General features: G+C 49.7%; 2 protein-coding genes, 1 long non-coding RNA gene and 1 pseudogene across 7 annotated transcripts; 2 read left to right on the top strand and 2 right to left on the bottom strand.

Annotated features, from left to right (window-relative positions):
* Window positions 1-1,563: 1,563 nt before the first annotated feature.
* LOC126498224 (uncharacterized) lies at window positions 1,564-20,767 on the top strand. 4 transcript variants are annotated; one of them, XR_007590794.1, is made up of 5 exons: window positions 1,564-3,892; window positions 4,666-4,774; window positions 5,142-5,347; window positions 6,668-9,770; window positions 16,284-20,767. It is a non-coding gene; the product is annotated as an uncharacterized lncRNA (long non-coding RNA). The 4 variants fall into 4 exon arrangements; XR_007590792.1 differs by lacking the exon at window positions 1,564-3,892 and having other exon boundaries at window positions 4,500-4,774; window positions 6,668-8,883; window positions 9,372-9,770; XR_007590791.1 differs by lacking the exon at window positions 1,564-3,892 and having other exon boundaries at window positions 4,500-4,774.
* A 4,191-nt stretch (window positions 20,768-24,958) lies between these two features.
* CUNH13orf46 (chromosome unknown C13orf46 homolog) lies at window positions 24,959-34,890 on the bottom strand. 2 transcript variants are annotated; one of them, XM_050136604.1, is made up of 9 exons: window positions 34,701-34,890; window positions 32,652-32,703; window positions 31,629-31,788; window positions 31,492-31,539; window positions 30,500-30,550; window positions 29,235-29,302; window positions 27,343-27,421; window positions 25,681-25,748; window positions 24,959-25,089 (listed from the first exon to the last, which is right to left on the bottom strand). In XM_050136604.1, exons 1-9 carry the CDS (start codon window positions 34,888-34,890, stop codon window positions 25,023-25,025), a joined length of 783 nt encoding a protein of 260 aa, XP_049992561.1. In that variant the 3' UTR covers window positions 24,959-25,022. The 2 variants fall into 2 exon arrangements, with proteins under 2 accessions (XP_049992561.1, XP_049992562.1); XM_050136605.1 differs by lacking the exons at window positions 24,959-25,089; window positions 25,681-25,748 and adding an exon at window positions 25,805-25,870.
* Window positions 34,891-38,210: 3,320 nt separating this feature from the next.
* On the bottom strand, window positions 38,211-138,950 carry Rasa3 (RAS p21 protein activator 3). Its single transcript, XM_050136576.1, has 24 exons — window positions 138,744-138,950; window positions 91,731-91,848; window positions 77,948-78,051; window positions 70,516-70,610; window positions 63,681-63,757; window positions 61,288-61,368; window positions 60,851-60,923; window positions 57,542-57,618; window positions 55,944-56,048; window positions 54,652-54,808; window positions 53,976-54,124; window positions 52,756-52,870; window positions 51,521-51,595; window positions 50,740-50,863; window positions 49,495-49,601; window positions 48,149-48,226; window positions 47,303-47,380; window positions 46,565-46,638; window positions 45,121-45,227; window positions 44,310-44,392; window positions 43,869-44,077; window positions 42,590-42,693; window positions 41,168-41,351; window positions 38,211-39,753 (listed from the first exon to the last, which is right to left on the bottom strand). The coding sequence occupies exons 1-24, from the start codon at window positions 138,796-138,798 to the stop codon at window positions 39,678-39,680; spliced, it is 2,505 nt and encodes an 834-aa protein (XP_049992533.1). The 5' UTR covers window positions 138,799-138,950; the 3' UTR covers window positions 38,211-39,677.
* Window positions 96,098-96,926, top strand: LOC126498217 (60S ribosomal protein L7a-like; annotated as a pseudogene).
* Window positions 138,951-143,206: the final 4,256 nt, after the last annotated feature.

Raw genomic sequence — 143,206 nt, 5'->3', positions numbered from 1 at the left:
CCGTGATGGACTATTTTCCCTTTGGAGTGTAAGCCAAAATCAGCACCTTCTCTTCCAAGGCGCTTTCATCTGGGTATTCTATCACAGCTACAGAAAGGGAAACTGATACAGGTGCTGAACAACTCGGAATTAGTTCCCCAGAGATGGAGCATTTTAGGGATATGTGACAGTTTGTCCTCCATCTATAACAGCCCAATGGATATTTCAAGGCAAGCCAGCCGACTTGACTGTTCTTCAGACCAGCATCAACCCCGCTGGACAACAGTTCCCTCCTCCCAACTCGGCTGCTCACTCAACCCACTATGCCTAAAGGGTCCCTGACTCCGACTCTCTCCCAGGCTGGAGTCCCTTAGGCAACCAGTGCACCCTAGGCACTCGAGAACTCTGAGTGACCCTGGCCAAACTCAAACTGGAGCAGAGTGGCGTCAGTGGGGCACAGGGTGGTAAGGCTGTTGAGTGTTCAGCTAGCCTGCTAGCTAAGCAACCTTAGGAGTGGAGTCTCACTCTGTTGCTGGGTACTTAGATCACACATATATTGATAAAGAGAGCTTGTTCTATTTCAAAATAGAACTGAAAGATAGAAATATGTCAAAACTTAGGGCACATAGGATGGCCAATGAGCCCTCTTGCTCTGGAGTCTGTTTGTGATCTCTTGACCAATGAGTGTCAGAGAATTCTAGCAGGCCAATGAGATGATTACTCAGTGGATAAAGTCTGCCTCCAATCATGACAATGTGAGTTTGATACCTCACACCTGTATGGTAGAAGGAAAAATACTCTTTCAAGTGGTTTGGAATAAAAATAATAAAAATGAATATTATTAATAAAATAATAAATAAAAAATAATTCTAGCTGCAAAAGACATTATTCTTCTCATATAGCTATTTCAAATAAGAATGTTAAAACAGTGATGAACTGTTCCTAAGGCCTCAGCATATGTGACCAAGTATGGCCTTTCTTCTCTTCCCAGCTGTGATATGACAACCTTCTAGAATCTCATAGAAACCCCACTTCTGGTGAAAGTCCCGCCTCAGCCCATTTCTGCAACCCATGCGGTCCACTGCATTAGTCATCAGACTGCTCTCCTACTCACGGTAACCACCCTACGATCTCATTTACCAAAAGGCAAGAAGAAGGGGCTCTCAGCAATCCTCTGAGAAAGCCATCAAGATCTTCTATACGGGCCCATGAGATGTGGAACAGGCTTGACACCCATCCTGGTCACCAGAGTTCAGTGGTCATGGCAGACAGAGAGAAGCAAGTCCTGAAAGGAAGCCTCTGACTCACATGAACACAGAGACACACACACACACACACACCACACACACACATACACACTCATACTAAATCATATGGCTACTGCTTACTGCTGAGCCTTAAGCATGGCTTTCTTAGGATGCTCACACACACACACACACACACACACACACCACAACACACATAATTAAAATTAAGAATAAATCTTTATTTTTTTATTTATTTATCTTTTTTCAGGACAGGGTTTCTCTGTGTCGCCCTGGCTGTCCTGGAACTCACTTTGTAGACCAGGCTGCAGATCCGCCTACCTGTTCTTCCCAAGTACTGGGATTAAAGGTGTGCTCCACCATGGTTTGACTATTTATTTATTTATTTTTCAAAACAGGGTCTCACCATGTAGCTCTGACTGTCCTGGAACTCACTCTGTAGACCAGGCTGGCCTTGAACTCACAGAGATGTGCCTACATCTGCTTCCTGAGTGTTGGGATTAAAGGCATGTGCCACCATTATGCCCACTTAAATAAATCTTTAAAAACAAAAGAAAAAAGTGCCAGCTTCATCTGACTAGAGGGTACTGAAAGGTGCTGCCAATGTCAGGGTGGACTGTGTCTCAGTATCCAGACTCACTAACACTGAACAACAATAATACTGGAGAAACTCAATCCAGGAGACAAAGATGCTTCAGTCAAATCTCTAAAACATCTGTGTGACACTGGGCATGGCGGTGTATACCTGTGATCTTGGCATTCGGGAGGCAGAGGCAGAAGGATTACAGAATGAGTTCCATGCTGGTCAGGACATACAGCTTATTAGAGATCAGTCTCAAATTTAACACACACACCACACACACACACACACCAAATGCATACCACACATACACAAAACACATATACTATACATCACTTACATACACACATAACATTCCACACACACAGAACACACTACACATACATGCAATACACACCACACACATTGCACATACACACCTTATATACACACCACACACATACTATACACACACAAACACATACACACATACACACACACAACACATACATAAGCACACATGCATGCACACACACACTCATAAACACATGCATGCACACGTGCACATGTACATGCACACACACACACACCACTACTAAACAAAAACTTGCACGCATCCAATCATAATGATATTGAGACAACAGGAGAAATGATTTTTAAAAAATAGGTTACAGATACTGAGAGTGTCTTCTTCCCTAAGTCAAGACAGAATGGTGTTTATAAGGGACGCAATCAGAACGGAACTCAGAGCCCTGAACATAGGCCCTTTGCGGTGTGTCCCATGTGTGGCTTTCTCCTCCGTTCTCCTCAACGTTTCCCACATGTCACCCTCTTGTGTGCTGCTGCAGGATTTTTACAGGACAGATCGTCTAGCCCAACGGTCCTCAGCTTCCCTAATGTTCCAATCCTTTAATTCAGTTCCTTGTGTTGCAGTGACCCCCCAACCACAAAATTATTTCCATTGCTACTTCATAACTGCATTTTTTTGTAATGTAAAATTTGTGTTTTCTGATGATCTTAGGCAACCCTTGTAAAAGGGTCTTTTAACCCGTACTGGGGTCACGACCTACAGGCTGAGAACCACGGATCTAATTGTATTTAGCCTTGTGATTAACGTCTCTGTAGCAGACTCGGGTCTTGGCACTTCATTGCACTTGGCGTCACCGTGAAGGAAGGGATCTGTGTCACTGTTTTCCTGCAGATCACCAAGGTGAATCGGAAACTGCTAGGGAATTCCCTTGTGCCAGTCAAAGCATCTTACTATGAGCTACAGGAACGCGGCCTCCCCAGACGACATGCCACATAGAGATGACAAGGGGGCCACTGTTGGCCACTGTAGGAAGGAAATGTTAAAGCCTTTTGAAAACAGGCAGATGTTTTTGGATTCTTGCTAAAACACATGAAGGAATGTGAATGTGAATAGGGGAGGCGAAACTGAAATCTGGATTTAAGTAGGAAAAAAAAAAGCAAGAATAACAAATACATCAACAGTGACCAAGGTGAGCACCTGGAAACTCTACAGTTTTGGTGTCGTTTGGATGTTGGGGTTCAAACCAAGCCTGGAAAACACCGAGTGAGCACTCCACCCCTGAGCCAGCCCCTGTGCATTTTAACAGGAACCCTTACTACCCTATCCAGGGCACTCCCAGGTGGCTGTGTTTGACGTGGTTAGCCTGCTTCTGTTTTCCTCTACACCCCACCAGAGGCCATAAAGACCTAAGCTTCCCTTGACTACCTCTGACTAAGCTAGGGCACAGTGGGAGCCCGCGTGTCCATCCCAGTCTGCCGGTTCTCAATGCAACCTCTGTGAGAGCGACTTGGTCGCCTTAAGCTGGCAAAAGGCCTCCCAGCGCAGTAAAACTAAAGGCACACAGGGAAACGGCAAGGATGGAAGAGAAACAAAGATTCCACAGGCTTGGTCACTTGTCTCACCGCGAAAGCATCTACAGTCTGCTCCAGGGTAAGCAGAGGCAGATTAAACCTGCAGTCCCAAGTGCTGGGTTTCGGAACGCATACAGAATTTATACTCTTGCCAAGCAGAGGCAGCCATGCAATGAGGAAAGAATTCAGAGAGAGCCTCCCAAGAATGGTGAGTCAGCCTGCATACCTACTATTACAGACTACGTGATAATGAGGCTGGGGGATTCCTGCGTTATCATGGCTAGGTCCCTGCTACAGTCCAGTTAACACTTATTTAACTAAACATTCAGCGCACACAAACTCTCAAGCCTGCGGGTATGGCTCTCCATCCTCTCCATCCGTCACACGGTTTCCTCCTGTCCTCAGACCACCACCTGCCAGTCTCTTGCCTCTGCTTTTGGTATCAATATTAGCTACTTTAAAAAAGAGAAATAATGCGGCCAAAAATCTGAGTGTGGGGGTCTAAGTGCTTTGGATGGGCTGGACTCTAGGGCCAGGGTGCCTGAGGCAGGCTGGGGCCTGGGGTCTGAGCCTTTGGATGGGCCAGGCGCTGGGAGTTTTGCCTGCTAACCCCGGGGCTCTCTGTTCCCTCAGTGGTTCCCTGTGGGTTCTCTGCCTGATCCCTTCTACCTCCCAGCCACCCCGAGAGTCACAATGCCTAACAGAGATCTTTTCACACACTCTTTATGTGCCCTGCCCCTACTAATCTTAAAGTCTAAAATAATGTTGAAACGCACCGAGCAAATCCAGCCAGGGAGTATTTCCAGGCAGAAGGGCTGTCATCACACAGGGCTTTACGGCTTTTCTCGGGATGTTCTGCCAGGAGAGGTGGATGAAGCTGGCACGTCAGGCACACTTAAGCCAGTTTCCCACCAGCTTACAGGAGCAAAAACCAGTTTCATTATGACATGAAGTCACAAAACCTTATCCATTTGTTTTTAGTATCAGCAGCAGCAACAACAACTCCCAGCTTTCTTCTCCGAGCCTTTCCTTTTGATGTGTGACTGGATCATGGTGTTGTCCAATGTTGACCTGCTCTAGCAATCTTAAGGTAAACATGGATTGGACTCGTGAACTGTTCTTCTACGATGGGGCTGACTGCTGCTTGCTATTATTCTGTGTAGAAATGTCTTCTTACATTTTAAAAGACAGATCTCAGTATGTACGTGGTACTGGTCTTGAACTTACATTTTAAAAGACAGATCTCAGTATGTACGTGGTACTGGTCTTGAACTTAGATTTTAAAAGACAGATCTCAGTATGTACGTGGTATTGGTCGTGAACTTACATTTTAAAAGACAGATCTCAGTATGTACATGGTACTGGTCTTGAACTTTTAAAAAATATCCTTTGTATTTGTTTTTTAATTTATTTATTATGCATATAATTTTCTGCCTACATGTATGCCTTCACACCAGAAGAGGGCGCCAGATCTCATTAAAGATGGTTGTGAACCACCAGTGTGGCTACTGAGAATGGAACTCATGACCTCTGGAAGAGCAGCCAGTGCTCTTAACCTCTGAGCTATCACTCCATCCCCTGGCCTTGAACTTTCAATGCTCCTGCCTCAGCCTTCAGAAACCCACCATTTTGCAGTCCTGGAGACCACATAAGCAAAATCAAGGTGTGTCCTCTTTGTGGGCTGGTGTTGTAAATGTGTTTGTTTGTTTGTTTGTTTGTTTGAGACAGGGTCACTATGTTTAGCTTTGGATCCTGTCCTGGAACTTGCTCTGTAGACCAGGCTGGTTTTGAACTCACAGAGATCCACCTGCCTGTGGGAGCTATACCCTCACGACTTCATTTAAACCTACCATTGGAAGGCCCCCGGCTCTAAATACCATGGAAACAAGACTTTGGACTCTGTCTGTGAGTGGGGATGGGTGAAGCTCAGCCACAGCGGCAGGATCCAAAAAGTTCTCATTGGTTCATTCACTCGACTGTTGGTTCTGGGGCAATTTTAAGTCATGGCTTCTTACAGTTAGACTGTGAGTCTTGCTCACAGTGCTCCGTTTTTTGTCATACAGCAGGCTTCAGTGAGCACATCAGGCTTCAGTGAGCAGCGTGTGTAGCCGTTGAATACCACTGCAGAGGCATGGGGAGCACAGCAAGCTTCAGTGAGCACCACGTGCGGGTGCTGAGCACCACTGCAGAGGCACAGGGAGTACAGCAGGCTTCAGTGAGCACTGCGTGAGGGCACTGAGCAGTGAGCAGAGCAGGCAGCATTTCCTGCACTCATAGAACCTTGATTGCTGTTTATGGCCTGCGATGCCCAGACCACACAGAGAACGTCACTGTGACCTACCCTGTGTCACCCCTGGCTCTGCCTGTGTGGAGAGATCTGGAGTATAAATCTCTTCCTCAGGGGGAAAAAGAATTCTTAAGCTGGGCTTTGGGATTTCCTTAAGGCTCTTACAGGATTGGGATGTAATTTCAGTCCTCATCCTCTATCCAGGCCTCCGTGTGTTATCTGACTTGCTCTGACCGTCAGTCACTGGCTCTCTGCAAGTAGTTATTAGCTTTGAGAAACAAAGGTGCCCTTTCACGAATGCATATGACTTGCCATCCAGGGGAAGATTGCTCTGCAGGCTGCTGGGGTCCCCTTCTTAGGTCCTATGGGATTACACTCTTGCTCTTGTACACTGTGAAGATTTGTCACTCATGTTAGTTTAATAAAATGTTGATTGGCCGATAGCCAGGCAGGAGGTATAGGTGGGGCAACCAGACCAGGAGAATTCTGGGAAGAGGAAAGGCAGAGATGCAGTCACCAGTCAGACACAGAGGAAGCAAGATGAGAATGCCTTACTGAGAAGAGGTACCAAGCCACGTGGCTAAACATAGATAAGAATTATGGGCCAATTTAAGTTGTAAAAGGTAGTTAGTAATAAGCCTGAACAACAGGCCAAACAGTTTATAATTAATATAAGCTTCTGTGTGTTTATTTCAGACTGAATGGCTGTGGGACCAGGCGGGACAGAAATTCTCATCTGCACTAAATCCTTCACCTGTAAAATCTGCCCTGCCATCTTTGATTCCCCCCAAGGCCCTTCACTCTAAGGGGAGCCCCTGATTCAGTACATTGTTAAAATCCCCATGCCGTTCAAACACATATATGGCAAAGCCAGTCCTGGGCTTCATGTGGAACTGTAAGGGATGCCAAATTATCAAGCAATAGTATAAAAATCAAAATTAAACAATGCTCTCATTCATTAAACATGCCTTAGTCCAGGCAATTTAGAGACAAGGGGAATTTATCACACAGTTCTAGACACGAAAGCCAATGACAGCATCAACAGATTGGGAGTCTGGTGAGAAAATTTCCTCCTAATGCTACCTGCTGTGTGTCTTCAAGCAGAAGAACAGAGGGGCTCCCTGGGAATTAGCAAAGTCTTCATGACCTAGTCACATGTCAGTGTCCCGCCTCCACATCACCGTGAGTGTTAGCTTTCAATGTATGAATTCAGGGAGACAGAGGCAACAGAATCTGCCGCCCAGAAAAGGAACCCGTGGTCTCGGGGTTTTGCACGGTCTCCCCTGCTCTCTTTCCCTCACCTCGCTTTTCCAGGCCACCCAGGAGCGCTGCATTAATTAAACACGGGCATCTTTTATTTGGTCTAATTGGTCTGATGGGAATTATTTGCATCGGCAGGGAAGCTCGTCTTGAGAAATATTCCTAACACCGGCGAAGACAGAAGTCGAGTCCACAGAAATAAGAAACAGTCTGAGTGGCCAGGGAAGGGAATGGAGGGTGCTTACTTAGGGGAACGTGCCTTTCTGGATTGACGACAATGTTTAGAAACTCAGGAGTGGATGTGGTGGTGCAAACCCGAGATGCCCTCTAAGAAGGCTAGGTTACGACTGTCCCCTCAGTAAGAGTATCAGCAGAAGAGGGGACAATGAGTGACAGCGGCAGATGAAAGCCACCGAGACAGTCCCTGGGCGCCACCGAGACGGTCCCTGGGCGCCACCGAGACAGACGGTCCCTGGGCGCCACCGAGACAGACGGTCCCTGGGCGCCACCGAGACGGTCCCTGGGCTCTCACATCTGCTATGTCTGCTGCAGGTGATCTTGCCACTGCCCACAGTATGGGAGATCTCACCTTCCCACTTATCCCAAGGCCTCTGCAGAGTTCCAGGCATCCTCCCCTACACCTCTAGCCTTCATGTTTGTCACTAGCGACTGTGTGGGGCTTACAAAACGCTGCCTAAAACAAACAACAAAACAAATAACAAAACACAGCTCCCCTTTCTGGCTGAGGAAAAGTACCTCCCCGGTGGGGCTTACTCAGTAAGAAAATATCAGTTCCTAGAGGGGACCCTTGGGGTTCTTGCCCTGAGGCTGGGGACTGTGAAGGAGGTCTAGCCTGAGTCCTCTGTGGCGCTAGACATCCATAGGCATGGCTACTTGGCTGTTCCGCCGTTCCAGGCTCACAAATACCTCATTCCCTTCGTGCCCTCCTCCTGGCCTGCCGAGGCTCATGGGTCTTCTGTGGAGATGCCTAGCCCTCATTTCATGGTCGATGCTTCACTGCAGAGACCTGTTTTCCCCAGTCTGCCCAGTGTTCACCATCACTGGGTGGGCAGCTTGTGCTATACCCATGCACATCAACGTCCTTGCTTCAGTAAGAGCTGAGCCGTTAGTAATCATGACTCAGGTTTATTACATCTCAATCTGCCAGAATTCCCAGCCTGGCCAAGTACAGATCGCCTCACCAGCAGCTTAGGAACCATCTGCCTCCCAGTGCAGACTCAGTGGGTCTTGGCTGCACCGTACCACACCGTCCATCCCCAGCTCTGTTGAGACCCCGACCCTTCCTAAGAAGCCTCAAGCGCACATGCCCAGATCCCTGAGAAGGGCTGCCTGTCCGTGTGAGTTGTGTGAACTCAGACCATTTCTGCTGCTGGAGGAACGTGGTGCGGGCTCTGAGGCAGCCCGCAGAGCTAAGGAGATTCCTGGAAGAGAAACTTCGTGTTCCTCCAGATTTAGAGACATTAACGCCAAGTGTAGCCAGGGTATTTAAAAGAAAAGTGGAATTTCTGTTTTTCTTTGGAAGTGACAGTTATTTATCTTGTCAGCTCCAGAACACGTGAGGCACAGGGCTTTGGCCTGACCACCGCTGAGCCCGAGATTCTGTTGTCTGGGAAGACAGCCGCATTCCTGAGGTGTGAGACCGTCGAGAGTCTGTTTTTATGGGTTCTGTGGAGACACTGCGGCCAGGAACAATGTTCTTGTGGGTACTGCCTGGTCTGCCAGAGGAGTGGGCTGGCCCGGCTTGTGCTGGGACCTCGGCCTTGCACAGGGGAAAAGCTTCAGCCATGGCCTCCTCAGCTCATAGACTAGCTGGAGCCTCCCTGGGCCCTGGATGTGAGCCAGTTCAGGGATGGACAGGGGGAGGAAGTATAGCCCAGGAGTCAGGCAGAGGGAAACTGTACCTGAGAGGAGGCAGCGCCTCAGACAGTGTCTGCACTGCCAGAGAGCCACACTCCTGGGTGACTTCACCAAGGCTGGTAGAAGCGATCCCATGGCAGGCTAGAAGCCTCTCCACCCTCAGTTTCCCCTCGTGGAAATGAAAAGTACATCTGTCTCACGTGCAAAGACACAACTGTGTTCTGGGCAAGGGAGCATCATTCTCTCCTCTGTTCTCTTGCAGGTGAATGTGTCTCCCTTTCCAAGGGTTTCACACCCTCGGTGCCCACGGAAGACCTGTTCTCCATTTTGTCGACACCGGTTGTGTTGACACTAAGTGCTTTGTTCCGGTCACTGTGCCCCTCTGTCCATCCCAGTGTGGGGCTTCCTGTGTTCTTGGTAAGGCAGAAACTCAGAACTGAGGCTTTAGAGGCCAGGACTTAAGCCAAGGCCAGAGGGTGCCAAGCCCTAACTGTCCTCGCCAGAATCCACAGGATCCAACTACCAGGCTCTCGGCCAGAAGAGGAATTACATCTGCCACAGACTTGAGGAGAAGCTCCTGTCCTGCACATGAAGACCCTGCAGCCACCCTTTGTCCCACTTCCATCACCTCCAGAACCTCCAGAAGCCGAGAGTAAAGGAAGTAAGGACCTTTAGACCTTGAGGGTCTGAGTTGTTGGGGTTTGGGGGATGTGCTGTTCTCATCTGGACACTGTACCCCAGGGATGTCCAACTCCCACAGATGACTAGGGATTGCCATGGCCAGCCATTCATGTCCTGGTGCAAGCTACCTGGTCCCCACTGTCCCAGGATGGCTAGTTCTGGATGGAGTCCCTGCCACATGCTCGTGAGTAGCTTCCTGAGCCAGGGGTATAAGGGAGGCAACAGTGAGATTGCCACTGTTTGCTGAAGTGCTCTGGCCTGGTTGTGTCCTGCCCTTGCTTCTCAACCTGTAGGCAGGGAGTGGACTCCTTGGGGGCTGGGGGGGAATTGTACACTGCAGGTCATTGGGATCTACTGTATGAGTATGGGGTGAGTACCTCACTAGTGCAGGTGTGCACTGCCACCCAGGATGACTCTAAATGATGACTGCACCCCAATAGTCCTTGTACCCAAGCCCCAATGACACTGCCAAGGCATGGACCCCTGACGTCACTAGCGTTTTTAGCATTCCGATCTCTCTTTGGGTAGCTGAGTGCCATGCTACTCAATCCTCCTTCTCCTTACCCCCTGGATTGTTGGATCTCTAATAGGAAACCATAATTGGTTTTGAGACAGACCTGGGGCCATCCTGGATGTCCCCCCCACTCACTGGGGTCAGGGTGATTGGTCATGCTGTGGTCATGTGTTCTTGCTGTCATGTTGGACCCCAGTGGAGTCCTGGGCTCAGAGGAGATGTTTTGGTTTTAGGTCTGTTTATCTGCCACCCATGTTGGGCTTCAGCCACCAAGGCCGCCATGTGATACTGCCTCTTGGCCCAATGAGGCATGGGGCAAGGGCAGCAAAGTTCCTGGGGAATCTGGAGCCCAGCCCAGGCTCTGGAGCAGAGGTCATCAGCCCCTGCTTCCGCTCCATGGTCCATTCTGAAATGTGTCACTGGCCACGAGTTGGCTAGCTGCCAGACCTCTGCCAGACTGCATAAGGTGGGAAAGTCCACCCCTCAGATCAGGCAGATGAGCAAAGGGAGCTCTTTCTAAGCCGTTTCCTTTGAATTTCCAGCATGATATCCAGGCAGACCTAGACGCCAGGTGTCCTCTGGGCTATCTCAGAGGCAAACTTGACTCCTGGCTTACTTGGATCCCTAAGCCTGTTCTAGACGGTGAGATAAGTAAAACCACGGCATTCTCTCTGTCTGACTTCTTTGCTTGAATCTGGAAGGTTCCCAATGGATGGAGGTAACACTTGCATTCCCTTTTCCCAGTTTGTCAACTCTTGAAATAGCTTGTTAGACAGGATGTGCCTTTAACCCAGGGAGAGGATGATGAGGTCGAAGGAAGACGTGATGGAGTGGGTATCTGCCTCACTGGGAAACCCTCCTGCTGTGGTGCATGGGACTGGTATAGACTTTTAAAGGTACAGCCACTTATTTCCATCCTTCCCACGGGCAACACAAGATAATATGTGAGTTAGCAAGCTTAGCACTACAGCTTAGGGTCCTCGCTAGTCCTAAGGTTTAAACACAGCTGACCGGTAGGTACCACAGCGCTTCAGAGACTGATGGCCTCTGGTGATGATTCTCTGCAGCTTGCTGACCTCAACTCACTCCACTGGAATGTAAATTTCATGCACTGTAGGGTCATTGCTATCTCTGTCCATGTATTTTTAGCACCCAGGGGGCCATCTGCATCTGAGATGTATCTAAGGGTCTTGTCAGTCTTATGCACGGATGCAGAGCCACAGTCAAGATCACGAATTCACCAGTCACTCCAAATCTTTCTCCCTCCCTACTCTTCTCCCTAGATAACATGTCTTCTTAGTATTGTGTTTTTCAGGCTTTGCAATCTGATGTAAGTGGCGAAACACTTTTTCTGCCCATTCTTTGCTTATGCAGCACAGTTATGTTGAGTTTTTCCCAGTCCTGGTCAATAGTGTTTTGTGAATCTCTTAGATTTGTTCACCTCCTATCATTTTGAAGGGCATCTGGGTTGCTTCTGGATTGAGCAATCACAGACAGATTAAGCTCTTACAAACATCTGTATCCCAATCGTTGCATAAGCACCCAGAAAAAGAATGTGTGGGCTGGGGAAGAGTACCTATCTACCTTGTTCCAGAATTGGCAAGCCATTCTCTGTTGGTCTATTATTGCTTTATGTACCGGCCAACAGTCTCTGAAATTATTTGTCCCATGTTCACGGTCAGCCCTCAGGGTGGCCATTCTGATGGGTTGTAGGCCTGCCTTAAGCTTAATTGTCATTCGTATAGACCCTATACCTCCTGGGCTCCTCTGCAGCCTTCGGAGCCACTGGCTTATTCTCCATGGCCATAATTGATCATTTCAGGAATGTTATGTGATACAGTGTGTGCCTGGGTTTGCCTCAGCATGATTCCAAGGTTCCAAGTCATGGCCTAGGTCAGGAGTGATTCTCTCCCCACCTGTGTGGCCAATTCCAGGAGTTATAAAATAAATCTCTGGAAATATGCAACCAAAGCCTTATTGCCCGAGGACCAACGCCTGGGCTATGATTGCTGGGTCCTAAGTATGTGCATATGTATTTATGTGTAGTGGCCAGAGAGAATGGAACAGCCCCGAATAGAGGAAAACATCTTGCACTGTTTCTTTAAAAGCCATGGTTAGAAACAAACAGGTCAGATCCATTTGGTAGATGATTTCCCTTGCGCCTCTCTTTGCCCCCACTTTCTATCCTTCTAGCCATGACTGGTTTTGATAAGTTCTTCCCAAGTTGTCTAGGCTGGCCTCTGACTCATGCCTGACTTCTGAGGAGCCAAAATTACAGAGATATCATCAGGGTTGCTTTCCTGGTAAATTAACTTTTATCAGAGTGCAAAATTAATTCAATTGGAAAAAAGTCTTTCCAACAGTCATTAGATTCAGACTTACTTTTAAAACCCTGGCCTTTATCTAACACAACATAACAAATACAACTCTAAATGGTTTACAAAATACAAATTATAAATTACAAAACGGAAAAATTCTAAACCTCAAATTCTAAAACCTTGGCCTCCTATTTGTTCAGATTTATGCTGTTGCTCATATGGGAACACACAGGAAGGGTTGGCATGCCCGGAAAGAGATGTGTGATGCCATTGCCACCAGCAGAACCATCTGATGAAGCAAGATGCATGGGACCAAGCTTGGGATGTGGGACAGGTGCCTCATACACAGCTTGCTTTGGAAAACTAGCTATATCCTAAGCATAACTGCTTTTCAATCCAACACTATGTACTACACCACAGGAACAAAACCCCACTGAAACCAGGATGTACACATGAGGCTCTGCCTGTGACAGTTAATATCATGAACTCCAAATGGCCACCATTTGGTCATCTGTGCACAAAGAGTCGTGTATGGTGCAACAGAACGCCAGACAATGTAAAGAAACTAGAACTGTGTGCACCATCACGAAAGAACTCAGAATCTCTGTGCTGCATACCAGAAGCCAGAGGATGGAGAGGCCATGGCTAAGGCTCTTACCGTGCACGATTCCCAACCTACAAGTCCTCATTGAGACCTAGGATAGAAGCCAGCCTCTGGGGAGGGGGAGGGAGAGGGGTCATAGACAGAAAGAATGCATTAAGGTATGGTTATGGCAAGAAGGCTTCTGTGTAGGACAGACCTCTGTGCAAGGCTCATGGACCAGAAGAGGCTACCATGAAGACATTAAAAGAAGTAATCACACCAAGAAGTCAACAAAAGAAAGTTCCACACCGAGAGAGGCCAGTCCACCCCAGTCAGGGTGATAAGGAGGCTCTACCACCTGACTGCAAGAAAACCAGCTGTGGAACCATCTCTGAGTCCGTTCTGCATCCTTGGTCCTCAAAGGCCTGCTGACCCCCCACTCACAGCAAACTGTTGCTTGCTGGAAGTAGTTTATCCCCGACTGGAGTCACAGAGCAGAGCCCTGGTATCTTTAAACTACATCTGCTACAGTTTTGTCTCTTGACGCTAGTGTCTGAGCACCTGAAGCCGCGCGATCGTGCCCCGCAGACATATGCACAGTTTATAGTACTTGATTCTCATTCGATCACGCCGCATAAAAATCCCAACATTTTAAAAGTCACAATCACTGCTCCCAGAATTAGTCCATCTATTTTCAACCCAGTCCTGTCTGTTTCTCTGTCCCTTATAGGTCATCTGGGGAGGTCAATGTCCCTTCTGGTTTGTCAAGGCTGGGGCCAGGCCTGTGGCCTGTCCTCCAAAATCCCTCCTGCCAGTGGGGTTAATTTGGTGTTAAGTCCCTCCCTCCCCTCTCCCTCTTGCTCCCCTACTCAGTACCCGGGGCAGGCCTGGAACTCACTATGTAGTCTGCACTGCCCACAAGCTTGTAGCCATCCCCTTCTTCCAGCCGTCAGCGTTGAGATTACAGGTGTGCTCCATCAAGCCTGGCGATGCTGAGGAATGTGTGCTTTGCTTTGGCCTCCCGAGAGCGTCTGGCCCCAGTGTGAGCGCGCACTTGGAGTGAACGCTGCCTTTCCTGTAGCTCGGGCTCTTTTGAGCTGTTGCTCACTTTGGATCACTCTGATGACTGGGCTTTGTCTTCTGATTTATTCTGAGCCACTGAGGTTCTGTTGGACTACTTGGGCATTATACTGTGTACGTGACTGGCACTGTCTATTTGGAAGATTTTTTTTTTTGAGCAAATTTGGAGTTATGTAGGACTGTTTGGCTATCTACCATGGTAAGGGAAGTTAAATTGTGTTGGTTTGGGAGTGTTCTGTTGAACCATAGGGGTTCAGCTGAACCTTTGAGACATGAAAACAAGGTTTTTTAGGGAATCTCTGCCATGACTTGTGTGACCATGGACATCATGAAGCCTGTCCAGCCTTGGTGTATTCAGGAAGGTTCCAGAATGGCTACAACGGGTTCGAGAGACAAAGAGGACAGGGCGCTGCAGAGCACTGAGCCATCACAGGGTGGAGTGTCTTCTTCATGACGTCCTTTCCCCAGTTTACAGCTGCTGAGTTCTCTGGCCTTTCCGGATATGATTTTAGCATGCCTGTGTGATCTTACAGCCCCGGCTCACCCTAAAGAATTTATAGGGAGGGCTGGAGAGATGGCTCAGTGGTTAAAAGCACTGATTCTTCCAGAGGTTCTGAGTTCAATTCCCAGCAACCACATAGTGGCTCACAGTCATCTATAGTTAGATCTGGTGCCCTCTGCTGGCCTGAAGGCATACATGCAGGCAGAATACTGTATACATAATACATCTAAAAAAAAGTTTCTAGGGCAGTATGCTTTCTACTCCCAGGAAAGTCATTTACCAGTTTATGCTCTCTGGGTAAGGCCAGGCAGGTGGTTCCACTCACATGTCTGCCCAAGTACACACCAGCTTCCGCCCTCAACAAGCTGCTTGTAAAATGGAGTCTCTTGAGGCAAGGCACAGTATGGAAAAAAACAGTGTTTTATATCATATAAAGTAACTTTGGGCAAGGCACATCTCAGCAGAAAGGATGACTCTCTGGTGGCAGCCAGAGGTGAAATTGCTTCCCACAAGGAAATTTCCCAGCATTGACAGCTGGTCGGGCCACTTTGAAGGAGATTGGAGCCCAGACGAAGACGGGTCAACGATGGGCTTCTGCTCTCTGCCCTCTACTTAAGGCTAAACCTCGCGTCAGAGCTCTGGAGATGAACTTGAGGCCACTAGGCATCTTCATTCCTCTTTCTAATGTAGTCACAGTGACTAGATCCCCCTCTTTGGTTGTTACTATTACTTGTTTAAACTGCTATGTTGAGGATGGGTGGCTGGATCTAACTTGTCTGAGTTGCTGGGACCCAGGCCGTGTCCCTAACACTCTGATGATACCGGTTGATCATCACTGGGGACACCTTGGATTTCTGATGTCCCCAACTCCAAGAAGCTATACCCTCTTCTATCTCCAGGAAGGTCCTCTTTTTGGTTTTTGATGTAACAGGACTCCATGATCAACTGGCTCATGCTTCAGCCTTACCTTGACTCCCCCAAGGACCTAGTTAGTAGCTTAAAGAAGAGGAGACCAGCTCTGAAAAGCCACTTTTAGGGCTGAATACACCAGGCAGAGAGGCCTTTGGCCCTGGCTATTGTTTTTTTTTAATTTTTTTTATTTTTTTTATATTTTATGAGCAACGTGGCTGTGGGCAGCCTAACCAAAAATGCTTGGCCTCTCTACCTCCTGCTGCGAGAGGCTAGCCTGGGGATGGGGGGGAGAGGCTGCACGAGGCTTGGCCGTGCTTGGTCCGAGTGAGTCTGCCAGCCTCTTGGCCCGTGCTCTCAGAGCATTTCAAATCGTCCCCTCTAAGGACCCGCAAGGCCAAAACCCCCCTCCTGTCCCTCCCCACGCCAAAGCCATGCAGGATCCTGCTGGCAACAGGACTCCAGGCTTCCTTGCCTCCATGGCAACGACTGTTTGAGTAAACTGTGTCCAAGCCCTCCAGCTGGCAGGATGAGAGCGTTCTGGAAGCCCATTAATGTTTACATACTCTTGTTCCTTCTGCTCCTAGTCACCAGTCTGCGGCACCCACAGAGCAGAGGGGCTCCTGCAGCCTGTATGGGAAGGGAGCGGCCACCGAGAGCCTGCTAAAAAACAACTTTTATGACCGGCGTGATGCCTCACACCTGCGATCTTAGTGTGGCGTCCAAAGGCACAAGCTAGGGGATCCACAGTTCAGAGCTGGCCTAGGCTGTATAGGCCTAGACTCCATCTCAAAACACGCACACATCCCACATGCATTCCCTCCCCCCCCACCCCAAACCATACATCACACCCCCTCACATTCCCCAACTACCCACTACAAGATACACATCACACCATATACCATACCACACATACCACACCATACACCACACACACATACACCACACAAACACACATGCACACCACACCACACACTACACCAATCAATTTGCCACACACACCCCATACATCATTACCACATTCTCTCTCTCTCTCTCTCTCACACACACACACCACATATACACAACACACTACACACACCCCCATAATCCACCATACACACCACACACACCACACCCATACATACACCCCCATACACCACAAACACTTCTATAAATAAGTCCTCTGACATATGTGGATGTGGATACCAGAAACACTTTGTTTGCTACTCAGTTTTGTGAGGTGTTTCCGACTGCTTCAAGCCCCGGCTGCGCTGACATCCTACCATAACTGAGTTCGTGCTTGAAATGTAAGCCAGAAAAAAGAACCCTTCTCTCTCCACACTTTTCCCAGATTATCCTGTTACAGCAACAAGAAAAGAACCACGACACTAGAACAATTGCACCCCCCCAAGCTTGTGGACTTATTTTTATCCATTAAAATATGACATATGGAAAGACACACACACACGTATCCCTTTATTTCTGGCATAGTACATTTGTCTGTCTCTGGAAGCCACATCTCTGTTGGGGGTGGCAAGCTACCATAGTTCCTCACTGCTTCCTATCTCCATGCCGGGCACACACAAGCCAATGGTTTTTCTCCCCTTGGTCTGCCCTTTGGTCCCCTTACAAACTTGCGAGGGAAGGGAACGATCCCTATAGCTGGCATGTTCCACGAACTCAGGTTAAAAAGCCTGAAGACAGGGCAGGGTAATGACAAGGAGAACCCTGTGTCCACTGTCTGGGGGCCTGCAGGACCCAACCCTTCACCAAGAGAATGAAGGAATGGCGTTGAGATCAGGCTGGGCTCTGCCCCGAGTTAATCCATATCATATAGAATAGTTTTTTTTTTTTTTTCAGGCTGCGCCTTGTCTGTATCTTAGTTAGGGTTATTATTGCTATGACGAAACACTATGACCAAAAACAAGTTGGGGAGAAAAGGGTTTATTTGGCTTACACTTCCACAACATGGTTCATCATCGAAAGAAGTCAGAGCAGGAACTCAAAAAGGACGAGAACCAAGAGGCAGGAGCTGATGCAGAGGCCATGGAGGGGAGCTGCTTACTGGCTCGCTCCCCATAGCCTGCTCAGTTTGTTTTCTTTTCTTTTTTTTTTTTTTTTTTCCGAGACAGGGTTTCTCTGTGGTTTTGGAGCCTGTCCTGGAACTAGCTCTTGTAGACCAGGCTGGTCTCGAATTCACAGAGATCCGCCTGCCTCTGCCTCCCAAGTGCTGGGATTAAAGGCGTGCGCCACCACCGCCCGGCTTCAGTTTGTTTTCTTATAGAACCCAGGACCACCAGCCCACGGGTGGTACCACCCACAATGGCCTGGGCCCTCCCCAGTAATTATTATTTAATGTCAGCTCTTATGTAGGCATTTTCTCAATTGAGCTTCCCTCCTTTCCAAGGACACTAACTCGTGTCAAGCTGACATAATACCAGCCATCACTATGGACTCCCTGTCAGCGCGACACACAAACATATCACTATTAAGCCTCGAACCTCCTTTCCCATTCATCCACCCCCAAGATCTTACACTAACGTGAACATCACAATATAAAACATTCCAAATTTTAAAAGTCGCACAGTCATTAAAAATGCAAACACTTAAAAACTCAGTGTTTCCCCAACTCCAGCAAGCAGTACCTGGGACCCACGGGCCATTCCTGCCCTTACAACAGGTAGGCTGACTACAGATCTTCCCTCTCCTTCTGCTTCTCCAAATCCAATCCCCCAGTCTCATCCCCAGCTCCATAGCAGACTTTTTAAAGGAGCCTCACTTTACCCTCTGCCTCCATTCCAAAGATCCTGGTGGAACTCTGGTGAATTTGTTTTCCTCCCTCCTGTGAGCCCCCTCAAAACCCCAGCCTATCCCTAAGAAGAGCTGAGAATACCCAGAAACTGGAGCCCCAGTAGCCACACCTATCAGGGCCACAGAAAATTTCTACCAGGCAGTATACAGCTACCACACTCTCCTAAGAACCAGGAAGGAAACAGAAAAAAGGAAAAAAAAAAAAAAACAAGGAACAAGAGTCCACCTAATGAAGACAAAACTAGGTATCAGCACCCTGAAGTATAATCCTCCCAGGCCCAGGTGCTTAGACACTAGCAAAAATAAATAAATAAATACACAACCATTAACAGCCAGGACAGTATGACTCCACCAGAGACCAGCAACTCGACCACAGCAGGCTCTCAGTATTCCCCCAGAGATGAAGCATGAGAAAAAGACCTTAAAACAGCCATTATAAATATGATAGAGGTCCTGAAAGAGGAAATGAATACATTCCTTAAATCCATGACAGCACAGACAGTGGAAGGAAATGAATAAAGCTGTTCAAGACCTGAAAATGGAAACAGAATCAATAAAGAAAACTCAAGCTGAGGGAAGTCTGAAAATGAATAATTCAGGAATTCAGACAGGAACTAGAGAGGTGATGGTCATCAAGAGATGGAAGAGAATCCCAGGCACGGAAGGCAGAGAGAAGAAATAGATACCTAGGTAGGGGAAAACATTAAATCTGAAAACTCCTGACATGAAACATCTGGGAAATCTGGCATACTATGAAAGACCAAATCTAAAAATAATAGGAATAGAGGAAGGAGGAAGAAACCCAGGTCAAAGGCACAAAAAATATTTTCAACAAAATCATAGAAGAAAATTTCCCTAGCCTAAAGAAGGAGATACCTGTCCAGGTACAAAAGCATACAGAGTACCAGATAAACTGGACCAGTAAATCAAAACATTAAACATACCAAAGGAAGAAAGAATATTAAAGGCTTCCAAGAAAAATGATCCAGTACCATACAAAGGCAGACCTATTAGAATTACAACTGACTTCTCAATGGAAACTCTAAAAGCCAGAAGGGCCTAGACAGATGTGCTCAAACTCTAAGCGACCACAGATGCAGGCCCAGACTACTGTACCCAACAAAACCATAGATGGAGAAAAACAAGTTATTCCATGATAAAGTCAAATTCTAACGATATCTATCCACAAATCCAACCCTACAGAAGGTGCTAAAAGGAAAAAAATCAATATAAAGAGGTTGTTCAAACCCAAAAAAACCCGTAAGGAATAATTCCAGACCAGCAAAATCAAAAGAAATGAAACACACACACACACACACACACACACCACCACCACCACCACCACCAACAAAATACTAGGAAGCAACAATCATTTGGTCATTAATATCTCTTAAGAGCAATGGTCTCAATTCCCCAATAAAAAGACACAGACTAACAGAATGGATGAGAAAACAGGATCCTTCTCCTGCATCCAAGAATCATACCTCAATATCAAGTTAAAAAAAAAATTACCTCAACAAAAGGGGATAGAAAAAGATATTCCAGGCAAATGAATCTAAGAAACAAGCTGGTATAGCCATTTTAATATCTAACAAAATAGACTTCAAACCAAAACTAATCAGAAGAGAAGCAGAAGGACACTGTACAGTCAAATAAAAAATATCCACCGAGACGACATTTCAATTCTTAACATCTATACCCAGGAAACACTCCTGCTGCTTAAATTCCATTCCTCATTCACCGAGAGTGGGAAACTTCAGCACACACTCTCACCAATATACAGGTCATTCAGACAAAAACTAGACAGAAATACTGAACCTAAAAGACATTATAAACCAAATGGACCTAAAAATTATCTACACAGACGTCACTCAAACACAAAAGAATATATATACCCTCTTCTCAGCACCTCATGGAACTTTCTCCAAAACCAATCACATACTTCGACACAAAGCAAGTCTCAATAGACAAAAGATAATTGAAAGAACACCGTGCAGTCTATCAGACCACTATGGATTAAAGCTGTATAGCAACAACGGAAACAACAGAAAGATTGCAAACTCGTGGAAAATGAACAACTCCCTACTTAATGAAAAAAATGGGTCAAGACAAATAAGTTAAGCATACCCAAACTTATGTGGCACAATAAAGGCGGTTCTAAGAGGCAAGTTCATTAACAAGACCCAGAGGGAAGAACCAGTGCACAGACACAAACAAAAACCAAACCCCAACAGCGTAAATAAGTCAATGTCCAAAAATCTTGGATTTACTCACGATCTTCTGGGCTCCTCCAAGGGGCTTGGGTCACTTCTCCAGCTCCACCCTCTGCAGCACACAGCTGTCTTCTAGGCTCCAGCTGGCTCCACTCTACCGATGCTGTCCTTGGTGGTCTCCAAAATGCTAGTGTCTTCTGCAGCTGGGCTGCACTTTCATCAATAACCTCTCCTGGGCTCATGACACCAAGTCTCAACTTCTCTCCACAACCCTTCAGTCCTGTGCCTCTGACTGCTCCGGAGGCAGCACCTTCTCCGGTGACATATTCTGACCTCTCACAGAGCCACGCCTCAGCAGACTTTCATGACCCCTTCATTACTTCAAAACCAGCATCACCTGGGTGACTCTAACACTACCAAGTTTGGTTGTCAGCACAAAGTAAAACACCTAGCCACAAACCCAGCCCTATAAAAAGTACCAGAAGGAAAACTTCAGCTCAAGGAAGTTCAACACAGAATTCTACAAGATTTTCAAAGAACTAATACCAATAGTCCTTAAATTGTTCCACACAATAGAAACAGAAGGAACATTGCTGAACTCTTTTTACAAGGTTACATTTATTCTGATACCTAAACCACATTTAGTGTGTTTTGCATAATCTGTAGATTGAGAATATTTGTAGTTAAGATTGGAATAAGGACTGAAAAGATGGTCCATCCGTTAGAAACAGGATCTTTGCAGAGAAGCTGAGTTATGTTGCCTGTGAATGTGTCAGATGGCTCTCAAGAGCCAGTAACTCCCCTGGGGGACCTGATACGACTTTGGGGGCCTCGGCATTCACACACGCAAACCCTTACACAGACACACAATTTATAAATTAAAATAAGTTGGAATAAAATAACTTGTTTTGCCATGGATTAGTTATTAAAGGAAAACTGATTCAAAGCAAATCGTTTGTAATTGTTAGTCAGTAAAATCTGACCGCGGGGACACAAACACATCTGTCAGCGTGTTAGAATCCCAGACCAGATGCTGCCCAAGTTATGCCCGCCTGTGGCCCTCTCTCCATCCTCACAGCTGACCCTGGGATCCCCACTGCTGCAGGGAGAGACAGACACCCAAGGGTCTGTCTGCAGTTTGTAACCACACATCTCCTGTGTCCAGTCTCCAGAGATGGCAAGCACCGTTCTTTCCAAGGAAGTTTACAGTTTTTCAGACTTCACGGTACACCAGAAAGTTCGCTGTGCCCACACATCCTACACCCATCCTCCCTGACGTACTCAGGGAGTCCCACTCACGAGTCAGGGACAACCTAGTTTTAGGTTTGTGCCAGAAAACTTCCCCCGTTTCCTATGATACCGGCAAGAAGGGACCCTGGCCACAGTGACTCTGCTCGGAGTTCCTGCTGTGTTATCTGCCTATGGTAAATGTTCCTGAGAGCCCTTCTAGTCTATACGTCCATGGAGTTAATTCTTACAAACTTCTTGCCCAAAAGAACATTCTGTCAGTGTCCCCCTCGAGTCCCCAACCCGAGACCTTTCCTTGCGTACCTGATGTAGCAGGTTCATGACAAATGTTGAGTCTAGGGGAATCTCTTTCCTCCCTGGAGGACAGTGCCACCTAGAGTCTCATCTGCTGGGTCCCATGTCTGCTCCGTGCATGCTTAGTGCAGGCTCTTCAGCCAGCAGGAGCCCGTGGGCCAGGGAACGACCTGGTTCCTCTTGACCCCCAAGGGATACCCCTGCGTAATCACCTTGCTCATTGCGTCCATCATGTCAGTGGGTGCTGGCCTATGACACTAATTACATCCTGGACTGCAGGACACTTCACCAAGGTGCTTCCCAGTCAGAGGCGCCTGTAGCCCTGACGTCAGGGATGTCAGAGCTGTAGGTCGGTGGTAGGGGGTTGCTTTTTTCAAGGTCAGCTGTGAGAGACACCCCTCCATATCTGGAATGGAAATTACTTTCTCCCAATTACTTGGGAGACCACGAGCCATGCAAAGCTGATGCTGAGTCAGGCTAACGGGAGAGCCCGCAAGGTCGTGCCCCTCCGGCCTGGCAGGACACTGCCGAGCGGTGAATTCTGGGGCTCTGGCTTCCTCCAACTCCTGTCCTTTCCAGGTCTATCCAGCATGCCAGATCCCCTGCCGGTTCCTGGAATCTGCAACTGTTCCCACCTCAGGCAGCAAACTTGGCAGCAAACTCAGGAGGATGTCACTGGGTTCCTTGCCAGCCAGTCCTCAGAGGACCTGAGTGGGAGGCGGCTTAGGCAGGCTCATAGATAGGGAAGTCTCAGCATGCCTGGGCCTGCCCCACAACCTGGTTCTGCAGAGCTGCTGATTGGGGACTTTCCCTGTGGTTCCAGTTCCTGAGGCTCCTCTTTCTTTTTCCCAGCGACAGATGCAGGACTGCAGGGACTTCACTCCTAAGCGGCCTAGATGCCAGGGGTGGGGTGGGAAACTGGAAGGTGGAAGGCTTAGTTTACTGAGTTGGACTGACCAAGGACGCGGAACTGTCTTGTGTTGGGGGAGTTGATTTCAGCCTTGAGCACTCAGGGCTTCTTATTCACGCTATCCTGCCCTTGGGCTATGCTGAGCCTGAGCTCTTTTGCTCTCAGTCTAGGTGAGGCTGCAGACAAGAATCTGATGGCTGTGGTGTTACTCCTAGAAAATGAATGGAGGAGGAGATGGGAACTCTTTGGGGAACAGAGCTCTTAGATCAGAAGGGGCCCTACTTGGGTGGACTAGGGTCCTTCGGGAGACAAGGATCCTTGGCCATGGGATAGATGCCCTTGGAGAATGAAGTCTTTCCCGTCATGGCCACTGAAAGTAGGGGTAGGTCCTTCCACAGGGCTGGATGGGTGATGAGCGGGGCCAGAGCAGATGAGAGGCCAGCAGCTTGGGGCAAGGGATGGAGCAAGCCTGTGGGTAGCCCATGGGGATGTGTGCTCCACCCCAGTGCTGCTCAGTTTCTGGACTCTGCCTCAGCTTCTTGGCTGCTCCCTGGACCTCAGTTTCCTCATCTGTACAGCAAGGGTCATCCTTTGAGATGCCGTAAGGTGTGTCAGAACCAAACAAGATGGCTGAAACCAGGGTCTCCTTCACCGAGACAGACTTCAGCCTTCCTCACCCTTCCAGAATGTTTGCTCACCCCTGGGGAGGGTCCTAAGCCGCAGGTCACTTTTGCCAGCTGTGTTCACAGTGCGGGAGCTCTGAAAATGTGCCCCAAAGCTAAGCTTACGCGGGAAAGATGCCAAGAATATTGTCAGAATTCAGACCACACTGGGGCTCACACTCCCCACTCAGAAGCTGTCAGTGAATCTCTAACCCCCTGACAAACTCTCCAGGTGTCCTGACCCCAGGAGAATGGCAGGCGCCAAGGAAGCTCACAGGTCGCGGTACTCCAGGTCATCAAACGGACTATAATCATCACATCCCCTTGCATCCATGAACTTCTGCTCTCCCCTGGCAATGCAAGGCCCATCCTCCACTGCCCCAGGCTCTCAGTGGGGAATAAGAGGCAGCCTGACAACACAGAGCCTCCCCATGCCACGGGCTTGGTTGCCTATTAGCGATGCTGCATGCCTACCTAAGTATGACATTTGGGCCTGAGCTCCTTTCAAAGCACTCAACCATGCTCTGGTCCCGTCTGCACATGTGCCAATAGCTCTTCTAACCAACTTATTGCAAAGGACGACGTGTCTCAATGTCCCGAGAACTCTTTCAGATATGCGCCTGAATTCCCTTTGGACCCCACAGACCATCCCTGAATCACTACTTCCTCCAGTCCTCCCCATCCCAGCTGGGGCTCTACGTTCTACATATACTGGGCTGCTCCCAATTATGACTCCAATAGGATCCTGCTCTGGGAAGGAGGCCGAAGACGCCTTACCCTGTCCGCATGCCTCCTAGTGACCATGACAACCCCAGAAGCACACTATGGGATCAGGCCTCTGCCACACACACACACACACACACACACACACACACACACACACGTCTTCAATGATTACCACGTCCTTGGTGAGTCCAGGTACTCAGGGCCTCAGATGCACAAGTTTGAGGAATTGTTTCTGCTTTGTTTTGTGTGGTGGAGGGGGAGACACATGAGAAGGTGATTGGGGAGTTCACATGCTCAAGCACCTTAGAGAACCAGGCTTCCAGGTAAAGGGACTAAGGAAGGCTGTGGCCCAGGGCCTGGGGATGCAGGGAGGGTCAGATCAGAGGTAACCTTGGCCCCTCTCCTCTCCAGCTGCAGCCTGGGTACGCCATTGTAACTCCAGCGAAGCCTTCACATCGTGATGTTTCCTTTAGTGAGCAATTAGCTGGAACTTAAGTTCTGGGTGAGCGATGAGGCGGCCAGCCCGTTGAATAGTTGGTTCCTAGGACTGCAAGCGAAGTGGGGTGGAAAACTCGAGTCACCAGGGGGCGCCATCAGACAGGCTAAAGTCCTGGTCCCGGTGTTGGCACAAATAAGCCTAGAGGCCTCAGCGGTGTGGGTGGAGAACAGAGGGGGAACTGAGGGGAGGTTGGCTGGTTGCGGCAGCAACACGCCCTGCTCAGAGCAGCTGCAATCACAAGTCCACACAGCAGACAGGGCCCCCAACACTGGTGCTCTACCTGCCCCCCAACTCCATGTGTCTCCTGTCCTCATGGCTTTAATAACTAGACTAATATTTACCAAAAGACCCTTTTGTGGCTCAAATTAGAAGTATCAAGAGATACTGTTCTGCCCAGCTACAGGCAGGACCCCTAGGGGCATGGACTTGGTCCATATGATGCCCTGTCTCGGTATTGAGTAGCACCTGAAAACGGTCACCAGTGACATGCCTGTTATATACTGTAGAGAGGAAACCTCAGGTGCAGCGTGACCCCAGCGTGCACCACAGTCTGTCCCTGACCTGAGTAAGGCTCACGTGCCCTCCCTCTGCGGGGACCATCTGCCGGAAGGTAACGAGTTCACTCACTTTCCACCTTACCTGTGATTGGTGTTGGGTTGAAGGAGGGTCCCTGCTTTGGGTCTCCGTTGGCTGCTGTCACTCTGGCCCTGCCCATGGAGGGAGGATCATGAAGCTGTTCCAGGCCTGGGCTGTCTGTCTTCCCTTAGTCCCCAGAGAGCTCTACTAGTGGCTGAGTCAGAGGGGTCCTGTCCTGAGGTGACTGGTGGTTCTAATAAAGCCAAGGCGGTGTCAGTGCCTGGCTGGGAAGATGAGGCCCAAAGAGGATGGGATCCTTGGGGGTCTGAATCACTGGGGAGGGGGGGCTCCTGGTAACTTCCAGGTGGTGGGAGGTGGAACCCTAGAGGCTAGGCTGCCAACTTTCCCTGAATTTCAGCATCACTTGGATCTGAGGAGCTAGTGGCTATGCTGGACCGTAACGGTAGGTGTCCTTCAACAGCCTCTGGCCACCTGAAGCAGCAACAAGAAAGACCCTGTGGATGAGTGGTTCGGTGTCTTTGTCAACCATGGACACAGGGACAGAATGCAGGCACCTCTTAGCCAGGCCTGTTTCATTGTCCCAGTGAAACTGGCTGCTGCCGGCTGCTGCCCAAGCAGAACTGACCTCCTGCCCCAACGCTGAGCCCTCAGCGCACAGGTGACCACCCCCTTCTCATCCTGCCAGGACCTCTTCTCTGAAGGGACAAGTGATGCTTTGAAGCCATACGGCTCAGAGTCCAAAAACAGACTGGTACAGAGGCAGGTAAGGGAGACTCGGGTCTCAGGCATGTAGGAATACTCAGAACCAAGGCTCAAAGTAGTTCTTGAGCCTTTCAAAATGGGATTTCATCCATCTCTGGACCTAGCAGATGCGGGTTCTAGTGTCAGGTTGGGACGACAGCTGGCCTGGCCGGGGCGTGACAGCCCCTGACTCAACTTGCCTGGGCTGGGGTTTTTTTTTTTTTCCTCGAGCATTAGACAGCTTCTCTGCTGTCCTTGCACATTTAACATGTATCTCTGGGGATAACAAAGCTCAGGATATTGGATAGGTGAGAATATTGAGTTCCTACACCTGGTGAAGGACCATCTCTCTCCTGGTCTGGAAGCACATGGCCACGGTCAGACCTAAAGATAGGAGTTCTCTGTGTGGATCACATGGAAATACTGGGGTTCTTGTTTCTCCAGTTTACCAGGGCCTGTGCCCAGCAACAAGCACAGAGGAGACCCAGGCTCCTGGGCATCCCTGACCTTAGCCTACAGGGACCTTGGCACCCACTGTGCCTTCCCCTGAGCACCATGTTCCATCATGAGTTTGGGCCCACAGGTGCCTCTAGATGTTTCCAGGACCTGCAGGATAGAGGACGACCCTAGGACTAGGGCATGCCAGCATCGTCTGCCATTACTGGCAGGTGCCTATGGAAGAAGAACATGATCCACAAACATCCTCTTGTCTCTGGTGGCCAGGGCGTACACCTGGGTGGTGTGCATGCCCCCTCCCCGAGCATTCTCAGGTTTAAGTGGACTGGGGGGGGTCTTAAGCGGACTAGGGGGTCTCTGCACCACTGTTCTTTCTCTCAGCTGTGGCTAACCTTGCAAGATGGAAATAGAACCCCAGGGAACTTGTCAGAGGGGCCCTGGAGTGAGCACACCACCCCTGGGCTCCTAGCTGCTCAGACCCTTCCCTGCCCTCCAGGTCTTGACTACCTTTTCCAGAGTGTTGATAGTGTCCCTTGCCTTCTTCTTTGTGGAATATGGGATGCAGCACACCCAGCTGATCCTTGTCCTGGATGCCAAGAACATGAGAGAGTAAGAAGGCCCTCTCTGCCCTGTCACACACCAACCTCCTGGACGGCAGCCCCCACCCCACACTCTCAAACCCCACTGTTCCCACTATGCAAGGCCCAGGGCAGCAGGACACACCCCTCACCCCCAGCAAGCTACATCTCAATTCCAAAGCTCGCCACTTATTTCTGTCCTTCGGGAACCCAGGTCTCTTATTCTCTGTCTAGAGGGACTCTTAAAAGACATCCTCCAGGTAGCTAGGTGGAGGTGGAGAGAGGTAACCTCCATGTATGTTCCGGTCATAGGAGGCAGTGGTTCCCACTATTATGGTGAAGGTAATCACCCAGCTCATAGTCAAAGCTGCCCAACTGGGCGGCAAAATGTTGTTGGTGCATAGTTGGCCCATCTTACTGAGGGATCCTGGGCATAAAATTGGAAATTAAAGAGGTGAGAGGTGCAGATGGGTGTCACGGCTCCTGTCCTGACCAGGTTATGTACAGAACCCTCATCCCTACCAAGTGACTGCCAGCACTCAGGGTTACTCTGACACCTACCCTACCTAGGATAGTGAGCATTAGAGATTGCAAACCAGACCCAGACAACGGACTTAACTGTCTCTCAAGCCAAAGTGTAAAGTCAACCCTTTGTCTGTGGTTAAATTCATCCAAGAAAGAGTGAGGGGAAAATCCCTTGGAGAAGACTTGCCTCTGTCAAGTCTGGGCTGGGGAGTGTGACATACATGGACTATACACAGGGAGTGTGACATGGACATCATGATAATCTTGGTAACACTTGATATGATCACCTGTCGTGGCCTGGTCATGTGGAGGTCAGTCAGGGAGACTTCCCAGTGAGGATGACCAGATGTCACTGATTCCTTTCCCAGGCCAGAAGGTTGAAACAAAGGTGGCAATCACCGTGACCATATTTCCCCCAACTGCCCACCAGATAGAGGGCTAAGTGGAATGTGATCAAGGAGCAGAGCCTATGGGTGACTTATGGCCCAGAGGCAACCATTACCCCATATGAACCCAGCTTCGGCCCGAGTGTGACATCAAAGATTATGCAGCCCAGTAGGATTAGGGGTGATTCTAAAACTCCCCTCTTCTATGTTATTCTGTTCCTCATGATGTGAGTTCCTTTATGACCACATGCCCATTTAACAAATGTAATAGAGAAATTTTACCTTGAAAACCCAGGTAAATAAGCCAAAATCATAACGAAGACATTAATTCTGAGGGGGTGGGAATTTGAGTAACTTGTGATCTCTTCATTTCTCTGTATTGTTAGAAATGAAGTAAAATTAGATCTATGGGCCAGAGGCAAGTGCTTGCCTGGATCCCAATGCCCTTCTTCGTGGCTGATGCCTCTTGACCTCAGGAAGCTGTGAAGCTTTGCCGGTCTATCCAGGGGCATAAGTCTCAGGATCAGTGTGCAAAACCCTGTACGCCTAAACCCAGCTATGAGAGGCTATCTCTCCCCGATGGCATCCATGGCCTTCCTAACTCTCTACAGTTAATTGCTACACCTTTACCTTCTGCTTTGGTCATTTTGCTGGCTGATAAGATGAGGAGATGTGGTTTGGTGGTGGAGTGAGATATGGCTCCTGGTAAATTTGTTCCCAAGCTCTGAGAAAGTTTACCATATTGTCACTTGTTCCTTAGCCCCTCTGGTCCCCATAATCAACCGACTTATGCATGGCTTAGGGGATGGAGGGAAGGCAGAAGGCACAGAGCTGTCACCATCGGAGTCTGTGGTAGGAATGTCACCCTGATAAACAGCGCCGTCTAAGTTATCCCTGAAGCAATACTCACTCATCCTCTGACAAGTCCCCTGTGTCCATCGGGGGCCTCTTCTCTTCCCTCAAGGCACAGGTGATTATCTATGGGAGGAGGCAGAACAATCTGTGGGACCCTCCCAAGGAACAGATAGGGACAGAGAAAGCCATTCCACTATGGTTCCGAATGTCCTCCTTCCAGACAGTTCTCTGTTGAGTGGGGATGCCCAACAGAGGACTCCAGCTCCTGTGAGCCTCCCTGACTCCTGGGCTACAGGTGGAGAGAATTGGCTCCTTGGTCTACTTCTGCTATTGGATGACCTTTCTGGAGTCCTTAGAACTCAGGGCCCCATGAGCGGCTTCATAGGGACACAGTGTGATTCAGAAGCTAAAGGTATAGACAGGTGTAATCTGGAAAGTAGCCAACCTTCAGGTACTCCTTAAATTTGTCAACTGAGAACTTCAGAAGTCACCCAAAAAGACATCTGCTAATTACAGCAGGGAACTGGAGGGAGACTCCAAATAACTATGTTGATGAGCCACTGAGAAAATCTCATTTTATGGATAATGATGATGGTGATGTAACAATGATGTCGATCATAACCATGACGGTGATTATGTGATGGGGATATTGATAATGATGGTCGTGATACTAGCGCTGATGATGGTGGTGATGGTGATGATGACCATGTCGGTGCGGTCAACAGAGGTGGTGATGGTGACAAGGATGTCAAGGGTGAAAATATGATGGTGATAGCGGTAGTAACAGCAATGGTTGTCGGAATAGTGATAATGTTGATGGTTGTGATGGCAGTGATACCCGTAGTGACGGTGGTGGTGGTACTGTTGGCAATGGGGATGATAACAGTGTGATGATAATTGGCAATACCTCATACCAAGGCCACAGCCTGGAGAGGTGGGTATATGCTTTTCCCATGGTGGAACAACTCAAGCACAAGAGGTTCATGAGCATGTTGAGCAGTTACTGATAAAGCCATGTATCTCTTGTTCTCTCTGCCTCTTTCTGAGATTCCCTTAGAAGCTCTGGGTACCCAAAAACCCACGTTGGTGCTAAAGGAGGGAGGGAGGGAGGGAGAGAGAGAGAGAGAGAGAACACAGGTGTTTTTCTTCTACTCCCAGTCAGTCCTCATCAGTAGCACCAAGGATATTCCCTAGAACTTCTGGCCTTGGGTCTCGGCCTCACCCTTCATGTGTCTGTTATGCTTCCTCCCCTGCCCCCAATGGTATGGGTGCTCTCCTAGTGGGGAGTTTGGGTTTCTGGTCTGGAGGGTGTTACTGTACCTCCTCCTCAGTATGGTCTCCAAGGTCGATCTCCACAAACACAGATGGTTTCTACGGAGGAAACAATAATTTAGGAGAGATCTTGGAAGGAGCTGCAAGGTTCTGCCTTGTAGATCTGTAGGTCTGGATGGTCCCACCAGACGCTGGTGATGACAGAGGGCCCCTGTGAAGCTTGGAGGACCACGGCAGCACAGAGAGCAGGGGCCAGAAGGCAAGCTCTGGGCGGATGAGGAGCAGCGTGACCTTCTCACCCGTTTCTACTCAGTGGAAACAGGTTCTTGAGATTCTGAGAGTTTCTACATCCTTCAAGTGACAAGGCCACTGTGGAGTCCTGGGGATCCCTCCCCAGCCCTGATCTACAGGAACACATGGCTCACCTCCATACACTTACCTAGAGTCATGCTTCACCGAGACAAGATCTATTCTCTAAGGTGGGCTAGCTCACAATATGCCAACTCAGCCTCTGTTTGACACTTCGGCTGGCCCAGAAACTTGTCAAGGACTATCTGCTGTGAAGTCCTGGTTAAAAAGGTGTCCCACTGTCCCTGTTCCCCATAACATGGTCTGGGAAGGAGGATAAAGCTACCTTCCTTCATGATGGCCACCGTGAAATTCATAATTAAGTATGGTACTTGCACAGAGGATGTATCTCAGAGACCAAGGTCAGGGGTGCCTTTGGTCAGCACCCCTGGGTGAGATGCTCTGGGCGGGGTATTATTATTCTGGGTGAAGTTCAATCGGAAGGGGAAATCTCAAGATCCACACCTTTAGTGATTTCATTGTTTGGCAAGCTAGGGCAGGATGCTGTAGGTTCAGGCAAAGAGGCTCAGAGCTTTCTCCCTGAACCAATTTCTAGCCCAGTCAGATAGAAGAGCACCTGCTCAGATGGTTTTAAGGATTCCAAGTCTATGGTGTGCGCAGAGCCCACCAGGAGTTGCATATGGACAGATTTGCTCATCATAATGCCTGTGGCTCGAGTAAGAAGTGCTTGCCTGCTTTTCTAGAAGGTTATTCAGCTTCATGGACTCTGGCTCCTGCCCCTACAAGTCAAAGAAGACACCAACAGGTGAGTACAGGGGAGGCCGTGCAGGAGGCCAGAGTGCACAGAGCGGCCCGAGGCCAGCCTGACCTCGGCCACTGAGGTGCGTCTTCCTTTGCGGGCACCATCCTTTTCTGAGGTGCTGGTCTCCGAGTCGCTCTTCTCTGGCTCCGACTTCCCATACTTTTGGTCCAGCGTTCTGGGCTCATCCTGGTTCCTTTTCTTCCTGTTTTCCTCTAGGCTCACCTGACTGGAGATAAGTTGGTAGGTTAGGCATCAAAAAATGCCGTTTGGAATAAGTGTTACGACAGGAATCAGTTGCTGTCTCTCTGGCTGCTCCCCTAATGCTTGGAGTGAGGTAAGCCTGTGTGCCCTTTTGGAGACAACTCATCTTGTCTGGAGACACCAGCTCCACTCCCTACAGGCTTATGGGGCATGATGGTACCTAGTTCTGCCAACCAATGGAGCCTCCAGCACTTTAGTCGCCAGCATCCCTCCCCCCTCACTGTTTTCTGGTCTAGCACCTTCCACCGGTGCTGGCTCATGGGAAGTCCTCTGTAAACAGGCAGCCTGACCTGTGCCTGGTCCACGGCAAACAGACTTTGGGATCTGAGAAAAGCCCTTGGGTTCAATGACTTTGAAGCCCCATGGAAGGCAGGATGGTAGGCAGTGCAGAGGGATGGCTGCGTGTTAGGTGACCAGATAGCTGTTCTGACCATTGGGAGTCTGATTATACAGCCTCCCCGTTCAGCAAGGACACCTTAATGGACCCAACTGACATGAGACAGGGTGGAGTTTCCTTTCTGGAAGAGGCACATGGAGATACTTGTTGAGACACTTCCCCCAAGTTGGCTGGATGCCAGAACAGGACCAGGCAGAAGGACTGCCTAGGAAGTGAGCAGGGCTGCCTGCACTTCTGAGACACACAATGGTGGGTTCTGGTTTTATGGGTCCCTTAGATAAAGAAGGTCCCCAACCATCCCAACCAATGCGCCCTAAAAAGAGTCACCCCCCTGAAAGGAGTCTTCCCAAGTCCCGACCCAGAGGGAGGGCTCCATCCCGCTCCCCACTACCCCAACCCTCCCATTTCAGAAGAGAGTGCCTTCCACTTACCAGGAGGTATCATCTGTGTCACTTCTTGGATCTTTACCTTGGTCCTCAGAGTCTGAGGAGCAAGGGAAGTTGGTTAGCTTCCCACGGTATGATGGCTCCCGCACCCAGGCCTTCCCACAGTTCACCAACCCACTGGTTCACTGTCCTGCCTAGCACTCCTCAGGGCAGGCTCCAGGCCAGCTTGAGCGTGAACAGCCATGGCTAAAGAGAATTGTTTCCACATCTGCCTCTTTGACCATCCTCACAGTGCACTTGCATTTTTTCCCTAGTCCAGCACCTTCCATGCCTGGGCTGGAGCTTTGAGCCTGCTTCATGCATAGTTGTGAAAGCCCAATCCTTACTCTGTTCTTCCGTGACCCAGACTTGGCATCCATGGCTTCCTGCAATACACTCACAGGTCCCCAAATCTTCCTCATCCCAACACTGATTACGGGAGTGGCAGAACAGGAGTCAAGGATGGCGACTTGCTCTAGACGGGATGGCTTGTCTGGAAATATCCTGGCCACTGATGCCTCCTAGCTCTGAGGGCCATCATTGGGGTGATCTTAGCTATCCTCTATCCCATGGGACAGGAGGTACCTTGAATGTGTTCAAGATTGAGGAGACCCTAACAAGTAGCCATGAAACATGAATTCCCAGCTTCAGGCAATGGCTGCAGGGAACCGTGCCAAGGGATCCTGGGAGCACTACGTGGTCTGTGAGCTTCCCCCAACACGGCATACTTCTTCCGCATGGAACTTCCTCCCCTCAGCTTCCAGGGATCTGGCAGCTCATCTAACAGGAAGAGCCATGAACAGATGACTCCATTGAGGCCCCATTCTGTCCAATTCCCCCAGTGTTGCCGTTGGGGCCAGACCTCAGCATGGATGGCTGGTACAATCTGATCCTCACAGTGGCTTTGGGATTCAGACAGAAGCCCCAAAATGTTAAAGAGTTTTGGTAAAAACCAAGCCCAGAGACTGGGCTGAGAGATGCCCTGTTTTGGATGGTGTCCTAACAGAACTGGCAAGCCCTTTCCTTGGGTTTAGCGTCCAGGCTAGTTGATGCCAGTGCAGGAGACACTTCCTCACCAGCCTGTCCTCTTCTCTTTCCATCCACTCCAGTCCTCCATCCCAGCGCTGCCCTTCATAGAGATGCTAGGTGCGTCTAAGCTGCCCCCTTCCTATAAGGGAACCTGTCCCCTCCTGTGCTCAGCACATCTGGCCTTGGCCTGTGCCATGTGACCCCTCTCTCAGGAGACCTCATGCCTGTCCCTCTGTTGTCTGCAGTGGGGGACTCAGACTTGTGGGCATCTGTGGTTAGAAGCTGCCTGCCCAACAGAGAGAAACAGGAGACTGAGGCCTTTTTGCTCTCTCCGTGTGTGTGTGTGTGTGTGTGTGTGTGTGTGTGTGTGTGTGTGCCACATACCTTTGCATGACAGCTCAAACCAATGGGTCAGAATGACGAGAGGAGGAGAGCTCTCTAGAAGGGTTCCTGGTGACTTAAACACTTCCAGAAGGATTTAAAAATGGACTGGCAGGCCTGGAGAAATGCTGTTAAAGGCACTGGCTGCTCTTCTATAGGCCCAGGGTTTGGTTCCCAGCACTCACATGGGGCTCATAACTCTAATTCCAATCCTAGGGGACCCAAAGCTCTCTTCTGTTCTCCACAGCACTGCATGTACACAGTGCACAGGCATATATGCTGGCAAAGTACCCGCACATACAAAGATCTCTGTCAGCCCCACCTGAGCACACGTGGATACATGTCAGCCCCACCTGAGCACATGGGGATACATGCACCTATGATTTGGAAGATGCTATTAGGAGAACCTTCTAGTCCTGATCCTGCCTGTGAAGTGGACTTAGCAAGGAGCAGTCATGAGAAAGGTAGGGTTTCCATCGCTTGGTGCAGTTGTGCGCTTAGAAGCCAGTGACTTCTCCTTACAGGAATATGCCTTGCACATTGGTGTGCAAACTGTCTGTGTTCATTTGTACACAAACTGCTTTCTTGACGTTGGGCCAGGTCCGGCCTGCCCTCCCAGCCCACCAAGAGAGAGCCACCCCCTACCTAGCTCCTTGCGTAGTAGCTTCCTGATGCAGACTGGTGGATCCCCCTTCTGGTGCAAGCCACCCACACTCCTGCTCCTCTGGAGTTCAGCCCCCTCGCTGGCCACTTTGAGGTATCCGGGGGCTATTCCTGAGGGCAGGGCCCCAGGGCCAGGCCTGTGCCTCCTGTGAGTGGCAGGATCCTTTTCCATCCTGACCCAGAGGGGAGGAGGAAGCCACCAGCGCAGCCTCAGACCGAAGGCATCTCTGCCAGCCTCTCTCCCTGTCTCTCCTCCAGCAAAGTGGCCCAGAGCATGCTTAGTCCCCGTTGCTATGGCACTGCTGTGACATCACAAGTCAGAGCTGAATGCTGAGGGCCACCCCAGAAGTCTCTGCAGGCTCCAGGTTTTTTTGTTTTTGAGTGATTTCGTGTTGGCCACTTTCCTGTACTTCATGCCTCACATGTGTGCTCCTGGGAAACCAGAGCTTTGTGAATGTATGCCAAAGGGTTGTATCTGTTAATCACAGGTTGTTAGGTCAGACGTAGAAGGTAGGCAAGGAATGGCTATTAAAGTGTCTAAAAAAAGCCCAAGATAAACATTTGAACCTCGCCACAACCATTGGGCTTCTTATTAGTTAACGAGCTTTATAGATGTCCGATGTAAGGTGTCATTCTTTCTAGGAACTTTGACTCACGTGAGTGACCTTAATTCAGTTGCCTAACTTTCCAAGACCCCCCTTCTCAAACAGTCAGGCCTAAGGTCCCTGGTGTTAGGTCCTCAGCACCAGGGAGGGGGGCTGGCACATCTAGATCTAACGTAGACCAACAGATGATCCCTGGTTCACCGTTCAAGTACAGAGTCATCTAGAGCTATGGTGCTGGGAGGAGGGGCATTCTGACTCTCCAGGGCTTTTGATTGGGCCTTCTGAGATTAAACTGACTCAAGGTATATTTAGCAGGAAAAAAAGTATATGAATTTATTTTCCTGGCCGGGATCCTACACTGGTTAGTCTTTGTCAGCTTGACACACAAACACATCAGCATTAAGCAATAAGCCTTTCTTTATGGTTTGTACCCAAGATATTAATATTAATATCACAATAGAAAACACATTTTAGCTTTTAAACAGACCACGGTCTTCTAACCATTCCAATAATTTAAAAGTTTAAGTTCTCTTTGAAAATCCAAAGTCTCTTAACTGTGGGCTCGTGTATTTTCTTACTCCATGAAGGACGAACCAGGGAAGCTACAATTGAAGCCAAGCAAAACCAAAATTAAACAGCTTTGTGTCTGATATCTAGGACCCGTATAGGATCTTCTATGCCCCAAAGGACTGGCAAATCCCTCTCTCCCATGCAGTCTGCTGCTCAGCAGCTTTCTTCCATGGGTTGCTCCTGATTGAGTCTCTCCACTGCCTTCCCAATGATTGGCTCTGCCCTGCCTTCCCAATGATTGGCTCTGCTCTACCTCCCCCATGATTTGTTCTGCTCTGCCTTCCCAATGATTGGCTCTTCCCAGCCTTCCCCAATGATTGGTTCTGCCCCACCTCCCCAATGATTGGCTCTACTCCTACCTCCCCCATGATTGGTTCTGCCCCACCTCCCCAATGATTGGCTCTACTCCTACCTCCTCAATGATTGGTTCTGCCCCACCTCCCCAATGATTGGCTCTACTCCTACCTCCCCCATGATTGGTTCTGCCCTGCCTTCCCAATGATTGGCTGTGATCAGGATGTAAGTTGCTCTTGGTTGTGGTATTTATCACAGTAATAGGAAGCAAACTACGACAACTTCATAAATAATGTAGCCGGAAATAGAATACTTGGTTTTCTGCTATCTGGATGGAAGAGGCGTGGTAAAGGGCATTGTGTGGGGTCAGGGAAGGAGACCGCAAGGGCTAGGTCAATGAGGTCTTCATAGAGAGTCCCTCATTCTACCTCAGGGAAGACAAAGCTACCCTCTTCTTGCTACAGGGAAGATGTTCACTGAGGTTTCTATCTGCAGCCACTGGCTTCTCAAGTGACCTCAAAATCATCCTTCAGAGCATACAGCTCCCGACAGCCAGCATGGTGCATGCAGGCATGTCTCCCCACATAGGCATCCCTCCCTCTCTCACATCCCAGAATCTCACATATGGGAGGCTGCAGGTCACCTGGTCCAGTGACCATTGTGGAGACCTAGCATCCAAGGGGTTGGTGGCAATCCTACCCCACTCCAGATGTTCTCCGATGGATGGAGCTCAAGATGGAAGCATGGAGGTAGTTTATGGAGATGCTTTCTCCAGTGACTAACAGACCTTCTGAAAGAAAAGCACAGACATGGCAGAGGTCTCCATCAGAGAGAGCTGTGAAGGGGGCTTTGAGCCCAAGTACTCTGGTGTTTCATTGTATCTCCTCCCCACAGGGACTGGTCTATCCCTAGCTTCCTCGTTTATCCCTGGGTTGAACTTTAACCTGACATAATAAAGTGTGAACCCCACCCCCACCCCAACGAGCTGAATCTTAACTAGGCATGCTGGAGTGTAAGCTGGGCCTGAGAGAGGCATGCCCCAGGGTAAACTGAGTCTAGTCATGTTTCAGTGTGAGCTGAGTTCTAGTTAGGCATGCTGTAGTTAGAGCTGAGCCCTGGCTAGGTATGCCCAAGTGTGAACTGCACCCTAGCTAGGCACGTTCCAGTATGAGCTGGAATGTGAGGTAAGTCCTCTGTCTTGGTATGGTCCAATTCTTTAAGGACACTTTGCTTCCGGTTGATCCAGGCTGACAAATGCGTGTGGCCAGGCCAGCAGACACTCCCCACTCCGTTCCTAGGAGATCATAGGCAGACAAGAGGCCAAAGAGCAGGGCCACCGTCCTTGCTCCACTGCACACTCTCCTGGGGCCAGAGGACGCTGATCAGCGACCCACGCCAGTCTCACCTTGTCCTGGGAAGCCTTTGGCCCGAGTTCTTGGCCCCAGGAAGCCCCCAGAGGGCTGTCTAACTTGGTGCTCTCAAAGTCAGACCCTAGACTTTTCTTATAATGGTTCAGACTCCCAATGGAATTAAAGAAAGTCAAATGTAGAGGAGAGGGATGAGAATCAGTGGTGTCGATTGTTCAGGCGAGGGGCCTGCATGCTGGGCCTCCTCACTCTCTAGGGCTCCAGGAGAGGCAGCTAGGCCTGAGTAGCCATGTAGCCCCCATGTAGCCTGCTTGTCTGCTGTACACACTTCTTCTATGACCTCAGGGCACCAACCATATCCTAGAGACAAGGGAGGAATCTGTCTCCTCCTTCCCTAGATGTCTTCAACTCCACAGGATCTCCCGGCGGTGCCTAATGCCATAGGGCGCCAAAAAGCCAGGCCCTCAGAGAGTCCTACGTGGACACATGTCAGAGACAACACACGCTATCAGAAATGCCACCTGTCACCACAGGAACCATCTGTCTGGTCTGACAATGATGCATTCTACCTCTATCTGCCACCCTCCCTGTAGGGGCCCTCCTGTACACTGTCTCCTTCATGTGAGCCCCTCCGGAAGTCCAAACCACTCCTCAGAAAGAATAAAACATCTGTTTTAATCGACCGATAAAATACATTGCAAATCGTTAGTATCTTATAAACAGAAACATTAAGTTACAAATCCATGTTAAAAACAAGGTCAGTGCAGCCTAACTGCTGTGTCCAAAGTCATTTTTCTTTAATCCTCCATTTCTGTGACAACCAAGGCTGTTACCATGTTTTCTAGATGAAGAGTGAACTTCCCAACATGAGCTCAGAGAAACTGGCGCCTGGGTGCGTGGTTGTGTCCTTCGGCAACATCCGCCCACAGAGTGCCTCTCTCTCAGCCTGTGGAGATGCTGTGTGGGGGATGAGGCCCCAGCAGCACTGTGGGGCCAAGCTGATGCAGTCTGCCTTGTCTGCTTCGGGACCCCCCCCCCTCCCCAGAATCCAAAGTGTCTCTAGACATTGCCGTGTGTAGCCTGCTCGGTTCACAGAGACATAGGCACGTGACATACCATGTTTGGCCTTTATTGCTGATGATGCAGCCCGCAGCCCAGGTCTCCGTCCCTGAGGACCCTTTGGCTTTTGTGAGAAACAAACACCGTTCCCTTTGGAGTTCCCTGGGCCACACCCTTTAATGCATATGGGTGTTGCTGTTTCACACTGCCTTATATCAAAATGCTATTTAAAAACAGTCCTTTAAAAACATTAAGAAAAACAGCTTGAAAATGCACATTTTAAAAATCTTTCCCAAACCTTCACCAAGGCAGCCTATGGATTTCTAGTTTCGTCCAGCATCCAGACGTGTGGTGAGGGCTGGTGGCCACCCAGCAAAGACTGGGCTCACAGTCCTCCCTCTCTACGTCCCCAAAGATCAAAGGCTTCTTGTACCATCCTGTCCATCCCAGCCATAAAACGACCTTTTAGCCAGGAGTGAACCAACACAAGCTGAGGAGAAAGGCTGCCTGCCTGCTGGCCGCCACGAAAATACTGATTCTAGCATCCCAAACAGGGATTAAGTAGAACAAGGATTAAGGAGGGTTTCTGGAGCTAGGGTCAGACTGCTACATGTATGCAGAGCCACGGAGTTCAGCAGGTGAAGAAGAAGGGTGAGTGTACACTGCAGAAGGTAAACATGGCCATGAATGAACCAGCCACGCCTCTGTGAAGAGGGATTGGGCCATGTGGGAACAGGTTTAGACAAAGTCCACACTTCCCTAATATTTAACAGATCCCTGGATCCCCATAAAACCAAAGTAGTAAAAAGACAAAGGATCACACATTCCAGAACGGCTCAGACCACCTGTGCTGGCAGCCAAGGAAAGTGCACAGCCCAGGCAACAGTTCCTGCCGGGAAGGAGCATGCGTGGCTCCCAGTGGCACCACCGGCACTGTAGGACCTGTGTGAACTGGTGAACGTGGTTCCTCTCCATGTACGTGTTCTGTCTTCTTTTGTCTGCTATTAACGGTTGTGGGTTTTCCCGGTGCGGCTCAACAGCACGTTCAGGGACATGCTGGGACTTTAAATGGAATGGGTGGAGGTCTCAGAGTGCTGCCTGATGTAGTTCTGGAAGCTCTTGTCTCCGATAGGGTGTTCCCTGGAGAGGGGGCAGAGAGAGAGAGTGAGGCTGTGTTGCTGACAACCTCTGTACATGTAGTAGTCCTTATGTTTGTCACCTTGACACACGCATGTCATGAAAAACACGGAAAGTGTGGATACACAAAGACAGAGCTGACCCCCCCAAAGAAGCATTTGCCATGACACTGGTTTCTGCTCTGCATGGCTTATTCCCCATGTTGTCTATGTGTAGATGTCATGTGTGCTTGTGTAGAGCACATTTAGAAATACATACTATACACACATACACATGGGCTGTGCATTCTAACCATGTGTGGCAGATGCACACAGATGTATGTACTTGTTAGTGCAGACATATGGGGGCTGTGTATACACGTGTGTACCACACGGAGTATGCAATACTTGAAACGTGCACATGTATATGGTGCATGTTCTGGGATGGTGTGGTCCTGTCTTCTCGTGCTGGTAAATGCTCTATGCTGGGACAGGGCCTGGAGCATGGTGGGTCCTTGGTCACTGTTGCCCCATGGTGAGCCCACACCTCACCTCCCTTCATGAGAAATGGAGTCATGCCTCTCTCGCTGTTCTCAGCCTACGAGCTTCGGACTATGAGGTCGACACACGTGTTTAATACGAACACAGGAATGTTACCAGAAGGTAAAAGTGGGCACCACCACAGGTGTCCAAAGGGATCTGGTAGGATGATGGGACTGGATGGGGGTCAGTAGAGGTTTGTCTGAGATCAGAGCCTGCAGATGCTAACACTGAATCCTGCGAGGACCTGGGGAGTCAGGACATTGGTCAAACCATCTCCAAGGGTCCCAGTGCGGTGGGATTGGGCCGTTATTGTCCCTGGGCATCATTGTATCTTTCCCTGGAGGCCGGGCAGTGATGCAGAGAGGGCATGCAAATCACCCACCCATTAGGGGCTATGCCATGGTCACTTCCAGAGAAGTCCCTGAGCAGTGCTTGGATAGAGGTAGGGCCCCACAACCTGCAGAAGACAGTTCAGGAGCTGTCCTAGCCTTTGTGGTCCTGAACTTCATCTTCTCCAACTCTCCAGCTACAGAGGCTGACCCACCGGGGCCACATGACCCGAGTTGGGCAGGTTGAATGTCTCTGTCTGGCTTGAGTCCTCCACCTCTCTACCCCTCCCACATCAACCAGAGACAAGAATGTGGTTAATGACCCTGTACCCAGAGCCATCAGTGGCCTGGGAGGACAGCCAAGGGTATGTGTGATGGCAGGAACTCAAGTTGGGAGGCTAATGGGATGGGACCGCCTCCCTGCACACCAGGGGACAGAGCTGGGTACAGCACGCGAGGCTAAGCCCAGGCCACCGAATCCCATGGAGCCCCAGGCCTCTCCACATGAGGTGGGTGAGGGTCCAGATCTCTCCATCAACCTCGACTCTGAAGCTCCCCAGCACTCACTGGCTCCCGTATCTCGTCTTCTTGAACTTGTCCCTCCTGTACTGTGCATGCTCCTGTTCAAGGGTCCCCACCCCAGCGATGACCTGCTTCAGTGTCTTGTAGGTCTCCTGGGGGTCATCGATGATGAACGTCGAGTATTCCTCCTGCTCAGGGCCGTCGTACACTGACTTGCTGCCACAGGCCTCTGCCACAGGGTGTTGGGGGGGACAGCAAAGTGTCAGTATGGGATGTGGCCCCCAGGTCCTCTTTTCCTAGCTCCATCTTTGGATGTTGACACAGTCCCACCCTCAAAAAGCTTAAAAAAAAAACAGAAATAGGAGCTACTCATAGGACCAAGCACTACCCAGCCTGGAGGATCTCTGGGTGGGCTACATAGCCAAGGTTTCTCCAGTTGACTTTGTGAGACCTCACATCCCAAGCCACAGTACTGTCTCCAACTGACTTCATAGGAAGAAGGAAGGCTGCATGACATCTTGGGTCCTACAGAATCAAACCAGCGAGCTCCTGGCTATTGCTATACATGTTTCTCAAGATGAGGAAAGAGGGCCCGGAAGGTACCGGAGAGGAGCAGGGCTACCCTTCCACACCCGAGACATCAGCCCCCAAGCCAGTCATCGCCCTCAGGATTCCCGGCTGCATTGAACTGATTCTGAACCAGGAGAGAAGATAAAACTGGTATAAATTGGTATGAGCAAGAGCAAATCAAGTGAGGAGACAGAATCGGTAGTGATGGTTATCTTTGTCAACTGGACACAACCAGATGCCACCAGGGAAGAGAGTGTCAATAAGGGTGTCAATTATCCAGACTAGATGTGACTCTGTGTGTGTGTGTGTGTGTGTGTGTGTGTGTGTGTGTGTGTGTGTCTTGGGTATGGTAACTGAGGTGGGAAGACCTGTCTACTATGGGGACACCAACCCCTGAGTGGTGAATTTTGAACTGTATGAGAAAGCTAGCTCAGCACTGGTGTGAATACATTAATTCACCGCTCTCTCAATCAGCTGTTTACCCCTTTGTCCATCTGTCTGCTAGGCATGTGGCATACTCACATGTGCCCACACAAGTAATTGTGTGTGCATCCACATGCGTACATGTATATATAACCCATGTATACATGCGTGTGCATACTACATACCTCTCTGGAAAGCACGGACAAATGAAATACTCAGTATAGAAGTATTAAGAAAGGCCAAAGAATCTCGAAGTTTACAGTCTGCATCTTAAATTCTATCTGAAAAGATCAGAACATCCCACGGGCAGGCTACTCTCCTGCTAATTGCTCTTTAACCCTCACCAAGCTCCCTGTCCAGTATAACAGACACCCACGGACACCAAGGAACCCCAGAGGCCCTGGAGTAGCATTTCTGTGGTCACTTATCCCGATTCACAACTCCCCCTGGTTGGTGCCCAGGGTCCACACTCACCCTGCATCTTTTCCAGCTTGCCCATGTACAGGCTGAAGAGAGAGTAGATGCGCTCTGTCTCACGGTCCCCATCGATGTCCAGCTGGATGTTTGCCGGGAGCCCGCTGTCCAAACACAGCAAGCACAAAACTGTGAGTGCGTTTTCTTAAACACTGCTTCGTATGAGAGAGAGAGAAAAACTTGGACTCGGTAGCAATATGAGAAAAGACCATGTGAGAAAAATCTTCTTGGGGCACACAGGTAGGAATGACCCAGAAGAACCCCACACATGAGCCTGTGAGTCCTCTTGCCCTTGAAGATTGTGGGGCTCTGGCTCCTGAACCAACCTAAAAAAGGAGGAAACTCTGATCTCCTCCCAGAAGGGTTCTAGAGATACGGGGAGACACACACACACACACACACACACACACACACACGCACGCACACGCACACATGCACGCACACCTGAGAGCCCTGACAAGGGGCCCTCCTGAGCCTCAGGGACACACACACATGCACACGCACACAAACACACACACCTGAGAGCCCCGACAAGGGGCCCTCCTGAGCCTCAGGGACACACACACACACACCTGAGAGCCCTGACAAGGGGCCCTCCTGAGCCCCAGGCTCCACACTAATGGCGCTGGGGAAAATGACATCAGTTTAATGGAGGGTTCAACCACAGCCTGAAGGGTGAGTGACCCTGAACATTTCAGGACTTGTCGCACAAGGCTATTTTCGCTTATTTTACATGGACCAGCTACTTAAGAGTTAAACACGGGGCACTACAATCTTCACTGGACTAGGATGCCTCCAGGACTATCCCTGCTGATAGAGCCTTGACAATTGCAGGAGGCCAAGCTGGCCACAGGGCCAGGAAGGCAATGGCCTGCCTCAGTTTCCAAGAAGGGGATGCAAGCAATGATCCAAATAGAGAAACCAGGGTGAGGTATCCGTGAGCTAAGAATGTGCTGAGGGATACGCACGCCATTCACGCTTTTTGTAGAAGACACAAAGCATCCTGGGGTCTCTGCTTAGGACCCTCCACATGGGCCTGCCATGCATGAAGATATCTCTGCCCTGAGCAGGAGACAGAGAAGAACCTTAAAGGATTGCACCTCCCACCAGCCTAGGCAGAGCCTTTCAGAGGACCACACCAAGGGCTCCCTCAAGAGCAGCTCTGTGTGCGTGGTTTCTGATTCGCTACATTTTAGTCCCCATTCAGTGTCTTAGCTTCTACAGTGCAGGGTCCGGCAGCTGTGCCTAGTCGGATGGGGTCGCAGAGCCAGGGACCTACCCGGTGCAGGGAGTACAGCCAGCAGCCGTGTCTGAGGAGGCCCTACAGCAAAGCCAGTGGCCGTTCAGGTAGGCGGATGGATGGTACGTGGTGAGGCGCTTCTGGTTACACTGGCTCACTTTGGTGAGGATGTCGATCCAGTCCTTGGCCTCCACACAGTTGTTGGCCTGGATGTATAGCGCGCGCTCTGGCTGGATGACCTGGAACATCTGAGCGTGGAGAAGGGGATCAGAGGCTGTTAGTCCAGCAGGAGCCAGGTCATTCGCCTACCTTCTAGTTGGTTCGACCACTAGAAGGTAGAGGAGGTGGGATGATGGGGGCCTGGGTAGCAGAGTCCCCACTTGGATAGGCAGGGTAATGGTGGGGGGCGCATCACCAACAGCAGAGGCAGACAGGGAGAGGATGGGCAGCCTGTCGGGCTGGAACTGGCTCAGCACTCACATTCTTCATACGAAAGGACTCCTCCTCCAGCCTCTCCACAGCCAAGATTTTCTCAATGGGGATGCTACAGAGGGGCTGATCACCTGCAACAAGGAAGGTGGGAGAGTTGTGTTCAGTTGCACAGCGTGCCCCCAGGTGGGAGGCTCCCCTTGGCCCAGGGACTGCAAAGCCATGGCAGAGGGCTTTGGCTGTCTTTTCCCAAAGGCTGGACAAATAGGAAGAGCCCGGATGTGGGGTTGGGGTGGACCTGGGGTCCTCAGAGCACAGTATCTACGCAAAGGAAGGACCTTGGGCCTGTTCTCACTTGTTAGGTCCCCAGGAACATGGCCTACCCCATCTCCAGCACTACAGCATTCTAAGCCAGTTTAGATCTAGGGCAGGGCAGGACTGCTCAGCTCTGTCCCCATGACAGGAACCCAGCACTGTGAGGTGCTAGCCCGATGAGGCACGGAGAACCTGGCTGAGTAGGTCTTCCCTAAGGAAAGCTGGCTACTGCCAAACTCATGGCCCCCTGGTCCCTCACTACATAGGAACAGGAGCAAGAAAGACACAAAAAGGGATGCCGGGGGCAGCGACGCTACAGACAGTTGAGGAAGTCAAAGTGCAGGTGAAGGGTCTTCTGTACCCCCACTCAGCTCTGTACCCCTTGGTTCTGTGGGGAGCAATTCCTGAGAACAGAGTCACCTTCGTTGAGGCTTCTCTTAGGTGTCACCTGCTCCTCCTGCTCCTGTGGCTGTCAGCCTGTACTGGGAACTGGGGGAGCCTCTCTGCCAGGCTGGGCCCCAAGTGAAGGAGTAGGGAAACTCATTACCTTTGCTTTTCTGGTAGGTGAACTCGTGGTTCGTCAGGCGAAACCACCTCTTCTTGAAATTCTTCATTCCAAATCGTTTCCTTCCTTGGGCCCGCTTAATCATAAATCTGTCACAGAGGGCACGTGGCACTCAATGAAGGTTCTCGAGTCAGGCCTGAGCTACCTCCGGACACGAAATCACACATGATATTCCTCTACTCTCATAAGTCACGGGTGGGCAGTGGTACTGAAACCCTGTTGTTTTGAGTTCTTGGGCTAAGGTTGAGGTTGAAGGGCACACACTCTTGTTTTATCGAACAGTTCTGCCTCTTACTAGTACTTTCCTAGAAAACCCAATTTTCTTTGACTTGTAAATACATGGAATTTGTATAAAATTTATGTACACAGCATCCCTTGTCAGGTTGGACTTTACCATACAGAGGAGCACACGTGTACAGCACTATGGGAAAGTATCTGTGGGTCCCTTGGAAAAGGATTCATAAATCTTCTTGCTCAATTCTTGACCCAAGTACATGCATAAGTGATTTTCTCTAACTGCTACCAGTTTTTCCCCATGGGGGGCAGTAGTCATTGCTGGAGGCTACAGTCAGGGTCACTGGCCTCACATAAGCAGGGCTGACTTAAGCCAGCAAATATACTTAAGTGTGCAAAGTCAACCTCACGGTTCTGTGTGTTGGCAGGTAACATACACGTGAGGGGTGTTTTGGCTACAATGGAAGTGCCTCTAAAGTGTGTGGGCCTCTGTGGACACAATTACTTCCACCAATGGTTGCGCTTGATGAGATAGGACAGCGTGAGAAGAAACAGGCCAGTCTCCAGGGTGACACTGTAGCTACGCATACAGAGCTGCGAGGGGTCTGAGGACACGATCCAGAAGACGAACAGGTAGTGCTTCAGGATGGGTAAAAGCCCAAAACCTCGGCATGAGAGAGCTAGTGAAATCCTAGCAGTGTGCTGGCAGAGACCAAGAGGTTGCTCCACTCTGCCATGGTTTCGCTACTCTGAAAGTTTGTTTCCATCAACGTAAGTTTTGCCAGTCCTGTACATACTGGGCCAAGTTAAGGATCATGAGACAAAACCTGTTGCTTCTGAGGTTGTGAATTAAATACATATCACATGGTGCCGTGTGTATTGCTGAACATGTGTTTAAGGTAGGAAGTGATTTAAACAAAGACAGCAGATGCACTTAGGGCAGCCTGGTGATAACCTGTAGATGGCTCAAGCTTGAGCCAAAGGGACATCGGCTAGTTAAACATGGTCTCCACGAGGAACTGGGAACTGACATGCAGAACAGGGCTCATGGGAACTAGGCATGCCTGTCAAAGTTCACGCAAGCGAGAGCAGGAGGCATTCCCTCGGGCAGGTCTACAGGATGGGAGAAGGGTGGGGGCGGAGAAAGAGGCCAACTATACCACAGTCTCCCCACCAGGACCCAGTTCCTTACCCTTCTTTAAGCAGGATGGGCTGCTCTATGCTCTTGGGGTCCCTTCTCCCCGAGGATGAGATCAAATCCAGGAACTGAAGTGAATGGAAATGGGACCATCAGAAGGGACACATGGGGACAGAATCTGATCTGCCAGAACCCTCAGAAGCCAGTGAGAGATCTGGGGTGTGAGTTCTGAGAGAGCTGGAGGGTCTGCTCTGTCTCCACTAGACAAGCCCAGTCCATCCTACCAGACCTTGTCCATTTGCCGTGACCTTGTCAGGGCTCTTGCCAGGAGCCAGGTACCTGCTAGGGATTCTCCCTGAGCTGTAGGCCCAAGTCAGGTTCTAGTGGTACATCCTGAGGTACATGGGAAGGAGGGAGGCGGGTTCTAGTGGTACATCCTGAGGTGCATGGGAGGGAGGGAGACGGGTTCTAGTGGTACATCCTGAGGTACACAGGAGGGAGGCGGGTTCTAGTGGTACATCCTGAGGTACACAGGAGGAAGGCGGGTTCTAGTGGTACATCCTGAGGTACACGGGAGGAAGGCGGGTTCTAGTGATACATCCTGAGGTACACGGGAGGGAGGTGGGTTCTAGTGGTACATCCTGAGGTACACGGGAGGGAGATGGGTTCTAGTGGTACATCCTGAGGTACACGGGAGGGCGGGCAGGCCAACCTCAATTTAGAGAGGACATAGGTCCTGGCAAAGGCCATGGAGAGAGTGGGGAGCTGTGCCTTGGAGGACGCAACACTTACGTTTTTTACAGCATCCGCGTACTTCTGCTCATTGAAGAACTCATAGAATGTCGCCATGTACGACTCCTTAAAACTGGCCTGAAATGAAACAGGTTGTCTGTTGACAGCCACCAGCACCAATGCCCATGGCCAAAGACCACAAAGCTGCAGCACACAGCGGCAAGCCTCGGGTGTCACAGGTGAGGTGATTCCAGGCAAGCATACAGCCCCACCTAGAGGCTGCCCCACCCAGAGGTGTCTGCAGGAAGCTGGGATTCTGAGGTACTACCCATAGAGGTTGCTGGGAGTCTACGTTGAAGCCCCTGGCTCAAAGCTCTTATCAACCCTGGGAATCGGGGTTACTGGCTATAAACTAGCTAGAGATGTGGTCACGGCAGCCTGGGTCTAGCAGCATGGATCAAAGCAACAGTCTGTAGTCTGTAGGAACAGGCATGGGGCAAGTCAGACACCTCAGCACCAACCCCTGGTCTGGGACATTTGATGATGAAGGGGAATTGCAGACTTATGGCCAAAGGGACAAGAGGGGCTTGGCCTCTTCTGTCCAGGATGTAGGGGTCCTGGGGCAAAGCTGAGGAGGCTCTGCTATCTTGTCCACTTAAGGAGTCAGATGGGGCTGATTTGCTCACCACTATGGTCAGTGAATCTCCCCCCACAGTGACTGGTGAGGGTAGAGGCTGTAGGAAGTGCTGGGATTGGAACGCTGGGAGCTGGGAGATAGAGACACTGGCTTTGATTCTATCTGCTGTTCTAACAGCTGTGATGAACACACCCTCCCCATACGCTGCTGAAGAGGAGGAAAGCCAGCAGCCCACTGTTCATAAACAGATGAAATGAGCATAGACTTACAGACTTGGACTTGGACAAGCTGCCCAGAGTCTGGATCGTCTTTGAGATAAGTGTCAGGGTTCTAGACGTCTGTGGATCCTGAAGGGACAGGACAAAAGAAACGTAGGTTTTATTAGTTCTGTAGAAGAGCAACTGTCAATCCCAGAAAAGGCTGAGACAAATGACAGACTCGGCCTTCCTAACGCTGCAGCCTTAATAACAGAGTCTCATTCGTGGTGACCCCAACCACAAAACTATTTTCGTTGATACTTCAGAACTATCACTTTGTTACTGTTATGAATCATAATGAAAATATCTGTGTTCTCTGGTGGTTTTTGGGTACTCCTGTAAGAAGGTCAGTTGACCCCCAAAGGGGTCATGACCTACAGGTTGAGAACCACTAGCCTAAAACCTAGCATAGAATGGGAATATATGCATCAGTAAAGATTCAGGAAGATCTGCATTGCTCAGGCCTGGACCTTGCCGCACACCAGGAGCCCATTTCATCAAGTCCCCAGGTTCCTGGCATTGCTGGCTGAGATGAACCACACGGCTGAGGGCTCTCCGCCTTAGATGCAAAGAATCCTCTCACTGTCACACTTGTTGAGGCTTCGCAACCCTGGCTAGGAAGGCCTGCAGCTTTGACATGACGTGGAAGGTTGAGAACCCCTAGCGTGGGGCTGCTCTCCTGCACCTTACCTCTACGAGGAATACATACGTTACTCCAGGAGAAGGCTATGCCCACCAGACGGGGCTTGGCCATAGCGTATGCACCGTGAGTAGATGAAACAAATGCTTGTATATCTTAGGTGGTGGGAAGAACACTAGCAGAGAGTATCCGGCAAGACCCTGGCCAGACCACGCATTATTATTGAAAACAGTATTAACTGGCGGTTGGTGAGATCGTTCAGCTGGTAAAGTGCTTGTTATACAAGCATGGGTTTGATCCTTAGCACCTACATTCAAAGCGGAACATGATGGCATGCACCTATGATCCAAGCATTGAAGATGTGGAGACAGACAGATCCCTGGAGCCAGGCACTCTAGCCTAAACAGCAAGCTCCAGGTCCCAGTGAGAGACCCTCTCTCAGAGAATAAGATGGCTGTGCATGAAGAAAGATACCCACGTTCGACCCGTGTGTACCCCCCCAACACATACCTAGACATACACAAATACTAAAGAAGATAAAATAGTATCAATTCTTCCATCAGAGTGGATAAAACTGCTCAACCCACCCTCTCTTCCACTTGCATAAGCCTAGCTGGTTAAGGAAAACTTGCTATTTAAGGGGGACTGGCTGGTTAAGGTGGACTGCCTAGTTGCGGAGGACTGGCTGGCTGTCTGGTTTGCAGGACAGCTTACTTACCGTGTGGTGGGGTGTCAGCTGGAAGAGGTTTGGGGACAGGATGGCAGGAGCGAAGAACCTCAGGAAGATGAAGCTGCTTACAGCTGTGTACCTCACATCCAGGTCATCTGTAAGCAGACAGGGGACACTTGCAGTCTGGGACAGAAGCAATGGCATCTGGGTTCTGATCTTGCCCGGCAATTCTCAAGGGCCTTGTTGATGAGCTAGACCAGGCTTTACGACTCTATTTCTGTCTGGTTCTGTTCATGTCTTTCTTCTGCATTGTCTGGTCTCTTTCTTCGGTCTACATATCTGTATGTCTCTGCTGCTCCTTGGTCTGCCCCAATAGTATTGTCGTATTTCTACATATGTCTTCCTGTTTTTAGATCTCTCTGCCTCTGTCTCTCTGTCTACCTATCTCTTTCTCTCATATGTCACCTGAGGATCACAGATGTAACGTCATTCACCAGGGCCTCCTGAGGACTCATTATTGGGGGCTCTACTCCCAACTGGATTGAGACAATAACTTTATTTTGTTATCAGAAACTCCCTCCCTAGCACCCTGCGGCCTGCAGTCCGAGAGCTCTGGGGTCGGAGCTGCCTGGGGTCTGCATGACTCATGCCGACTCTGGTTTCCCAGAGGTTGGTCCCAAGAGCAAGGCGCTCTGTCCTGAGATGCAGTCTGTGTGGAACAGCGATGGGACTCACACGCTTGGGATCTGCTTGGAGAGGTAAGTGTGGGGCCTGGAGGGGTGGGGGTGGGGTAGGGGTTTGGGATAGGAGAGGCCAATAGCACTGGGGTATGAGTTGGAGGAGGTAGGGGGCAGCCTGAGTGGTTTGGTCCAGTCTGCACAGGACAGGTGTTGGGCTCAAGGCCTATGGGGTCCCATTAGTCTGGGGACTATCACAGTGTGAAGGGAGGCTGCCATGCAGATATGGGTTCTGCAGGGTGAAGCATGCAGTTGGCGGGGGGCTGTAAGGAGGGCATCTCTGCTTCTCCAGGAGTCAGTGTGAGGAAGGACCAGGTCTGCAGGAGTGGGTCCTGGATCTCCTGACACTTGGGGTTCTTGGTAGGGAAAGGCCCCCCAAGGGGCTGGTCGTCTTGGTAATGCAGTGACTCAGAATTCATGACCCAAAGAAGAAACCATCTGAAGGCAGCTCTGGGAGGCCATGTTCACACTCTATGGGGTTCTTTCCCAGAGACTGGAGAATTATGAGCCAAGACGGCTGAGTCCTCTCACCTCAGCTCAGGCCCCGGTGGCTCACCTTGGAAGCGCTTGGCAGCTGCCTCCCGCAAGGAAAAGAAGATGTCACACATGACGGTGGGACAGCTCACTCCGGACTTCGTGATGACGGTGAAGATGCGATCCACGTACTGCCGCAGGCTCTCCTTCAAGAGTTGGGAAATTAGACCCAGAGTCTCCCTGAGGCCAAGACAGCACCAGAGACACGCCCAGGGACAGGGGAGCCCAGACCTCCGTGATGCTCACAAACACACTCCCTGTAAAGATCCGTGTTGAGTGGCTACAGAATTCAACCCCTTGGGTCCTCTTGCTCAGCATCACAGAATGTAGACTGAACTTCACTAGGATCTGAGGAACCCGTGTTTCTGTTTAAAGGTATGACCCTAACGAAGCCTGCTCTGTGTGAAGGCGTAAGAAGACACTAGCATGTGTGAGCCCTTCGAACAGCCTGACATGTTTCATTCACATGGAGAGGTTTATGGTCCTGAGCTGAGAACCGGTGGAGTTCATGGGTCAGGTTGTGGGCTCACAGGTCAGGTCTGGGTCCTCAGGAGACAGTGGGAGCCGAGGGAGCCTCTAAGGGGCAGGTGAGTGGAGTGGGGTGGATTAGGGGGTAACAGGCACAATGCTGACAGTGCATATGTGGGCGCAATACTGCACTCCGGGTCAAGAGCCTGAGAAGTGGTTTGGGGTCCATTCATTCCCACCCTATTTGGGACCTTCAAACAGTGTCTACATGGCCATGAGCAGAAAACCCCAACAGAAGACTAGTGTCTTGTCCCAGAACAAAGCGGGTACCTTACCATGTTGTTCTCAAGGTTTTCGCCGTCCTTCAGCTTCACAGGGTCAATTTCACAGGACTTGTGGCTCTGGCAGATCTGGAAGAGCATTAGATGGTGCTACACAAGGTGGGAAGGAAGGCCTGAAAGGCTTCCTGGGGAAGATGGCCTCCTGGAGGCAGCTCCCACAACCGACACTGGACAGCTACGGGCACAGAGTAGAATCTCAAGGCTTGGGTGCACTGCAGCTGCCTTAAGGATCAGCTTTGACCCCATGCAGTCCCAGAGAATCCCACAGAGTCCCATGAGACCCCAAGGTACTCCACACAGTAGACTACTGCCCCTACTACACAGGGTGCTTGGAGAAATCAATGAAGCAAGGACACACAGCCCTCTGTCCTCGCCAGGCCATGGGCATTTCCCCAAAACTGCACTGCTTGATTTACTCATGAAGAGTCGCCTCCAAGCTCCAAGAACATTTGTCCTCTCGAGTATTCCCATGACTCTGCTCATAGATAAACCAGTACTCTAGTTTAAATTTTCATACAAAGAACCTGCTTTTCACAACCTGTCTTACAAGTACAGTCATGGTAGTGGTGGAGCTAGCAGAAGGAGTAGTTTGAATACAAAAGGCAGCTGAACCGTAGGCAGGGACAGTCTAGTCCTTAGACAATGCAGACCACAGCTGTAGTAGGGACTAAGGGATCCAGGATGTGGGAAGAAATGCCTGGGGGAAATGAGGTTTCTCGTGCATGTCCTTCTGCCTTTAACAGTGAGGAGATTCTATCTATCTATCTATCTATCTATCTATCTATCTATCTATCTATCTATTTGTCTATCTATCATCTATCTATCATCCATCATTTATCAACCAATCAATCAATCAATCATCCATCATCCATCAATCTATCATCTATCACCTATCAATCACTCTACCAATCTATCAGTCAATCTATCTATCTATCTATCATCTATCTATCTATCTATCATCATCATCCATCATCCATCATCCATTATCTATCTATCTATCTATCTATCTATCTATCTATCTATCTATCATCCATCACCTATCAATCTACCTACCTACCTACCTACCTACCTACCTACCATCCATCCATCTGAAAGCAAAGAGGATTCTGGAATATATACAAAATGTCCATTATAAAAACCACTAAAATGAGGTCTCTGTGGATGGCTGGGCAGTCCTGTCTCTCAAAGGAGCCCTGATAACCAAGCCGAAGTGGCCAGGGCCATCTCACCTCCTCAATGGTGGGCTTCAGGGTCACATGGAGGTAGTGCATGCCCGCCAGCTTCATCGTCTCATCTATGCACTTAGATGTCAGTGAGTTTCCTCGGAAGATGGTATTGGGGTCCCTGGAAAACAGCATTGGGATGATGTCTGCCTTGTTTAGGTACTAAGGGAGCCTGGTCACCAGGTGGGGACATGAATGCTGGCAGACCTGTTTCCAGATATCTCATGAGGAACTCAATACCCTTATCTCAACAAGTGCTGTGGGATAATGGTTTTGTACCCTGTAAAGATTTTCCACTTGTACTAGTTTAATAAAATGCTGATTGACAAGTATCCAGGCAGGAAGTGTAGGCGGTGTGACCAAACTAGGAGAATTTTGGGAAGAGGAAAGAAGTCAGTCTGCAGTGGTCACCCAGACTCAGAGGAAGCAAGATGAGAATACCTCGTTGATAAAGGTACTAAACCATCTGGCTAACACAGACAGGAATTATGGGTTAACGTAACATGTAAGAGTTAGTTAATAAGAAAGCCTGAGCTAATAGGCCAACCAGTTTATAATTAATGTAAGCTTCTGTGTATTTGTTTGGGACTGAATTGCTGTGGGCAGGACAGAAACCACTGTTAACAAACAAGTTTTTAACTATTGATGTGAAGGGCTGGATGAATCCTGCCTCTACCCCTCTATGGGGGTGCTTTTGGCAAATCTTGGGCTTTTTACGCACAAAGCCAGGTATCAACTGACTTCCAATCACCATGCCACCTTCCTCTGGTTCATTTTTCATCAAGAGCATCTTGAGACGAGGCTTGCAGTTTCAGCAGGGAGCAGACCCCACCTTATGACTCAATAATGGGACCCTCCAAGGAGACCTGGGCTCATCAGAGTGGACAGAGACGGTCCTTCAAGCCCTGGGGCCCAGTGTACCCCCCCCCCCGATCTCCCCAGAGATAAGGAATAAGGAAATCTGTGAAAGGGGGAGGGGCAGACTCTTGAAGACCCTGGCACCCTCCCTCCCCACCAACATTGTGCACAGATATGGGTTAGGATGGCTACCCACTGGGTACCCAGGGGCCCAGCTTCCCTTCGAGGATATTGGTAGGTGGGGAGAGCAGCAAGGTCAAGTGGAACGTACAAAAAACGGGGGGTGGATCTTTGTATGGGGTACAGGGAAAATAGCAGGAGGTGGGAAGCGGGCTGAGCATGCAGGGACCGGGCATGGGGGCACTTACTGGGTCCTCTTCACCTCTGCACTGGCAATGGCACTGATGAAGGGCACCACCCTGCCGTAGTGCAGCAGGAGCCGTACCAGCGGGATGGCTGCCTCTTGCTTATCTCTGCACACCTCACCCAGGATGTGCGCTGCTGAGGCCGAGACAGGCTGGGCAGAGGGAGGTGGGAGCAGTGAGCTCGTGAGCAGCACCCACCCTCTGCAGGCCGTGCCCCACCCACAGGACCGTCACCCTATGTTCACATGTGTGATAGCACAGGGAGGCCACTGCAGAGAGCCACCCACCCACTCGGTGGCTTCCTTCTCATCTGCTAAATATCCCACTTTGCAGAGAATCCCACACCTGATGAAAACCCGTGTGAAAACCTCTCGTGGGACCGTGCTGACTATATTCTCCGAGTGTGGCCTAAGCGCCCTCCCACCAAAGCCCCAAATCCAGTAGCACTGGGGTTGGAAAAGAGGGCAGTCTGAGTGGGCCAGGCTCCTGAAGCTGTAACTGCAGAGAGTGAGATGTCACTTGTACAGAGAAAGGGTACGGGTGTCCCCAGGTACTGGAAGCAGGGTGGCAAAGGCCCACTGGTAATGCTTTGAACTAGCTGCGCCTGACAGGTGGGTACCCAGGGCTGGTCTGTGGAGCTGGACTTGGGCCTTCACCAGTAAGAGCGGCTGACACACACCTCCACATCTGCAGACTTCAGTAACAGGTCACGCAGGGGGCTGTAGTACTCAGAGGAGAAGACGTGGTCTTCTGTGTAAACTACATTTAACCTCAGCGACCCCAAGTCATCGGGCTTCAGGCTCTTACTTCCGTTGTCTCGGGGCTGGAGGAAGAACCTAGGAAGGAAGGACATGGACCGGCAGGTAAAGGCAGGGTCTTCCCAGACAATTTCCAAGGCAGCCCAGCGTCCTGCCACTGTAGACAGTCTGTGCTGTCACAGGTGGGTCTCGGGTGGAAAGACAGGCTCCACGGCTGCTCCCCTGGCTGTCTCAGAGCATGGCCCCTGGACGCTTCCTGTAGGGAGCCACAGACTTACAGGCAAAGGGGAAGCTGAAGCAGGAGGAATGAGGAATGGGCGAGAAGCGAGAGATGAGCTGCTGGGAGAAGACAGACAGGAGGCCAGGAGTCTTTGCCTGTCTGTCTGAGGATAGGCCCCACACCACGGCAGTGCTCAGACAAAATGGGGACCATTTTAATACAAGTGTGTGGTTTTTACAAGAGCGAGTTGGGTTGTGCTTGTGACCAGCGTTCACAAAAGTGTTTTCTGAAACCCTTTTTCTCTCTGTTGGCCCACACTGACCATTCTTCTCCACCCAGCCTTGTCATCTGCCAAGGTGGAACCCTGTATCCCAGAACCTGGCCATGGAGCTAGCAGGGGGACCTACGTGGGCACCCCTTTATTGAATTAGAAGTCAATTTCCTGGTGATAGGAATCTACTTTAGCACCCTCAGAGTAACACCTGGCATGGGACACTGGACAGCAGAATACTGAGAGCAGGACCTTGGACAACGGGACACTGACAAAAGGACACTGGACAGCGGGACACTGGACTCCATGCTCTTCGTGTCTTTAAGGAACCAACACGGAATAAAATGAAGATACAGCCCTGCTCAAGCCACAGTGTGGTATAGCCACAGCACTAAAGCCAAGAAGAGCAGGAAGGCCACCCAGGGCCCAGCCAGCCACTAGACTGTGCCAACACGTTCTCCCAGATGCCCAAAGCTGCTCTTAGCGAGAAAACTTGCTTTTAACTGGACCCTTCTTTGTTATTAGGTTCCCAGCACCGCTGCCCTATGGTCCCCTCCCTCCACCTGCTCTGTGTTACCTACTGTAAGACCAGAAGCCCAGGCAGCGAGCTGGCGAAGTGAGAGCAGGTAGTGAGTGGTAGAGAAAGGTCGGCTTAGCACAGTGGCTCGGCAGTTGGAAGCCATGCTGTACCCCCAGTGCCGTACCTTGAGATGCACACCTACCAGGCTTCGTAAGAGCTAGAATGTCGCAGCACTCTGAGGGGGATCCTCAGCTCCCCAAGAAACTCGTCCCCAAACTTCAGGTTGCTGGCATTCCAGAGGTCAACTCTGAAAAAGATGAGCCAAATGCTATTCAGGTCTCACCGAGCAGCCCTACCTAGTGGGCAGGGGATGGAGGGGCAAACAATAAAGGCCTTCAGTTCTCAGAGTGAGTGAATACTTGTACCAAGAGCAGGTAGACCAGGCTGCATGGTGGGGCGGAGATTTTGATTCTCAGTGTAGTGGACAAGCAGGGGACTCCCAGTTCAGTCTGGTGGAGGAACTACTGGGCATCACTACTCATGGCAGAGCCAAATAGCTGCTCCATTCTTGGCCCAAGGGTCCCTTCACCTAAGAGTAATCCAAGGGCCCTAAGCAGATGTTAGAGACCCAAGGACCTTGGCTCTTCCCCGGATGTACCATGCTTTGATCTTCAATACCAGCATATGGAACAATAGAAGTGTCATAAGACTGAGCAGCTGTCCAAAGGACAAAATAACAAGCCAGGGCGGATGCCCCCACCATGGCTATACCTGGGAGGGGCACCGGACACCTGAGAGCCTTGCTCCTGAAACTTAAGAGCCCTGCCTCTGTCTCCATCAAACACTAGACCTTGTGTGGTGTGAACCATGATCAAGGGATACTGTGTATGCACCAGAGGGCCTGGAGTTGAGTCCCAAGGAACCACGGCCATAGCATAGTCTGCAGCCACGGCAGTGTCCAGTGCTTCTGGAGCAGATGGGCCACTAAGTGATGCCCCTTCTCCAAGAGAATACTCATTTTCCCCTCACATTAGGGGCTGAACAGCAGCACCAGGATAACAGTGGGTTGGGTCCATGGCACCTGTCACCACTACTCGGCAGGGTTCATGGCCAGCTAGCTGCAAGTCTCATACAGGTCTACCATGCCTTTTTATAAGGGCATTGCTATGGAAGAGACATCTTAGAAGACTGGGCTGATCTTTCGGTCATCTCTGCCAGTCCTATAGAGCACACCCATGTGACCGAGAGGGAAGATGCGTCACTGAGAACATATGTATGTGGGAACCAGGAGGGCTGCCGGTGTCTCCCAGCCCAGGGTTGAAGGCTCCTGCTGGCAAGCTTGATCACTTGATGGCCAGCATGCTCCCCAAAGAACTTAGATGGATTTCGGAATCCACAGGGGGAGGATGCGGTGCCTACTAACCCTTACAGAAGACTTGGTTTCTATAGCAACAGAGCAGGAAGACCCATACAGGAGCTGCACAAAAAGAATCAGTAACATCAGAGGAGATGGCTCCACAGGGGTTGCCAAAGCCTCGGGGACCCACGAGACTGCTTAGAAAATATCCTGGAGGAAGAGATCTGTCGGATGCCTGCAGGCTTTCCCACTGAGCAGTATCAATGAGAAGAAGACCCCGTGGTTTCCAAAACCCATCCTAGACCTTTGAGGGTAGCAAGCAATGAGACCCCCAAACAGCTGGGGCAGTGCTGCGCCAGGGCTACCTCAATAGTTTGGGGGGTGGAACCTGTCTCAGTGAAATATCTCTTAACCTTTGCTATCAACCTCTGTGAGCAACTCACCGGATTTCAAGTTTGTCTACATCTTCCTCCTCAAAGTCAAAGTGGGACTTTTTGCTGTAGCTGCAGGGTCTGGTCACCTGGAGTTAGAAGGGGATAAATAATGTCAGACACATATGCCAGGTACCTTGGCATTCCACAACCCAAGGGAGGACCATGCAACTTGCCCGTGAGAACAGATGATTGTGTGTGTGTGTGTGTGTGTGTGTGTGTGTGTGTGTGGTGGGGGTGAGGGTTTCTAGACTACGAACTTGCCCTGGGGCCACATCGAGACATGGCAGGGGCTGATTTCTTAAGATACAACAGGACATTACACAGAGGCAGCCTGTTCCATCTCTAAACTACCCATCGAGTTCATGACCTTACAGGCCCCAAGGCTTCTGGTCCTAAAGTCATGAGGCAGGAAACCAGACCCACAGGGCATAACCTGAGCTCAAATAGTTTCCTTTTGACCCATAAGAAGGTATGGAGGATCCCCCCTCCCCACCCAACACACACAGTAGGTCCCTCAATAGTGACAGGTCACAGCTCTTTCGGTGGTTCAGCCTATCACACAGCCTTAGCAAGAGGTTCTGCAGAGTCTACACCATGGGAGAAGTCAGGAAACTGAAGGAATGGCCTGACAGTTTTCCTCTGATGGTTTAGAATGGCTGGGCTCCTGTAACCTAACAGGTGGAGGACGGTTAATGATGTGCCTTGGTGGCGTGTTTGTCCACCATGCACAGAGCAATGGGCTCAATCCCCAGCGCCTTGGTTCATGCCTATAACCGTGGCACTTAGGAGGAGGAGGCAGGAGGATCAGAAGTTCAAAGTCTGCTCAGCTACATAGCCAGCCTGAGATACTTGAGATCCTATCTAAAAACAACACACAGGTGCAGGAACTAGAATTCAGGCTCGGAGCAATGGCCAAGGAGGTTGGCTCTTCCTTGACCACCGTAGTGTATGAGCAATGCTGCCTCCCTCGGGGTCCTTCAGAAGGATCAGAGGGAGGCTTTTTGCCTTAAGCCCTATTCTAGAACTTGCCACTTGTGTTCCTCACACCATGTGCTTTAATTTACTGGAGAGTGAGGCAATGGTGAGCACCAACACCACCTGCCTCCCTCCTGAACACCACATCATCAGTCATCTTCCCGAACCATCTTGTCCAGATGCCACCCTGTCCCTACTGCCTCCTGTTGTCCCACTCGAGATGGTGGTACAGCCCACAGTGAATCTCCAGGGAAGCATGGCCCAGGCAGGCTCCAGGTGTCCCATCACCCTCTCCTCAGCAAGGAGGATCTAAGATAAATCTAGGAAGACAGCATCCTGGAAGCTGCCTTCTACTAAAACACGAACCTTGGAGAGGTTACAGTCAGCCAGATTGTTTACTTTCTTCCTGAGCCCCACCCCCAAGTCTGTCCCCAATTTAAGTCAAACAGTGATAAAGAACACGGGTAAGTTTTATTAACTGGGTGTGGCTGCTGAGTCATAGGACTGACAGAGCGACAGCAGCATCTCAAGTCTGGGACTGGGAGGGGCAGGGGCCCCACCTGCCTCGGGAAGTCTGGCAAGCACCCCACAACATGGTTCTCAAGCTTCTCCAGGACACTGAGTTAATCCAATGGGCTGGAGCTCAAGTCTTTAGTGAGTAAATTAGACACGTACAGCCCAGAGATGCAAGGGTCTCACCCAGTAGAGACAGGGTAGGGATAAGTGTGTCACCAGAATAGATTCGGGGTCAGGAGAGTCCGTCCACACTTGTGCCATAGTGTACCAACCTAGTGGCTTTGATTTTCAGTTCCTACTAAACGCTCACATTTTATGACCACAAGTTCTTGCCTCCCAGAAGAGCCTGTTTTAGGCCCCAGTGTCATGCCCTGCTCTGTGACATTTTCACCTGCCTATATGGCAAGGATGTCCTGGCTGCACAGAACACGGCTACTCCCCACCACTCCCCCACCCTGCACCCTTCAGGCTGCAGACCTGCCTCCAGGCCTCTTGTCCCCCCCCACCACCACCTCAACCTTGCCTAGGGCTGGTCCTGAAGACTGCCCGTTTGTTCTTACTAATGCGATTCCAAGCACTCTTGTCCATGAAGATTTCCAGCATCCCAGCCCTGATAGTAGCAGCCTCAGAATGAAAATCCTGCTCAGAATTTTCATGATTCCACACTTGAGAAGCCCTGCTCTCCTCAGCCCTACAGCAGGTCTCTGTGCCAGCAAAGCTGAACGGTTTCTATGTTTTAATTTATTGACTGTTTGTGTGTCTCTTTCATAATGTGTGCACTTGACACATGTGTAGGTCAAAAGCTGATGTCAGACATTCTTTCCCCACCTTTATTTTTTGAGTCAGGGTCCTTTTCACTGAACCAACGCTCACTGATTTGACCATACTGGCCGGCCAATGAGTTCTAGGGATCCATCTGTCTCCTCACCCTAAGAACCAGAATTTCAGGTGTGCACTGGCATATCTGGATTTTTAGGTGGGTTCTGGGGATTTGAACTCAGGTCTTCATGCATGCATGGCAAACACTTTACTAAACCATCTCCCCAAGTCCTAGTTATATTTTTTCTTAATTAAGGTCTATCCATTTAACACTCATTGTTATGGAAGTTGATCTACTGTAGACCAGGCTTTAACTTTAACTTAGGATCTTTCTGCTTCTGACTCTTGAGTGCAGGAGTTCCAGATGTTGGGCCACCACGCTGGTCTACAGCCCATCATAACATGGGGCTTCGTGACACCTACATTTTTGCCTTTCTCTTGCGCCATGTGGCAGGCTCCGAAGATGGGAACTGGGGCCTTGCCCGTCCCCTACCTCCCGACTCCCAGAACCTGGTGCTAAAGAATAAACAGAAGGTACCAAGGCTGAGAGGCAACCCACTGCCTCAGGTAGGCTCCAGTCTCACCCTTCTTGACTAACCTGCTCTAGTTCTAAGAGGCCCCAGGGTGCTCTGGGCTGAATCATTTCCCCTTTTTGCTCAAACCCTCACATTTCCGGAGAAAGGAACCTCACCCTGCTTGGGGAAGCTGTGGTGAACAGCCAGGAAAACAAAAGCCCCAAAGCCAAACAAACAACCCAACCCCAAGTCCTGGGGGGCCGGTGACAGCATCAATCTGCCCCTTCCAGCGTGAGCCAGCTGGTTCAGGAAGAGACACGTGGCTTTTCTCTCCTGAGAAGGAGGAAAACGACCGGGGATTCAAATGCCATGTAGATCTGAGGATCTCTGGGCTGGGTCTAGACAGCTCCTGAGACGGAGTCAGGTGGCTCGGATTGAGACTTGCTCACGTCTCGGCGCCAAGGCTCAAAGTTCTTCCCACCTAAGCACCAACCTCAAAATAAAACACCTCATCAAAGTGGGGGTTGTTCGTTTTCTTCTTCACTTTCGTCTTCTTTGCTTCAGACCTGAGGTGGAGAGAGGAAGAGTTGGTGGGCTCCAGATGGGTCTGGAACCGAGCTGTCAAATGCACAGTTGTTTATTACCTTTGTTTATCTCCCAAGCATTGTCTGTCTCCACCTCCAGATGGTATGTAAAACAGGGACCTTTACTGAGCCCAAAATACCCACTATGAAGCTTGCAAAGGCTTTCCGAGAAACAGACCTCACCGCAATAAATCTACACAACACATTCTGCTTCTAAGTGCACCGTGCCCTTCCCTCTGAAAAAGCTAGGGCAACCTCTTATCTCCAGAGCTAGACCTGGCCATCCCCCGTGCCCCCAACCCAGAACTGAAACCCAGGCAGGAGAGATGTCAGAAAGACAACTTGCCTGAAGGGTCCGGATAATGTCACTGTGGCGTAAGGGTCGCACTGCCCGTTCACAATGGGGAGGCCTTGGCACTCAAAGATGCTGAGACAAAGAAGACGGTGATGAGGGAAAGGACTTGGAGGTCCCAGGAGACCAAGCCAGTGCTTCCTCAGCCAGAAGTTCTATGGCCTGGCAGGTTCTGGCAAGAATGTGGATTAGCAATTGCAAAGCACTGTGGAATTGTAGAGCGTCTGTGGCCTCCACAAGATTATGTCTTCTAGGGTACTGAGCCCTGTGACCATCACGGCCCCTCTGCTGCACCTGGGTGACAGCTGAGGATCCATGGGTCAACACCACCTTCTGCTGCTCAGCGGCCTGCAGTTACAACCCCTCTGTGGGCCTCTACATCGCTCTTGCCTTCCTATAGTGTACGCTGTTGGCCCGGGCTTCCACTGCTTCCCGCATGCCTATCTACAGCAAAGGGATTTACAGTGATGGCCCGTGGTTGTCCACATGTTCTGACCCAGCGTTACTACTTTCCTACACTGGCCGGCGAGCGCCACGTCTGCGCCACTCTTAGTATTTCTGCTGACTGTTGGTGTTTAGTTCCACTCTCCATCCACACGAACTCTTTGCGTGGACACTAGGCTCTGTGATGTTTAGGCCAAGTATCCAGAAGTTTTGCAGCTGGTTTATTAGAGAACGAAGTTGCTGAACTCAAGCTCTAAGCTGTGGTCATCGCTCTTCTGATTTGGTTTTGTTCTATGCGTTTTGGGGGAGGCTACCCTTTCCTCGAGATGGTTCATAATTTACAAAGCGGTAGTCCTCTTTCTGTCTGCACTACGTGTTCTGGGCAATCACAAGTCTCTTCCCTGGGCGAAAGGGATACGAGTGGTTCTCAGACACACGGAAACCCAGGAGGCTTTTGATGGCCCTCTACACATGACTGCGGTTCCTTCCGGGATTTAATGCCCCATGCCATAGCTCCCCTCAGCCTGTGTTCTGCCACCAGCTGGTTGGAAGCAGAGTCACAGACATGGGTCTTAAGATGCGTCGCTTCTCAGGGGGCCCAGAGCTGTCCCCTGAGCATTGCTTCTGAAGCAGTGGATGTATAGACAATACAATGTTGACCATGCCCCCACACCACGGGTAAGCCAGTCCTGAAGTTTGTGAACAGAAAATTTGAAACACTAAGTTCCCAAATCTAGTGTTTAAAGTACAAGAACTGTAGCATTCCGTGTTTAGTATTTACGGGCTTTGCTCTTCAACAGAACCCTCAAAACGGGCCCATGCTACCTCGGTGTGTAGATGCTGAGGTGTAGCTCCACATACCAGGGAGCTCATCAGGAAACTACAGCTTACGGAGATGTCTCAGGCGGTAGGTACTATCTATACTAATTCCCGGCCATGGCCAACACTGGAAGGTTGGCTTGAGGCCCCCTTGCTGCACTGAGACCTGGGTGGACAACAGAGGGTGCTATCCTCCATCCCTTTCCATCTTGACTGGGCAGCTGAAGGTGGCTGGGTATGTCTAGAGTCACTACAGGACTAGTCCCTGTTCCTCGAATTCCCTTCTCAGGGTCACGCTTCTATATCCTCATCACAAATAGACCTTTCTCTTATCTGAGGCTTCCTCATAGCCCCTGGAGCACAGCAATCACACTCAGGGTGGTGAGATGAAAGCTCACTCAATAGCGGATTTTTCAGTTTCGCTGTGGGGTGCTCGGTCTCATTAGGACACAGCACAAGGCCTTAACAGAACTGTGATCACACAGATCTCGGCTCTGTGTCAGGTACCTGGCCTCAAGGGTTTTGTTACAGTAATAGAAAGCAGATGATGACATTCTCCAAGACACAGCTTAGGTCCTGTGTAGAGGGAGAGAGAGTGGCCAAGACCTGAAAGCCAGCAGGATAGGAGTGGTTTACGGGGCTACTCTGCGTACGATTTAAAGAGGGAAAGTGAAGAAGCTACACTGCATATTTAGGGGCATAGTCTGAAGGGCAGGTCTCAACTGGGGTGCACTCCCAGGGATGAAACAGGAACGCAAAATGAAATGCGTGTAACTACACTCTCCTGAAGCCACGACTTCCTACAGATTACTATAAGGACCACCATCCTTATGGAGGGCTGAATGCTTGGAACTAACTTCAGCCAGGAGTGCCCTCATGCATCTATGTGTACCCATGTGACCTCGCTGCTGTTGTGTTGCGCTACCTCCCTGCATGCTGGCTCGTTTCCATTTCGAGCCCTGGAAAGTAGCATCCCACTTCTTAGCTGAAGAACAGCACTGTGTATGTCAGACTATCTTCAAGAGCCGCATACCACACTGGGGGTGGGCATTAGCTCCATCAAGGGTGAAAAAGGCAACCTCTGGGGGAAACAAAAGATGTACTTCTCTCTCTGGGTGACTTACCGTGCAGCGAGTTTGTGGCAGACAACACCAGAGTCTGTAATGACCTCGCTCAGTCTCAGCTCCAGGTGGACCTTGCCCTGCAAGGCACAAGGACAGTGTTGCAAGTAGACAAAGCTTGTAGAAAACCTACGGCCCTCTAAGTGGTTTGCACTTGTACTGCTAGGTACCGAACCTAGGCTCAGACACTAAGAGAGCGGGTGTCACCCACTGGTCTTACAATAGCTCCGAGTGGGTTCAAGGGTGTTAAAAAAGAAAAGGACATTTGAGCAGTGATCCCAGAAGGGCTGTGAGTGCATATATGCAGGACATGTCTTGAGTAAGGCTCTCCCATGAGGGTCACAATCTCCACGGTGAGGCCAGAGCGATGCTTCTAGAAGGGCAACAGGTAGCTGGCAACATAAATGTTCTGTTGTTTATTATACACAGTCACACTATGAGAACAAGGAGGGAATGGCATCAGGAGAAAAAGACCTGTTCCCAAGTGGGATCCACGTGGGATGTGGGACCTCCCGTGGGTTGGGTGTACACAAACGTTAAGCCAAGACATCTGTAATTACAGAAGCGAAGGCTAACCCGGGCAGTCTCAAGGCTCCTTTTCATTAAAACCTTTGGACCAAGGTATCAAACAATGCCTTGCCTATGAGAGTCCAAGATTGCTAACTTTGTTTACAACAAAGATATGCTTCCTTCCTTTATCACTGTAAGCGAGACTTTTACCTTAGTGTAATTCCGCCAGGAGCCCCTCCAGGAACTACTCAGTGACCTCATTTAGGTCCCCCCAAACCTCACCCAAATCCTACATCCTCTTGTAAAAACTCAATGGGCTGTGACTCTCCTTGAGGAACCTGTACCTACACTTGGGCGTTTCACTTTCTGTGGCTCTTTGTGCAGATCACGCCTGTGCTCTCAAGTGTGTCTTCCTTCTGAGTGCCTGTCTCCTAACCTTCCAGCTTAAGCTTATATTCAAAGATCAACATTAAATCCCAGCTCAGTCTCATGCTAGCAAGTTCTGAAATTCTCTTTTGTTTTGAAGTCACAAATCCTGATTTGACTTGAACTGAGGTTTTACCAGAAGTCTAGAGAAACCTTTGCCACCCCAAAATGCTGACAAAAAGTGTTCTACTTGTTTTTCTTTTGTTACCTTGACACAAAGATCTACAAATCTTAGGAGAGAGAACCACAATTGAGAAGAGTCCTCCCTGAGATTGGCCTGTAGGCAAGCCTGTGGGGCATTTACTTAATCAGTGATTGATGTGGGAGGGCCCAGCCCATTGTGTGTTATGCCATGCCTGGGCAAGTGGTCCTTGGCTGTACAAGAAAACTAGGCTAGGCCAGCCATAAAGAGCAAGCCAGTAAGCAGCACTCCTCCATGGCCTCTGTATCAGCTCCTGCCTCCAGGTTCCTGCCCTGGGTGACGAACTGCAAGCTGGGAGGTGGAATAAACCTGTTCCTCCTCAAGTGGTAAAGGCCATGGCGTTTTGTCATAGCAACAGGACCCCTAACCAAGACAGATGGTCCAGGGAGGAGGGCACCAGCTCCCCGCACATCCCCAATGCTTAGTGGAAAGGAAAATACCCAAATGGTAAGAACTACAATATCGAGGGCTTTTTGAGGCTCCCTTTTCCATGACCAGTGGAGCCTGCCTGAAGCTGTCACTACCCGAAGCTTGAGCGGCTGCAGGCTCAGGCTGGAACACCGGCCATCCCAGGCACTCGAAGTCAGCCTCACCAGCAGCAGGCCGTTTTCAGGACCAGCCGTGAGATGTTCAGACGGGCTGGACCTCAGTCCATCTTTAGCCTCTGAAAGGCAGAAGCGCGGGGGTGAGGTGAATGACCCCACCGCCCACAGCTGATGGCAGCTGCCTTCCTGTTTCCTGTTTTTCCCACACACCAGCAGTGCCCCAAGACTCAGCACAAACACTGTGCACAAGGGCGGCTCCCACCTCAATGAGCGGTGGCTTCCGTTTCTAGAGGTTTGGGAGAGGCCAGAAGGAGGTGAAACAGCCAGCTACACCGTGACCCCCTCTGCACCAAGAGGTTGCTCTAGGCAAGCCTGTGGTCAGAAGTCATTCTGGTTCCATCCCTGTGTGTGATGGGTGTTTCCTAAAGGGCGAGGTGTCAGGGTGGAGGCTGGGAGGTGCCTCTGTGGGCAGGTGGTGCACAACCCATCAGGTTTACACCTGTGCTTCGGTCCCTCACAGCTCTGCCCTCTGCTCCCAGGTCCCTTATCTGGGTCCAGTATGCGGCTATACCACAGGCACAGGTGCCTTCCTTCTCTTTTGGAGTCGCTGAAGGACGGGCAGGTGGCCTTGAATTCACTCCGCTCTGTGAGAGACACACTTTCATGTGCAGACGGAAGTGCTGGAAGCCGCCCCTCCAGTCTTACTTAAGATGAATATCAAGAATGTCCACAAAAGGGGGCAGTGACAGCTGCAGGGTTCCACTGTACAAGGTCCTGAGAGGAGCCAATTGGAGCTCCCAGACTTTGTCATACAGTAGGAAACACCCTACTGAGCTCACTGGGGACAAGGGAAGTACCTTTAGCTCCATTCATCAGCTACACGCGTAAGGGGGAAACCACAAAGTTCACTCTCAGAGCTCATGGGAACAAACTGGAAGCTAGTAATGAAGAGGAGGCATAGAGATTACAACAACATCTAAATACCACAGGGGCAAAATGAAGAGAAGTCTAAGAGGAAACTCAAAATATTTTTAAATAAATGAAAACGAAAGCAGAGTTTATCAGAATTTGTGGGGGCCACGGAAGCATCGTGTAAGAGGGAAATTCTGAGTGCTAGTTTCACGCTCTGGAAAAGCAAAAGATCCAGGGCCAGCAACCTTAGAAGACTAGAATTAATCCCCTGAAAGCAGAAATAACCAAATGTCTGATCAGAAGTAAAAACACAAAAACAAAACAAAACCTGAAGGCAGGCCATCATAGGAAGTCTACCCCCCATCAGATTCTCTGAAGAGATGGTCGGGGCGATAGGCCTGTTGTCAGGCTAGAACTCGGTGAGGGTGTGCCCAACCTGAGCATGCGATGTGAGAGAGGCTGCCTGTGAAGCAAGCAGGCTGTGGCCCATGGACCACTGAGGGCGAGAACTGTGTACACTGGGAAATGATGACACCGGCACTGGTCACCAGGGGAACGGTCAGGGCTTCAGGAAGACGCGTACAACGCACATCTCTTAGTTTCCCTATGAACTTAAAACGTTAATAAAATTTCAAGTTTATTAATTTGATTTTGTCGCAGATGACAGCCCCCACCACTACCACAACAGCTGCCTCAGGAAACAGAGAACACTCCTGGCCAGTCCCCCACGAGAAGGTGGCTCGTGATAGTGGACATTCTGCTCTGAACTGTCCCTACCGGCCTGAGAGGCCACTAGACCAAGGCAGGGAGAAACGTAGAGCTGGCTCTAGGTGAGATCTGTGTAGTAAAGGGAGAAGCAGGCAACTGAAAAGGAAGGCAGGACTGGGCCAGGGAAAGGAAGAAAGCCAGTACTTCTCCTAGCATCTGGGTTCTCAAGCCCTAAGAGACAAAAGTGGCCCTGGACCATGGACAACCACTGGCAACTTTTTGGATTGTCTGACACACCAGAGACAAATCCCCAGACACTCTGGGGAAAGGGAGAATGTCTACCCCTTCTCTGGCCTTCAGAGCTAACCTCTGTCCCTAAGATGGCATTGGCCTTGGTCCTGAAATGAGTTACAGATATGGGGAGCATACTATGTGTCCTGACTCCATCACACGCCCATAAGCAGTTCAGATGGGGGGCACAGGTGGGGAGGAGCCAGGAGAGAAGGAGCAGGGCCATCCCTCCCCTTGCCATTCGGAACTTCAGGAACATTGGGCACTGCAGGGTGGAGCCCCTGTCCTCTGGACAGGGCCATCCCTATATCTGACGGGTCCCCTGGGAAGAGACCAGCAGAAGCGACTGATTCTGGATAATAAAGTGACTTATACAGGGTTTTGTAAAGCATCAGTTCAGGAGGGAAGCAAGATATGTAGCTGTCTTTTTCTCCATTTCTGTGACACATGGTCTCTCACGTGGGCCCCGCTCCCTCTGTCATAATGCATGAGTCTTTCCCGTGAATTACAGAACAGGTGGATCCAGGAACCCAAATGCCACTTTCTGCCCTTCTAGAGACTGTAAACGCGACATTTCAAAACAAGCCACAGCTGTGGCGTAAAAGATGGCGATTGCGATTTAAAGGTCAGGCTGAGGGGAGGAGCTGTCTCCCTGTCTCAGCCTCTCTGAGAATGAGAGCATTTCACACCCCAGAGAGGGACTGAGTCCTCCAGAGATCTGCTTTTACTCAGCCCAGCCATGGCAGATTAGTCTTATTTTTTTCATTTTTTCTTTGAGATTTGTTTATATTTTAGGTGTGTGGATACTTTGCCTGCATGTATGTTTGTGCACTGTGTGTGTGCAGTGCCTGAAGAAGCCAGAAGAGGGCGTTGGTTCTCCTGGAACTGGAGTTACGGATGGTTGTGAGCCGCCAAGTGGGTGCTGGGTCTTCGAGAAGAGCAGTCAGCGCATTTAATTGTTGACCCATCTTTCCAGACCTGTCATGTGTCCTTCATGATCCAAGGTCCCAGGAGACAAGAGGGCTGGAGTCAAGATCTGTTAATACTGATGTAAGAGCCAGGCTTCGAAGGGAGAAAAACAGGCCCCCAGGGTGCTTTGGGCACCTTCTGGCCTTCAGTAGGAAATTCCCCTCCAGTCATGAGATTGACACATGCATGTATATTTGTAGCTTTGTGATTCTGAGTCTTGATTATAGTAGCTGTTATACAAATGTGTACACAGGGTAAAGCTGCAAAGAAATCTAATAATCAAGTAGGAGCATCAGTTCCTAAGCTGTCCCTGAGTTGACAGATAAGTAAAATGTGGTCCAGCCAACCGAGCCTTAGGAAGGCAGGGAATCCTGAGATACAATAACACTCATGGACCAGGACTTAATACTCAGTGAAATCAGAGGGTCACAGAAAGGCCCTCCCTACTCCTGGCCCAGCAGAGCAGTGGATTCTGGGCCTGGGAACTGGGTTGAATGGGTTGGAGAAAGTCCTGGAGATGGAGAGAGGTACACAAAGGCACACAATGACACTGAACTGCACTCAGAAATGGTGACGGTGGCAGGTTTTGTGAGATGTGCGTTTTATCACACTAAAAACCTGAACAGAGCATGCATGTGTGTGTGTGTGTGTGTGTGTGTGTGTGTGTGTGTGTGCTGGTGAGAACACACAGGATAAAGGCACAGTCGTGTGACCTGTACCAGCCACCCCGGGAGGAGCCACGGGGTCCTCACAAACTGTATCCTGTCTTTAGATAAAATATAACACGTGAACTTTCTGGCTATATTCCCTGTGGACTCCAGTTTGCAGCTTCCTGTGAATCTGAAGCCATTTAAAAATGAAATACCTAATAAAAAAATAAGAACTAGGAAATGTCACACTGAAACCTAACTCAGGGGAAACCAGGCCTGGAAAGGGATTTGTGCAGCTCTGGGAAGGTGCTGAGCTGGCCTTGGTCTTGGGAATCTCATGGGGAGCAGGCCGGAAACTTCCGGCGATGCACAGTGCCCTTTGGAGAAGCTTTCCAAACCAGGGAGAGAAGGGGCGACCACTGCCTTCAGAAAGGCTCGGCTGCCCCATGAGAGCACCCTCATTGCTTCCAGCAGTGCCTGCAGCATTATTTAGCTCACAGTGGGCTCCTGGGACGCAGGGCCAATGACTAGGGAAATCAGATGATCCCTCCGTGGGCGGGGCTCCCACAGGCCCATCTGTAGTTTGGCCATGCGATTCTACTCAGCACCTCACTTTCTCTTGTGCTGGTCTCATTGACAACCCTGTGGATGACCTTTGACCTTGGCAAGGAACCCTTGCCCTGTGCATAGAGAAGGCAGGCCGAGGTGGAGAAACTTGGAGGACATGGGGCACGCAGGCTAGCCTAGCATGTAGTCCTCAGACACAGGGGACATGGGACTCAGAGCTTCCCCGGTTAACTGCAAGTGAATTCTCTCTGCCGAATGACAGCCCAGGTCTTTACAATAGATCTGTTTCATGGATTTTCACCTACTCAGGACAAAACAGCAACCATCATCATATCCCACAATGCACCAAGTACTGCAAGGCCTCACGCAAGTCTCCTGGAACTGGGGCTTGCAAACTCTAGCCACGTAGTCGTGTGACTCCTGAACATGGGAGCTGAGTGCTGACTGGCCCAGTCATGCCCTGACTACAGCACCTGCAGGGAGGGGATCGTGGCAGCCGCTCTTCATCTAACACCAGGGCTTACGACAGTCCCTCGGTCACGTGCAGGTTTGTTCCCTCAGTGAGTGATCCTGCTGCATCTCCTCTTACAGGAGAAGGAGGCAAGCTACCAAGTTTTGTGCTGCTTGTCAAGGGGCTTGCATGCCAGGCCTACTTACTAAGCCCCCACCATCTATCTCTTTGTCCCTGGAAGTTGGGCGCTCAGTCCCAGATGGCAAGCTATGCAGGCAGGTCAGGAGGAGGCTACTGAGGTGGTGGGAACCTGGATGCTGGCTACTCTCCCGTGGCTCAGCTACTCTCACCCAGAATAGCAGCGCAGAGCCCTACCTAAGTTTACTATATGCTCTCTGCCTTCTCTGCCACCTCCCTTCCCACCTTCTGTAGTTTTCAAGTTACATCCATCTGCCTGACAAAGCGTGCCAATAACCAGAGCAACAAACACAGCTCGCAAGCCTGCGGAGCTTAATCAGAGGTGAAGACACGGGGTGTAAACTCTCCCCCCTTCTCAGCCCCGAAGCCTACCGCTTACCTCACCACGAGCCACATTTGCAAGCCTCACCTGCACCTCTGAGTCGGCGTCCACGTGCTGCAGCTGGAACCACGTGTCCCTGTTGTGGTAGCTCTGCAAGTCTTCCTTCTGGATGGCCACTTTGCCTGGAACACAGAACGAGAGCAAGGCCGTGGAGGGAAAACCGTGGTTGCACAGGAGGAGTCAAGGAGACCGGATCCTGACTCCTCAACAAGGTTAAGACTTGGCTATTCCACACTTCGGAGGAACACACTTCATGCTGGCTTTGGCCAAGGCTGCAGACTTGTCTGTTCATGTAACAGCACTTCCCGCAAGCTAACCGGCACAAGAGCCAGATTTTACAAATAAACACTTTCCCACCTTGCACGTTCTCTAAGCTGCTGCTGTGGGCAGGCTGTAAGAGAAAGAAAGGGGTCAAGCCTGTTTTCTGCTATGAACGGCCTGTCAGGTAGCCACCCAGCAGATCTGGCTGTCCTAGCCCCTCCCTGCTGCTTCCCATAAAATTTAGACAAAATACACTTTATAGGTCTCTGGTAATTTAGTAGGAATGTGTGTCTACTAAGGGAAATGGCAGAATGGGTCACAAATGTCCACCTTTAATTTACACACCACGTGACATACATGTGTGGGGCATGTGGTCATATACATGTGCCTGAAGAACAGTTGCTGTGGGACAATCATCTGTGCCCTGTCACTTGTATTTTAAATAAGTTCTGTTTGGCTATTAGCCAGGCAGGAAGTAGAGGCAGGGTGACCAGGCAGAAAGTAGAGGCGGGACAATGAGAATTATGGGAAGAGGGAAGTTTCGGTCTGCAGTCGTCACCCAGATACAGAAGAAACCAGACACAGAGCAAGCAAGATGTGACTGCCTCGCCGAAAAAGGTACCAAGCCACGTGGCTTAACACAGACAAGTACTATGGGCTAATTTAAGTTATAAGAGTTAATAAGCCTAAGCTACTAGGCCAACCAGTTTATGATTAATGTAGGCCTCTGCGTGTTTATTTGGGACTGAATGACTGCAGGACTGGGCAGGACAGAAACCTCAGTCAACAGTGGTTGCCACAAGGGCACAGCTTGTCTGTAGGTTCTTCCTCTCCTCCCGCCACCTGCCGGGTATTCCTTTGATTTTTCCACAACAGGGTCCTGAGGCCTCTGGCCACTGAAGGCAGCGGCCGTGTGGCTCTTGCAGACAAACCTTTGGCCACAGTGTGGAGGCGATGTCTTCTTTTTCTAGTCTCTTATGAATAAGCCCACATGAAACAAAGGTTTCATGAGACTGAGCTCATGTCCATGAAGAAGGGTAACGAAATCCTTGGGTTCTGTGCTCCGCTAGGCTGGACCCAAGGCTAACCTCTGAAGTCTGATGCTCTTACAGCTATGGCGTTATGACGCTATGCTCTCATGGGCAGACGCTGGCATAAGCAGCGCTGATACGTGCAGAACCCGTGTCCTGAGTCCTACATTTTTAGACACCACTACTAACATTAATTTTCAGAAGTACTTCGTTCAACTTTTACATATGCCGTCCGACACACAGAACAAGACTCAAGGCGTTCAGAAGGATGGCGCGGCAAAGGAGCCTCTCTCCTGGGGTCCATCTCCTACGTGCAGGTGCCTGTCAACCACTTCTTGTTCTTCCAGCTGTGAGAAGGATTAGTTCTCCCCTAAGCAGGCGGTATAAGGCGAAGCAGGCGGTGTGTTTGGCCTAGCTGCAGGAAGTCATCTCCTTCCCATTGTCTCTTTCGTGTGTGACAGTCAAGGGCTTGACAGACAGAAGTACTATGCTTCTTGAGCCCTCCCAGCCCCAGAACCATCACTCCCCTCGGCCTCTTTACTTAGTGGTTTTCACTTTAAGCATTTTTTTTTTAAAAAAATGAACAGAACACCTGGCACCCACGCGGCCGAGCTCGTCTCTGTAGGTAGTGTGGTGATTTAGGAAGAAACAGTGAGTTCCGTTCATGATACACACCTGCTTGTGGCCCAAGCTTCATAACCAGCAGATCCAACCTAAAGCCTCTGCCCATCACCAGGATGAAGCAGCTTGTGTGTGTTCTGGGAGATTTTCTCTCACCGTGGGTTTCTCTGGTGAGGCTATTTTGTGAGACGCACACGTGCGCTCTTACACGAGGCAAACATTAGTAGAACTGAGGTGACAGAGCTAGAATTTCAGCGATCATAGTTCATGTGTTCTGGTATGCCTGGATGGTTTCTTCAGGCTTTGTCTGTTACTGCATTCCTTAGGAGCATCTGCTGAAACTGACCTCGCCTTGTGCTTCTAGAACACACACAACCAGGCCCCTCAGGCCATCATAAGAGAAACCTGTAACCTGGGGGCCGCCATTCCTCGTGGCCTGAAACCAAGAGGTCATTCGTTGGGGGTGGCGAGGGCCAACAGAAGTCTCACCAAGTTTTGAGGTTCTGACAACACCTCTAATGCCTCCGGAAATGCCCAAGAACCTAAGCCAGCAACACTAGATCCTGAAGAGAGGAGCCTCACCCCACACCTCAGAGAAAACCAAAAAAAACTTTCAAGCACCAAATCCTAAAAGTCCTTCAGTGCCTGAGAAAGCACCCCAAACCTGAGAGTGACTTCAGATCCTCAGAAGCCTTCAGCACCTCTGAGAGATCCCCAAATCCTCAAGAGGGCACCCCTCTAGTGAAGGGACTAGAGCCTGGCAGTGGGCAGTCAAGGCCTGTTGGCAAGAACTGGCTTCTAGGGAGTAAGCACTCTACACTTAGAAGGGCAAGCTCCCCTTATTGCCTGGACTCAGGGCCTAGAGCCTGTGCCAAGCAGAAGTCATGAGTCAGGAAGGAATTAGTTTAAACGTGAGGAGGGCAGTCACCACACAACCAACGTATAGTTTCCCCAGATGCAGCCTGGTCAATGGTGCTTTCATGGCCGACCTTCCCAGGCTGAGCAGCATGGTCCAGGGGAGACTGGAGCAGACATGGATTACAAACTACAGGCAAGCGTCTAGCACAAGAGCCCAGGCCCAAGACTCTCAATACAGCAAAAGACATGGCCGGCTGTGAGAATGACTAAACCCCATAACTAAACACTGACATATTTAAGATGGCAGATGGCTCCACAGTGAGTAGCTTGCTTGACAGGGAGTTTTCACACACCGTGCCTGCCTACCTCCGGGAAAACCACCTGCCCTACTTTCTCCCTTATAAAACACCTGGATTAACAAATTTCACACATTCTTGGAAGCCATGGCCCAATTTTTCCTTGGCATGTTTGGGATGCACATGGTTTGTTGGTGCTGAGGAGCATTCATGGTCTGGCCTCTCTCCAGCCGACTGAAATGCTGGGACACGGACTGCTGGCTATGGCTGATCTGGGGTTGTGTCCTTTACTAACGGAAGTCACAGCTAGCTCCAGCATATGAAACAAGCAGAGAAGAGCCCTCTGGCTACCCTGCCACACTCTTCCACTGGCTCCCATTAGTCCTACCAAAAGGTCTAACAGTTAGGGATACAGCACAGTTGGTACAGCTATTGCCAAACACACATGAGGTCCTCAATTCCATCTCCAGTATTCGGCAAACCCTGCACAGCAATGCGTATTAATCTCAGTGCTCAGGAGGCGGAGACAGAAGGACCAGAAGTTCAAGCTCATCCACTACAGAGCAAGTTTGAGGATGTGCTAAATGAGGCCTTGTTTAGGAAGAAAAAGAAGAAGAGGAAGAGGAAGAGGAGAAAGAAGAAGAAAACGAAACAGCAACAAAACCCTCAGGAAGGCAAATGAACTACACAGAGAGCACTCTGGGAGCTCAGGGTTCCTAGGGGCCACGTTGAACTGGCCCACGCAGGAGAGGAACGTAGGTGGGAAGCCTACAGCAGAGAGCAGAAAACACTACACAGATACACGGAGCACATGTAGGAGGAGGTGCGGTGGGAGGAGGGATGAAGAACACAGTCTTCATGAGTGGTACCCACAAAGGGGAGGTGGAGCCTGACCACACACAGAGCTCGCAAGAACAAGGTCCAAACAGTCTGAAAACTGGGGCCCTATCACGTGTCCCCAACAGTTTACACCTATTTTCTATTTCTAACACTGAAATGCAATGCTACTGAGGAAAACGCGAGATTCTCCAGCTGATGCTGAAAGTGGAAATGTGGCCCCACGGTCACCTCAGCTCCTCACCCCCACAGCTTAGCCAGTCCTGGGCACTCCTAATAGCAGCCAGCCAGTGGCTCGCACGCAGAAGCCAATTTACAGTTGTCACCAGACAGACACGCAAAACTTGGAGAACCACAGCCCCTTCAGGGAGACTGATGGGGACTCGGGTCCTTTGTGTCATGGAGAACCACAGCCCCTTCAGAGAGACTGATGGGGACTCGGGTCCTTTGTGTCATGGAGAACCACAGCCCCTTCAGAGAGACTGATGGGGACTTGGGTCCTTTTATGTCATGGAGAACCATAGCCCCTTCAGAGAGACTGATGGGGACTCAGGTCCTTTTGTGTCATGCCCCTCACACGGACTTCTGTCAAGGTTTGAGATACAAGGCGAGCGCAGATCCGGGCTATTCCAGATCCTAGCACATGCGACCACCTTCGCTCATTTCTTTACCCCATGTCACATCCATGGATATTGTTAGTTGGGCATAAAAAAAAAATCAGGTGTCCAAACTCTGTCACTCTAACATGTACAAGAAACCAGTCCCAGGCAGGGCTGGCATGTAGGATACTGAGTCCTAGGGTAGTTCTCAGTGGGAGCCATCCAGTAAGCACAGTGCAGCCTGTCTGAAGAATTGGCAGATCATCGCGCTTCTCCACACCTGACAGAAGGTCCAGGAGGCCACAAACACCAAGCGGACACTAAGACATCCCACTCAGAGAAAATTAAGAGACACACGATAGGGAATGAGAGGTGCACACAGGAGTTACCAAGGCACGGACAAGAAAAAGACCAGAAGGGAAGAATCCTGGAGGTAAGTACCAGTCTCACCAACCGACGTCTGCAAAATGAGTAAACTAATGAACTGCACGAGTGTACGAAGCAACTAAGTGTACAACGCTGGAAAAGCACAATAGCTATGACCAACTTCTCGATTTCCCACTTTCTCGACAGGCTCAAGTTAAAGCTCTATGTAAGTGACTACATAGGCACACATGTATGTGTCCACATGTATGCATTCCTCCAGCACACTGACCAACGTCAAGCATGCACCTAAGGCATGACTACAATAAACAAATTCCTGCCCACAGGCGTCATACAAATGGTGAAATGCAGACAGACACACAGGCGAGACGTCCTGATGGCAGATGTGGAGGAGCCATGGGGACAGCAGGGCAGGGACGGGACAAGGGCTGAGTCATCACAGAAGAGACAGGCTGAAGAGCAGTGAGAGGAGAAAGAGTGTGCGGGGAGGTGTGAGGTGAAGTGAGGTGAGGTGAGGCCTCTGTGAGGCGTGAGAGTGAGCAGAGTGAGGTTGGGTACACAGAGCACACAGAGGACTGGTGTGAGGGACAACGTGAGGGAGACATAAGAAGCGAGCGTCCAGTGGGTGTGAGGGAGCACGGGGTCAGGTGTGAGGAAAGAGACAAGGTGACATGGTAGATGTGAGGAACGTGTGTGGGGGTATGAGGACATAAAGGTTGGGTGTGCAGTCAGATTCAGTGGTGAGGTGGGTGTGAAAGGTGGGGAGCTACGTGGGTATAGGAGATGAGGTAAGGTGTGCATGAAGGGCAAAGTAAGATGAGGTCACTTTGGGGGTGACATCTGGTGTGACGAGAAAGCAATAAGGACAAAGTGAAGTGGGGTGTGAGGGCCATGGCGAGGTCTGTGAGAGGGTCACACGAGGGGCAAGATTAAGTGGATGAGAGAAACAAGTAAGAGGGTATGTGCTGGTTTAAACGAGAATAGCCCCAGTAGGCATATATGTGAATGCTTGGTCCCCAGTCAGTGGAACTGCTTGGGAAGGATTAGGAGGTGTGGCCTCGTGGGAGGAGGGATTTGAGGTTCCAAAGCTCAAGCCAGGCCTGGTCTCAGTCATCACCCCACTCCCACCACACCTGCAAGCTCCCAACTATCCTGCTCCCATGCCATGCCAGCTGGCCACCGTGTTCCCTACCATGGTGATAATGAAACAACCCTCTGGAACTAGAGCCAAGTCCCCAATAAAACGCATTCTTTCATAAAACTTGTCTTGGTCATGGTGTTTCCTCACAGCAAGAGAACAGTGACTGAGAAGGGGTGTGAAGATCAGAGAGCGGAAGGCTGAGCATGAGGAGGAGTCTATGCCGTCAGCTGTGAGGGTAGAGGTAGGACGGGCTGAAGGATAAGGCAAAATGGGGTTGGGGTGAGGAGCAAGATAAGGGGGGCTTGCAGGGAGAGGTCAGATGGGGCATGAGGGGTGTGGATAGATGGAAAGCAAGGGTCAGGTGGCTGTGGGGGTAAGGTGGGTGCAGTCAGAAAGTTAAGGAGGCATGGCTGTGCCGGTTGAAGGGTGGAGTCTGTCGGGGTAGGAGTGAGCGTGAAGCCGAGAGGGAAAGAAGTGTGAGGTCAGGTGTGGGAATGAAGTAAGGTTCTGATGCTCTTCCAGGCCACGCCCCCGTTTTGTTGACATGAACCCACAGAGTCTCTCGTGGAGAGGTTTGGGGCTTCCATCTGGCCACGCTTCCATCAGTGCCTTCTTGGCTTCAACAGTATTCTCCTCTGCATTCCCATGACTAACATGCTCATCTCAACTAATATGGGACCTCAGTCAATCCAGAGGGAACCAATTCCTACCTTGAACAGTGTAGTTCAGGTGAGCAGAGCATCGCCTGTCCACTCGTGTGCATGAACTCGGGTACTACCCTAGCACCGGTCTCCTGTTTGGGATAATCGAGGGAGTACCAGAATAGAAACCAGCCTTTGGCTGTCCCATCACCTGGACTCCTCACATGACTATGGTCTGGTAGAGCATCAGGACTGCTGCCTTCTTGAAGTCACAGGGAAACTGAGGCTCTGAGACTTAGGGGTTAATGTGGACTTCATACATGTCTGGCTGGCCCCGAACTCTCTCCCTGGCCTTTGTGTATCCCTACCACTATGCTGGAGTTAGGGATGAGAGAAGCCTAGACCAGAGAAGGCTTGCAGTCAAACTTCCCTATGGCACCTGGGAAGGAGCACTTGATCTGTCTAGGGACATTTTGGGACACGCTACATGCTAACCTTAAGGAGGCCCTCATCAGTGTGTTCCAGTGGCAAGTGCTTCTGCACATTGTCAGGAAAAAGGCCAGGACGGTGCAAGAGGCCAGGCCACACAGGCAAGCCTCCAAGCGACTCCCATCGGGAGTGACTCAGTGCCACACGGCCTGTTCAGGAAGGTTTCAGATTAAACGCTAATCTCCTCCCTGTCCTAAGGGCAGCAGGTGCTTAGGAGAGGCCTGCCATTTCCACCAGGATGATATCCTGTTTGTCAAAGCAAGAAAACACCCATGTAAGTACCTACCATTTAAGTACCTACCTATGATGGAATCCCTTCGGAAAACATCTCTGTCAAAAATGTAAAAGGACAGGTGACGGAAACTCCGAGGGATTTCACAGTAAAAGTCTTCTCCATAAAAGGGGCTAGACAGACAGACAAAATGCACACGGTTAGAATATGTGTGAACGAGTCCTTGCACAAGCTGATGCGTCCGGGGAATGGGCTTGACCAAAGATCAGAGAACTCAATGGGGGGCCCTTGCCATTAACAAAGCTATCTCCAGTGCACTGACCACATGCCTCAGCAACCTCACGACTGTTAGGGAGACCTGACAGTAACGGGGAGGAGGGTGGCTGAGTTTGTGGAGGCATCAAAAGGAACACACACCCTGACGTTTCAGACGTGCTCCCTCCCCGCAGAGACCCGCCTGCCCTTGAGTCCTGCAAGGAGGGAAGCCAGTCCCGCGGCAGACTCCCACTGTTCCCGTGGCTCATCAGCCCCCTCGTGAGTCACCCCACAGCTGCGGCAGGCCTACAAATGGAAAGTTAAAATAAACTGACGTTCTAATTAAAGGGGCAGAAAGCCAGAGGGCTTTGTCACTAAACAAACTTCCCATTGTTCTGGGCTAGGAAAAACCGGCTCATGACACGAGGAGGATGCCACCGGACCTGGCGAACTGCGAAGGAAACCCAGTGACCTCAGTGAGACATGGGGCCTCACTTGAAATCAGGTGTGATTCCAATTCCATGTATAGTCACGGCTGAGGTCCAAAACAGGAATGGTGACTGTTCAAGGGGGAACCAAGGCGTGTGCCACAATCGGGGACGGCAGCAGGACAGCACACGAGGGAAGGACCATCGGCATCCATGGGCAAAGACTGGCTCACCACCACATACAGGATGAACTCGAAACAGATCACAAGCAAACCTAGTGGCTAAAACTACGGACTGCTCAGGAGTCCATGGGAACAAAGCCGGGCTTCACCTGGAGTTAGGTAGAGATCTCTGAGATGTGATATCATAAGAATGATTGCTTAAAGAAACAGTTAAGTTAGGCGAGCAGAACATAAAGCATTAATTTAAGATGTTTATGCTGGGCACTAGACAGATGGCTCTGTGCTTAACAGCACTTGCTGTTCTCCCAGACAGAGGATGTGAGTCTGGCTCTCAGTATCCACAGTGGGCAGCTCACAACAGCCTATAATTCCGGCTCCAGAGGATCCAACACCCCTTTCTGGGGTCTCTGGGTACCTGCACACACGTGTTATACATACACAGACACACAGATGCACGCAAACACATACACACACACCCAAATAAAAAATAAAAGTCTTTATTCTTTAAAATATATAAAGCAGAAAATCTTATGCTTTAAAAGATATAATTAAGAGTGTAGAAATAAGAGAGGAGGGAAGAAAACATAACTCAGCTATCTGACAAAGGGTTCGTAACCACAGTAAGTACAAATATATCACACTTAAGCCAAATGGTCAAGAAGCATATGAAACACACCAAATATCTCTAACTGTTGTGATTTGAATGTCGCCCCCATTGGTCATATGTTTGAACGCTTGATTCCTGGTTGGCAATGCTACCATGGAAGGTTGTTTTGGGACTTTTTGGGGGCTATTGCCCAGCTAGCAAAAGTGGGTTCCTGAAGGCAGGTCTCTACTTCTGGTCGCTGTCTGAGCTCTCTGCCTTTTGATCTGCCAGATGCCAAATGGCAGCTGTTCCCACCAGATATCTCATCATAGCAATGAAAAAAGTAACTATTCATTGACCTTGAGGACACACAGGTGAGCCTTCCACCCTGGCCTCTGGGTGGGACAGCAATACTTAGTGTTCCACCTGAGGGTCACAGGAAGAGCTCGAACACCTTCCTTCTCAGGCCACGGTCTGTAGACAGACAGCTCCGTCTGTATGTGGCATCATTTAGTATAATTTGTCAGAGATGGGATTGAGTTTAGTTAAGAAACTGCCTCTTTGCAATGAAAACAAACTCCTCGAAGGGAAATCTAAGATGCTGAAGCAGCTTTGAGCATTTTGGGTACAGAGAAGGAACAACTTAAAGACAAGAAATATCATCTTATCTTTCACAGAAGCAGGATGCCCAAGGACTTCCACCCAGAATTCTTTAGGTTAACGATGCCTAAGGAAATTGCACTTGGCCCCTATAGTCAGCCTTTGTTTCTTCTGTACGTGTGCCAGACACAGATTCAACAAGAGAGCAAGGCCTTGTGTAAAGCTCCATTCCCCAGCCTGGAGCACTGATCTCTCTGCTCTACTGTGCTCTCTGTAATTTAAAACCTTAAAAACAGTGCGTTTTCTACATGATAATTCTTGAAACACTGGGAGACAGAACCTCCATGTCCAAGTGTGTGTATGGGTGTGTAAGTGTAAATAATTCTGTGTGTGTACCTCTGGGGGTGTTATGTGTACACATGCCCATAGACGCAGCTGTGAGTGTGTGTGCTACACTGATGAGCATATGTGATTGTGGACACACATACATGCAGATGTGCATGGTAACCTGTAAATATGTATGCATGCACACCTTCATGTATGTGCCTACATACTCTGGATGCAGCTGTGCCTGCCCCATATGCATACATCAGCCCATAAAGTGCATGTGTGAGCCACAGGCATGTGTAAAAACACAACCGATGCATATCACGGTACACAGCCTTTGTAGCATGGATGAAACTTATCCACCTCCCCATGAAGCCACAGATGCTGAAAACTAATGAGACTTTACAAACAAGACCCCTCTTTATTCCTAATTACTAACGTTCCAAGAAGATGTGTCATGGTGGAAACAGCCCATGTTCCATGGGCTTTGGTCCAACAACAAGAAAAGCGATCATCAATCCTCAACCTCCAAGAAAGGAGCACAGAACAAGCCCAGACAGGCGCTGTGTCATCCTCTAAAAACCCTCAACAGCCACAGAACTACTAAATGGCTCTATTTAGCAGCAATCATAAAACCTTTGGGTTTCTTTTTTAAGTATGAAATAGTTCCTCCGCATATACCTGCGTCAACACTCAGAGGGATGGAAGCTGATGGGATTATTTGGGTTAAGACACTTGGATATCCAATCTCAAAATCATCTGACATTTCTGTTCCCTCTGGGTAGCCTCTAGGAAGGACCTCTGAGAACCAGGCTCCAGTGACTGATCTTCGGCGCAATTCTTGGTCACAGCAATTCTTGCCACATCTAGGGTCCCACTGTAACCCACCTCCAGAGAGGTCTAGATGATATGTCACTTAGCTTTATGTTATGGTATGTCCCTACAGTAGCAATTATCTGAGATGACCAATATACAAAGAGAAAGCAATTATTTGGGCTCAGAGTTCCAATGGCAGATTCCAGTCCATGACTGTTTGGTTGGTTGTCCTGGGGCTATGTGGGACACATCATGGCTGGTTGTCTTGAGTGTATGTGGGACACATCATGGCTGGTTGTCTTGGGTGTATGTGAGACACATCATGGCAGGAGCATGTGACAGAGCCAAAGTTTACTTCACATCAGGACAGCAGAGGGAAAAAAGAGGAGGGGCTGGGGTCTTACTGTCATACTGGGTATACCTCCCATGAGCTAAGGACATCCCAGCGGTTCCAATACAGAAGAAAAGTGGCCCTTTGTCTCATCTTTTTGTAATTTTTTTCTAGTAGTTTCAACCACCTTAAATGTGTTTTCTTCTCTTATTTCATCTTTCTTTGTTTTGTTTTGTTTGAGTTTGTGTGGGATTTTGTTTATCTGTTTGTTTTGGTACAGTGTCTCACCATATAGCCTAGGTTGTCCTAGGGCTTACTATGTAGCCTAGGCTAGATTTAAACTCACAGTGATCCTCCTGCTTCAGTTTTCTGAGTGTTAGGATTATAGGTGTGTGCTACCATGCTTGGCATTCTCTTATTCCATAGAACTTTTTAATTTAAATTGTACTGGTTAATTTGCCTGTGGGTCACCTCAAACACTTTGGAAATTAAGGTAGGATCCTGGCAGATGAGGGTATGATTTCACTAACAGAGGAGCAATTGTGTGCAGGTTAAATTTTTATGAACTGGTCTGAGCTAGTAAACAGAAGAGAGAGAGAGAGAAAGAGAGAGAGAGAGAGAGAGAGAGAGAGAGAGAGAGAGAGAGAGAGAGAGCAAGCGCAAAGGCAACTCCATATCCGAGGAACATGGTGCCCTCAGAGAATGGAGGTCTTTCGGCTGAGCATGGAGGGAGGGTGCTGCTTACCAAGCAGATGGCCTGTGGAGCTTCGAGGTTGGGCCACTGTGAGGGGAAGAGGCTGATATGTGGGGCAGGAAATGGGGGCTCTCTTGGACTTTCAGTGGAATGAACTTTGCTCTAGGCATTGTACCACGCCACAGTCCTGTCTCTGCTCCAGGAACAGAGAAGGCAGAATGAGTGGACACCAACCTACCAACTATAAATCCTCTAGGAAATTGCTTGCCCCAGAGAGTGGCCCTAGATTCTCTGGTGTTCGCTGAAGGTGGGTGTGAGATTGTCAGCAGCTCTCTTCGTAGCCAGTGCGGGACGTCCACGACCACCAGACACAGGAGAGATGCCAGGTGTACCTGCTTTAGCTGAGAGGTAAGTCACAAGGGGATAGCAAGGACTCCGGGATGAATGTCAGGGACTAGAGCAAACTTGGACTAGGTGCCAGCTTCATGTCTCCCAGGTCAACAGACCTTCTCTTCAAAGTCAGCACGTATCCAGGAAAGCATTACCTTTGCGACAAATCCACAATACAGTTCACATGCAAATTTGGAGAACTGCCCATATTTCCTTCCTTCTGCTATATTCCCAGTTTGTGGACTTTTGGAAACAGGAGACATCCATGGGAAAGAGTCTTACCTTTCATTTTAACTAACATTAATGAATATCTTTTTTAAAATGAAAAATAAAATTAAAATACAGATAAAATTAAAAAAGAATGAAAATCTATTATGGCTACATTGTTAAAAAAAAAACATTTATATTTAAGGCCTGGTCTATTGTGATAGTGCACGCCTTTAATCCTACCACTCAGGAGGCAGAGACAGGAGAATCTCTGTGAGTTTGAGGCCAGCCTGTTCTATATAGAGAATTCCAGGTCAGCCAGGGCAACATGGTGAGCCCTGTTTCAAAAACAAACACACAAACAAACAAAAATAGCACACGAATCCAGCAGTGCTGGCACACACTTGGCAGGCTGAGGCAGGTGGATCTCTGGGTTCGAGACCAGCCTGACCTACAGAGCAAGTTCCAAGACATCCAGGACTAGACAGAGAAACCCCATCTCAAAACAACAACAACAACAACAACAACAAAAACACAGTACGATGGCTATTGAAGTGAGGTCCTGGGAACAGAAACGCCGCACCAGCTCTGTGAAGATGCTCGTGTACATGGTATTAGGAGGAAGGTCTGGAAGACCTCATTATCACCCACAACTGTCAGGTGACCCACAGCGCCACTCCTAGGTACACACCTGAGAGAAATGAAATCTCAGCAAATCAGAACTCACACGCAAATGTTCCCAACACATCAGCAAAAAAATGAGGAAAAGCCAGGGCTGTGGCACACACCTTGAATCCCAGCACTCAGGAGGCAGAAGCAGGCGGATCCCAGTTTAAAGCCAGCCTGGTCTACCGCCAGGGCTACCCGGAGAAAGCCTGCCTCGAAAGGAACACTGACGAAGGAACAGCTCCGTCAGAGGGTGTGGAGTTCAGCCATTGAAGGGAACTCAGCCCTGTGTGTGTGACACCGCGGATGAACCTTGAGACACTGGGTGACGATGAGCCCCACACAGAGCTCCACCGCTATGAGACAGATGCCTGGGATGCCAGGCACAGGGCACATAGTGACGGTTACAGGACCCACACTTCTTTGGGAAAAGTGAAATATTCAAAAAGCAGCTGTGGTGATGGTTACAGAGGCCTCCAAAGCTCCCCCAAAGCCACAGAGCAGAGATTTGAAACGGTTGAAGTATAAGTCAGTAAATTATATTTAAATTATAAAGCTATTTTTAAAAACAAAAATATAGCCAGAGGTCAGGAAACTGGAAACTAGAATTAACGCTCTGGGATAATACCTCCTAGAATGTGTTGCCCTAAATATACACAGATGAAGACGTGGAAACAGCTACCCGAGGACCTTAGAGGAGAAGTGGGATGGCCACACAACGTTCCAGCACAGCTCTTCCTTTGTGCCATCTTTACGGCCACTTTCAGGATAAGCAAACATAATACCCGGAGCCAAATGTCCCCATGGTCACCAACAAAGCCACCAGACTCACTCACCGGCAGCTTTTCCCAACCTTCACAGCCAGAAGCAATGTGACAATACTCAGACAGGGGCCTGCACAGCCCCTGCCTGCTCCCAGAGAACCATTCCGAGGTGGAACTGTTGGTGGAGAATGCTCTGATGTTCTGGAGGCATCATGCCACAGAAGCTTCCAGAAAGCATGAACTGGCTCACGTCCCAGCCAGCCAGGTCATGTCAGTAGAGTTAAAGTTGTACAGGAGTGTGGCTCTAACCCCGGGTACACCCATCTCCAAGCACCAAGAAATAAATTTGGCTTAGTTGATAGCAAGGGGAAATAGAGAATGAAGAAACTATTTCATTTAAAATGTTTAAAGGACAGGTGAATTTGAGATTCTTCCATGTACTTATGAGCTTTTAAAACTTCCCTTTTCTTCATGACTTCGGCCCATTTTCCATTAGTGTCTCTTCCTCTCTCTCAGGATATTGACCCATTAGGATGTGTGAATCTGTGTTCCAATAATTCGCAGCATATGAGGGACCCATTTAAAAGAAACATGCCCCACATCTGTGAATATCTCAGCAGGCAGAGAGGCAGGAGGGTCTCTGTGAGTTCGAGGCCAGCCTGGTCTACAGAGCAAGTTCCAGGACATCCAGGACTACACAGAGAGAGGCCCTGTCTCAGAAGTCTCTTTTTTAAAAAGCAAAAACAAGCAAACAGACAACAACAACACATTAAGATGGCTATGACCAAAGGCAAATTCAAGGTGAGGCCCTGGGAACAGAAATGCTAGTGGGTGACCCGAAACCCTCTGCCCCCTACTCTGAACAGCTTCACCAGCAGGGACTTGGGCCTCACAGCTACGGGGCCGTGGCTGCCCCAGGCTTACATAGGGCCTACAACGAAGATCTGCAGGAGTGCCCACAGCAAGGACCTCCAGTTTAGGCAGAGACACCCAGGCTGTGGCGAGCTACATGCCAGGTTTCCTCCTGGGGTTGCGCGCTAAGGATCAGGCTAGAAGCAGGAAGAACCAGGCACACTGGCCCAGGGCCTCCACACCCTGTGTGCTGGGCTCTCTCATCCATGGGAGTCAGTCTGTGCCCTTTCCTGGGCATCCGTGTTTAAAGCATATTTTTGAGAAAGCAAAAGGAAACAGGCTGAACACGAGGGAGGACAGTCTTCTACCAGCCTCCTCCCAGGGCTTCCCTGTGGACAAAGCCTCCTTTCTGCGGCCCTCAAAGGGGCACACAGTAAGGGTGCTTCCCTTCCCAGGCACTGCTTAGCCACAGTTGTGTCCACAGAGGCTGCCTTTGTCCAGGCTGCAGCCAGTGGCAGGAGAGCCATGATAATGCTTGCCAGGCGACCCCCATTTCAGCTCAAGGGTTTCAGAAACCTCTTTCCCAATAGAGAAAAGACCCACAGGGAAGGGCTGGGACCCTCATTCCTCATTGCTGTTTGACAAGAGGAAATTAATCTAGCCAGCAGCTTCTGCCTTGAGGCCACCGGAATGACAGACATGCTGTCTTTTACCTCATCAAAAGGGAAGAAGCCGGGGGCTCAAAGAGTTTCACAGCATCAAGGAACTTCCATGAAGAAAAGGAAAAGCTGACAATGGGCCATTATCTCCAAGTGGGGCCTCTGGCCTGAGCCCTCTGAATACCCCCTCCCCTCTTTCTCCCTCCCCTCTTCCCGGAGCCCTCTGAACCTCTTCTCTCATAGCCTTCCAACTTCTCCTCCTTCCACTGCCCACAGGACTAGGCACAGGGCTCACACAAGCCTCACTTGGGACCTGCAGAGAAACCACCGAGTCTTCCTTGAGTCATTTCCCGACATCTACTGCTGCCCCACCCCATCCCAGCTGCTTGCTGTGTGTGCCTCGTGACAAGTGACATTGGTCATGAGAAAATGATAGAGCCGGGTCCCCAGTGTCCTCCCTGGAGCAAGTTCCTGGGCCTATTTCCCAACATCTTGAGCGAGAAGGGGACTTGAGGGGAGGGGGAGGGGCGGGCCTGCGTGGAGAAGGATAATGGAAACAGGGTGGGGCTCTCTGTGCCTGGTCTTTGTGCCCCAGCGTCTGGGGAGATACAGACAAGGACGGTGTCCAGGAGGTCCTGGGGCAGAAGCCACCTGACTCTTCGCCCCACGGGATGGAAGCGGCTCTCTACAAAGAATCCAGCCTGTTTCTCAATGGTTGGACATTCAGCTACAAAACAGATGCAGGGTTAATCACTATTTTAGAGCTAGACTAAACTCTCATTAAAGCTCATGGTATATCAAATGTCCCCAGGAGATAGGCTGGGGTGCAGCAAAGTTTCACTCAAGTCTGCCTCTTTGGTCCCCTGAAATGTGATTCTTAAAGCTTTGGGGAGCTCACATCACAGGCAGCCAGGAAGACAGAGCAGTCAGATTTAACCACTGGTGCACACCCGAGCCCTTGGGCAACTGCTACCAGAACAGCCCAAAGAGAATCCACACACCGGAAAAACACAGTGGAAGAAGACCGCCTGTCGTTCACTAAGAAACCAAAAATGTCATGAGGGGTTTTTGGAGCACTTACACATCGACAGCGGAGACCGGGAACAGAGGGACCATGAGGATGGGTCATGGCTCTTCTATACCAGGCTAACTTCCTGCCCGGTGCCCTGTATGCCACAGCCTAGCACCCCAGGGTTTTGGCCGGAAGCCTATGATGCACTGGCTACAGGGTACTTAAGTGTAGTCAAGATGTCGGGTAGGATTGTTTAGCTTGAAACTCTGGAACATTGATCTGCAAATTTTCAAAGCAGACCTGCTGAGAAGCACAGCGCAGCTGAGCTCCTGACTCTTGGTCTGAGGTTGGGGGTGAGAAATGTGGGCTGGGTTTCTGCCTCGACCTGTCTTCAGGACCAGGGAGCGCCTGTCACCTGCATCATTAGCCCTGGAGCTTTGGGCATCGGGCAGGTATCGGGATAAATCAAGCATCTCACTCCCAGGCTCTTTTCTCTTAGCCTCCCCTTGTGCCCCGACGAGAACACTCTGATGCTACCAAGACAAGATTCCCAAGACCCACAGTCTGGGGGACTGAACTATCCAAGACCATATCATAGGATGCAGTCAAGGGCACAAGGGTACCTGCAGTTCCTGAAGAGGCACCCCACAGTTCTCAGAAAGAGCACAGGCAGTCAAGATAGAGGGAGAAGGTCAGAGCTGGGCCAAGTTCTTTAGCACCTCATAGGATAGGGACCTGCAGTCCCTCTTCTGAAACTTCCTGGGGACCAGGAGGTGTCCATTAGGGACACAAGCTGATAAGCCCCGACTTGGCCTGGATGACTAATATTTTCAAAGAATGCAGTAAGTGCTTAGAGCTTATTACATAGAAACAAACTGGCATTCGTGCCCAGCAGCTGTCCATGGTGTAGAAGGAACCTCACATTCCAACCCTGGCGTGCTCCCGACCCAGGCGTGCTCCTGGCCCAGGCGTGCTCCCTACCGACCCAGGTGCTCCTGACCCAGGTGTTCTCCTGACACAGGCATGCTCCTGGCACAGGTGTGCTCCTGACTGACACTTGGTGTGCCCCTGACCCAGGGTTGCTCCTGGCACAGGTGTGCTCCTGACACAGGCGTGCTCCTGGCTAAGAAAGAATGCTGAGAAGCTTTAAGGACAAAGTGGCTGAGGGCGTTGTAACTGAGTGTGGGCTAAAACAAGGCATCGGGAGTAGAGAACTTGGGGTCACAACCATAGGAGAATATACAGTGGCTTCCTGAGCTGTTGAAGGTCCGTATGGGAAAGGCACACAGCACGAACTCTGAGAAGGCATCCACATGAGTGAAAGGGGGGCTTCCTCTCGTCCTTGCGCAGCCTCTGTGTGGCTCTGCACTGAGTCCCAGTGCACAGAGGGACTCACGGGGAATGTGTTTTGTGAACGCCTCCCCCCAGAGGACCATGCCCAGCTCCTGCCACTCTCACCAGCCCTGCCAGGCTGCTCATGTGCAGTTGGACCAGTTCAGACTTGCAGTTATGCGAGTCTTCGGTTTCCTGCAGCGATGCTGCCAAATCAGTGTCTAATCTAGAGGGTGATGCTGGTGCTGGAGGGGAGCCATGGAGAATCTGTTTCTGGAGGTTGATGCCAGGAAAATGTTGGATGGGCACAGCTGCCCTCTGTGGAGCAGCACTGCGGGATGGACCAGGGGCCCCACTTGCTCTGTCCCCCTGCTTATCATTATCACAGTTGCCATTGGGTCTGCCCCTCCTGTCCCAAGGCCACACCAAACCAGGGCAGGACCTGGGCCTTTCAGGTCTGGCTACTCTGTGCCTGCTGCTGCCCTCCTGAATCCCCATCTAGTAAGCTGTGCCACGGTCACCACACTGTCTCCACTTCTTGAAACGTCTTCATTTCCAATTTCTATTTCAAATTTGCCTTCCGTTTTCTCTTCAGCCATGTCCATGAGAAATGTAATTCAGTCACCAAATTTTCCACTTAGGTTGTTGCATTGTTCGTTCCTACAAATACTACTTTACAGAAACGTTCTTCAGAGCCTTCTGTCCTGCTGCAGCATGTCACCACCCGATGTGGGACTCCCTTCTGTATGCTATGAATATATTTTATTACCATTGGTTATTAAAGCAGCTGTTTCGGCCAATGAGGCAGGAAATCCGACAGATATATAGTGAGAAAGTAGGCGGAGTCAGAGAGTCGCCATGTAGTTGCTGAAGAAGAAAGACACCAGCCGCCAGCCAGAACCTTACCGGTAGGCCACAGCCTCATGATGATTCACAGATTAATAGAAATGGGCTAATTTAAGATGTAAGAGTTAGCTAAAAATATGCCTAAGTTATTGGCCAAACAGTGTTGTAATTCATACAGCTTCTGTGTGATTGATTATTCATGTCAGGGCGACCAGAAATGCAAGAGCTGTCTCCATCTACACCCGTCTGTTGCCCCCACAGGAGTTTATCACTCCAGCTACCCATGCATTCACACACACACACACACACACGCTTTCTTTGCACACCTACCCCTTCTAGTCTTTGGAACTTTGAGATTTTGATATTGAAAGAGATGATTGGATTTGCTTTAAAGAGCCCTTTGTTGCCTGAGTGAATGCTGATTCAGCATTGACCTGGAACCCATGGATCGAGGCTTTCAGGCCACAGATGTGGACTCAGCACCAGGCTGAGGCAGCACCGACCACAGCTTACTTCTCCCACAAGCCATTGGCACACGTAGCCCAGTGGCTGGGCGAAGGGTGCCAGCCTGCAGGTCTACCAGTGTAAGGAGCTGTTCAGCTGCACATGATGTGGTCGCACAGACCCACACTTGAGGCTCCTGCCACAGTTTTTCTAGGTTCACTTCTGGGGTTATCAGTTTGAATTTGTACCCAGTTTTCACCTGGCATATTTCACCCATAGCCCGAGTCATGATGGAAAGATGGGGACATGGGAAGGAAAAGAGTCCCTCACCCCTCTCCCCAGACTCTGGTTGAAGTCTCTCACCAGATGAGAATCAAAAGTCCCAGGTCAATTAAAACTTTTTCTGGAAAGGTTGCAAACATAGAAACAATGGTTCTTCTATATAGAGATTTCAGATGAGAATATCTAAACAGCAACAAACTTTGAGTAGAAAGGGCACCATGCTATACATTTACAGTGAATTGGGACTGTGGGGGCACATTAAAATCTTAGCAGGAAGACAGGACACAGGAACTGACCGGACAAAGCAGACTACAGAAGGATGGACCACAGCAGCCTGAACACCAAGCACAGCGAATACCCCAAGACCAATCATCTGGCCCTGATGTGTGCACCAAGGACTGGAAGACAGAATTTCTAACCTTCCCAGGAACCTTCTCTTGGCTCAATCTCCACTGCTGACATGGCCTACTAGAATCGCTGTCTGCCTATCTACCTGTTCACATAGCTGCATCTACGTAGGCCCATCTGCCCACAAGTTCATTCATCTAGACTAGGTTAGCCCCTTCACGTCACCTCACTCCTGAAACTCAACTCTGATCTTGCAGCCTGACTCTACAATAGCTGCTGAGCTTGTCACTATACCCAGAGACTTCTTGGCACTTTTTATCAACTTCCCTGTTCTCAAGACTTCTGGAACCAATGATCTCTGCTGTAGCACACATACATGCACATGTACATATACATACATACAAATGTGTGATATGTGATGCTTGAGTATTAATATCAGTAATTAAGCATCCTCTTCACCAACCCCGCAAAACTTTCTTCAACATACAGTTGACCCTTGACAGTATTTTTCAGTCTTCAGTTTTGTTTTAAAGAAATCTAAGCGCGCATAAATAACAACACAGACAGCTGTAACCATGGGGCCTCAGCAGGGTGGCTTCAAGACAGACAGAATTGGGTACGCCATCCACCGCCCTCAGGGGCAGGCAGCGTTAGTGGTTTTCCAAAAATTAAACTCATTAAGTCATCAGGACATGCTGTTTGCTACCACTTGAAGTAGCAATAGGCAAGGATATAATTCAGCTGCTAAAAATGCTCTCAAAACCAGAATAGCTTTCTGAAACCACACAACCCGCAATTCTAAACCCGAAAGGTGGAGTCCCTGGCTTGGAGCTGTTCCCTTTGATCTTGAAGAACCACAAGAGAAGCTGGGATGCCTGTCCTGATGATAGTCTTGGCTCCTTAGTAGCACCGATGGGATGTTGAGAGGCTGGTGTGTCTGCTTTGATAACAGTCTCGGCTCCTTCCTAGTGCCAACGGGATGCTCATGGCTTTCTTGCTGTTCCCCCTCTCCCTCTCAGATCACTGCTATGGGTTCTAAGATGTCACTTCCTGTCCCCACATGCTCTTAGCCATAGCACAGACCCCCTGCCAGCTGGCAAGTTATTGGCAAGGCAAGATCTGAGCCCCAGAATGCTGGGGCTCACAACCATGCTGAAAGACAAAAAGCCCTCATCCTGGACCATAAACTAACAAGTTAGAAGTCCCCCTACATTCCCGTTCTCCTTGGCTGACCCCTGCCTTACTCAAAGTCTGCCAATGAATGTTTTCTTGGCTCTTTTCCTCAATTAACAGCTCTGTGTACACAGTATGGTTTTCATAAAAGTTTTAAAAGAAATACAGTATGAGGTGAGGAAGCTCTAAAATATTTCCTTTCTTAAAATTCTCACTTTAAAAAAAAACTGTATGTATATGAATGCTTTGCCTGCATGTATGTATGTACACCTTGTGCATTCCTGGTTCCCACAGAGGCCAGAAAAGGGTGCCATGCCCTGGAACTGAAGGTAAGGATGACTTGGAGCCACCTTGTGATTGCTAGAAACTGAACCCAAGGGCCCTCTGCAGGAAGAGTAAATGCTCCTAACTGCCTAACCATCTCTCCAGCCTCATTTGCAGATTTTTTTCCTGTACAGGGGAAAGAAGTGGCCACCAAGATTTTCCCATGATTCAGGGTCCTTCGAATCAGGAACTGATCTCATCAGGCCAGAGGTGCCCACTACAGCCCATCCCAGGGCCCAGCAGATGCTTCCTCATACAAAACACTCTCGTGTGCAGCCCAGCACAGATAGGTAGACATGGAATCAGAAGCAATTAAAGCAGCAGTGGGCATTACCAGAGTGACTTCTCGACAATTTTGGTCCGGAAAACCTCCTCCTGGTCCAGGTTCACGGTGCAATAGCAGTCCCTCATCTTATTTGGCCCCGGGTAGGAAGGAAGATTCTTGGCTTCACCTGAAGAGTAAATGGGACACACACCAACTTAGCACAGAATACTCAATATCCTTGCTGTCATACACGTCATCACACCCACCCCAGGATGCTCAGCACGGTCGCCAGTCACACATTCTTGAACAGTGGCATCACCTTCATAGGGAGGCGCGTGCCTTCACCTTGTACACTAGTTCATCCTTTGTATGGTTTGGTTTCCTTACAAATCAAAAGATTGCAATGTTCTGTTGCTGGGCAGCAGGCTCTTACACGTTGAAACCTTCCATCCTGGAAGAGGGCTCCTTAAGATTGTGGAAGTTCTAATGGGTGTCTCAGGAAAACTCAGGAAGTAACCAACTCACAAGTCTCAGGAAGTCCCTGAAACGTACCAGGGTCATGAGCTCCCTCCCTCCCTCCCCAAGATTATATAAACAGCAAGAGCTGCTTAGAAGAGACCCTCCCTCTCGTGAAGCTGCAAGCCCTGCAGAGCTCTTCGGGTTTCGAGCTTTTGTGAGTTGTCACAACTTGGGGGTGGGGTTTTGGTGATTCAGTTGCTATGAATTGTCTGTCCCTGCTTCTGTAAAGTAACCCCCACCCAAACTCTTTTAGTTAACCCTAATAAATTCAAGTTGGATTTTGGTGGCCTCCGCACTTTGGTCTGTCATCAGCTGACTTTGGGTGAGTAGATATTTGTTCATTTCTTCCCAAGAGCAATGCCACACATTAGCCAGCAACACAGAGGCACACACTGGTACCTGCCTATACCACTTTGTGTTGGTATTGACAAGCGACACAACCAACCATGCCATGGCAGATGTTCCTCCGAGCTCTATAATCATCTGGGTCTGATAGCACCAATAGCCTTACCCTCTTCAAGCTTCAAGCAGGAGTATATGCTCAGCTTTCTTGAGGAAAACAGTTTGGCCAGAACAATGCCAACTTACAAACTGATCAGCCAAAAATTCTCCAGAGCATCTAGATGACTTTTAAACTTTTCATTAAGTTTGTTCACCTGAGACATGGAATGGAGGGGAAGGTTAATGGAAGATGGTTTTCAATGAGTGATTTTTTTTTGTATCACATTTTCTTTCTGATGTCCCAGAGTGCTTTGGACACCTATGCCAATACATATTATCTCTTGGAGCTGCCCACAGGTCTTAATGTGTATGAGGCTACTTTCCACAGCAGGTACATACAGTCTTGTGGAGCCTGAGTTACTCCTGCCCTGAGAAGACAAGACTCCTGTCTTCCCATTTCAGACACCCTGGAGTTCACGTGTCTGGGGGTGGGGTTGGGTTTCACTGTACTAGGCCAAGTGCTCTGCAGCTAGCCTTCATTCCTAGCCCTCTTCTTTACATTTTTGTTTTGTTTTCTGTTTGTCCTTTTTGTCTTGTATTTTTCAAGACAAAGTCTTTTTCTTTTCTTCTTTCTTTCTTTTTCTTTCTTCCTTCCTTCCTTCCTTCCTTCCTTCCTTCCTTCCTTCCTTCCTTCCTTCCTTCCTAGTTTTAGTTTTGGTATAAGACAAGGTTTCTCAGTAGCTTTGGAGCCTTTCCTGGAACTCACTCTGTAGACCAGGCTGACCTCAAACTCACAGAGATCTGCCTGCCTCTGCCTCCCCAATGCTGGGATTAAAGCATTGGGGGCTGCAGACCCCCTAGCCTCTTGACTTTCTTTGCCTGCCTCAGACTCTTTGCCTGCTGTAGTGAACTGAGCAAAACAACTTGTTTACCTGTGCCTGCAGCTGCTCTGTGCACGAGACCCTGATGGAAGGGGAGTGGGTTCTGGTGAGACCTGCAGCTGAAAGATCCCGAGAGCTGGGGCTTGGCTATCAGTTAAGGATCCCTATATAAGCTTCCCTGGAGCACAATAAACTTGGCGTTCTTGTGTCAAAGATGACGTGTGTCCCCATCTGTGTGTGTGTGTGTGTGTGTTTTTAAGCCTAGTTCCAGGCTCACATACCGCCCCTTAGCACAGGCACTATGTTAAAGGTGTGCACTACCACGGCCTGGCAAGAGACAGACTCTTGCTAAGTTGTTCAGATTTCCATTGAGTTTGTGATTTAGCTGCCTTAGCCTCCTGAGTAGCCAGGATTACAGTTCTCCACCACCGGGCCCACCTATCCCTGGAGTTCTTAAGGACTCATTGGGGAACCAGCTATGACCAACCGTGATGCAGAGGAAAACCACCAAGAATCTTTCTTGTAGCCACTCTCACCCTAGAAACATGGCTCTCCCAGGACATCCATTTCTTCCCAGGTAGAATAAAGACATGACCAACCTGGTTTGGGGCAGTAAAGCTTAGGCCAGCTTCAACATGTCAAAGATCAACTTCTGCAGGCTCCCTAAGACATGACGGGCTTACACCACATGCATTGTCTGTGTGCCCAAGATGAATTCACGGGCAAGAACAAAGTCCACGGCTTCTACAGGAATGAGCTCCAAGCGATAACCATCCTGCTTGTCTTAGAGCGAGCACTGCAGCTCTGGCCTCACGGAAAAGGAGTTCTCCATCCCTAGTTGTGGCTGGGAATTGGTGGCTCCAGAAGAGCTCACAAATTTTGAGTTGATACTCTACTGACTTCCAGGTAAACACCGTACAACGTGAATTAAAGCTTTCCTTTGGAATCTGTTTGCTCTTTGTGTTCTTATGTCTCCACTTGTTTTTGTTTGTGTGCGCATATGTTTTTACAATGAGTATAGAGTGTGAAGTGTAGATTGTTAGCCACACATCGCCCTGTTTCTTGGAAGAAAATGTTCTTTGAAAGTCCCGTGGGAGATGGTTTTTGATGGGAGATACAGACCTAATATCCTGTTTATTATCCACAGAAAGTCAAAATAGGAGAATACCAACTGTACTTCCTTAGAAGGATGTCCAGTCAGTCCCCAACAGCTTGTGGGATTCACTTACTGGCAATACACAGTTTGGTCACTACCTAGACGGGGATGAAAACATCCTGATTGCTATGACAACAGCAACCCCAGCCAGCAGACGATTGTCCTGAGTCATCCACTAGCAAGCCATCCTGACCGGGAAGACCAGAGCAGTTACACATCTGTCCTGTGTCTTCTCACAGGGTCCCTAGGATGAGAGGCTCTGTCTGCATCATGAAGAATGAGGAACAGTGAGTTATCCCAAGTAAGTAGATCCAGCTGAGAGACAGCAGAACATCTGGCAGCCAGGTGTCAAAGACATACGGGCTGCAAATGCCCAAGTACCCTTCTGAGTTTACAGAGCCTTCTCCATCTCCTCCCAAGCTGCATGGGTTTCTTTCCCATTTTTTAAACTGGCATATATTTGTTGTACAGTGTTGGTTTTCATAAAGACAATTATGTATTATTTCATGTATTCTGACTATATTCACCCCAGTTTTGCTCCTTCCCCTTATTGTCATCCCTTCCTTCTTCCTTCTAGTCCTATTTCATCTCTCAGTCTTCCTTCTGCTTCCATCACACACACACACACACACACACACACACACACACACACACACACCTATAAGGAATTCTAGCAGGGCCAGGCATAGTGACACAAGCCTTTAATCTCAACACTTGGGAGGCAGAGGCAGTGAATCTCTGTAAGTTCAAAGCCAGTCTGGTCAACATACCAGGCTCCAGGACAGCTAAAGCCTACATGGAGAGACCCTGTCTCTGATTTAAAAATAAAATAAAATCATCTCTAGGAGCCACAAATAAGAGAAAACATGGTATTTGTGGTAGTTTGAGCAAGAATGGCCTCATAGGCTCATAGATTTGAACACTTGGTTACTAGGGAGTGGCACTATTTGAAGGGATTAGGAGGTGTGGCCTTGTTGGAATAGGTGTGGCCAATAGGGAAGGAAGTATGTCACAGGACTGGGATTTGGGTTTCAGAAGCTCAAGCCAGGCCCAGTGTCTCTATCTCTTCCTGCTGCCTGGGGATCCAGATGTAGAACTCTCAGCTACTTCTCCAGCACCATGTCTGCCTGTGTGCCACCATGCTTCCTGCCATGATGACAATAGACTGAACCTCTGAACCTGTAAGCCAGCCCCAATGAAATGCTTTCTCTCATAAGTGTTGCTGTGGCTATGGTATCTCTTCATAGCAATAAACACTGACTAAGATAGTATTCACTTTTCTGTCTGGCTTTCTTCACACCCATTTCTCAGCAACTGACATAATTCCATTCTTCTTTATGACTGAATAATATTCCATTTGCACATAGACATTTTCCTTACTCTTTCATTTGCTGATGGGTATGGGGGACTATTCCAGGACTTGACACTTAAGAAAAGAGCTATATCTCTCTCATCCAGCCCGGCAAGATGCCCAATGGAAAGAAGGCCAAGGGGAAGAAGGTGGCCCCAGCCCCCGCCATTGTGAAGAAGCAGGAGGCGAAGAAGGTGGTGAATCCTTTGTTTGAGAAGAGGCCTAAGAACTTCGGCATTGGGCAGGATATCCAGCCCAAGAGAGATCTCATGCGCTTCGTCAAATGGCCCCGCTACATTAGGCTGCAGCGGCAGAGGGCCATCCTCTACAAGCGGCTCAAAGTTCCTCCTGCCATTAACCAGTTCACCCAGGCCCTGGATCGGCAAACAGCTACCCAGATGCTTAAATTTGCCCACAAGTACAGGCCAGAGACCAAGCAGGAGAAGAAGCAGAGGCTGCTGGCCCGTGCTGAGAAGAAAGCTGCCGGCAAAGGGGATGTCCTGACTAAGAGACCACCTGTCCTTCGAGCAGGTGTCAATACAGTCACCACTTTGGTAGAGAACAAGAAGGCTCAGCTGGTGGTGATTGCCCACGACGTAGACCCCATTGAGCTGGTGGTCTTCCTGCCTGCTCTGTGTCGGAAGATGGGGGTCCCCTACTGCATCATCTAGGGAAAGGCCAGGCTGGGGCGGCTGGTCCATAGGAAGACGTGCACCACTGTTGCCTTCACACAGGTTAACTCGGAAGACAAGGGTGCTCTGGCCAAGCTGGTGGAAGCTATTAGGACCAATTACAACGACAGATATGACGAGATCCGCCGCCACTGGGGAGGCAACGTCCTGGGTCCTAAATCTATGGCTCGAATTGCCAAGCTGGAAAAGGCAAAGGCCAAAGAACTCGCCACTAAACTGGGTTAAATGTACTGCTGAGTTTTCTGTACATAAATATAATTACAAAACTCAAAAAACAAACAAAAAAAAAAAAAAAAGAAAAGGGCTATAGTAAATTTGGGTGTGAGCAGGTATCTCTGTGGTATGTCGCCTCAGTCCTTGAGATAAGTTCCCAGGAGTAGTAGAGCTGGTCATAGGGTGGTTTTAATTTTAGGTTTTCAGGAACCTCCATATTAACTTCCATAGAGGCAAGGCAAATTTGCATTCCCACCTGCAGGGTAGAAGGGTTTCTTTTTCTCCACACCCTGGCCAGATTTTGTTGTCTGTTTGAATGACAGCCATTCTGACTGTGGTAAAATGAAATCTCAATGTGGTTTTAGCTTGCATTCCCCTGCTGGTGGAGAGACACCTTTTCATGTATTTACTGGTCACCTCTACTCAACTGTTTGAGAGCTGCCTGCTCATTTGATTGACCCATACGTTAACTGGATTGTTTTGGTTTTCTAGTATTTTATTTTTAATTCTGAGACTGGAGCTGCAGATGGTTGTGAGCTACCACGTGGGCACTGGGAACTGAACCGGGCCCTCTGGAAGACCAAGACAGCCAGTGCTCTCTCCCCTGAAGCAGCTCTCTAGCCCCAAAAGCCTTTTTACTACTGATTCAGCTTTCTTGCTTGTTGTATATCTACTTCAGTTGTTTATGTCTTCTTGGTTTAAATTTGGTAGATAATATGTGCCTAGAAATTTATCTATTTTGGCTAGATTTTTCAATTTATTAGAGTGAAGGCTTGCAAGATACGCCCTGATAATACTCTGAAATTCACTGATTTATTTTTTGCAATGTCTCCTTTTTTACCTCCGACTTTACTGCGCTTTCTGTCACTTTCTCTCTCTCTCTCTCTCTCTCTCTCTCTCTCTCTCTCTCTCTCTCTGTTTGATAAGAGTTTGTCGTTCTTATTTATCTTTCTGAAAAACCAACTCTTCGTTCCATTGATTTTTTGTAGTCTTCTTCCTGTTTCTATCTCATTCATTTCTGTCCCGATCTTTATGGTTTCTTTCCTTTCACTGGTTTTTGGTATAGATCATTCTTTTTCTAAGACCTGGGGCGCATCTCTTGGACTGTTTTCGTCACATCAGACATAACCCATCCAGTAGACTGTGCTTTCATTCAGTTCTAGAAACGTCAATCCCCACCCCTGATTTCTTCAATGACCCAAACAATAGTGTGTTTTTCAAGAACTGTGCGTTTGTGTGCGTTCTGCAGTTTCTCTTGCTGTTGCTTTCTAGTTCTACCACATTGTGACCAGATGGTCACAATGGACTTTCAGGTTTTTTGTGTTTCTTAATACTTGCTTCATGTCCTACAGTGTGGTATATTTTACAGAAAATTCCACAGGCTACCAAGAATAATGTGTATTATGTAGTGTTTGAGTAGAATATTCTATAGACATCTATTAGGTCTATCTTTTTTTTTTTTAATTTGAGACACGGTCTCACTACAAAGCTCCAGCTGTCCCAGAACTAGTTCTGCAGACAAGGCTGGCCTTGAACTCACAGAGACCCATCTACCTCTGCCTCCCAAGGGCTAGGCTGAAAGACCTGTGCCCAGCCCCTATTTTATCTTATAATGTCATTAAACTCTAAGGTCTCTTTGTTGAGTGTGTGTGTGTGTGTGTGTGTGTGTGTGTGTGTGTGTGTGTATGAACTGTTAGTAAGAGTAGGGCATTGAAGTTAACCACTGTGATTGTGTTGAGGTCAATGTGTCCACGAAGATGGTATATGACCACCACATGGACTGCGACAATCTCCAGGGAATAACCCAGAGACAGTTGGGGTGCAGCATTCTTAACTGGGAGGTGTCGTTCTTAGAGCCGTGTGAGTAACCACCCTTGCTACTGCAGCTCCATTGGCCTCCTCCAATCCTTGCTCCCTGCCAAGGGATTTCCCAGACTCTAAAAACCACCACCAGAACTCAGTGGCAGGACTTGAAAGCTAACAAAATGAACCCTAAGCCAGCGTGACCAGAGTCTAAGTTTGGGGAACTGGGAAGGATTCGACTGCTGGCTGAAAGCAGGCTCCCTCCCAGACACAACTGGTAACAGCTCAGAACTGAGGAGGGCAGGAAGGACGGCCGAGAGTCCAGGCTTGTCTGTAGCGCAGGAAGGACGGCCGAGAGTCCAGGCTTGTCTGCAGTGCGGACACCGACATCTTTAACTTTGAACCAATCATCAGGCCTCAGAGTTCACATCTGTCAAGACCGTGTATTGTAACAACACTGAAGAGTTTTTTTTAAAAAAGAACATGTTCATGATTGAAGTATCCTATTCTTGGAACACATTTGTACTGCCTTATTATTTGAGTAAGTCTAGATTTCTAAATCACACTACACAGTCTATGAGCACGCTGAGTTAGAGAGCTCAGGAACCACCAGCCTCCAACACAGAGTGGGCGCCCGGGAAGAGCCTACACAGTGGCCATCGCTACTTCTCAGAGTCCTCAGGTCCCACAAAGGACAGGAAGCTTTTTACAGTGAGAATGATGAGCATCAAGCAAGACTGTTATGTGGAGATTGAGAATGGCAAAAATAAGGGAAATTACATTCGCCCATCCCTAGAGCTGCTGGGAACTGGTATAACATAATTTTATTATCCTATTTTATTAAAATGAAATGCACCAGCTCTCCAGGAGGGACTTACCAGACATCTTATGCAAGTGATATTAAATAATGAATCAGACATAATAATAAGTCGTCCATGAAGACTTATAAAGATGCAGAAATGAGGCTATATTTTCTACCCCCATTAAGAGTAGCAACTGTATGGCTAGACTACAAATCCCCAGAAAAGGTTTCTCTGCAGAAGAAACGAGTACGAATCAAGGGGGAGTTAACTCTGGGTCGCTCTCTCCCGCCCAAGACCCAAGCTTGGAAGAATCCTGATATCTCACAGCTGGGCTCCTGCCAGCATCAGTAGGAGGAGTTAGCAGGTCATCAGTCAGCTCAGCAAATAAGAGGAACAGGCCCCGCCCACCACCCTAGAGGCTCAGCCTGTATCTTTCCTGTGGGACTCAGGCCCTGGAGGCTCAGCCTGCCTACCTCTTCCACTCACTGAACCCCGAATCATAGTGGCCAGCCTGGGCTTCAGCTGGTCTTTGCACTTTGATTCCTGAGCAGTGTGTGGGAAACTAGTATGGAAATTCTCGAGTCCTTGAGATTAGAAACGGAAGCCCTGTGGGAATACATCAGGAACCAATGTGACTGCTTCTAACTCGTTTAAATATCAAATAAATGAGAATAGCAATCTGACAAGCCAAGGATAATGAACTAAAATAATGGAGACAGGCATTCACAAAAGAAGAGAATGTCTCCATAGACAGACACATCCCCAGGAGACGAGGATACACCCACAAGCGTTTCGCGTGCAACTATGCCACAGACACTGGGAAGGAACTTGGGGTTCCGCATGACTCCATCCAAATTCACACATAGACAAGGAAATGACCACTCTAGATAGATGTTCCTATTGACACACAGCACAGGTCCACAGGCTCTCTGTATATAGACGTGTATAGACAGACAGACAGACAGACAGACAGACAGACAGACAGATAGATAGATAGATAGATACTGCATATAGACATATGTAGACTATATAGGCTCACTGTATATAGACGTTCCTATGGACACACAGCACAGGTCCACAGGCTCTCTGTATATAGACGTATATATATGTGTGTGTGTCTATACAGACTGTATATAGACCATATAGGCTCTCTGTATATAGACGTTCCTATGGACACACAGCACAGGTCCACTGCTCTCTTCACCTGAAGGCTAATCCTGTGCTGGGCATCTGCCACATACCAAACAAAACAGATAGTGACACCTTCAGTTCAGGGCCCAAGATTCCATCTCAGGCATTCATGCTTCACGCTGACAACGGAGGTGGCAGTGGTGCTAGACTTCCCTCAGTACAACCTCTGGAAGTCCTTCACAAAACAAACACCCACAGCACAGCCAGAGTCCAAATTCTACTGGAGGTATGGGTTAAGGGTTTCAGGAACCAGGCATGAATGCTCCTGAGTGGCTCCGGGTACAGCCCAGGTTGGCCACATTGGTCTCCGTCAAGAGCTGCTCCTCATAAACCAACTCACAGACGTAGCAGGAAACCAGCGAGTCTTGGTTTACGATAAAGGGGTTTTGCATTAAATCGCTCCAGATTTGCGTTAAATTTGCTCCGAACACTGCAGCAGATTTTAGTCCTCCCAACCCAGGACACTGGCACTGCCAGCAAACATGTACAAAGAGCCCGAGCTTAGGCAACCCGAACAGTAGGCTGGCAGAGGAGGTGGGACATGTTTTCACTGCAATGAGTAGAAACACGCCTTGCCTCAGTGGGTAGAGACATGCCTCCCTCGTTCAGAGGCTATGGACAAAGAGGTGGGGTGGGGGTAGGGGGTGGGCAAAGAGAACAGAGTCTCTTCCTACAAGACATGGAGAGAATTGTCTGTACAGAATGAGGCTTTGGGAGGCAGACAGAGGCGTAGGAGGAACAATCCCAACCTTCATGATGCCTAACTCCAGTCAAAGCCAGCACGGGAGGGACCATGCTGAGCTGGGGTGCTGGGAAATACTGGCAATGGGCTCTCCAGAGAAAGGTGTGTGTGTGTGTGTGTGTGTGTGTGTGTGTGTGTGTGTGTACACAGGCTTGTCATAGGTTACTCAAGCATCAAGTGTAGCACACAGCATACCTGAGATACCAAAATGCAGAACACCCTTCATTTAAAAGCAGGTCATTTTTACGAGGCTGACAGCTTCTCACGGTGGCTTCGCTCTTGTCCCCATGACCAACCTGTGCTGCCGTGAAGCTCAGACTTGGACTACAGAGCACATAAAATGACTTCTTTATCTGAGTGCCATGCAGTCTGTTTGCTGGCCTTATATTATTCAAGTCGTGGCAATCAGGCCTCTTCCAGCCTCACCTAGGAATGCTGACACTTCCCTCTTCTGTCAATGGCCCAAGTGACTTGGTCAATCAAAGTATCAAATCCTGGAAAGTTCAAGTGTTTTGTTTGTATATTTTGGCTTTTTTGGCTTGCTTGTTCGTTTGTTTCTTTGTTTGGCTGGTTTTAGTTTTTCAAGGCAGGATTTTGTGTGTGGGGTGTGTGTGTGTGTGTGTGTGTGTGTGTGTGTAGCCCTGGCTGTCCTGGAACTCACTCTGTAGACCAGGCTGGCCTCGAACTCAAAGAGATCCACCTGCATCTGCCTCCCTGAGTGTTGGGATTAAAGGCGTGCGCCACCACTGCCTGGCTTATGTTTTTTGTTTTTGTTTTTGTTTTGTTTTTTTTTTTTTAGATTGGTGCCAGTCACGGTGTGACAACTTCAGATGCCAGACCTAATTTACACTCACATTTTCTCCACCATTTTCTAAGCTCAGACCATCGAAAGACAACCTGCCACCAAAGAGCCTAATGTACCCACACTCAAGCTGCCACTGGGTCCAACTCAGGTAGGTGGGATACACACAACGGTGCCAGAAGGTGAACCATCCAGGGAACGGCAGCTGGGTACCTAGCACCTTCCCTCTGGATGCAACATAGTGTGTTCAAGACCATGCTGCTGATCCTACACTGAACTGTGTGCGTCAGCAGATCAAGCACTTTCTGGAGATCCCTACTGACGGGTTAAACGAGTTACCTCTGTGTATGCTCTCCATGTGTGCTTAGAACCTGCCTGGGAACTGAAACGGGTGATGTACAACATAGACTCCTGGGATGACAGTGGCACAGGCCCCGTGGAAGCGGACACAGGCACCCACAGAAAGCAGGCATGCTGGCCCACCTGTCTGCCGAAAGATTTATGTTGGAGGGCCACAGGGCAGGTCTGCCATCAAAGCCACTGTACCATGTGGGCGCCTGTTTCAGAGATACCATTTAGTGAAGAAAAGACTACACTTGAGGGGCCGATATCATGTTCTGTCATCAAATGCCCGGAGGGAGAAGGCAGCGACCTCCCCACATCAAAGGAGAATACAGTCTCCTTACAGTAAGCCTCCCGCTGTTAGCTACCAGCCTGCAGGCCTTCCAAATACAGGGAGGGATCACGGGGTCCACAGCTGTCCCAAACTGTAGCCCCAGGTCAGTAAGTCTGCAAAGGGCTCTATCCAACCGTCTGCATGAGGGTCAACCTAATAGAGTTGTATTACCACATCCCATCTAGCCTTCAGGGCCTATCCTATACTGCAGAAGCCACAGAAGGAACCTACTCATACACAGTCCTATAAGCTCAAATCTGAATGATGTGGGAGGCCTGCCCTGACCCTGGACCCATCACAACATTGTCAGGACTACTCTGCTCTGTCCTGATTCCTGCAGAGGGGACGCAGGAACCTTTCTCTGGTGTCTGGTCTGGTCTTCTTACGCCTGTGCCCACCTCCACCAGCCATGGCACCTAGCAGTGTCATGGGAGTAACTAGCTTCCAGCAAAGTCAGAAAAGTGTTGGCACCGTAGTCTTTGATGGTGCTCACTGGCTAGGGCTGTGGCCCAGCTTCCTGTGTGCTGGGCACCTGCACTGTCTACCGGCGAAGGACAAGCCATCTGAGCTCCGGGGAGCTGACCCAGCCAGAGTATTGATTCCAATCCTTAAGTCAGTTGTGTGAAGCCTCCAAAGCAGATCCAGGTACATTTTCAACACTATTGAAAATCAGATGCCATCATCATTGTACTTAGGAAGCTCCGCACCACCATGCACACACACACACACACACACACACACACACACACACACACACACACACACACGACACACCCAGGACAGGGTTGCAGAGCTCCATGCATAACAACTGCTATTAGTGATGGGCAACTTTCGGGAGCAGAAGTAATCATCCTGCCTTTGAATAAGAAACTACTGTGTACGGCTCTGCTTTCCAACACCCGTGGTGGGTGCTCTACTCTGGTTACAGTGCCCTGCCCATCCTGGGCTCCAGAGCTATACCACCACCAACCTCAGGTCCAGCCCAACTAACAGAGGCTCCTATCACTGTCCTCCAGCCCAAGGCACTTCTTGTGTAACCCTAAACTGCCTCCTTCCCTCTCAAAGCTTAACCCTCAGAGGAAATTTATAGTCAGATACTCGAAGCTCCTGAGTTTGGGAGCTAGGAAGCCAAATTAGTCTACATCTGTGGGTCCTAACTAATCTCTGTCTTTGTGCTGAATGCTGCTCCTTGAATAAATGAATAGGAAGAAAGGAAGGAAGGAAGGAAGGAAGGAAGGAAGGAAGGAAGGAAGGAAGGAAGGAAGGAAGGCCGGAAGAGGCCCAGACAACAACAAAGATTGTCACTCCTGCTGGGAAGCTACAGCTCTCGCGCCTGGGATCCAGGTCCCCCCCTGTCTCCTGTGAGGCTCTCTTCAAGTATCCTGTCGGCATCAGTCACTGCAAAGCAATTTCTAGAGAGTTGTCACTAAGCCAGAGGGGTGGGACGCTCAGGGTGGCTGTAAAGGAAGGAAAATAAAAGGAAACTGAGTGGGCAGGAGTATGACGGGGATGATGGGGCTAAAAAGGGAACAGCGTTGGGAGGCTAAGGCTAATACAACACAGAGGCTTTCAAAAGACAGGGCACCCCAGGAAGGCGCTCTGAAGAAAACCGCCTTCCCAGGGACGTCTGTGCCCCCCTCAGGAATGACTGGAGGGCAGGGAGGTGACAGGAGGTGCCAGAATAACACAGGCCAGGGCAAAGTGCCGAGCGTGAGCAAGAACATGCCCGTTCTCCGTGGAGGAGCCTCACAGAGGAACGCCTGCCTGCTCCTGAGGAAGCAGATATGAGGACGGCAGCCAACTGTAAACACACCACCCAGCAGCCACCTGTTCTCGCAGTAAGGTGTGTGGGACACGCTCTGTGGAGCTCTCGTGTCTTGGGTGCTGGGGGTTTTTGTTTTTTGTTGGTGGATATTTCTTTTTTTGGAATCAGCTCTACCGAGGCAGCATTTCAACCCCACTCAGCACAGAGCTGACTAGTTCCCAGGGCAGTCGCGGAGTTGCGCAAGCATCACCAAAGCCAATGGTGAGAACGTTCTCGTCCCCTGGGAGAGGCCAGTCCTGCTTGGTGCCACTTCCCCTTCCCTTCCTCCAGCCCTGAACCCAACACAACGTGGTGACGTTTCTTCTCAGGGTTCGGTTACATTATAGTGGCTCACAACTGTGCAGGGTTTCTCCGCTTCTCATGCCGTACACTATTCTACAGCATGGATGGACCACCGTGATGGATGTTTAGGCTGGAGCCAGTACAGTGCTTTCACAGCCCCAGAATGCACGGAAGAAAACACTCAGCCAGGGAGGTCCAAGATGAAACCGCGTGCGGTCACACCCCTGCTCCCTCGCTTGAGAACAGTCATGGCACCAGCGCCTACCTCCTCAAACAGCCAGCCTCCCTGCCATTTCTCTCCTCCAAGCTGTCTGCTGGCTCCCTGCTGAGAGAGAGGGGAATGAAGCCAGCTGCCACCTTCACTGCCCAAACTCAAGTCTTTTCTGCATCTACAACTAACCCTATTTTCTTTAAAAGTCAAACAAAATGTCATCTACAACATCACCACCATACAACTGTCTGCTGAGAACCAAGTGTTAAGCACGTCCTCGTTAGGGGCTCCTGGAACCCATGATAAATCCCACACCCCGGGCCAGAGAGATGGCTCAGTGGTTAAGAGCACTGGCTGCTCTTCCAAAAGACCCAGGTTCAATTCCCAGCACACACACATGGCCACTTACAACTATCTGTGTTCCACAGGACCTGACACCCTCTTTTGGCCTCTGAGGGCACCAGGAATGCACGTGATACACAGAACAGGCAAAAACACCTACACAAGAAATATTAAGACATTTTTTAAAACTCTGAAGCATCATTTTGTGATGTGGCCCTAGTCATTGCAGTTCTGTCCAGCTGTTGACATCTGTCTCACTGTCACCACCCATCCCTTCCAGTCTTGCTTGTCCCTCCTCTACCACAGGTAGGGTAAAAGACAGGTATCTCTACTGCCCACAGGGCCTGGTTTGGGATTCCCGTTTGCTGGTTTGACAATGTTTGGATTCCAGTTTCAGTCATTCTTTCATATTCCTGCAGACGAAATTCCATGATCAAGTTCTTTAAAGACATCATGAAACTCACATCTCCGCAAGTATGGGAAGTAGAGAGAGTCTGCTCAGGTTTCACAGCTTAGCCTTCTCTGGAAATGGGCACTTGGGTTATTTTCCGTCTTTTCCTGTAGTGTCCATTTCTGGGTAATAAATTCCTAGACTTAAAATATCTGGCACAAAATCTGCTTAAATGACCACATTGCCAGACGGCTGGCAACACCACAACACCGGCTCTCGCATGCTGGCTCTCTGGTGTGCATTATGGTGTGTCTGTTTAGTGCAAGGAGCTTATTTTAGGGCTCCAATTCCATTTCATTAATTCAAAAGTCAAACCCATTCCCTGGCCAGCAGTCTAGATTACTTATATACGACATTTCTCTCCAGCTCTTTCTTCCTCCTTGGGACGATGGAAAGACACAAAGTACCTATTGGGACCCTCAAAGACACAGTTTAGGGGAGCCAAAACCATCTTTACTATCAAAGTTCTCATCTCCCCAACATCTTCTGGGCAATCATTTCCTAAATTACTAAAGCATCCAGGCATATGTCCGCCTGGGGGCCCAAAGTCATGCCTCCTGGGGCCATAGGGTCCCTGCCACCTCTCTGGAGCCCCCTCCCCCGACAGCCACCTCTGGAGGCACCATAGCTTTCTGACAAGCTGCCGCATAGGCTTGTAGCAAGGGCTCCTCTGGGGTGTGCATTATCGGTTCTGAGTCAAGGAGCTGGAGCCGGGAAACTCCTTGCATTTGAGGAATCAGTCACCAGGGCACTAGATTGGGACAGATTAGAAGGCCATAACCCCAAGGCAGGAACAGCATTGTCAAAACAATGTTAATGATAGTATATGGTATAAAACATTCCCTTTGATATTAATTCGCTCTTTAATAAGATAAGAAGTCACCCGTCCCTTGCACCCACTTTTTTATCCTTTTCCCTGGTCCCTGAATGCACTGAGGGAAGAGCTTCATCTCCTCCCCCGTGCCCACGGCCTGCTGCTTTAAACACCGAAGATGCCCTGATGAAGCTTCATGGCAACTGCAGCTGCTTTTTGCCGGTACAATCCCAGCCCCGCCCCCATCCCGGACTCAACCCCAGCAAGGACTATCTCAAATAGCTTGTGAAGTAACCTCTACTCGCGCGCGGCTGTTTTCATCTAGACCAGAGGGGAAGCACTTCCTCTGGGGGTCCAGCTGAAGGTCTGTCATGGTACAGACACAGTCCTTTGTGTGGGCAGACCGCTGCGATGGGCTCGAGTGCAGCGGCTGGTGGAAATACTGCCTTCGTTGGCATGAGGGGTTTGCTGTGATTGGTGCAAATGTTTACTCTTTAGCTTTCTAAACAGGCTTTTTGGCTCACTTGGTGAGCAGGCTGGGAGACACCTTCCGGTAAGGCTTCTCTTGGTGTAACAAACGTTTCTCGAAAGTGGTCTCTTCTTGTTTACTTCTGTCGAGCTGGCCGCTCAGGAAGAAGATGCAGGGGCAGCTCCAGCAGCGGCAGGAAGGTCAGGCAGAGAGGCCCAGCTGCTCCAACAGACACAGAACAGGGGGAGCCCAGAAAACAATGCCGGTATCACTAGAAGTGAGAGGGACCCCTCCGGCTAGTTCAGAAGTGACAGTGTTAACAGCTGCCAAGGGCCGAGGAACCCCTACTTCCTGAGCCTGCACAAGAGTGAAATATTTGTAGCGCTGAAGGTCCCAATCCCTGAAGCCTGCCCAAGATCACATGCACACCTGTGACAGCTCCCACCTGCCTGGGGCCGATCCCACCTGTCTGGTTTGTCCTCGCTGCTGTCGCAGGCCAAGAAGAACAAACAGTACCAAAGACCAGCCCTGGGAGAGCTTCCCCACCTATGACTTCTGTCTAGGTAGAGTAAAAGAGCCCCAGTCCTGTGGGGACACTATCAAGGCCTAGTCCTGACCTGGGGACACGGGTCCTCTCCTGTGACATGCCTGCTTCCCTCTAGAGAGAAAACCTCTTCCTCCGAGATCAAACAGAACTTCACTCTCAGCTCTTCTGCCCTCTAATCTGGGGACTACTTGCTTCTTTCTGTCCTTCCCACACCATTATCTGAAAGAGTCACGGATCAGATGTGAGAAAGAAAGATATTTGGATGTCAAAAGGTTTTAGCAACCACTCCTCCCCCTTCTACTCCGAACATCAGGTGATAAAAAAAAAATCTAGAACAAATTATACATAGATGGCATCTACTTCATCTGAAGCCTCTGACCAGAAGGGAAATCCGCTTATTTTCAGGCAGGTGACAGGATGTCTCATGGAACTCGATGTCAACCGCACACTATCCAGGCTTAAGGAGCCCTGAGCACTGCTCCAGCCAAAGCCAGGTTTCCATGAAACACAAAACAGGTGGGCTTCTCAGCCGTCCTGTTGGAAGTTCAGGCTACCTGGGACAATTCTTGGGAGACTTTCCCAAGAGCAAGAACAGAAAGGACATGCACAGTGCAACTTGGAGCGCCTGTGCAGCCAGGGCCAACATGCATGTGTGACATTCGTGAAGACACAGAGCCAACACACATGTGTGACATTTGTGAAGACACAGAGCCAACACACATGTGTGACGCTGGTGAAGACACAGAGACAGCTACACAGTCACACTGTCCCAACAACACTGCACCTGGCAATGAGCAGAGAGGCCATGCTCTCATTACAAGCCAGTAGATTCTCCCCTCCCCTCCCCTTCTCTCCTGTCTCCTCCCCCGCTCTTCCCTCCCCTCCCTTCCTTGCTGTCAGCAGACAGAGGCAGGACTAAGTAGACAAATGGCTCTGGTGACAGAGAAAGACCTAGTTGTCACAACCCCATGAAGCCCTAGTAATCTCTGACACTTGGACACTCAGTTGTCTCTCTAAGGGCGTGTTCAACATTCCTACCCCCACCACACAAACACACAACACCTACCCCACCATGGACGAAAAGCAACATCAAGCGAAGAACAGCCAACGAGACTGGTGTCTAGGAACAAAGACCTCAGACCATAAGAAGACTAAATAAGAAGGGTTACCCACAAGATGAGAGCAGTAGCTGCCAAGTCACAAGTCCTTAAGAGTCTAGAATGTACTGTGTGTGGTGTGTGGATAGAGCCCAGGGCCTCACACAAGCTTAGCGCGTGCTCTACCTTGGAGCCACACTCCGAGCCCTAGAATTCAACTTTAAAAACTTGTGCGCCTCAACAAAGGAAACCAAACTGAAAGAGAGAACAAAACAAAACAAAAGCCCAAGGACCTAAACAAATACTTCCTCAGAGAAATACAAAGTGCCAGTGTTATTAGTCATGACAAAAATCTCAACCCAAACCACAAGACAACAGTTCACACCCACGGAGGGCAGCTACAATCTAAAAGAGAAAAACAGAAGAAACAGCGAGCAAAGCAGAGGATGGGGAGAAGCCGGGACATTGCTGCCAGGACATAACTAGACAAAGACACAGTAGAGAGTGATCCTACAGGACCCCAGTTACATGAGGACCTCACTGGACCCATGGACCCCCTCCCGGCTTATTTAGGAGGAGGGAAGAAAGGAGAGAGGGGAAGAGAGGGAGGCAAGGAGGGGGGAGGGAGGGAGGGAGGAAGGGAGGGAAGAAAGGAGAAATTAAATAAATGTTGAAATAAAATTGTGCCTATGCTTAGCCACAAGAGCCAGCAGGTGGGAATAACCGAAGTGCCAGCTGATGCAGGAGTTGACAAATCATAGCCAATCATCCAGACAGGCAGGGATGTTGCTACTTAAAGTGACAGAATATTCTGGAAGTGATTTTTATGAAATAATAAAACTAACTAGCGGCCCATGGTGGCACAACGCAGTAAACGGTTGGTGGGAATCGCACACTTCAAAGCGAGTGGGTTACTGCTGCAGTTTTCGGAATTTTATGCTCTGTGCCATCTGCGAAACTCTTGTATATTTTTATTTTATGTGTGTATGTGTAGGTGGGTGCATGTATGTGAACAGACAAGGAGAGGCCCGAGATCCACTTTGAGGGTTGTTCCTCAGGAGCTGTCCACCTTGTTGTTTGAGACAGGGTCTCTCAGTCCCTGGAGCTCACCAAGTAAGCTCCGCTGGCCGACCAAGGAGTCCTGGGGACCTGCCTGTCTCCATCCCCACAGTGCTGGTGCTACAAATACACACCACGACATTCGGCTTTTTGATGTTGGCTCTGGGGTTCGAACTTGGGCCCCAGTGCTTGCAAGACAAACACTTCACTAATTAAGCCACCTCCCCAGCCCTGTACCAAGCTCTTTAAAAGGCGGTTGCGTCCATATTGACAGAGGCCATCACCCACCCACATGACTTCAGGCTCCTTACACCAGCTCACATTCTAATCCCCGTCTCTGTAAGGAACCACAAAGCGTGGAGAGAAACACATCTTTTGGGTGTTTATTTCTAGCTTCCTTGTTGTCACATGCCCGGTGGGATATGACGACAGACATTCATTAAGTTCAGCCCGTGGGTTCTCACAGACACAGCCGGCAGTGAGGATGGCTCCAGCTGAGATACCAGCTCCCTCTAACACCCTCCCTCCCGGCTCAGCACGTTTCAGAATTCTAGAACCTCTCCTTGCCTCTTCTCGCATGCACGGAAATGGAGTATTGCGTCTTCCGCGATGAACTGAACTGGTAAGAAGCCCCCATCTGTTTCAGCGAGCCATTCATGAAGCCGCCAAGTAAGTTATTACTTTGTATCTCCTGGGTTCTCACGTGATGACTTGGTCCCCTATGGCACTGGCTAGATTTATGTCAACTTGATGCAGGCTAGAGTCATCTGAGAGGAGAGAACCTCAACTGGAAAATGCCTCCATAAGATCAGGCTGTAGGCAAGTCTGTAGGGCATTTTCTTAATTAGTGATTGATGGAAGAGGACCCAGCCCATCGTGGGTGGTGCCACCCCGGACTGGTTGTCCTGGATTGATGTGGGAGGTCCTTCTGTCTATGTGTCACTTTTATTGTTAATGAATAAAGAAACTGGCTTGGCCTGATAGAGCAGAGTAGAGCTAGGCAGGGAAAACTAAACTGAATGCAGGGAGAAAGAAGGTGGAGTCAGGAGAAGCCATGTAGCCCTGCTGGAGACAGACATGGGAACTTTACCCTGTAAGCCACAGCCTCGCGACAATATGCAGATTAATGGAGATGGGTCAGTTTAAGACATGAGTTAGCCAGAAATACGCTTAAGATATTGGCCAAACAGTATTCCAAATAATATGGCTTCTGTGTGGTTACTGCAGGGCTGAGCAGCCAGGAACAAACAAGCAGACTCCATACACCACTGGGTTCGATAAGAAAACAGGCTGAGCAAGCCACAGGGAGCAAACCAGTAAGCAGCTCCCCTCCATGGCCTCCGCATCAGCTCCTGCCTCCAGGTCCCTGCCCTGTCCTGTTTGTTTTTGACACTGAACTATGATACAGAACTGTAAGTGAAATGAACCCTCTCCTCCACAAGCTGCTTTGGTCGTGGTGTTTCGTCATAGCAACAGTGACCCTAAGACAGTAGCTAATCTAAGAAAAAAAAAATTTTTTTACACTTACCTTTTACTGAGATGTAATTCACATGCATACAATCCTCCCTGTTAAAGTGTGCACTTTGGAAGCCCTGAGTGTGTCACAGAGCACAACCTCCCTGTGCTCACCACCTGAGGAAGCAGCCCATCGCCACCAGCATCGCCCTCGACCTCAGGATGAAATCCACACTTCTACGTTGTTTCGGTGGATTTGCTAGTGCCACGGCCATTTCACATCAATGGACAATATGTGGTCTTCATACCCAACTTCTGAAAAAGTACTGTTTCTAGGCTCTGTCACGTCCTGGCCTACCTAGGGCTTCACGCATTGGTGGCCATAGTCACCACAGCACAGGACAAAGAGTAGGTTTAGGCCAAAGCACCACGGTCAAAAGTTCTCACAAACCAGGGGGGTTCAGCTATGGTCCAGAGCTAAGGCGTTTGCCATAAGATCCAGGGGATGTGGGGTGAGTCATCTGGCCTCTCGGAGCCACGGTTTTCCCACCTGTAAGTGAAGTGGCTGGCCATCAGGTAACTAAGTGCCTTAGTCACTTTTCTGTTGCTATGAGAAGACACCATGACCAAAGCGACTTATCAGAGGGCTAGAGTCCTTAACCATCATGGTGGGGAACATAGCGACCACCACTCTGAGTTTCTTTCCAACCCTACGGTTTCTGTGGTTTAATGTAGGTAGACTGGACCCAGTCCTGTGCCTCTCTCCACGCAGCAAGAAATGTCATTGCATCCATTGCACTCAAAGTCAGGGCGAAGAGCTATTACAGTAAAAACAAGATAAAACAAAACCATGACCTAGCCAGATGCTGTAGCATTTGCCTGTGATCTTAGCTGCTTAGAAAGCCAAGGCAGGAAGACCATAATGTCAAAGCCAGCCTGGAATCCACAGCATGACTCAATCTCAAAGGACAACTTAAAAAAAAAATCTTCTTTGTTCCTGCGGGCTAACTCTGCCACTTGTTTTCCACTTCACATATATCAGAGTCCTCACAGCAAAAGGCTGACAAGTTTGCACATCTTCTATCACAAACACCAGACAAGGGTCAGTACTCCCGGACAAACTTCCTGCCTGAGAGTGATAGCCCTGTCTCATGCCTGAAGAGTGTCCAGTCTGCCAGATCAGAACCATCCCCCTGCCTCACGTGACATCTATGAATTGTTCTTTCCGCTCAGTGCCATCTGCCCCTTGCCAGACCCTTGACATGGCTTGACGCACAACATCCAGCTCCCAGCAGCCTGCATCCCACCTCACAGATGATGCCCAACACCCAGCTCCCAGCATCCTGAATCCCACCTCACAGATGTCGCCCAACACCCAGCTCCCAGCATCCTGCATCCCACCTCACAGATAATGCCCAACATCCAGCTCCCAGCATCCTGCATCCCACCTCACAGATAATGCCCAACACCCAGCTCCCAGCAGCCTGCATCCCACCTCACAGACGGACTCTCCTTCATTTCTATACAGCGACTCCCACCCAGAATAACCAGGTCTCTAGACAGGAAGAATTGCTGCTTCCCAATAAACCAACACCCCACATCCTCAGCTCGTTCTCATTCCCCTAGTATGTGTACAGCACACTGACTTAGGGGAGGACTCGTTACCCTCACGGTGTCCACTCTCCCTCCTCAAAGGCAGGCAAGAGTCTCTGCTGCCTCCAGCCAAGCTCTACTCCCAGTCAACAAGGAAGCCCCAACCAGTATGTGCCCACCTATGCCCAGGCGGATGCACGTTTTTCCCCTGGACGATCCTGCACACATTCCCCTCGGCAGCCCATACACTTCTAGTCACACCCTTCCCTCTTGCTGATACCTCCAGCCCCTACATCCCTGGGTGTGAGTCCTCTCCCCCATCGGGCTTCTCTGGGCATCCACCAGACCCAGAACCGCCTTGGTCCCTGAGTCCCTCAGGAAGCTGTCATGGTCACCTGTCTCAGGCCTCACAACTCCTGCACAGAGCAGCTGCATCTCTGGTATCACTTCCTTAGACCAAGCATTTCTCACCAAACTACCGCCTGAGCATCTCCAGAGCTGAGCAGTAACTGCTGAAGGGTCAGAGACCTGAATGACCTTTGACTTGTCCCTTTGCCTGTTTCAGCTACCTGAGCAAGAACATCCTCTGATTAGGTTAGCAGACCAGTCCTCGGCGACCCACTAGCTGAGCGGTGGAAAGGACACCAGCGCTGTAACTGACCGGCCTTCCCACCCCATGCCTAGCTTCGGGAAGCAGATCCAAACAGGACAACGTCACTGTGCCACCACGGCCCTATAGCAGCCCGCGGCAGCCTTTCCTGGATGCTCACACGCAAGCAAGCTTCACTTGGCTAAAAGACTGTTTCGAGTTCCCAAAATGATTTTTTTTAACACTCTGAAGGAAAACTGCCATGTTTTTGCATGGGCACCTGCATTAGAAGGCCCCTGGGCTCTTCCGCTTGAGGCCAGATTCACAGCCCTGAGCACCATTTCTTTTTAACTTGTTAGACCAAGGAAGGCACTTAAGAGTCAGAAGACTTGCACACATCAGAACTCTGGTTTAACCTCCCTACTCAGATCCCTACCCCCATGGGTGTGGTGTGGTATGCGTATGTGCACGTACACACACACACACACAGAGAGAGAGAGAGAGAGAGAGAGAGAGAGAGAGAGAGAGAGAGAGAGAGAGAGAGAGAGAGAGAGAGATGCACATGCGTGTGGAGACCGGGAGCTCCCTGATTAGACTAGAGAGGCTGACTGGTGGTCTCTGGGGATCTACTTGTCTCTTCCTCCCGAGAGCTGGAATTGGAAGCCCACTGTGCTCACCTTTGAACGTGGCCCTGGGACTGAAGTTGGGTCCTCATGCTTATCTGACAAGTGTTTTGTCTCCCCAGCTTCCATCCTGCTCTTGTTGAGAGAGTCTCGGGTATCCCAGGATGCTAGCAACTGGCTCTGCGGCTGGAGGTGACCTTGCACCTGATGCTCCTGCCTCTACCTCCCGGAGCACAGGTTACAGGCAGGACTCACCACACTTGGTCTAGGTAATGCTGGGGGGTAGAACACAGGGCTTCAAATATGCCAGCAATGCCCTCTACCAACCCCAGACCATCTTCTCTGGAGGACTGAAGGCCAGCCCAGGGTCAGGCTGGCCCTGCCCCTTCTGTCCCTTAGAGGGGACCTCCATAGTAGAACAATTCATGGCTTCTGTTTCCTATCATAAGTAAGTTTGCAATAATAAACACTGATCATTCGAACCTCTGATGTGTCATTTCTTGAGACTGTTCAGAACATTAATTCACTTCTACAGGGCTTCTTAAACACGCGTTCTTTAAGGACTGAGAGGAAACTGTGAGCTGTCACCACAACCAGTGTAAGGGAGAAAAGGAGTGACTTGGAGCCAGCACTTGCTTTTCTGCAGAATTTTGGCTTGGAAGACTCTGGTCCCCGTGCCAGCTCCAAGACAGATTAAGCAAGGAAGTGTCACCTTGTTATCTGATACGTTCTGGCCTCTGGCAAACAGGTGGAGGCCAGCACTGTCCAGTATTCATTGTCCCTGTGATGGAGCTGACCTGTAAACACGGCCCTTCAGAGGCCTCACTTCACCCAGTGGTCGGAAAGCCAGGCTCCGGAGAGCTCCGGGGCAAAGGGCTCCTCGCCGGCAGCGGCCTCTGTGATGCTTGGCTCAGTCTTTGAACACCAATCCGTATGACTGATCAAGTGAGCCCAGTGGTGACCACGGATGACAGGTCCAGGTGTCTTTGCAGCCAGAACCCCATGAGTTCTCACTGGGATCATTCTCGAATCCCCAGGGCCCCCTCTTCTCAGGAAGGTCCAAAGCAGCCTGTGCTGGTTCTAGGTGGTACACAGAGCCATCACCCTGGGGTTCTGGGTGGTACAGAGAGCCATCACTCTGGGGTTCTGGGGTAAGATGAGAACTTACATGCAGTGGCTGCCAATTGGGGCAGAGAGGGGATTTTACCGTCTATCTAGGAAGCTGAAGCTAGAGGGAGGACACAGGGCCACTCTTCTGTCAGAGCCATTGTTTTGAGTTTTGTTGTTGCTGTTGTCTTGTTCTTTTCCCAGACAATACATCCCAACTGCAGCCTCCCCTCCCCCATCCCCTTGCTACTTCCCCCTCCCCCAGATCGCTTGCCTCTCCTCTTCCCTTCAGAAAAGAGCGGGCCTCCAGTAGTTCCAGCCAAACACATCATAACAAGATGGAGTAAGACTAAGCATAAACCCTCGTACCGAGGTTGGACAACCTGGTAGGAGGAAAAAGGACCCAAGTGCAGGGTAGAGTCAGAGACACCCCCACTCCCATTGTTACGAGTTCCAAAGACACCCCAAGCTTAACCACCATAGCGCATATGCAGAGGACTTAGCATATGTGGGTTCCGTGATTGCCACTTCGGGAAGACCCACTGTTTCGATGGGGTTTCTGACATTAGGGTACACGGGCTGAGGCCCGTTCAAGCGGAACACACGTGCGAAATCCAATCTCTGTTCACCAGCAAGCTTGTTAACAGGCAATACATGAGGAAAGAAAACCCAAGTCTAATTTTACTGCTTCCTCCTACTCTGAAACCATCACCAAGAATTCAGAAGGGGTGGGGCTGGTTTGTGGTTCTCCACAAGGGACAGAGCACTGAGACAGGTCCCACTCTGTAATCATCCTGGGCACACGGGCTGCACCCACTCTGTACCATGCTGATGGCTGAGTCAAGTGGGGAAGCCCATGGCTGCTGAACAGATGCCATAGACCCATGGCACAAATGCAAGAAAGTTGTTTGTCTATTTGTTTTGAGACAGGGTCTCTGTATATGTCATTGACTGGCCCGGAACTCACCATGTAGACCAAGCTCTCGAACTCACGACATCCACCTGCCTCTCCTTCCCTAGTCCTCGGATTAAAGGTGTGTGCCGCCACGCCCAGCTTACTTTTAATGAAGTTTTACTACACTATACCGAACTACCTCCCCACCCTTCTACTATATTGAAAAAGCTATCCCACGATCTTACCTGGGGATTGACCATAATCCACGTTAAGGCCTAGGACTTATTCACATGGCTTGGCTGAAGACAGTGTAGGATCCGTCCACCTGGCTTTTACGCTAACTGTTCTGCTCGTCTCTCCAGCGGCTCTGGCCACTGTGACCGCATACCTGTCAATTCTGCAGAGGACTATCACTAACTGGTCGCCAAAACCCTTACACACATCACGACACATGCTAGGCACACAGGTGCTCACATACAGATGCAAAGGAGCCCTGAGGCAGGCAGAGTTCATCGGCTCACTACCTTGAGCCCCCGAATGGTATCGATCTGAGTAGAGAAAGCCCACAGCTCCCTGCAGTAACTACAGCTCCCTGCTTGTTTCCAGAAGTACCCGGTGGGCAAGAGGACAGCATCAAGTTTGCATTCTGTGCTCCCTTGGGCCCTGATGCCTCTTTGGTGCCAGCCACCGTGGGTTAGGGTCTATTTCAGTCTGCAGCAACTAACATCTTGCCATACAGACAGGCTTATATGCAGTCCTCTCAGCAGCCATGGGCACCGGTCCCAGGATCCCCCAAACATGGATGCTCAAGGCCGTTATAGAAAATGGTGCAGTATTTCCATGTAGCATGTTCATCTGTATTTTAAATCTCTCTGGGTGACTTACTGTACTAGCCATATGTGTGCTATGTAAGTAAGTACTGTCTATGGAATAACAAAAGACTGTGTGTGCTCAGTAGAGGTATTTTTTTCACAGATTTTTTTTTTATTCCCAGCTGCTAGATTCCTGAGTCACAGTGTGGCTTTCTGGTTTGCTCCCTGGTAATAAACTTTCCCATGTTTCTGGGGCTGTTCAGGACGCTGACAGCTTACCAATTTTGCTCTTGTTTCATTTTTCTCACGATGTAAGCTTTAATCATATAGAACTTACGTTTTATATAGTGTGAGCCAGAATGCAATTTCTTTTAAGGTGAGTAGGTAATGAAACCACCCCACTTATTAAACCCACCCCACTCTCTGGGGGAATCAAAATGCCTCCTTCGCCGTCACCTTGGCGCTGAACCCACTATGATCTTTTCCTGCCTCACTGCCCACCCGTCAGGAAGCCTGGCCCTTTTGACCAATGTGAAAAACTGACCACATGTGCATCCCAAGGCAGTGCACAGAATGCTAAGTCTGCCCAGTTCCAGGAACTGTGGCACCTTCCATAGCTTCTGGTTATAAAGCCCAGCTTCCAATCGGAACAGGTGCTAGCCCAGAGAGTGTTGGCTCTTCCAGAGGCCTAGACTGATCCCCAGCTCCCACAGTATGAGTAACAACTGTCTCAAGCTCCAGTTCCTGGAGATCTGACACTTCCTTCCGGCCTGCAAGGGCAATGCACCCATGTGGTGCACAGACATACATGCACACAAAATAGAAATAAAGTCGTTTGTTTAAAAGCTTCCCAATAATTCTTCTTTTTAAAAGTTTAACTAGAGCTAATAACCAAACTTTAAAGTGTTCTGCGCTTTGCTGCAATTTAAAGCAATCACTCCCTTCCTAACTGCACCCTGTTTGATTAAAGGCGTGATTAAAGGAGGCTCTGGACCCCCATGGGCGGCCATTTTTCTCCAGCTCTGTGCCAACAGAACGGTTTCACCCTGAATTTTGCTCCCTGGAGTTTCATCTCCACTTTAATCTTCCTCCAAATGGTTCTTTCCCCCACCAGTTTTATTTTTAGCGACCAGAACCGGAGCGTTCAGCTGGGAGAGACTGTCATTTACTCTCCAGCCAGCGGCTGACCTCAGTCTTCCATGAATTAAAATCAACTGGACTCACAGAAAATCCCCGGTACTGACTTCTATGGTCATATCTAATACATGGTCTCCTTGGGCTCCAGAACCTGACTAAGGACCCCAAACTCCACTAAGCCCCCGCAGAAAGAAAGGCAGGAGGCAGATAAGTCAATATGTGTGAGAAGACAATACCACCACTAAGGTGGGCTCACACTCTCCTGGAGCGAGACACGGTGCTCCATCAGTGGCTTCCAATGGGGAGGAATTTTCTCTGCATCTTGCCTGTTGCACGAGCTTTGGGTTTTGGTCGCCCCATCCTCCAGCATGCTGGAGGAAAGTCTGGCGCGTGTTTTCTCTCACCTCCTCCTTACCCACACCCAGTGTGAGACTCTGGACAGTTTCCTTGACATTTTGTTATGTACTCCTTGGGCAGACTCTGGGCCCCCATTTAAAGAGCATCTGTCTCCTCTCCCATCACCACCCATGGTACCCAGTCAGTTCAGACGTTACAAAGCCTATGATGGAAGAAGCAAAAGCCAGCCTAAGCCAGTAGCAGTGAACAAGTTTCAGGAGACAGACTGGAACTCCGGCGGCCACTGGAGAAGGGTCACATTACAGTTGTCCTTTGCAACAGAATCACGTGGCCCTGGGTCCTCAGACACAGAGGCCCGTATTCATCCCAAGAGCAAAGTCAGCACTCAGAACGCATGGGAGAGCTCCCATCCTCAGTTTCCCTATAAAGTAAAGTGAATCAATTCTGCGTGCTTGCTCGGGTCTCCAGGGACATACTACACATGGGAGATGAACAACCTTGCCCCATCTACTTTCCAACGGCAGCCAACAGACTTCCAACAAAGGAAGCCACAAGACAGGAATGGGTACGCACTCCTCCTGCCAACAGCATCCTAGACCTTGAGCCAAGGGCTAACATCTGCTGGCACATGGTCTTTCCCCTCCTGCTGATCATGATCCTCCACATGATCAGAGAGACGTGGGCATCAACAGAGATCTCAAAGCTCAATTCGGTCAACATTCCACACGCTTGTCATCTTAGACAGACAATAACATAACAAAGCCAACAAACACGTGGCTGATGAGAAACTCCTGGTTCACCTTTCTACAGGTATGGGGGCATGGGGATACAAAGAACTAGGCTGATGACCCAAACAGCCCTTACAACCCACAGCTAGTCAATGTGTCAAAGGAAAAACCGAATCCCGGATACAACTTCTTACCCGTCCTCTGCCCACCTGACAAAACTTGTGGGTCCTCATCTGAACAGTAATGGGGCCTTCAGACCTCTGTAGACACCTTCCTACTATGGGCTTCAGGGCTGGCCATGCATGAGGTCAACGTGTGGCTAGGTCATAGGGTTAGAGAACTTTCAGAGAAGAGGTCTCCCCTCAAAACAGGCTGAGAACATTGTATGGGTTCGACTTGAAAATATGCAAGACAACCCCCAAAGAGCTCACAGCACCCAGTGAACACACACCAGGCCTCAAACACCCATAGACAAAGCCCAGTCCTCCAGAAGAAAGAGAGTTTTAGGGTTACTAGTGTGAAGGTACAGACACATGTTTTAGCATGTTGTTTTAACATGTTGCTCTTCCGTATTCCCCTAAACTTTCTACAGTGGTCATACAACCTCACCCACCACCACACTCTACACATATATGTAAAAGTCCTACAAAGCCCTAGGCCAGTTATTCTCAACCTATGGGTCGCAACCCCTTAAACAAAACTCCAGCTCCAAAAAATATTTACATTACTATTCCTAATAGAAGAGTTATAGCTATGAAGTAGCAACAAACATAATATTATGCTTGGGGGGTGGGTCACCATAACGTGGGGAACTGTATTAAAGGGCCACAGCATTAGGAAGGTTGAGAACCATTGACCTAGAGCAACAGTTCCCAGGAACCACAAAGGACCATGAGCAGAACAAGATTTAGGAGAATTCAGGGTAGAAACCTGGGCAAAGCGACAAGACACACTATCTTCCTCACCTGCTCCTACATCAGGTCCCCAAAAGTTCTCAATAGCAGCCAGTCCCAGCCCAGTTTGGGGACTTGGGGAGTGGACTGTGCACTGGGGCTGCGTGGGGGTCCCCAGTACCTCTAATACTAGGCAAGGGGCTCAAGTCATCCCTAAGACTCCTCACTGGATGAAATTAGTGCTGTCATGGCACCCTTCCAGGGACACGCCCACACCTGCTGTCAGCCTTCTGCACTGCAGGGACACGCCCACATCTGCTGTCAGCCTTCTGCACTGCAAACATCAACAGAGCTTGCAACATGAGTGGCATAAAGCAACGAGACGAGAGGCCAAGCTGGGAGTATGTGACTAGCAGTGGCCTGCACAGGGAGGGGTACCAGCTCACTCGGGCACTAAGGAGGAACAGTCCTCTCGGGTAAGGCCTGAGCTGTTCTGCAATAACTTTATGTCACAACCACCCATATCCCACAGGCAAAGCAGTGCTAAGCATAGTGGTCTCACAAAGAAAAAAAAAATTACCCCTAAAAGATGAAAGCAAACAAGCGGGTGCTGGCTTCACATGTCAGTGATGTGGCAAGAAGCTCACCAGGGATGGCAGGAGCTCACAACATTGTAACAAAGTGCTTCCATCAAGGATGCCCACCTTTCCAGCAAACTAAAGTCACTGGCTTCACCTCCTATCAGCCCAGGAATCTTTGGGCTTCTAGTCCACAAATTTCTGCAGCAAGAATTCCAATCAAAACCCTTCAAAGAGTTGTACGGTCCTCAAAAGTAGGTTCTGTCTTTCCCTGGTCCCCAATTCTCCAACTTTTGCTCTGCCTGCCTAGCCAAGAGCAACGAGCTCTCAGAGTTTATAGGACAGGCGCATGGGACCCTCCCTCAAAAAGTTTAGGCTCTGACACAGTCAGGAAAGGGCACAAACCCTAAAGCCAGACTCGTTTAGCTGTGGTCTGAATGTGGATTGAGGCGGAAAAAAAATCCTTCTATAAACAGAAAACTTAATGAGTCAAGAAAAAGAAATGGTCAGAATCTAACAAAAAATAAAACCAAGTCAGGCAGTGGTGGAGCACGCCTTTAATCCCAGCACTTGGGAGGCAGGGGCAGGCAGATCTCTGTAAGTTCAAGGCCAGCCTGGTCTACAGAGCAAATTCCAAGACAGGTTCCAAAACTACACAGAGAAACCCTGTCTCTTAAAAACAAACAAACAGAAAAAGGAAACAAATAGCAAAGAACCTGGAGAAGCTGGTGACCGTGCAGCACGGAGGCCTGGACCCTCGCCTCTCAGGCTACAGGCTGCCCTGTACTTATCTAGACTCTGATGCTTGAGGTCAGCAAGACAGGCCGAAGCCCCAGATCAATTATTCTGTTTGCCAGTGCAAGGCAAAAGTGGCTTTTGTAATTTTCTGGCTTGAGGGTATAAAGAGTACACATCCATGTTGGTGTCTGTATCTATATGCAAACAATAGGTATGAACATGTATGTGCAGGCGTGCGGAGGACCAAGGTCAGCATCAGTGTCTTCCTCAATCCCTCTCTCCTTTGTGTTTTGAGGCAGGGTCTCTCACTGAACCTGGAGCTCATCGATCCTACCAGACTGAGGAACCAGTGAGCCCCACAGGTCCTCCTTTGCTAACCTTCCTTCACCCAGCTCTGGGGCTACAGGTGTCTCCCATTGTGCCCAGATTTTTACTTTGTTTTCTTTTTTTTAAATGTATTTATTTATTTATTAAATATTTCTGTCTCTTCCCCACCGCCGCCTCCCCTTTCCCTCCCCCTCCCCCAATCAAATCCCCCTCCCTCGTCAGCCCAAAAAGCAATCAGGGTTCTCTGCCCTGTGGGAAGTCCAAGGACCACCCACCTCCATCCAGGTCTAGTAAGGTGAGCATCCACGAAACTGCCTTAGGCTCCCACGAAACCAATAGGTCCAGTAGAATCAAAAACCCGTTGCCCTTGTTCTTGAGGTCTCAGTAGTCCTCCTTGTCCTCTATGTTCAGCGAGACCAGTTTTGACCCAGGCTTTTTCAGACCCAGGCCAGCTGGCCTTGGTGAGTTCCCGATCCCCCTTGTCTCAGTGTATGGGTGCACCCCTCGCGGTCCTGAGTTCCTTGCTTGTGCTCTCTCTCCTTCTGCTCCTGATTTGGACCTTGAGATTTCAGTCCGGTGCTCCAATGTGGGTCTCTGTCTCTGTCTCCTTTCATTGCCTGATGAAGTTTAATATTCAGGAGGATGCCTATATGATTTTCTTTGGGTTCTCCTTCTTATTTAGCTTCTCTAAGAACCCGAATTATAGGTTCAATGTCCTTTATTTATGGCTAGAAACCAAATATGAGTGAGAACATTCCATGTTCCTCTTTTTGGGTCTGGCTTACCTCACTCAGGATGGTGTTTTCTATTTCCATCCATTTGCCTGCAAACTTCAAGAAGTCCTTGTTTTTTACTGCTGAGTAGTACTCTAATATGTATATATTCCATACTTTCTTCATCCATTCTTCAATTGAAGGGCATCTAGGTTGTTTCCAGGTTCTGGCTATTACAAACAATGCTGCTATAAACATAGTAGAGCATATACTTTTGTTGTGTGATAAGGCCTCTCTTGGGTATATTCCCAAGAGTGGTATTGCTGGGTCCATGGGTAGGTTGATCCCAAATTTCCTGAGAAACCTCCACACTGCTTTCCAGAGTGGTTGCACAAGTTTGCATTCCCACCAGCAATGGATGAGTGTACCCCTTTCTCCACAACCTCTCCAGCAAAGGCTATCATTGGTGTTTTTGATTTTCGCCATTCTGACAGGTGTAAGATGGTATCTTAAAGTTGTCTTGATTTGCATTTCCCTAATCGCTAAGGAAGTTGAGCATGACCTTAAGTGTCTTTTGGCCATTTGAACTTCTTCTGTTGAGAGATCTCTGTTCAACTCAGTGCCCCATTTTATAATTGGGTTGATTAGCCTTTTACGGTCTAGTTTCTTGAGTTCTTTATATATTTTGGAGATCAGACCTTTGTCAGTTGCGGGGTTGGTGAAGATCTTCTCCCAGGCAGTGGGTTGCCTTTCTGTCTTAGCAACAGTGTCCTTTGCTTTACAGAAGCTTCTCAGTCTCAGGAGGTCCCATTTATTCATTGAGGCCCTTAGTGTCTGTGCTGCTGGGGTTATACGTAGGAAGTGATCTCCTGTGCCCACGTGTTGTAGAGTACTTCCCACTTTCTCTTCAATCAGGTTCAGTGTGTTTGGATTGATATTGAGGTCTTTAATCCACTTGGACTTGAGTTTTGTGCATGGTGATAGATATGGGTCTATTTTCATTCTTCTACAGATTGACATCCAGTTTTGCCAGCACAATTTGTTGAAGATGCTCTCTTTTTTCCATTGTATACTTTTAGCTCCTTTATCGAAAATCAGGTGTTCATAGGTTTATGGGTTAAAGTCAGGGTCTTCTATTCGATTCCATTGGTCGACTTCTCTGTTTTTATGCCAATACCAAGCTGTTTTCAATACTGTAGCTCTGTAATAGAGTTTGAAGTCAGGGATGGTAATGCCTCCAGACGTTCCTTTATTGTATAAGATTGTTTTGGCTATCCTGGGTTTTTTGTTTTTCCATATAAAGTTGATTATTGTCTTCTCCAGATCTGTGAAGAATTTTGATGGGATTTTGATGGGGATTGCATTGAATCTATAGATTGCTTTTGGTAGAATTGCCATTTTTACTATGTTGATCCTCCCAATCCAAGAGCAGGGGGATCCTTCCATTTTCTGGTGTCCTCTTCTATTTCTTTCTTCAAAGACTTGAAGTTCTTGTCAAATAGATCTTTCTACTTTGTTTTCTTTTATTTACTTTTTATTGAATCTACAATATATGTTTCCATACAAGATATCCTGATTGTGGTTTCCTCTTCCCCAATTCCTCCCAGATCCTCCCCACTTCCCCACCCACTCAAATCCATACTATCTCTCTTTCTGTTTCTCTCTCTCTCTTTCTCATTAAAATACAAACAGGCATCTAAAATAATAATAAAATAAAATAAAACAGAACAGGACAAAACAAACAAGAAAAACAGGGAAAAAGAAGACTCAAAGAAAAGGCACAAGGAATACATACAATAAGACACACACATTCTCACACACAGAAACCCTATAAAAATAAAACTGGAAACAAGAATAGATAAGCAAAAGGTCTGTAAGGTTAAAAAGAAAATGTCCAGACAAAGCATTGTCAGACAAAAAATAAAAATAAAAACCACCAAAAGTACCACTGAGTTTGTTTTCTGTTGTCCATCCGCTGGGCAGGGGCCTGCCCTTAAGTGTGGTTTGCATCCCGAGTGAGACCCCACTGGAGAAAACTGACTTTTCCTTTGGGAGCAGCTGTCAGTTGGAGATAGTTTCTGGGTTAGGGATGGGACTTGAGTCTACTTCCCTTCTCGGCATTGGGACCCCACCTGGCTTAGAACTGTGCAGGCCCTGGACACGCTGCCACAGTCTCTGTGAGTTCTTAGTTCTTAGGTGTGTCGGTCCTGTCCAGGGGGTCTTGTTTCCTTGACGTCCCCCATTCTCATTGGCTCTAACAATCTTCTCTCCCCCACTTCCATAGAGTTCCCTGTGCCCTGAGGGGAGGGATTTGACGGAGACGTCCCACTGAGGACCGAGTGTTCCAAAATCTCTCACTCTCTGGTGCCTAGATTTTTACCCAAGGCGCGAGGGATCTGAACACATCTTTTATTCTTGCATGGCAGGCAATTTTTTTGACTGAGCCATCTCTCCAGACATGGCTTTTAGATTTCCAAATAACTTTATCAAGAAGATCGTGCATAGCATAAGAAAATTATGTGCGGCCCAAATGTCAGTGTCCATAAATAAGGTTCCACAGACATGCTGTCACCGTTTCCCAGAGACACACTGGCTACTTTCGAGCTACAGCAATGAGGTTGAGTAGCCACGGGCTCCAAGCTCCCAGTTCCTAGCCCACACAGGTGGAGCTCACAGCGGTCCCTTGACTGTGTGAGGGTCTGTACCAAAGCATCACCACCTGAACTCAACACATTCACATTGATCATGTGCTGGCTGGAGAGCCCCGAATCCACTTGGACAGCAGGATGAGATTCGAGCCCAGATCTGGATCTGGACCTGGTAGCTACGCCACAAGCCAAGAAGTAGTATGGATCCACCCTATATAACACCGTCAAATTAGGGCTGTGGGAAGCACCCTACTGATGCCATCCATAGCTGAACCCCAAACTGAATTACACTGGCTGATCACTTCCTCCCACCCACAGGACCCCAGCCTCTCAGAGCGCCACCCCAATGCTCTGTACTCTCAGCTACAGGCACGCTGCCTTTTATCCCAGATAACCTCTAGGTACACAGCTTCTCCAAATACCTTACTTGCAGCAAATGAGCATCTGGGATGCTCATCTAGCTGCCGAATGTGATTCTAGAGGGCCACTGTGCCATGTGGGGTGATTCCAAGCACAACCCAGAGCAGCATGTCTTTTGTAGGTAGCGCAGGGAAAGGGTAGATCTGTCCTCTTATTCCAAGAGAAATGAGAGGGACGGAGGGTGCCTAGGGTAACCCAGGAAGACTGGAGGGTGCACAGGGATGCTGTGAAGCCCTAAGAGCACGGAGTAGCCAGGCTGTGGTAACAGCTGACCCAGTACGACAGGAAGGAAGCCTGACAGGGGATGGGACCCTACTATCCAGCAGGCAGGAATTGGGGGTAAGAATGATTCTTGATGACCCATCCTGAAGCTACACACCTCCATGACTACAGGATCCTTTCCTCCTCTGTGTTCTCTGCTGCCAAGGAGCATGGACGCCTGTGCATGGAGACGCGGGTTGGAGGGCTCCTGCAAGGCACCAGCTGCAGGCAGACACACTGGGAAGAAAGCACGCAAGCGATGGCGTCCCTGTAAGCTGCAGCACATGAAGAAAAGGAAGGTGCATAAAGGAGGGACCACTGCTGAGTTCCTTCCCAGTGACCAAGTGGCTCCTGACAATAAGAGAGGTCTGTCTATCTAACAAGACACCCAGACCCAGCTTGTGAAATTGCTGATGTCAGATATTCACTAGCTCATTAAATAGCAAAAATCCTTAACCGGCATTTCCAGATTCCAAGTGAACACTGCACCCAGTTGCCTGAGCAAACGAGATACCCCCTGTCTTCGGCGAGCTGACTGGTGTGGTACTATTAGAAAGTCAGACGACTAACTTATCTGTAGGGCTTAAAATGAACTTCCTCTAGCCATGTGCTAACTTTCTATTCTGGATTTCCTGAGGTTTCCTTTATTAGACTTGAGTCCAAAACTATCTTGGAAAGAGCTACGGGACATATGGGTGTTACGCATTTGAGGGTAAGGAGAAGGGGCCAGGACAGTCAGCATTTCCCAGCATTTCCCAGCTCCGACAGCCTGCCTGAGCTCCACCCGCTAAAAGCTACCATTTGCTTGCTAAGAATGTGATGAACCCAGACCTTATTTCACCCTCAAAGAAAATATAATTGTTTATTCTTGTGGCCTTTAAACCACACGGGACACGCTGCTTCCCACACTCCTTCGGGTTGACTTCCCAGCTACTCTCCTTCCAAATGCATCAACAATGAGATGGCCCAATGTGCCCCAGGAAAGTTAAGGAATGGAGTCAGGGAGATTCCTGGTATTTCTGGAGCTGAAGTGTTACCAGCAGGTCACCCAGCCCTCGAGGGCAGCTACAGGCCCGAGCAGGACTCGTTCCAGGGGCAGCCTGCTACACGGTGCACAGAGCCAAAGTCTAGCAACCTAGAATCCCTTCGGATCCCCTGAGGCCCTCACTGTAGGTGGGGAGGGCAGCGCATAGACAGGAATGCGGTAAGCAAAGAGGTGCCTGTGGCCTTTGTGCCATTATGGCGCAGTGCTCCTGGGTATCCTGGTTGAGCTGTCGCGGCAAGCTTTGCCAGGGGCAACCCTGGCAAATGAACACATCTTAAGAGAAAGCAAGCAAGAACCTCAGAGTCCAACAGTGGGACCCAGCGCTGAACCTGAACTTGCCTTCCGCGTTGGGCTATCTGGCTTGCAGGAGCTGCTCTAAGCCAGAACCAATGTGGGAACACTCTATTCTGCAAAAATAAACTGGAGATGTGTTCCCTGCATTTATTGCCTTAGAGAGAGGTGGGCTTTCGCTCCGTCCTGGAGGCTCCTGACACAGCCAGCTGCATACTCAATATGTGTTAGCACATCGTGGATGGGCATTGTGGAGAAATAAAGATGCTTACTGCATACCCAAGAAGGGACCAGAAGAAGGGACCCAGGACCGTAGCATCCTCCATGCCCCACTGTCTAAAGATCTGTGCTCCCATGGCAACAACCTGGAGAGCAAGCCTCTGCTCCATGGGCCTTCGGGGACATTCCTCACGCTGACCCCGGCACAGCGCATCCGCTGTTAGGATGGCCTGTGCAGCAGAGATGGCCACAGGACAGTCCGGGAAACAGCACAGAGATAACGGCTGTGCTGAGTGGCTTCGGGCTACCTGAACACACACTCAAGTACTTCTTTCAGCTTCCATATCCCATACCAACTGTTTGTCACCAGTGGCAGGGAGTCCAGCCGCAGCTTCAGGGAAGGCGGCCTTGCTAGCCTTGCTATACAACTCTACACCATGGTGCCGCGCTGCAGCAGACGTGGTCTAAAGACTGTATGTAGGCACAGGGCCACACAACGGTTAGCATTTCATGGTAGGTCTGAGCACACTTTTGAATACTAACAGTTAATGCAGGACCCAAAGCCTTTGCACGGCAGGCAGCCCAGGCTCTGATTTACAGGGGTCCCACAGATCCCTACCCTCCCAGCCCAACTCCACGCACTGTACCCACTCATCATCTGTAGGTTTTTCTGCTGGCCACACAGTCCAGCCCTTGGCTCACCCACAGGAGTCCTATGACCCTGAACAGACGCTGGTTCTCCCCAACCCCCACACTGCGCCTGGGTGACATAAAAAGCCAGAAGAGAACAATGACAACATCAGGCAGGCCCGACTGATTCTGTACCCACACAGAACTGGCACTTCACATATTATCCAATTCTCCACGCTGCTAGGAAAGAGCCATTATCATTCTCATTGCACATTAAACCAAGGGGCAGAAAATTCACGGAACCCAGGAAGGTCATCCAGATGGTAAACCGCAGAGGCCTCTACCCCTCGGAGCCACACCCAAGACTGTGAAGCAGCCGCCACATAGACACAGCCCTGTCTCAAGCAGATGTGCGAAGAGATCTTTGCTCCGCGCTCCCAAAATGCGGCCGACAGTGATGAGATACTGTATTTCCTGAAGAGAAGAAGGGGGGACCTGAGCCTGACACATGCTTGGTCTTCAGAAGTGTTCAACAATATCCCCATTGCAATCTTCTTCCCAGCGTGCTGCTCAAGAGTGCACTCAACAAGGGCTCCACCTCAGCACCCCATGCCCTATGGAAGCCCAGGACTTGCATCCACCATGTAACAAACAAGAGTCCCAACCATCACCGAATGATGTTGGGGGGCGGGGGGTCAAAATGGGATGGCAGACCCGTGCAGAGGACAGTATCCATTTTGCTGTGCATTGTGCTGACTGCTCTCAGCTTGGGAAGAAGGTGAAAGGTGCTGACGGACACGCATAAACAAGACACCCAACAGCCTCTCCTTCCAGTTTTCAGTCTGACTTGACCAAAACCATAGCTTTCTGAGCCGTGTAGAGCAAATCTGGGGGGGGGGGGCAACAGGCCCCCTTCGAGACAGCAAGTAGGGATGATGGGGTCCTACATCTCCATCAGCTCATGACCAGGGAGGCCAAGGTCCAAGTAAATCTCCTGTCGAGCCCATGAGAGTCCCTCCGAGTCCTCTCTTTGATGTCTACTCTGGAAAAGGGGCTGTCCTGTTACTCTTTCCTTGCCCTGATGACAAGGACCAGCAAACTGAGACAGCATCTCAGGAGGAAGATGAAGTCCAACACACGATACCTATGTGCAGCCCCCTAATCAAGTCAGAACCTCCCTGACGAACACCTACCCTGCATTTTCTTGGTAGCCAGCCACTCTGAAACACACCAGAATCCAGATATATACTTACAACCACGATTCTGGCCATCATATTCCAAACTGTCACAGTTGATTTGCCTCAAGACCCTGCCCGGTCATCAGCTTCCAGACCCTCATAGCCCATCAGCCGCCAGACCCTTACCCAGCCGCAACACAGCTGCATTCTTATGTCCACAGCACCACGTGGTGCAGGGTGCTACAGAGATGGGGCAGCCCGGCCCTGAGGTGGGTGGCTCTGTGGAGTGGCCCTGGGGCTGGGGAATGATCTACACTATGGAGGGTAAGAACAGCAATCACAAGAAGGACGCCCCCATAGTGTTTGACTCGGGACATAAGACCCATGGGACCTCTCTGCCTGCCAAACCCTCCTGATCCACTCCTTCAAGCCCTCTGGAGAAAATCACATCCTGGGGCTCAGCAAGGGGACAACAAAGGAGACAAAGTTTCCCCCGCAGACGTCATGAAATATACTTCACGAAACAAAATTTAAATCAAGACACTCGGCAAAAACAGTGAAAAAAATTTTTTTTCTTTCCATGTGACCCTTCATTTCCACTCGGGACATGCATAAACACATTCCTGGGTTCCAATACTGAGAAAGTCTCTCTAAACACTAAATGCAGTCCTGCCCGGAGCAGGAAATGATGAACAGCAAAAGGAATGTCACAGATTCCAGACGGATGGGACCAGCTGGGGAGCTGGTCAGCCACGCTCATGTCTCAGATGTTGCCTCCAGGACTCCTCAAGGGAATCGCTGCTGTATAACTGTAACCCAGGAATAGCCAGAGGCCTGTGCAACCGGTGCAGCTCAAAGCGGCTGGGTGTCCCAGCAGGGCCTTCATTCATGCTCTGGCAGAAGTCCAGCTGGCACAGGGCTTTGCACCAGCTCTGTCTGAAACAGCCGACAGGTAGAAAGTGCCCACGAGTCTCCCCCCAACGACTGTCAAAACACAGTGATCTGCAGGCAACTGCTTCCTGCTTCTCTTTAACAGGCAATGGCTCAACCCAGCCTAGGCTCCCTGGTCATGTCTTACCTACTGAATTCAAGCTCTGGCACCTGCCCATGCCTTCCTTCCCAAAGATAAGGATTCAAGTTTCCTCCAGACTCATGTGGGTCTCGTTATGGCTTCCTGAGCACGCAGCTTAAAAGACTGGGCCTTGGCCTGACAAAAGTCATCTACGAGAACAGGTCAGAAAAAAAACAGAAGAAATGCCACGAGAAAAACTCTACGCTGTGGCCCAAAACATGAGCCACATTGTGCTACACAAATAAATATAAAAGGCTTTGTAAAAATCCAAAACAATCGTGAGAAGAGCTCTTATGGTGTGGGAATAGAAGAGCAGAATACCCAGATACCAAAGTCACAGTAGCAGAAGCAAGCTGTCTGAAGTTGTCTTGGACCCTAGGTGACAATGCCCCACCCATGCAGGTAACAGGAAAAGTAAAGGATTCTGTGAAAATCAGGACTAATTTAAACTTTGCAAATCTCACAATGCCAGAAGTGACCTGTTCCTGTTGTTAAAGATCTTAGAAAAAGGAGAACCCCAACCCTCAACACAATTTGTACACCTTGCATACCGGGGCACGAAATTCTGCCCTGCAAGCGGCCGCAGTGCGCACGCGCGCGCACACACGTATGTATATGTGTAAATAAACTCCTAATGACATCACAAGAGGACACCTTGAGAATGGCTCTTGACTTAACCTGAATGTAGGTCTCATGGTGCAGCTCAGTTCTCTCTTGCTACCTCACGCCTCAGAAAGCCCCAGTGCCCGGAGTCAGATCTCCAGCGATACAGACAAGCACAGGGCATAGTTCCAGCTCTTAGAACTCAGCTTTCCACGCGGAGGAAATGCCCTATTGTGTGTTCTTAGGTCAACAGCCTTACAGCTCTGATCACCACCGCTAAGAGATAGCCTTGACACTCAGGAATTATCTTCAGTGCCCCTTCAGGCTTGGGGCCAGCAGCCTGCTTCCTCCTTCCTGTGCCCAGCCTAGGGCCGGGCTCAAGAGCTGGGGGCAGAAATGCATTCTCTCTTCGGGAGCCGGCTGAGGCAGCTGTGCAGAAGAAAACCTGGCACAAACTCCAAATCCAGCAGCAGAGTCTTGGAGATCAGCCATTGAGTTAAGAGGTAGTGTCCTCTCCAGACTCAGTGGTGGTTGAGCTTTCCCAGAATTCCATCCTGCAGCAGGCTGCCTACATCGAGGGCCTCAGGCCAGCTCAGCAAGGCTTCCCAAGAAGGCTGAGTATGCCATCTGCAGATCCAAGGATCCGGAATTCCCCAGCTCAGCCCTCACCCTAAAGGCCATGGGAAAACCAGCCTTGTCATAGCACTCATCCCAGACTCTAGACAAGAGTCCCGGCTGGCCAGGACCTTTGGGGCTTGCACACGGATGAATTTTCCGGAAGAGCTTCATGTTCCTGGACTAATGCTAATGGCCCCGTGCCCCAGTCTGATCCCCGCCTTGGAAAATCCCAAGTTATCCAGAGCCAAAACAAAGTAGATGCCCAGAGGTTCAGGGTCTTAGGACTAAGATACTTCGCCACACTGAAACTGAACCACGCTCCACCCACATCCGGCTTTCCAAAGCCAGGCTTTCTTCTCCAGGCAGCAGCTATCCAGCAGGACAGAATGAATCTCACCCCTCCTGAGAGGAGTATGTAAGAGAGGGAGACCAAGTCCCCCGGAAGCCAAGATTGAGAAGGGAGTGGCATCTCTAGGCTGCCCTGATTTGTGACGCGGGTCTGACGGTTTCACTGGACAAGATGGAGCTCAGCTGGTACAGGGTTTGCAACTAGTCACCCCTGACACTGACTCCTCAGCTCTCTCTACTCCACGCTGCCAGGGGACACCAGCGCTGCTCAGCATGAAGGGTGTGCTCCACAGACTAGTCCCATGCAGGCTGTTTTTTAAAAGGGTTTGAGAAGGACAGGCAACTCATTTGAAGGCTAGTTCATTCCTCTCTGGCAGACAAGTCCACAAGCTCCACCCCTTGCTAACCATGAAGACTCCTAGGCGCTATGAAGCAGACATGTCACAGGACACCTTAGTGGGAGGCAACCTTGCTTCTCTGCAACCTGGATGGCAGTGAGGAATACCCGTCAGGACCATGACCACCCTTCATAGGTATCTGTGTGTCCTCAGCTCCTCTCTCAGCTCGAAGAGCAGAGGTCGGCACTGGGGCAGCGCCAAGTTGAGCAGGGCCCAGCATCAAAGCAAACCCCAAGCGTTGACTCAGAACCTAGATGTCACTCTCTCTGCCTGGAGAATCACTGCTTCATGCCAAGAAAACCCACCTGTAGAAGAAAGCATGGTTTTAACAAGCAGAAGGACAGCCCCAATAGGAAGCACTTTCAGACAGAAAAATTAATTATTTTCTTAACAAAAAAATCAAAGAGAAGCCTGACTGACAGTCTTAACCCTGGGAGGAGCTCAGCTGCTACGGGGTCATTCCTTGTAGCCTCGTCACAGGGAGGGAAAGAACAAACTGGAACCCAAGGAAACAGAACTGGTCTCACGTTGCGCGGAACGGCCCAGAGGCAGCTTCCCTTGTCCTTCAGTGGATGCTCCATGACATATTAACATTGGCATTCACTTTGCTCTGTCCCCATTGTTTCGTTCCTTGGACTCCTGGCTATGGGGCTGTACAGAGAGCACTTCAGTACACAATTGCCATCTGGTTGGAGCAGGAACATTTCCAGTGTGCAGATGGCGCCTACTCTGCACCATCATAGACTGGTGCATACCTTGACAGGATGGACAGACAGCATACCTTGACAGGCACCTACAGAAGACCAGCTGTGACCCATGAGGTCCCTTTCAGCCCAACATGCATAGCTATACATTCCCCACTCACCTTGTGCCTTCCCGAAGCTACCCAGCACCTACAAGTCCCATATCTAAGTCCTGACGTGATCTACCTACACGTGTTTTCTGCCTGTGGGGAGGACCATTTACTCATCGAGTTGGAAGCTCCAGGCCAAATCATCTACGCTCCAAGTTGTATAGATAACCAGCCCCACAATATCAGAGGCAGGGAAGGACACTGGGGTCCATAGATCCATGGAATCCTCTCTCCGCGGGCAGAGCTAAAGCCATCTCTCTTCAGACTTTAGCCCCTACCCACTAATCAAAGTTCATACCTCTCTGATTTATGCACAGCTTAGGCGGAACTCTAATTTGTACAAATTAACAGAACCAACAGCTTCAAATTATACTGGAAACATTGCCTCTGCCAGCGAAGATCCGGTCTTTGGTGCATGTGCAATCCCTGGGCTGGGTCCACAGAAGCATCGCTTTCCACTTAGACAAAGGAGACTAAGGTCAGAGAAATTAGGACTCATCTAATAAAAACTGTAGTTATCAAGAACCAACCACTACCCTCTCTTGAGTCTCAGATTCTAAGAAAGAACCATCACCTCCTCTCCTCATTGACTGTCTGGGGCTCTGGTCCTAAAGACCAGCTAGCTCACCTCCAAGGTCATGCAACCACCTGGACCTTCAAAAGATTTGCAGAATCCATATTTCTGCTAAACATTTTCATACCCACACTTAAAACACACCGTCCCTTGCCCTCAGCCAGTTGCAGTTAACTCCTCAGTAAGTGAATGCATGTGAGACATGCATTCAGATACACAATGAGCTTCAGGGAATCAAATCAAAACACATTCTGCCTTCCAGGCATGGCTGCTGCGTATCACTTTGAGGCCCTGCTGTCTACAAGCATGGACCAGTGCCCTGTTCAACATCCTCAGCACCCTGCCGCCTCCCTCCAAAGGTCCTCTTCAGTCTGCCAGCCAAATCTAAGATCACAGAGGAAGTAAAAGGCCTTATGAACGGACAGGAAATGACCAGACGTGACACAGGCTGGCTATTATGTATATACACACACATATACATACACATATATATCATAGCTATTATATACATACACACACATGTATATATCCCTTCATGGACATCAATGTCATGAGGTTGTGAGAATTTAAATTTAATGATTAATGAGGTGGGCTCAGAGGTTACGTGGACTTGCCGCTCTTCCAGAGGACCTGAGTCTTTTTTCTAGCACAGCTGAGCAGTTCACAACTGCCTCGGTATCATCTCTAGGGAATCCAGAACCCTCTTCTGGCCTCTGCAGGTATGGCATGAATGTATACATACATACACACACACACACACACACACGTACACATGTACACATACACACACACGTACACATGTACACATACACACACGTACACATGTACACATACACACACGTACACATGTACACATACACACACGTACACATGTACACATACACATGCACATACACGAACACAAATAAATAAAACAATGAAACCAAAATCTTTAAAATTAATGAGACAATGTGCACACACACCCTCGCTTGAAATCTGCATTTCTCTGCCTACCATAGGTGCACCAACCAGGCGCACCAATCTGACGCCCCAACAGGCAGCACCTGGATCAGCAGGTCGGAGCAGTCCAAGCCAGAGCTTCCCTAGCTTCCACAGGTCCAGCCTAGATCTCCACATCAGTCCCGGGCAGTTAAAAATAGCACAGGCAGCTGAGCTGAGTTCGGTTAATGGAATACCCAAGTTAATTTTAGCATGAGAGAGCTCAAGGGAATCTAAAAATCTCCCATGCCAAGGACCACATTTGGCCCACATGGCATCTTCTTAGACTCAGGCCCAGAAGCGACTGTATCACAAAGGCCATGACTCACGAAACACCTCTTCTCTCTGACCGAGTCTTGGCCGGCCCATGACAACTGGGTTAACCCGGAAATACAACTGCCTCCTGCAGATCCATGGCCTGCAGCAACCCTGGTGTCAACACGCTGTGGCCAGCTGAGAGAACAACTTTGCTCAATGGGCTAACAGAGCCCTGAGCTCCCGGGCCTTGATCTAGCGCTTTGCCAACTACTGCCCACTCACAGCTGACCAGCCAGGCGGCTCACAGCCCTGTGTGCCCTCAGCTTGCACTTCTGCCCATCCTCCTTTCACTGGCTCCTCCTGCTCCTGGTTAGATTCTGTTGTCAGCAGGAAGTCAGGGAAGAAACGTAAGCCTGAGAAACCAACCCTGGTCCACAGCAACCCAGTCCTGCCGGATGCTCTGCTGGCCATCCCACTCCTCCACAACCACATCCTAACCTTAGCGCAGGACCACGGAGCCAGCCAGGATGCAGAGAGGCTGCTGTGACATCCACACAGATGGACTGGAGTCACCAAGGGTCCAGAGGAAAAGCAGGATGCAGAGCCTGCCTTCCTGGGGACCCACAGAGCTCAGCCGAGACCTCAGCGGAAAGAAAATGAACAAAGCCACAATAGTGCAAGAGAACATTTCTGGTCTGGGAATACAAAGCCAGAATTTTGAATTTTTATTTATTAATTCACAAATGATAATTACCTCTACAGCATTCAATGTTTTTTATCCAGGGAGGCAGTTTTTTAAAAAAGTAATAAATATTATGCAAAAGGAAAACATGACTGGGAAGTGAAGCTACATTGCAACCCCAGGGAACACTGGGCCCAAAATAGCATTGCTGGGCAGATGAGCTCCGGCCACAGCTATCTGCCCAATCACCAGGCGGCATCGACTCTAGAGAGTTGGGCTACACACTTCCTCAATACAGCAGCCTCAAGGAAGCGTGGGTCAGTCACATGTGATGGCTGAAGAAACAAAGCAGTAATTGTTACCACAGATACTTAAGATTCTAAGTGCACAGAAGAACACATCCAAACAACCCTGCACATTTTAAATGGGGAAGCAACCGATTCTTCAAGACAGGACTTGAAAATGTTCTCTCTCTCTCTCTTTTTTAAATTAAGATACTTAACTTTTTATGTGGTCTTTCCTTCAAAGCGTAGATGGAATGAGAAAGAGGAAGAACAGAGAGATTCGTTTCTGGTGAAACCAAGTACTACATTATGCTCTGAAACCAAGAAGCGGAGGCCAAGCCTTGTCACACTGGCCCTTCCCTAAGTCCTTACAGCAACAGCGGCAACGGTGTTTATCTATATGATTTTAGGGGCAACTGTCTTTCCCCTTCTCTGGATGGGGGAGGGTGTTGACTATGACAGGTCACACCCTTGTGCCCTTCCACCGGATGCAGCCCACATGGACTCCTGCTTTATCCAGATGGGGAAATGGCTGTGACCAGAAAGAGACTCATCTGGGTCACCCTCTAAGTCACCAGCAGGATTACTGGAAGCCAGCATCCCTGGAGACAAGGCTCAGAGGAGTGTGTGTGTGCGTGCATGTGTGTGTGTGTGTGTGTGTGTGTGTGTGTGTGTGTGTGTGAAGAGGGAGAAACAGGGGCAGGCTGGGTCAACACCCCTGCCCTCGAGTCCACTACAGTGACACAGCCAGCGACACTCAGGCAGATGTTAAGCATCGAGTGACCTGACCACAAACCAAGAACTGCAAAAGGAAACCCAGGAGCCCAGCCCATAGGGAGCCAGCATACCACCCACCTTGCTGGAGTCCTATTTTTTCTTCTGGTGGGAATCCCCTGGGGACCCCAGTATCAGACAAGAAGGGCAGCTAAGCAACACCAAACCCACACCAGTTGCCACAGCTGTTTTCTGGGCTCCAGAGGGCTAACCCACATCTGTGCTCAGACACAGGAGGCAGGATCTATACACAGAACTGTGTTCGCTGCATACTCCACCCAGTGAACACACAGACACTACCCTCCGCCCTTGAGTAGCCCTGTGAAGAACCTTTGAGAACGATGAACCTCTTGGAGACAGAGCACATTTAGGGAGCAGGCAGTTGGAGCTTGGGTACCTGTACCCAACCTAAACATTTGAGTGCTGCCCAGTCCCCTATGTCATCAGAGGCAATGAAGGCTCCAATCACACCCCTATTCAAAGTCTAGTAACAGAAGGAGACCTTAAGACTTGCCCCCACCCCTGTTCCCCTAGTGAAGCCCCTAATCTGGCAGATGGTTTGGGCTACTGTCTTGGACATCAGAGCCTTCCCTCTGCTCTTGTCTCTCTTACTATGTCATTGTGGAAGAGACATCCTCTTTGTTTGATAAGAACTAAAACCCTTCCCTGTGTACACAGTAGCTGATGTTAGGACAGAAGCTAGGCACACTGTCCTGCTGACCCAAGGCCTGGATTCTCCCCTCACAGTATCCCACAACAAGACCCCTCCCCCTTGCTGTCCTTGAGCAGAAGGGCACAGTACCCCTGGAGCCTGGTGGACTCACTTGGTGAGATGGTCTTGGCTGAAGGAAACTGGAGCTGGCTGCCCTCACACAAGTGCCCTTTGCCTTGCCCCACAGCGGCCAGAAGCAGCCCCATTCCTCAGATTGAAACTGACAGCAATTCCAGGCACAAAAGCGAGAGAACTCCCTCCCATGCCCTCTGGGAGCCCAAGCACCACATGGTATCCGCAGCACTTCTGAACCAAAGATCAAACTGTCTCGGCGATGATTCAAAATCAAAATAAGGCAGACAGGAAGCAACACGCTGATTGCGAGTAGCTGGCATTCCTCAGCCAGCATCGAATGTCATCAACAACCAACACTCGACTGTGGCTGTTGCCACCCACTAGAGGCCTTTTGACATGGGAACAGTCCAGTATGTGGGACGCAGTTCAGGGGGGAAAGACTACAGGAACAGTGCGCTAGGACCCAGAATTCCTGCCAAAAAAATTGGCCCTTGCCCAGTGCGTTAATGGTTTGATGTGTAACGGTCACTTCAGAAAACTACTGTTAGGAAGTGGACTCACACATCACTCACAAGATTTAAAGAAAAAAAAAAGCAACTGGGAAAAGCAAATTCTCCAGATTTAAAAAAAAAAAAAAAAATCAGGAAGTCCTCTCCAGATCACTCCAGTTCTACTTCACTCCCTGCCCCCAGCGTTGCAGCAGAAGTCCGGAACAACCGAGAGCAGTCTGAATGCCAAGCCTGCCGGCCACAGCTCCCACGGCCAGTTCTCAATGAAAGGAGGGGGAGGTGCTGGCAGCTCCATCACCATGCCTGCAGCGCGCAGACACTCAGTCGCGCGCGCACGGCCCCTAAGCCTGCAGCACCGCACAGCAGCAAGGGTGAAGGGGCGCCCCCTCCTTGGGAAGGAAGTTCCTGCGCACAAGTGGGAAGGGGACACCCAGAGACTGACATCAGTAGACCTGATCCCTAAAGTGGGAACACCCAGACAGAACCGCGAGTGCTCGTGCATGTAAACTCGGGCGCCCGAGACCCAGAGCGGTCCTGGAGCGGTCCTGCGCACACGGACACACGCAGGCAGCCACGCGCGCTCACGCACGCAAACAGATGCCCCCGATGCAGGTCCCGCCTCCCCCGCAGTGCCACGGAGAACCCGACTGTCTGGACGGCTAAGCACGAGTAGCTGTCCAGCCGAGCCGGATACCAGGAGCAGGGGTCTGGGGAGCTGCCCAAGTCACCGCGGTCCTCACCGATCTTGATCCTCACGCTCTGGAAGACCCGCAGCCCTTCTTCCTCCACCGCCATGCTGCTTGTCGACCTCGTCAACGCGCGAGGGCCCAGCAGCGCGGCCGCAGGAGGAGGACAAGACTGGCGGACAAGGCCCGCAGACGGAGCCGAGCGACGGATGCCCCCGGAGCCCCGCGCGCTATGGTCCGCGCTCTGCCCGGGTGCACCGCCTCGCGCCCTTCCATTGGCAGAGCTCGGGGGCGGGGCGGTGGGCGCCTTCCTTTGCCAAACCCCCGATCTTCATTGGCTAATGCTCCGCGTGGGGCGGAGCAGTACGACTCCGCCTACTGCCAAACATTGCATCCCTTTGGTCGGATCTGTAAGGGGGCGGAGTCAGACTCTGAGGCGGGATCGGAAGGGACTCCGGGTTTAGCGGTCCCTGTTCTCAGGCTCCCGGCTGGTCTGATATCTTCGGACCCCGGGACAAAGAGAGGGTCGTGAGTACTGATCTGTGTTTTAACTGCCAGTTTCCGTGAGACTGACTCGCACTTAAATTTTAAAAAGGTATATTCAAGCAAAAGGTGTGAAAGGAAAACATTTCTTCTAGCCCAAGCTTCAGCACCTAGAAGTGACACCTGCCGATCGCGCTGAATAAATTCAATGGTGATGCATGGCCAAAGTGAGGTCCCTGTGCCCAGCAGGCAGGCCCCACTGTCCCCGGTGTGCTTGGGCAGCCTTTACCTGGGCCTTGAGTTTGGCATCCCAGGACCGTCAAACCTGTTTCCTGGCCATTTGATTGGTGTCCAACTTTAGGATTGTAGGCTCTCTGCAGCCATCAGACCTCTCTGAGGTCCTATCCTGATCCTTCCAATAGGACAGGATTTTCCTGCAGCTGGGACAACTCCCAGCTTTCTCCAGGGGCAAGCGCTCCAGGCTCCTCGGGTCCCTTATAGTAGTCACAGAAGTGTGTCCCACAGACTTGGCCCCGGGTGGGCAAGGAGTGGTGGGCAGAGGCAGCCTCTTCAGTGGCCTTGAAGGTGGCCCTTCCTTCAGCAGTGAAAGCTGGATGGGAGAGTTGTGGAAAGAATACACTGCCTTTGGGAAGTCTGAAAATCGAGAAGGCATTGGCTGTGGAGTCAAGGGGCTAAATCATTGGCACAGTATCTGAAAGAAAGGCGTGACACACACATCCCTTGGTGCTCTGCGGTAGCCCTGTCACCAGCAACCAGAGACCAGAAACACAGTGCACAGGCCAGGACTGTCAGTACAGCACTGGAATTCCAGAGTAGGTGATGGCTAGAACCCGCCAAAAGCTGCTGTGTTGTTAGGTTCTGTGAAGGGACCCCTCTAAATAGACACATCAAAAAATCCTGAATTCCTGGCTTGAGAATTTAGGTCAGTAGCAAGCACATGGTTGGGCAGGGATGGAGTTGGGAGAGAGACAAGACAACATTACCAAAAGACTGTCTTAGCTAGGTTTCTGTACTGTGATCAAACACTATGATCAAAACCAACCTGGGAACCACAAAACAAACTAGAAAGCTGGGCGGTGGTGATGTCTGCCTCCTGCACTCAGGAGGCAGAGGCAGACAGTCAGTCCTCTGAGTTCAAGGCCAGCCTGGTCTACAGAGTGAGTTCCAGGACAGTCAGGGCTACATAGAGAAATCCTATTAAGAAAGAAAGAGAGAGAGAGAGAGAGAGAGAGAGAGAGAGAGAGAGAGAGAAAGGAAGGAAGGAAGAAAGAAAGAGAAAGAAGGAAGGAAGGAAGAAAGGAAGGAAGGAAGAGGGGGAAGGGAGGGAGGGAAGAAAAAAGGCAGGGAAGGCTTACTTTCATCATGGCCCATGATAAAAGAAAATCAGGTGGGAACCTGATGCAGGAACAAAAACAGAAGCCATGGAGGAACCCCATTTACTGGCTTGCTTCTATTGGATTGCTCAGCTTTCTCTCTGACCCAGATGAAGACCACCTGACCAAGACAGGTACTTCCCACAGTAGCTGAGCCTTCCCATATCAGTCATCAATGTCCTAAAACAAAGAAATCCCTCCAGACTTTTCTACAGGAAATGCAATAGAAACATTCTCTCAGCTGAGTTTCCTCTTCCCAGATAATTCTAGCTTGTGTCAAGCTCGCTCTCTCTCTCTCTCTCTCTCTCTCTCTCTCTCTCTCTCTCTCTCTCTCTCTTTCACACACACACACACACACACACACACACACACACACACACAAAGACAAAATGAGGGAAAGCAAATAAAACCTTCATTCTGGACTCTTCTAAATGTGCTTGGAGGTCTTCTTTCAATAAAAGTAGACGATCTCTCTATGCCTGGAAACACCTTGAAATCTCTGCAAAATATTACATGCCTGCTTGTGTTTCATCTAGGCATCAGCTGGAGCTGGGCCTAAATGAGGGAGACAGTTGGCCAATAGACCTTCCAAGACATTGACTACGAGCCCCAGGAGTTAGGTAAGGCAGATCTAGACCTGAAGGACATGGAGCAGAATGGTGCCTTGAAATTTCATAGACACTCAGCACCCTGGGCAAATGCCCCATGCTCCTGGGACAGCCTTTTGAAGCTTAAAAAAAGTAACAAACATGACCCCACCACTTTCAGGGAAGTAAGGCTGCCAACTTGTCTTGGTGGACAACAGACAAGAGTGCCCCGTCCTCGGGGAAATGACTCACTGGCAAAGTCACTCTATGAGGCTGGCCTAGCAATGCTCCTTTACAAAGTGACAAGGCTGTCTGGTGAAGGTGAACTTGGAAGATTTTCAGTCTCGGTCCATAAAAGGACTAGGTAAGACAGTACTGGGCACCTAACAGCAGTGAGGACCGTGGCAGCAATGGAATCAAGAGCCGATAGTGGAAAGCTGGTAACTAAGCATCAGCAGCAGAGTGTGTGGCGCCATCATCACCATCAGAACAGGAGAGAACTGTTTGAGCAAGACACTCTCAGGAGCTCCGGCTTAATGCACAAAACCAAAGGGAACCAAATGTGAATATCAAGAAGCTAAAGAAAGTTTTCCTCCCCAAAAGCCCTTGCCCTACATTCCCAGAGTGAGCAGCTTTCTTTCACACCACACCTGCTAACTAAGGTGAGTCTGAATTCTGAGACTGGCACCGGTGTGCACGTGTGCATGCACGTTCATGCATGCTAAAATGCTCCCGGACATCTCAAGGGCCTGCAGCCACCTTGCAGGGTCTTTCATTTGGATATTTTCAGAATAACCGGGACTTGCAGTCTCAAGCTCATTATGCTTCTGTGCAATGTGAACTTGTGAAGCTAAAAAAATAAAAATAAAAAAGACCTAGCCCAGCATAGGCCTGGCTCACAGTAGACCAACTGCACACTTAGCTTCATGAAGGCACCATCCCCCTTATGCTGAAGTTTGTATAGGTGAATTTAGTAGGGGTCAGAAGACCCTTACGTGTAGGCTAAGAGCTATCCTTGTCTGGTAGGCCAATCGAGGCACCATAACATTAAGCAAAAGTAGTAATCCCAGGACAGAGATCAATACCGGCCCTGGAGACTCAGTAGACATAGTCCTGAGGAGTCAGATAGACTTTTAAGGGGAGCAGTGGATCACCACAGACTCAGCCTCTAGCTGTCTTGCTACAGCCCTGGTGCCAGGACAGATCTCCTGCCCAGGCTCCTAGGAGCTGCCTGCCAAGTGTTCTGCACCAGTCAGCCTAATCCACAAGCTGACAGTGTGGTTTGCAAACAGGTTGACAGGCTGTGGGAGAGAACCAGGCTTTACAAAGACATGATCATGCTCAGGGGGGTTGAGACGCAAGTTCACAGGCGATTTGTTGAGGCTTCCAGGTGTCCAGAGTCCCCAGGAACACCAGGAAATTCCTCATAAACAAGGACAGACAATGGGATCCTACACTTCCCACCCCTCTGAGAAGAAGGGCCTGAGGTCGCAGGTCTTTGTGAAACTGGAGTCACTTTTCTGGCTCATCTCTAGAAGGATCCGGAAGGCTGAAAGTTTGTGAGAACCCTGTAGGCAGCTCAGGGTGTGAGGCAGATAACCATGTTGGCTGACACATGCTACCCTAGACACCCGGGAAGAAAACACTGGGGTGGTCTGTGGGTGAAAAGTCCACACTGCAGCTTGGTTAGAGGAACAGAGGCTGGTCCTCCAGGTGCTGAAGGGAGCATCTTTAAGAAGGATGCATGATAAGCAGCAAGCAGCCCTCGGTCTAGCTCAGCCCTGGCAGAGAGATGTGGCCATACTATTACTCGGCAATTTAGAGTCGGGGTCTCTGATACCCACCAGGGATGCCAGGAGTCCCAGCTTCCATCTGTCCTAGGATGCAGCTGGTCATGAGCATGGGGCAAAATCTACTGTGCCAGCTGGTGACACCAGGACTTGTACCACATTGTTCTGGATCTTGATCTATTCCTACCAGAACCTGAGGCTTCTGCCACCTAAGCATCCCAGTAACGGAACACCTGTGCCTCAGGGCGCTATTCCTGAACCCT

Source organism: Alexandromys fortis, unplaced genomic scaffold (assembly GCF_014885135.2).
Source record: "Alexandromys fortis isolate MF-2015 unplaced genomic scaffold, M_Fortis_MF-2015_v1.1 scaffold_3, whole genome shotgun sequence".
Classification (NCBI taxonomy): Eukaryota; Metazoa; Chordata; class Mammalia; order Rodentia; family Cricetidae; genus Alexandromys; species Alexandromys fortis.
This window is presented reverse-complemented; position numbering and strand designations above follow the sequence as displayed.

Bases quoted from the DNA above. Each gene is read 5' to 3' on its own strand.
- CUNH13orf46 (XM_050136604.1), bottom strand. From the start codon at position 34,890: ATGGAAAAGGATCCTGCCACTCACAGGAGGCACAGGCCTGGCCCTGGG. The intron at 31,789-32,651 runs GTAAGTGGAAGG...ACTTATCTCCAG, and splicing joins GACACAGATGATACCTCCTG to TCAGGTGAGCCTAGAGGAAA. The intron at 31,540-31,628 runs GTCAGGCTGGCC...TTTGACTTGTAG, and splicing joins GACGCACCTCAGTGGCCGAG to GGGCAGGAGCCAGAGTCCAT.
- Rasa3 (XM_050136576.1), bottom strand. From the start codon at position 138,798: ATGGCGGTGGAGGAAGAAGGGCTGCGGGTCTTCCAGAGCGTGAGGATC. The intron at 54,125-54,651 runs GTGTGTGTCAGC...CCCTCTGCCCAG, and splicing joins TGAAGTCTGCAGATGTGGAG to CCTGTCTCGGCCTCAGCAGC. The intron at 49,602-50,739 runs GTGAGCCACCGG...GTCTGCTTACAG, and splicing joins AGCTGCCAAGCGCTTCCAAG to ATGACCTGGATGTGAGGTAC.